The sequence below is a fragment of the Tenrec ecaudatus genome, chromosome 4, assembly GCF_050624435.1.
Source record: "Tenrec ecaudatus isolate mTenEca1 chromosome 4, mTenEca1.hap1, whole genome shotgun sequence".
Taxonomy (NCBI): Eukaryota; Metazoa; Chordata; class Mammalia; order Afrosoricida; family Tenrecidae; genus Tenrec; species Tenrec ecaudatus.
Genome location: NC_134533.1, coordinates 122,899,664 through 123,043,842, shown reverse-complemented (window position 1 = coordinate 123,043,842; position 144,179 = coordinate 122,899,664). Strand labels below are relative to the sequence as shown.

Below are 144,179 nucleotides of genomic sequence, written 5' to 3'. Positions count from 1 at the left end.
GCATGTATACGGGTACTGATGAGAGCTGGAAACACAGGGACTCCAGGATAGATAAACCCCTCAGGGCCAACAATGGGAATAGAGATACCAGGAGGATAAGGGGAAGTTGAGGGGGGAAAAAGGGGAATCAATCACAAGGATCAACATTTAACCCCCTCTCAGGGAGGCAAACAACAGAAAAGTGAGTAAAAAGTGATGGAGGATGATGTAAGCTATGAAAATAATAATCTATAACTTATCAAGGGTTCATGAGGGAGGGAGAGTGGGGGAAGGAGGAGGGAAATGAGGAGCTGATATCAAGAGTTCAAATAGAAAGAAATGCTTTGAAAATGATGATGGCAACATATGTACAAATGTGCTTGACACAATGGATGAATGTATGGATTGTGATAAGAGATTTGTTAAGAGCCCCCAGTAAAAGTATTTACTAATTAAAAAAACCCAAAATGGTTCCTCTAATATGGCTTTGCCTGCAGTTCCCTAATTTGATATTGAAGAAACAGAGTGTAGGAGATAATCTTACACTGATGATCAGTGAATTTCCATGGAATTCCATGATCAGAGAAGAGGGAGAGAGGTGAGGGAATGCCTCCATTTTATCGGCCTCTGATTAGGTGACTCAGTTTTGTGATGAACTAGAGAAGGAGAGTTTATCCTTGGGGAAAACACTTATCATATTTTATTATTAATTGTGCTTTTTATTCTTCTTAAAATCATTTTATTGGGGGCTCAAACAACCTTTATCTAATTGTGCATTTTAAAGTAAATTTATTTTTCTTCTGCTTTTAGCAGTCTAAGCCTCAAATTTTTTATTCTGACTGGATTTGTCTTTACAAAGTGTCACTGCATTTTTCACAAATAAAGAGGTTTGGTCTTCAGGCCTGCCTGATTTCATCTCAAAATAGCATATATTGGAGGAGACATCAAAAGGATTCCATTGGAAACCCACTAGAATAGACATATATTTTTATGCATTTGAATTTAAACACATTTGCATCATTTTGGACATGAAGCTAAGATGCCTTTGGCAGACAGGGGCAGAGGGCAGCTAGCCCAAGGTTGTGGACTTTGAGGTCACTTGGCTTTGTTCAAATTTTGAGGTTCCCCGACATTGGAAAATTAGATGGATTATATGTTAGCTATCCACTTTCATGATGTTTTGCTTTTGCTTTACGTGCCTTAAATTTTTTAGACTAATAATTTTGCAGTAGTGAATTGAGTGTTATGGAAATGATTTCCTTGTGCCTAGCCATCATTGCCTTTTAAATAACTTGGTTCTATCATTTATCTTATCAATTTGTATTTTAACCAGAAAGATTTCCTTTGTATTATCTCATTGGTATTTTAAATCTGTACTGTTATGACTAGATGAATGATGCTATTACTACTAGAATTATTGTATGCTCTATGGAGGCTACTTATAATGTAGTTTCTCAGGAAGCTAGTATGCAACCTATGGAGTGAACCATAGCTCTATAAACAAGATATATTCTATTAATAGATTTGAACTCACACCTTAAAACAGTTCTTACAGTGTGGCCCTGCTGAAGCAATTACTGAAGATTTGGGTGCTGTAGCAAATCATGGTGAAGGAATCAAGTGGTGCCTGGCTATTAAGGATGGCATCTGGTTCTGAAGGTCTTGTTTTAAAACAAGCAGCTGTGCAGTTGAAAACACACCAATCTCCAGGCCAAAAGGTTGAGAGATGAGATTGAACCAGACCTATGACCCAGACCATGCTGAGGAAATCTACATAGATGAGCTAGGGGCCCTGCTGGCTTAGGGGGCTCCTCAGTGGGGTGCTAACTGCAAGGCTGTTCCTTGGGAGAAAGGTGGGGCTTTCTGCTTCTGTGAACAGTTACAGTCTAGGAAACGCCCAGGGGCAGTTCCATTGCACTGTCCTGTAGGCTCACTATGTATCAGCACTGCCTCAATGGCAGTGGGTAGGTGGATATATGAGTTGGGTCATATCTTAAAAATCATTCATTTTGTAAGGTATGGCAATGATTATATGGTAATGCCATGAAAATGTATGTTTATGTCTTTGGGGTAACTATGTTTCTAAAGTATTTTAGGGTGAAAGAGCTGGTTATTATATTTAGGTGATAGATACATTATGATTTATTATACTTTTTATTTCCTGATGTTTGCATTTAAAATATCATAATAATGAAAAGCAATACCTACAGCAAAAGACAACCTGTCAAGAGTTGGTTTCTGATACGACAGTCTTGTTAAAAGATGGGATACCGGAAGGGTCCTTAACCTATTAAAACATCTAAAACAGACACACACACACACACACAAGAAAACACACCAATCTGAGTGTGAGCAACAGACTTTACGTAAAATCTATGGTCGTAGGAGTAGAGCTTAATTCTGAGCATCAGGGTGTGGGAGGCTATGGTGTATGGTGAAAGTAGTTATAACTATATTTGCATCTCCACATAGATCCATCCTTTGTTGAGTTCTTTCTGACCACTGACCAGTACTGTGCAAAGCTTTGCCCATAGGCAGTGTGTTTGCTGTGGTACCCTTAACCAGGCCAAGAAAGGTCAGTCCCTCTCTCAGGAACTTACCTGAGGGTGCCCTTGATGGGCACTGGCATACCGGGGTCATGTCGGTCTGGGTCATGCCCTAACCGATATGTTTGGAGGGTGTCAGAATGAACCCTATAAATGTTTGTAATCTGCACCAGCCTATGGATCCCAAGCATGGTCCCTTTCTCATTGCCATTGCCCTGCCTGTGGCTATGGTATCTTGATCGGCCACCAGTCATAATTTTGTGAAGTTTTCCTAGTTTCTCATGTCCTAGTTACATGATGGCAAGACCTTTGGGCACCATTATGACTTTATACTGATGACGATGAACATCTAGGTGATTTATTTTGGAAGTTGTCTTGTCCTGTTTTAGGCCTAATAAAGGGGTCTCTATAAAAAAAAACTATAAAAGGTCATGGAGACTGCTGTTTAAGATCTCAAAGGGTGATCTTGCTAGAATTTCTTAAGGGCACAAAGGCAATCATTGGAGCTTCTTATAAAAAGATTTTAAGAAAATCGAAAACTTCAAAGGCCAGGAATAATGCACCTCAGAATTTTTTTTGGTCATAACAATTCATCTGCTCCTTCTCCAAGAGTAGCAAGGGCTGTCCTACAATAATTGTGCGGGGAAGTCTTACCCCCACACACTCCACAACCCTGATACTGTCCCTTCAGGCTTCTTTTATTCCGAAACTTCAGAACGTATTTTAAAGTAACACAGTGTGGGTCCCTCAGACTGGCCATTTTGACCCTGGCGTAAGTGGAAGAGCACGAGGTTGGAGCGCAAACAAAGGTTAGAGAGAGAGTGACCGCCCTCAGAATCAGGAGTTCCAGCTCTGTTTGTTGGCCTTTAGGACTATTCTCCAGTCCAGTCTGATGGGGTGCTACACATTGTCTCCAAAGTCTATTTTTGGTATTCCCCGGGGATTTCATTGCTTTGCTCCCCTTGCTGCTCTGTTGCACGCCCTTAGTGTTTTGCCTCTGTGTGACGAGGTCAGATTGGGCACAATTCCTGCCCTGAGTCTCCAGTGTTGTCCCCAGTAGCACTATGGTTCAGTGAGGGATGTCATGTCCAGTGGTGGGGCCGACCCTATGGTCCTCTCTGTGCGTTGTCTGCTCTAAGCAGGCGTATCATCCTCGGAGCTTGATGGGCCAGGAGGTGTTCCCCTCCCTCTCCACCGCTCCACGTTTCTTCCTGTGTGCTCTAATCAGACGTGCCCCTCTCCCCAGGCTGTAGCTTCAGTGCTGTCCTCCGAAGTGCATTCTTCTGGGGGTGGGGGGTGAGGCGGACCACATAGTTGGGATTGGGGGTGCCCCGCCCCCGCAGACATCTCTATTGGTTCCCTGGGATGGTGTATTCATGTCTTAGTGCACCAGGCTGAAGTCTGGTTTCTCTCTCTCTCTCTCTCTCTCTCTCTCTCTCTCTCTCTCTCTCTCTCTCTCCCCTGTGGAGATATAAACAATACCCTTCCCTTAGGTGGGTTAGCACCCTGCTTGTCCCTTACCGATGTTTCCTTTTTCTCTTTCTTTTGTTCTCCCTCCTATTTAGTTGGCTGCTGTCTGTATGTATCCCTGGATTGGATTTGGCCCCTGCCATAGTACCTGGATCTCACCCCAGGAATGTATGTATGTAGTAGCTTTTCCCCTATGCCCCATTTCTTAAGCTTACTTCAGTGGACTCATGTTGTACTTGTCCTTTTGTGCTTGACTTACTTCACTTAGCATGATTTCTAGAGGAACCATTTTGTATTCCACAACAAACAACAAACTCACTGATATCGAGTCAATTCTGACTGAAAATGACCCTTCTTCAGCCTCCCCACACGAATGATTCAAGTTGAGAACAGATCTCTCCTGAGACCTAGTTTCACGATGTGTCACGAAGGGCTGACTGCTTGATCATGACTAGTCAATAAGTATATCATAACATCGCCTAAGAGAACAAACAAAATGATCACGGACCTAAGCTAAACACTCAGAGTAGTTTTCTTTTTCTGCAGTCTGTTTTTCTAAACAGACTGAATTCTTCCAAAGAACACAGTGCTCAGAACAAAATCGTGTCACTAGCATTCTGGCCTACTGTTCAGTTAAAAGCGCATTTGTTGTTGTTGTTTTCTCCAAGACTCAAAATTTAAAACTATATCTAGAGGCATTGCCCCAACTTCCATGAAAGCTAGAGGTAAAACAGAAATATTAACAACATTCGGTCAATTGTTTAAAACAGCTCACACAATCAAGACCCAAGGGCCTCTCCCCGAGAATAACAAATTCCACGAGGCACTTGTCTATACCCAAGCAGCAGCGCCATTAGCAGGTCCACTCTGTAAAGGCTCAGACTGCTTATCAATATGGACTCCGATGCATTCATCTGCTCAGACACACTACTGCTCTTTTTTCCCCATAACCTTAGGAGCTGACCTCTCTGCCTTGACATAAACTGGCCCAGCAGATCCACTCAGAAAGCACTGGACCTCGGGTTTTGGTTTCTGGATCATAAGTGTAAATTTAAGTTTCATCCCTGGTTAAAATGCATTCTATCAAATTGACTTCATTAGCTTTGGTCTGGATTTTTAAAAAGACTGATGGAAAGATTAGTTCTTTGAGCTAGCTAATCCTCACAAGATGCCTTTGACCCCCATTGAGCTGAAAAGTTGCAGAGGTCAAGATGTTTGCTTAAAAATTGGAATTGCTGAACCACGTGAGACCCCAATTTCAGTAGCCATTGCATGAGTGGCAATTTCACCATCTACCACCAGATTTCAGGACATCTGTCAAATGGGGGTGATAATGCACTGACTTATGGAATTTCTGTGAAGATTAAGTGAGTTAATATCGTGTATACCTCCACTCAGCAATGGCATGTAGAAAGTGATTGTGTTTGCTAGCGTTCTGTCTGACACGGCCGACAGCTCCAGGACACACGCATGTAAGTAGATTCATACAGTGCAGTGTGGTGCTACACTGGCTGATACCAAGGGCAGAATTTTCAAAGAGGGATGGATTCCTAAAGGTCCCCTTTCTACTGTTCAGTTCGATCCCTCTCATGTACAGCCAAACTGTTTACATCTTTCCCAAAGCTATTGCCTCATTCCCTCTCTTCATTCAAATTACTCTGTGATAAAATGACTGTCTCCTCTACCCAAGCCTCTGGGGCCCTTGGACTTCAGTGTGTAAAGAAGCCAGAGCCCCATGTCATACTAGGGGTCAACTTTCTCCACCAACTCTGCAGAACCTCTGGGTGTTAAATATTTGCCTGAGACAAATGAGATTATGATCCCCTTTGAAGAGAGAGGGGAGGGAGGAGAGGCAATCTTCACCCCACTCTGGACAGGGATCTGCATGTGCCTGATTGCACACAAGGCAGATGAGCCTCAGAAGTTCCCTTTCTTGTTCATTTTAGAGTGAAAATTTACCAGCAAGAAACCAATTAGCATCCTGTATAAACAAGTTCCAAGCCTTCTGGAACCAATTCATGCACACCGGCAGCATCTGCTTTGGGACAGTGTCTAATTGAGTCCAACCCGGGCTGTTATCATTCGTTAATCATGGCCCCAAGAGGAGAGTGAAAAGGGGAGGGAAAAAGCTCTGTCCGTCTTTTATCTCCGCCTTAGAGGAAGGCAATTAAGAGAGAGGATGATTGGCCAGAGGGGTCATAGGTCATTGAAGGAGAAACTACCCGGATAGCTGTTTTGCTGGCTTACAGACAAACGAGGAATAACAAAAAACAATCTTTCTTGGGCACTTATTATGTTCCTCATCCGGAATTATTTTATGTGGTTTTTGGTGAATAAATAGACTTAATCATGAGAATGGCCTGCTATTATTATTGTTGTTGTTGGTTGCCATCACGCCAGTCTTGGCCCCGTGTGTACAGAATTGAACTCCTCCATAGAGCTTTCAAGGCTGTGACTTTGGGGAAGCAGATCACCAGGCTTGCATTCCAAGGCTCCCGCCATTTGGCCTGCAGTCAGTGCTTGATGTCTGGCTACTTGTGGACCTTATCTACAAGCAAGTAAGTGTTCGTGATGATCATAAACTTCACAGTTCTGTTTTAGATCCTGTGGACGTATAACAACAGTCGATAATCCAAACACATACCATGTGAATTCTGACTTGAAGCAACCCTATAGGACAAACTCCTTTGGGGCTTCAGAGAGCTACATCTTCTGCGGAGCAGCGGTGGGTTTGAGCTGCCCACGTCCAGAACTTAACCCACGGTGCCACCGGGGTTCCATGTGTCCTCCATGGAAGTGATATTTGTGGTGATACTTCAACATTTTCTGAGTTTATTGGAATTCACCTTTGTACCTGCCTCCGTTTCCTATTTTGTAATTATACAATAATAATAGGAAGTCGAGTCACAGTACTAGCCATCGCATATTATGCAGGTCAAGCATCCTACTGTTTTATATGCTTTATCTCAGCGCTCACGTGACTCAAAGTGACCAGCACTATTATAATCCTAATTACTATTTCGAAGAATGAAAAACGTCTAGGGTCTGTTTTTAGTAGTGATCTGTTTAGCTAGGGAGAGAGACTTGGATCCAAAGCAAGCAGCGAGACTTAACGCTGAAAACGTGCACTTTGAGCATTGGCGTCGCATTTGACCTTCCATTCCGTGCTTTCAGGGCGCTCCAGATCCTCTGAAATGAGAGTGTGTGAAATCTATCCGTGCTGCGCTCACAATCCTCACAGCAAAACTGTGAGATTAGCATAATCGTCCCCATTTTCCAATTTGAAAAACCCAGAGACTCATAGAGTTTAGGCAAACTGCCCAGGACTACACGGCTAAGCGCAGCCCCAGGATCCAAAGTGTTCTGACGCGTTTTCAGATAGCAAGCTCCTCAGGCCTGTGCTTTCTGAAAGGCTAGTGCCCCGGCCAGTGGACTCACTCACTGTACGAAGGGCATGCGCTATCTGTAAATGCCATAGAGGCTACAGACAGAACACGCCCCCAAAGACTTTCCTTACTGTTTGAGTGGAGCGGCAAGACACGCATGGAGACACGCGCCAATGACACAAGAAATGTATCAAAGCAGTACAGTTGGCAATGAAGGGATTCCGGTCTCAAACGTCAGTGGGAAAGTCAGGTTCCTTGCCAATGCAGAGGACACGGAGCTTCTGTTAAAAATAATGGTATAACTTAGGAACAGATCGGGTGAAGGTTTATTAATGAACATCATTAATGTCACTAAAATATACATGGGAAAGTGGCAGCAGTGTCAAATGCTTTGTTACATATATTTACCACAAAAAAGAGCATTCAAAAGAGAGAGATTTGTGCACAAAGTATATGAACAAACCACTGACTGAGCAGAGGAAGCAACTTCTGCCTGGATGGGCCTCCAAACTCCAACCACCATCAATGTAAACACTCCCACTCCGAACCCTTCCTTGCCGCCACATGTCTCTGTCTCCTCCGTGCTCTTTCTTCAAATGGAGCGTGCACATACTTCATTAGGACTTTGCTTGGGGCTGGAGCATTTATGCCTTGCAACCCTTCTCTCCAATATGCATATCACTGCAATTTGTTGAGCTGCCTAATTACCTAAATGCTTCTGGTCACCAAGCAGAATGGGGCTGCTAGAGCTGATGATATACCTTCTTACTTACACCCCAGCAGTGTCATCCCCATCTCAATTCCAAAGGCCCAGCAACTTCCACTGGAGTGTGGCAACTCCATTTCCCTCCAATATTAATAATTATGACATTAGAAGGGTGATCTGCTGTGATTCAGCCTTTTGATTTGCAGGCTGGTGGCTGCATATCAATGGCATGATTAGGCAAATGAAATCAGATTGGCACTGTTATGAAATATTTACATGGCCAGAATGCATATGCTTCAATCTCATTGTTCCCATTATTAAGCCATTTTATAATCTCATAACATTTAGACTCACACTTTGCATTTCTAATTAACTTGAGGAGTGATTTCTCTGGGAATTAATTGCAACTTGTGCATTCTTATACACACAAACTCTCTGAGAAACAAACTCTGGTTGGCAATCATGCGATTCACTCCCCAAATGGACTCCAGGCAGATTTCTGATGTCAACCACTCCTCCCTGTTAGTTGGAAGAAGTGGCTGGGGACATGGATTTCCATTAAAATTTGGTGACAGAAATCACAAACAGGAACATTCTGAGTGCAAGGGTTTTTGTTTTGTTTTACAGGAATTCATTTTTACCTGAGTAATATTTTACAAAGAATCAGTTTGATATAGGGCCATGATTTTTGGACTTCCAAATTTCATCACGGAGCAGTTACCTTTTCTAAAATTATAATAAAAATATGTAATACCTAAATAGCCATTGCATCCCACATCTGTCAGTTTGTCATACAAGAATAACTTGTATGTTACGTGATGCTAGGAGCTAAATATGATAGTTAGATGTTGTATCAGTCTGGCTGGGCTAGGATTCTCGGTGGTTTGGCAGCTAAGGACTAGTAACCCTCCCCGATGTCACCAACACAATGTAATCACTCCATAATGGGATCTGCTGTGAGCAGCCAATCAGTTATAATAAGATTAGGGTGGATTGCCTTGCTCAGGTCACAGCCCTGACGTAATTGAAAGGACATTTTTTTAGGGCTGTGGCCTACTTCCAAGGAGTCCGGCTGGCATCGTGGTTGTGTGTAGCTAATTGTAAAGGCAGCAGTTTGAAACCACCAGCCACTCTGAGGGAGAAAGAGGAGACTTTCTACTTCCATAGAGCGTTATAGTCTGAGAAACTCACAGGACAGGTCGGCTCCGTCCTATAGGGTTGCTATGAATTGGAATGGACTGGTGGCAGCGAGTTTGTTTTTTGGGGTTGTGATCTACTTCCAAGTAAGTGGATGCTGTAGAAAAGCAAGAAAAGGGCAACATCATGATAAATGGACAAAAAGTTGATGTTGTCAAGGATTTTGTCTTACTTGGATCCACAATCATTGCCCATGGAAGCAGCAGTCAAGAGATCAAAAGAAGAGTTGAATTAGGGAAATGTGCTGCACAAGACCTCTTTAGAGCAGTGAAGAGCAAGGATGTTGCTTTGAGGATGAGGGTGCCCCTGACCAAACTACGGTGTCCCCCATTGCATCACATGCATGTGAAAGTTAGACATGGAATAACTGAGACTGTAGAAAAATCGAGGCATTTGAATTGTGGGGCTGGAGAAGAATACTGAAAGTAACATGGACCATTAAAAAGACAAAGCAATCTGTATTGGAAGAAGTAAGGCCTCAGTGCTCCTTAGAGACACGGATGACAAGACTTCATATTACATCCTTTGGACATATCGTCAGGAGAGGCCAGTCGCCGGAGAAGGACACTGTGGTTGGTAAAGTGGAGGGGCCGCTCTCAAAGAGATGGATTGACACGTGGCTGCATCAATGAGCTCAAGCATGGGGACACTTGTGAGGCTGGTGCAGGAGCAAGCATTGTTTCCTTAAGTTGTGCATAGCATCGCTGTGGGTCAGGGCCGACTGGATGGCACCTAACCACCACAGCAACATAGAAAAGCTTGCTTGGCATTTGGCTTGAATGTTCACCTTGCTCATTGACCTCTGGGTCTGTAGATTTGAACCAATGCCCTACCATGTTGCCTGTTGATTCTGAGAGTCATTAGTAGCCAGCCATTGGACTTGTCATTTGACGTGCTGACCTGGGACTCATTTGCCCCTTCTGTTACAAGGTTAACTTACTATCTCTTGAAGTCAAGAAGCCTCCGGCATAACCTCTGACCCACAGATTTGGATCTGTCTGGGGTCACACTAGCCCGCTTTTCTGACAGTATTGAGAGCCACTTTCTTTATATAAATTTCTGCATATACATACATATATAAATGACACTGGTTTTGCTTCTCTAGAAAACGATGTCTAACAAAGTAATAATTTATAAATTATCAAGGGGTTATGAGGGAGGGGGGAGCAGGGAGGGAGGGGAAAAAAGAGGACTTGATGCAAAGGGCTCAAGTGGAAAGCAAATGCTTTGAGAATGATTGGGCAAAAGAATGTACAGATGTACTTTGTACAATTGATGTATGTATGGATTGTGATAAAAGGTGTTTGAGTCCCTAATAAAATGTTAAAAAAAGAAAGAAAAATGACATCTTAGACACGATGCCATCAGTATTTCAAATACCAGCAGGTTCACTCTTGATGGGTAGGTGGGCTTGTTTAATATTTAATCTTAAACACTAGAAACTAAAGTTCTTTTACCATTTCATTTTTCCCTTCTCGGTTTGTCCTATTTATCCATTTTCTTGTTTGGGAACTGTTAGTTTTACTTTAAGACAAATTATTTCTCTTTCTTAAGCAAAACATACTTCAGGTACAAAGCTGTCATAAACACAGAAACTGTCAAAGTGAATTCATTTCATTCTGTAACATTAAGATTATCCAACTTACACTCACACACTGCCCTGCAGTCCATTCTTACTCATAGCGCCTTTATAGAACAAGCAGAATGGCCGCTGGGGGTTCCAGATCGTGAGTCTTAACAGGACGACAAAGTGTCTTCTTCCTTCCGTGGGGCACCTGGTGGTTTCAGGTGGCTGACCCTGGGGTGAGCAGTCCAAAGTAACCTACTATGCTACTGAGGCCCTTAGAAGCGCTCATTTATCATGAAGCTAAATCAGAGTACATTTCTAGAAGAAATAGTATCATCAAATTTTAAAATATCATTTGGAAGTAAAAATTATATTTTCATAATCCAGTGTTTTGTATGCTTCATAATATTTTTAGGGAAAGCAATTCAGAATAAATTGTTTCTTTTAAAGACTTTATTATACTAATCAAAAGAACTAGTTTATCTTTCTAGTGCCCTTCTCAAATCGAGTTACTGTCATCAAATTTACGCAAAACAGGTCAGAATGAACATTTTCTTCTTACCAACAGTGAAGCATATCATTTGGTTTCTCAAACAAACCCAATGCCATCATGTTCATTCCAAATCATAGTGAGCCTATAGGACAGAGCCTTCAAGGCTGCAATCCTCGTGGAAGCAGACTGCTACACTCCTCTCCCACATTAGCATGGAGTTACTGTGGGGCTCAAACCACCAACCTTTCGACCAGCAGCCAAGTGCTTAACCACGTACCTTTAGGATTCCCTTCATTCTCAGAATCACAGTGAAAACTAAGACTCCTGTGGGAACCCTCACTGATATACACGAAATGTAGGCTAACAGAGCCAGAGTCCCAGACACCCGCTAAGAGAACAGACCAACATTTGTAAACAGAACCAACGTTCTTTTTAACGTATAGCACAAAAATAAAACACATTTTCAGGGGAAAGAAAAGGCACAAATGAAAATGTGTTTGCTTAAAATGAGCACTAAATTTTTTAATTAGTTCTTGAATATTCATTATAAAGTAGAAACCCCAAGCTAGTGTCCTGGCTGTAGGAAAATTCAGGCTCATTTATCAAGGATGTTCAAGCTTTGATTTTTCAGAGTCAAATGAAATGCTTAGCAGAGAGTGAACTCCTGAAATCTATAATACTATGTGGAGAATTTAAAAAATGGCCAGGCTTTTTTTCAGGCTGGGGTGAGTTGGGGTAGGAAAGTTTATTTATATAGTCAATATTTTGGGGTATATGAAATATGTGAAAGGTACTAGACTAGGCATGAAAGACACAAGCATTATCTTTGTACAATTCATGTGCTTGTATCAAATCACTTATAATCATGTATCACTAAAGTGAGCATAGCGTTACATAGAGTATATATAATAGATTAAATTAATTGTTGCCATCCAGGGGAATTCCCACGGAGCCTTGATGGCATCCTGAAATCTTGAGCTGACAGCGAAAGGTCAGTGGTTCAAAGCCTCCAGGCTGTCTTAATGAGACGGTGCTGAGCAGAGAGGCACAAGTAAATGGCAGACCCAGAGTGCTTGCCTATGTATCCCTGTACATAGGGAATTTGCATTGCTCCTTAAAATGGAAAGTCCCAGTTTCAGAGACGGTTTGAGTATGCTCAAATTTTGGTCACTTGGGTTCAGTAAAATCCTGACAGGGACACATTTGGTGTATGGGTCATATCTTATTTAAAGTATCCACCCCTAAGAGTTGTAGAGGTATTGCCTTGAACCCAGCAGGCAGGCTGAACCTTCTGGCCTGTCCCCTGAGTCAGCTTATCCTGACGTGGGAATCTTTAACTGTAGTTTACTACTGACAACTGCCCTACTAGCTCTCATAGGTCATCTTGTGCTCTTTATTTTTCAGCTTATGTTGCCCAAGACTTCACAAACTCAACAACTCCTGAGACAACTTATGCAGAACCTCATATTGCTGTCACCATCAGAGACAAATAAAAATTCTTGCTTGCAAGAGATAGAACCAGAACCTCACACTACTGCCACAGTCGAGGCCAACTCTTTTAAGAGACAGAGGAAAAAAATAGCAAAGAAAAACTTATTAGCCCAGAGTTAAGCACACGCAATTCTTCTTGAGATTTATAAATCTGCAGATAAAACCAAACACTCTTAAAAGCCAAAAACCAAACTCACTGCCACCACGTTGATGCTGTCTCATAGCACAACTCATGAGACTGTAAATCTCTCTCTCTCTTTAATTAATCACTTTACTGGGGGCTCTTACAAATCTTATAATAATCCATCATTCAATTGTAATGGACACACTTATACATATGTTGACATCAATATTTCCAAAGCATTTCTTTCTATTTGAGCCCTTGGTATCAGCTCCTCTTTTTTCCTCTACCCTCCAACCCTCATGAATCCTTGATCAATTATATATTGTTATTTCATGTCTTACATTGTACATTGTCTCCCTTCACCCACATTTCTATTACTCATCCCCTGGGTGTTGGCCATATATCCAACCTTGTGATGGGTTCCCCCTTTCTCCCAGCTCTTATCTGTACCAATGTCTGTACTCTGGTCTAGCCAGGATTTGTAAAGTAGAACTGGGTCATGGTAGTAGGGGAGGAGGTTTTCAGGAGCTAGAGGAATGATGTGTGTTTCGTCGGTTCTATACTGCACCCTGGTTGAATGGTCCCTTCCTGGTAACCCTTTTGTGGGAGGATGTCCAATCATCTACAGATGGGCTTTGTTTGAGTAACCACTCTAACTCCCCTCTTTCAAATCAATATAATTGTTTGTTTTGGATCTTTTGATACCTGGTACCTGATCCCGTCGATACCTCATGATCACACAGGCTGGTGTGCTTCTTCCACATGGGCTTATTTGCTTCCCTGCTAGATGGCTGCTCTTTTAACTTCAAGCCATTAAGACCCCAATACTATATCTTTTGATAGCCAGGTACCCTCTGCTTTCTTCACCACATTTGCTTATGTACCCATTTTGTCTTCAGCAATTGGGTCGGGAAGGTGAATATCAGAGTGTCAGGTTATTAGAACAAAGTGTTCTTGTGTTTAGCGAGGTCTTGAGTAGAGGTCCAAAGAGCCTGTAACTCTTTATGGGAGTAGAAAGTCCTGTCTCTCTCTAGTGAAGTAGCTGGTGGTTTCAAATTAGTCTTGCCGTTAGCTCAACCACCACGCCACCATTCCCAGAGCTAAATACAATCTTTAGTTGTATGCAATAGCTCATTCTAGAGTCTATTTTCAGTTTCTTAAAAGTTCAACTTCTATCCTCTCACAGGCCCTCTCCACCCCATCCTTTAGAAGGCAGTCTAACTTATACATAGAGATAACAACTGCCGGGTTGGTGGGGTGGGGCGCAACAAAACAACAGAAAGAAGGAGACTTCTTAATAGTAATAAATCACACAAAGTTGTAATAGAAGGTCCCTGCTAGCTACACCAAAACTTGGTGCTCAGAATCCAGAAGTGCTTACCTCCCAGGGTCTCTGGGATCCACAGTGATGGCAGGGCACAAGAAACCCCTTACCTGGCACCTATTCTAAGTACTCAACCCTCATGAGTCCCACCATAAAAGATGGCTTCAGATCCCATCTTTGTAGCCATGTTGTGCTGGGGAAAGACCCCATATTTAAACATGCTATACAGACACCCCTTTTGTTGTTGTTGGGTGCCATCGACTTGGTGCCAACTCATAGGAACCCTGTGCACAACATAATGAGGCACTGCCTGTCTGTGCCATCCTCACAATGGCTCCTGTGCCCGAACCCATTGCTGTAGCCACTGTGTCAATCCGTCTCATTGAGGGCCTTCCTCATTTTCCTTTCCCCTTTCTCCCTCTTTTTAGATGCACCTCCACATTACCAAGTGCAATGTCCTGCTCCAGGGATTGGTCTCTCCTGACAACATGTCCAAAGTGTGTAAGATGAAGTCTCCTTGCCATCCTCGCCTCCCGGAACCCTTGCTTCTTCCAAGACAGATTGCTTTGTCCTCTGGGCAGTGCAGGGTCCTTTCGGTAGTGTTCTTATTCAGTAGTGTTCTTATTCATTATTCATCAGTCTTCATCACCATTCAAATGCATCGATTTGGACTTCCTGGTTGAGTGTTCAACTTTCGCATGCTGATGAAGAGAATGCCATGGCTTGGGTCAGAGGCACCTTGGTCCTCAAAGTCACATCCTTGCTTTTTAATACTCTACAAAGGTCTCATGCAGCAGATTTACCTAATACAACTCATCTTTTAATCTCTTCATTGCTATTTCCATGACACTGATTATAGATGCAAGCAAGACAAAATCCTTGACAACTTCAACCTTTTTTCCAACCATGTATCATGATGCTACCTATTGGTCCAGTTGTGAGGATTTTGTTTTTTCCATTGAGTTGTAATTCATACTGAAGACTGCAATCCTTGATCTTCATCAACAAGCGCTCAAATCCTCTTCACTTTCACCGAGGAAGGCTGGGTCCTCTGCACCACGCAGGTTGTTAGTAAACCTTCCTCCGATCCTGATAACATGGTCTTCTTCATATAAGCCAGCTTCTCTGATGGTCTGCTCAGCACACAGATTGAACACGTGTGGTGAGAGGACACAGCCCTCTTGAACACCATTTTTTATTTTAAACCATGCGATAAATATTCCCTTGTTGTCTTCAGCCAGCTGCCTCTTGATCCATGTACATGTTCCTCCTGAGCACAAGGAAGGGTTCTGAAATTAAGCTTTAATAGCACAAAGACAAAATAAACATAAATATCTGGATGAAGGAAACTGTCAGCAGGAGACTGCTGGAGCCTGCTGGCCCACAGCCATGGTTCATTTATGTAATAGAGAACAGAGGAAATTAATGACAGGATCACAATTAGTGGTAGGTCAGTCCACCACTGAAGCAGGGGAAGGACCAGGCCAGCTTTGAAAAGGGGTATTGATCAGGTCTGGAGTTGTTTCCCAGTGATTCATGATCATGGAGCCCTAAGTTATGGTCACCAGGACCCCGATATTTAAGTTTAAGTTGATGATATGTAGCTGTTTTAGGGACACAGCCATGTATATTCCCTGGTTCTTTGTGTAAGCCTGCGGGTAAATTGCCTCGCCTTGGGCTTTTGCCCCTCCCCCCTCCTTCAGTCTAAGCACAGCCACATTGCTGGTTTGAGAGTCAGCAAGCACTGGATCAGCAACAAAGAAATCAAATGGCACCTGAACTTATCCCAACTCACAAGGGTCTTAGCACTCTGGTTGTAAGCCCCAGCCTCACACAAAGTGCTTTAGAATTTAATCTCCAATGTGGTTATGGCTTGTTCCATTAGTTAGTTCCCTGGGACCACAGGGATCCTGAGTGTCCATCTAGGAAGGCCATGAGCCTTCTTCTAACTAGGAAATGAATACTCGTCTTTCCCTATTCCATAGGACTATACTGAATTCTGAGCTAGAGAAAGGATCTTCTAGTCATGAAAACCTATGGAATTTTATTGGTAACCCAAGAGGGCATGGGTCACTTGCAGCTCTGGAGAAGAATCTCGGATTCCCTGGACAATTGACCAGACAATGGGAAGTTCAGTTTTCCTCCTAAGGGAGGGGCTCTTCCTCCTCCTCTTCCTTTACTTGAAGATCCACTAACCTGAACTACCCGTTGTCTTACCTGAACTACCAGGTGTCCCTGCGTGGTAAAGACTGTTACTGTTGCATCAGAGCTTCCCTCCTGAGCTCAACTGAGCACTGGGTGTGTGGAAGTCTGCTATTTACAGTGGAAGTCCTCCCTGTAACCATTTTGAGTCTCCAAGCAGATTCAGCCTCCCTTGATGTTTTTCTGACCATTGACCAGCCATATAAAAAGCTTTGCCTTCAGACGGAATGTGTTTTCCATGACTCCTGTTGGCAGCCCAGGGACAGGAAGTCTAGCCCTCAGGAATTTGCCTATGTATAATTTGAGTGAATTTGGGATACTGAGGCAGGAGGGGTCATGGTATGGTACATTATAAATTGAGCTGCTCACCACAAGACGGGCAGTTCACCCACCACCCATGCTGCAGGAGAAAGTTGAGGCTTTCTACACCTGTAGATATTTAAAGTCTCAGAAACCCCAAAGGGCAGTTCTAACCTGTCCTATAGGGTCTGTGAAGCAGAATTGACTCACTGGCAGTGAGTTTTGATATATTTTTTTGAGCCCCCTAGTCATAAGTCAGAGGGCCCTGGACCAATCTTGTAAGCTTTTCTTATTCATAACACTGTACGAGGTCCCTTTCTTGCCTCTGTTATCCTGTCTGCCACAGTAACGACTGTCCTTTGTTTTCCATGCTTCATAACTTGGTCATGTGGCTGTGAGTTCTTGACCTCCATTATAATCTTGTGCTGATGGACTCCCCTTCTGGAGGACTGATCGTTGTCCTCCTTAAGACTTAATCAATGGGTCTCGAAAATTGATATTTGAATCCAAGATCTCTTGTTTTCCTTGAACTTGTCTGCTAATCGAACGATGGACCATTCGAGTCTACCCGCAGTCTCAAGGCCACCTCAGAAGAAAGAGTGAGCACTCTACCCTTGATAAAGCAGCGGCAGAGACAGTGCACAGTGCAGTTCTCCTGAGTAGGCATGCGGGGCCATGAGTCAGAATCAATGGCTTCCTGCAACTGTTTGCTTTTTGTTGTCTTGCTTTGCTGTATCTACCTTAACCAGAAGGACAACAGCGCCATGTGGTTCGTGCTGTTGACCTGGGTTTTCCTTGAACCACAGTCCACCTTGGAATACTAATACACTCAGAATTCTCTTTAACTGACGTGTGTGTGTGACGTGTGTGTGCAACTTGTGTGTGTGTGTGTGCTATGCACATGTTTTGTGTTCCAATATCATTCCCCCTTCCCTTCCTAATGGGCCAAGTTGGCAAAGCCTCTATAATTACCTTTATAGAGATGAATGAGGATGGCTAAATGAGAGGCGGTGCTTTCCATAATTTGCCTCAAACAATCACTTAATGGCTGCAGGAAATTTCCGCGAAATGGGTGACTAGCGTGGGTCCATTTTCCCAGCCCCTCAACGAAAGCAAAGGCTGCTGGCTTTTCAGATGCAGGCAGCAAACAAAAAACGGTCTTTATCCTCGCACCCCAAATCTGTGTGCCACTAAAGTGCAAGCCCTGACAGGAATTTCAATTATTTAATCAAAAAGAAAATGAAAGAGGTCTTAAGTGTTGTGATTCGAAGACAGCCTTTTCATAGACCAATCTAGCGGGCGCTCACATTGAATATGAAGCGAAATGGGAAGGAAATTAAGGCAGCTTCAGCTTAAACCATGTGATTGCAAATAGTAAATTAGTTTCTTGATGTTTTCATTTAAGTGTTTAAGTGGAAGGTTTTATTCCTAATGCAGTGTAGTGCCTCAGAAGAAAACCCTCCGAAGGTTCCCGCTTCCGTGCTTCCATCAGCGAAGCATTTGCCCTGGGGAGGGAGAGGGAGGACGCGCGCAGAGATGGAGAGAGAAGGGAGGCACATCTCAGTCTCCGGAAGGTGCTTTTGTTTCAAATTGCTACCAAAGTACGCTTTCACAGCCCACTCATTAAACGAGCAGATGAGCAACGTCTGCTGAAAATGTACTAAGCGCAGGGCATTTAATTTGTTAGGGAAATCAGGAGCTGCATTAGTCCGAGCAGATAAATGGCAACGCCAAGCAGCCTGCTGTCATTTTGTTGGCCGTAGACTCGCCAATTTGTTTTGAAGGGTGAAGCAAAAGACGGCCACCTTTGAGCTACAGAGGAAACAAGCCACGCTGCCTTTCCGATGCTTCTGGGCGTTTTGCGGGCGCTGGGACCGGAGCCCGCAGTTGGGATGGGCGAGTAATCTCTGGGGGAAATTCTAATTAGGACGGCCTGGGTGACCTCCGCCTGGTGCAACAAGTAGCCGGAGGTCATTGCTTGGCTAGTAAGCATCCCTTTGTGTTTGTAATTAGCTTTGATTACTCAGCTGGGAGCTTATAGTGGTGCAGGCTGGAGGTCAGGCTCCGGGTTCACGTCACAAATAGTGAGTGGACTTATAATACCAAATTAGACAAATTCGAGACCAACTCACCAGCCACGCGTCTGCAGCCCGCAGTGGGGGGGGGGCGTGGGCGGAGGAGACGTGTCTTTCAAAAGGCAGCGTTCCTGACTTTGCTATGGTGACGACCCCTTTGTGGTTAAGAACCAGGCGATTGCATCTTTCAGCTCCATTCACTCAAGGCGCACCTCCTCCTGGAAGTATTTCTTGTCCACCTCAGGCCAGTAGTTGGTTAAGTGTAGGGGGTAGGATGGGGGGAGGGTTTGTCAACCCCACCAGCTGCTCCACCTGAGAAAGATGAGGTTGTCAGCTCCCCTAAAGACTTACAAGAAACCCTGGGGAGCAGGTCCACTAGCGTCATCATGGACAGGAGACAGAAGGACGATGTTTTGGAGGGGGAGGGTGTTTCCCTCATTGTTTTTCAGGCTAAGGCGTTAATTTTTCCTGAGGGCCATGTTGCCTCTAGGACCCTGAGTACTACATACATTACTTTAAAAAAAATTTTTTTTCTTTTTGTGGTCGAATATCATTTTTGCTCTCTTTTTTATTATGGAAAATTTCTACAAATAGAAACACCAACACAATAACAAGGAATTCCCATGTATCTGCCACCAAAATTTAACTTTTCTTGTTTATTGCATTTTCCCTGTGAGAAAGTTAAATCCAAACATTATAACAAACCCTAATGATTCCAAATATACCCATTCTTTACGAATTAACCTGAAGAAATACAACCAAATTTCATGATAATATCTAACAAAATTGGCAATGGCTTTTTACTATCATTTAATACCATTTGATATTAAAAAAATTTTCCCCACAAGTCTTTTGCATTTGGTTTGTTAAAATGAGGATCCAATCAAGGACCACTCATTGCGTTTTACTGTCTCTCCTCACTAGTCCCATGATTTTTTGTGTGTGTCATTTCTCTTAGATGTTACTTTGCTAAAGGAAATGGGGCTGCTCGTAGAATGTCTGATCGCGTAGGTTTGCCTGATTGTTGCCATGTCATGTCCAGTATATCTAACTGGCTCTACTGTCCTTTGTATTCCCTTAAACTTCAGCTTTATTCGAGTTTAAAATCTGAGAACTACATTTTCAGGAGGCTATGATGACAGTGAAAGCTCAAAATCTACTTTTAAAAAATCATTTTATTAGGGGCTCATACAACTCATCACAATCCATACATATGTCAATCGTGTAAAGCACATCTGTACATTCATTGCCCTCATCATTCTCAAAACATTTGAGTCTCCACATAGACTTTGTTTCCATAGAATGCCTTCTGGCCACTAGCTGGCCTTGTGCAAACCTTTGTCCTCAGGCCAAGTGCGTTTGAAAGTGGATTACTACCACTCCTTTCATCAGCCCTGAGGGAGGTGTGCCTGGGGAGGTCACTGATGGAAACTGGGAAGCTAGGGCGGTGAGGCTTTGTCGAGGGTCTTGAATGGATCTCGAAAGTTCTTTTCTCTAGCATATGTGTGCATACCAATCATGGATCCATCCGGACACTGGACACTGTAGTGCCGCCTACAAATGCAGTGGACTGCTCTTGGCCATCATGTGTTCCTGATAGTTTTCCTTATACTTTCCACAACCCATTTAAGTGACCAGTCTTATGTAAATCCTTGGACACCACTACAGTCTTGTGCCAATGGTCTCCCTCATACAGAAGATTTTTCTTTGTCCTGTTTTTGTCCAGTTTAAGACTTAATAAATGTGTCTCGATAAATTATATTTGTATTTGGGGTCTATTTTATCCCATACAACATAAACCAGGTAGAAACCTGGTCTAATTAATGTTAAATATTAAATGAATACTTTATAGGTAGTAACCCATAGTTCACATAGCATCACAACAGGGAGCACACATATAGTCCAGTTGTGCCAACACTGGAGCCCAGGGTGGCATAAACAGCTTGACTGCTGACTAAAAACCTAGAGGTTCAAGTTCACTCAAAGATATTTTGCAAGAAAAGCCTGGTGCTGTAGTCCTGAAAAATGAACAATTCGGAAACAGGAGCACACTTCTATCTTGACACACGGAGTTGGGTTGCTGCGGATTTGAATGGTTGCGGATAGCCACTACAATGTCTTGATCACGTAGAAGCGTCTTTATTTGGTTATAACCGGACTGCTAGAATCTAAAGGCGATTCTTTGATTGCAGTCTGGAGTCCATATCTCAGTGCATCTTTCAGGCTGGAACACTCATGTATCACCTGTCTAGGGTTCAAGCAAGCATGAACAGGAGCAGAAAGCAAAATTAATGGATTAATTGTAACTTCAAGAAGAGTAAGCATGCAACACAAGGTACATTTCTTATATAAAAAACAACACCAAAATTAATTATAACATCCTTGTTACCATAACAAAATTGACTACACCACTTAGATTACAACATCCAAGGGAACAATATTGAATCAGAACAAACGATATATTGGAAATAATTGAAACTCTTTGTAGTGTCCAGAACCAGGGAGCATGGGATCACGTTCTAAAATTAATCCCCAGCAGAGACTTTCCCATCAGGGGAGGGAGAGCGGGCAGGCTAACTAGCAGTCAGCTTTCTGAGATGGGAGTGAGGAATGGGGAAGGGGAAGTTAGTTAGCAGTTTACAAAAAGGGAGTTTCTTTTGCTAGTTTGCCTCAGAGTGAAGGTGAAATTGATTTGAAGGCAACTAAGTTAAAGTGGTGACTATCTGATCCCATCATACAAAGTTACTCTTTCTCTCCCTTTAGGGTGCTATTTGACACCATGCAAATTATCTGTGTTCCTGAATTTCACTTGCTATTAACAAATTACATTTCCGTTTAAGCCAAAATCAAATGAAGGCCTGGGACCCTGTGTTAGAAAACTTTCTTATTTACAGTCACAGTGAATATTGATTGAAGAGGTAAATGAGCAAGTGCATGAATAAATGAGATTAAAAGTGAATAAATTAAATTTTAACAGAATGGGGAATGCTGCAAACCTGTGAGTGATGCACTTATTTTAGTCTAAAATAAACTGTATCCATTTGTTTATTTGATTATTGTATTGAGGTTTGGGTGAAAGTTTATGAGCAAATTAGTTCCCTGTTTAACAATGTATCCACATTTGGTTTTGTGACATGAGTAGCAATCTCTCAATATACTAACACTCTTCCTACATGCTCCGGGGACTCTTCCTGTCATCTTTCCTGCCACTTCTTGCCTTCTGAACTTTGTTTTGGGGCAAATGCTGTCCTGTTGGTCTCCTATGATTGATGGTTTGGAGAAGCACATTCCTCACAGGTGTTACTGTTCCCGCCTTAGGCCTGTCTAACGTTGCGCTGAAAGGCGATTCCGGGGGGGGGGGGTTCAATTCCAGGTTTGAAGGGTGTCTAAGGGTCACAGTCTTGGGGGTTCTACCAGTCTCTTTCAGACCAGTAACTGTGGTCCATTTTTATGATTTTGAATTTTGTTCTATATCTTCCTTCTACTCTGTGCAGAATCTTTTATTGTAATACTGCTGTCAGTAGTGGAAGCCCAGGACCATCTAATTCTTCTTGTCTAGGGGCATGGGGGCTGGAAATCATATGGGTCATTCATTCTTTGGGCTAATTGTTTCCTTGAGTTTTTGTTTCTCTTCACTCTTTTTGTTCAAGTTTGGAATAAATGAATAGATTTGCCACTAATTTGCTGCGTGATTTGGATTAATATTTTCCCTCTTTGTAACTCGTTTGTACAAAGAAATTTTTAAACAAAAAATCTCTAATGTCCTGCTAGCCTTGACATTCAGGATTCTAAAAATAAAAGAAAAAATACTTAGAACAATCTAACCAAAGGCATTAGAGCAGCATGTCTCGAACCTGCCTGAATTTAGGTGTCTGCTGCATCGGCTTCAGTTGTTTAATAAGTTTAAATATAGTCACATCTGTCCTCCCAACCACTCATTACCTGCTCATCGGCTCTTTCCGTTCCATTTTAACCTAGGATCACTGTTCCATTTGATGTGGAATTGGAAAGGTGACCAGGGATTGATTGATCTTCATGATATTTTACAAATGGAGAAAAGAGTTGCTTCTCTCTCAAGCAAGGCAACACTGCCCAGGGTGGATCACCTGAGTGTTTGTTTTACTTCTCTCTTCCTTTCTTTAAAAAAAAAATCATTTTATTGGGGGCTCGTACAACTCTTATCACAATCCATACAACATCCAGGTGTCAAGCACAATTGTACATTTGTTGCTATCATGATTCTCAAAACATTTTCTTTTCCACTTGAGCCTTTGGTATCAGCTCCTCCTTTTCCCCTCTCCCTCTCCACCCTCACTCAGGAACTCTTGATAATTTATACATTATTATTTTGTCATATCTTACACAGTCTGATGTCTCCTTTCACCCACTTTTCTGTTGTCTGTCTCCCAGGGAGGAGGTTATATGTAGATCATGGTGATTGGTTTCCCCCATTCTACCCCTCATTCCCCTTCCCCTCCTGGTATCACTACTCTCATTATTGGTCCTGAGGGGTTTATCTGTCCTAGATTCCCTCTGTTTCCAGTTCTTATCTGTACCAGTGTACATCCTCTGGTCTAGCCAGATTTATAAGTTGGAATAGGGATTATGATAGTTGGGGGGAGGAAGCATTAAAGAACTAGAGAGAAGTTGCATGTTTCATTGTTGCTACACTGCACCCTGACTGGTTCATCTTCTCCCCATGACCCTTCTGTAAGGGAATGTCCAGTTGCCTACAGATGGGTTTTGGGTTTCCACTACACACTCTGACCTCATTCACAACGATATGGTTTTTTTGTTCTTTGATGCCTCATACCTGATCCCATCAACACCTCATGATTACACAGGCTGGTGTGCTTCTTTCATGTGGGCTTTGTTGCTTCTGAGCTAGATGACTGCTTGTTTATCTTTAAGCCTTTAAGACCCCAGATGCTCTATCTTTTAATACCTGGACACCATCATCTTTCTTCCCCACATTTGCTTATGCACCCGCTTTGTCTTCAGCAATCATGTCAAGAAGGTGAGCATCATGGAATACCAGTTTAATAGAACAAAGTGTCCTTGCATTGTGGGAGTACTTGAGTGGAGGCCCAATGTCCATCTGCTACCTTAATACTAAACCTATAAATGTATGTTCATGGATCTTTTTCCCCATCCTCATATATAAATATATTTACATGTGTACATGGCTGCATTTAGAACTCTATAAATGCCCTTTGCCTCCTAGTTCGTTCCTCTATTTCCTTTTACTTTTCTCTTGTCCCACCATCATGCTCAGTCTTCATTTGGATTTCAGTAGTTTCTCATTGCCCTTGATCAAGCCTACCAGGCCTCCCACACCCTCCTCGCCACTGATTTTGGGTCACTTGTTGTGTGTATTCCCTTGTCCCTGGGTTTGGTAACATACACTTCCTTCCCCCCCTCTCCCCCATGTCCCCCTAGTTTTCTCCTCCAGATTGTTTATAGACCTGCAGAGATAATAATATGCACAAAAAACAAGATAGAGCAAAAAAAAAGCAACAAAAGAAAACAACAACAACAAAAACTAATGACAGAAAAAGAAAAGAAAAGCCTATAAATAGTTCAAGGTCTGCTTGTTGACCTTAAGGAGTGTTTTCCGGTGTGATCTAATGGGGTGCCATGCCTGGGCTCCAAAGTCTATTTTTGGTACTCCCTCAGGATTTCCTTGCACTGCTCCCTTTGCAGTTCTATTGCAAACACTTAGTGTTTTGCCCTGGTGTGGAGGGGTCAGGTTGGGCACAATTCCAGCACTGTGTCTCCAGGTCAGTGAGGGATGCTGTGTCCCATAGTGGGGCTGGCCATATGGTCCTCTCTGTGCATTGGCTGCTCTGAGCGGGGATATCCTTCTCAAGGCTTGGTGGGCCAGGATATTCTCCACTCTTTTTCTCCCCCTTCATTTGCTCCTTTGTGCTCTGATCAGACATGTCCCTCTCCCTGAGATGTAGCTTCAGTGCTGGCCTCTGAAGTAAATTCTTCTGTGGGGAGGGGGCTGTCCCCATAGTTGGGATTGAGGCTGACCCTTTAAACCTGTCTATTAGTTCGCTGCTTCATGTTGGTATGTTGCATTCACATCTTGGAGCACCAGGTTGAAGTCTGGTCCATCTTTCCCTGTGGAGATATAAACAATACCCTCCCCTTGGGTGGGTTAGTGCCCTGCTTCCCTGCTACCCATTTCTTTTTCGTTTTATTCTCAATCCCTCCCCCTCACTCCTTTTAGTTGGCTACCATATGTATCCCTGGGTTTGGTCTGGCCCCTGCCATACTACCTGGACCTCACCCCAGGAATGTTTGTGTATAGTAGCTTTTTTCTCGATGCCCCTTTTACATTTTTTTATAGCTTACCTCAGTGGGCTCATGTTGTACTTGTCCTTTTTTAAAAATTATTTTATTGGGGGCTCATACAACTCTTATCAGAATCCATACACCCATCCATTGTATCAAGCACATTTGTACATTTGTTGCCATCATCATTCTCAAAACATTTGCTTTCTGCTTGAGCCTTTGGTGTCATCTCCTCATTTTTTCCCTATCTCTCTCTGCTCCCTCCACCATGAACCCTTAATAATTTATAAATTATTATTTTGTCATATCTTACACTGCCCAACGTCTCCCTTCACCTATCTGTTGTCCATCCCCCAGGGAGGAGGTTATATGTAGATCTTTGTAATTGGTTCCCCCTTTCCATTCCACCCTCCCTCTAACCCTCCCAGTATCGCCACTCTCAGCACCAGTCCTGAAGGGATACATCTGTCCTGGGTCCCCCATGTTTCCAGTTCTTATGTTGTACTTGTCCTTTTGTACAACTTCACTTAGCATGATTTCCTCCAGTTCTTCCCATGTGGCATGGTGCTTCATGTGTTCATTTCTGCTTTTTAGGGATGCATACTACTCCATTGTATGTATATACCACAGTTTTTTTAAAAATTCACTTGTCTGTTGATGAAAATTTGGGTTGCTTCCAACTCCTTGCAATTGTGAACTGAACATTGGAGCACAGATGTCTGGCCATGGTTTGTTTCTTGCCTTTTGGGGGTATATGCCCAGTAGGGGGATTGCTGGGTCCTATGGTAGCTCAATTTCCATCTGTTTTAGAAATCGTCACATCGACTTCCATGGTGACTGTACATACGTACAGGTCCACCAGCAGTGGATGAGAGTTCCTATCTCCCCACAGCCCCTCCAACACTTGTTATGTTCTGATTTTTTGAATTGGGCTCTCTTTGAGGGTGTTAGGTGGTATCTCATAGCTGTTTTAGCTTGCATGTCTCTTATGACTAATGACCGGGAACATTTTCTCATATATGTTGGCCATTTGGATTTCTGCCCCTGTGAAACTTCTGTTCAGGTCCTTTGCCAACCTCCTCAGTGGGCAATTAGGTTTTTTTTCTTTTTGGAAGCTAGCAGAGTATTGTAGAATTTAGTAATAAGGCCTTTGTCGGATATGTCATTACTAAAGATGTTTTCCCAGTCTGTGGGCTCTCTTATTACTCTCTTGGTGAATTCTTTCGATGTACACAGGTGTTTTATCTTCAGTGTATCCCACTTGTCAATTTGTGACTCCTCTGTTAGTGTCCTTATGGACTTGATCGGGACTGGGCTGGGATGTTTTCTCAATATACAACTGCTCTTTATATAAAGCTCTTTCTTATATACATAGGAGTGTCTATGAATTTGTTTTTCTAGTCAACCTGGACTAACACAGATATGAAAATAATAATTTATCAAGGGTTATGAAGATGGGGGAGGGAAGAAAAAAAGTTGGGGGAAAAGTGAGACTATGTGAGAACTTACAAATGTTCATTTTAAGGTCTTCCACAAGTTTCTGTACTGTACTCATAGATCCTTTCTTTTCCAAGGTCAAAGGTGTTTCTGAGAATCAGGAGGCAAAGGACATTTATAGAGGTCTAAATACAGGTGTATATATATATATATATATATATATATATATATATATATATATATATATATAGAGAGAGAGAGAGAGAGAGAGAGAGAGAGAGAACTATTGATTCATATCTATATGTTAAGAATGAAGGTTGCAGATGGACATTGGGCCTCGACTCAAGTACTCCCGCGATACAAGAGCACTTTGTTCTAATAATGAGGCAATCTGTGATGCTCACCTTCCTGAAAGGATCGCTGAAGACAAAATGGGTGCATAAGCAAATCGGGGGAAGAAAGCTGATGATGCCCAGCTATCAAAAGATATAGCATCTGGGGTCTTAAAGGCTTGAAGATAAACAAGTGGTCATCTAGCTGAGAAGCAACAAAGCCCACATGGAAGAAGCACACCAACCTGTGTGATCATGAGGTGCCGATGGGATCAGATATCAGGCATTTAAGACACAGAACAAAATCATACCCAAGGTGAATGGAGGGAGCATGGAGTGGAGACTCAATGCCCATCTATAGACAATTGGACACCCCCTCATACAGGGGTCATGGGGAAGAGATGAGTCAGGGTGCGGTATAGAACCGATGAAACACACAACTTTCCTCTAGCTCTTCGGTGCTTCCTTCCCCCCAATATCATGATCTCAATTCTGTCTTACAAATTGGATTAGACCAGAACATGCACACTGCTACAGATAAGAGCCCCAAACACAGGGAATCCAGAATAGAGAAACCCCTCAGGGCCAACAATGAGAGTAGAGATACCAGGAGAATTAGGGGAGGGTGAGGAGAAAAAGGAGGAATTGATAACAAGGATAAACCTATATATAACTCCCTCCCAGGGGAATGAAAAACAAAAAAGTGGGTGAGGGGCAATGAAGGATGATGTAAGATATGAAAATAATAATCTATAACTTATCAAGGGTCTGTGAGGGAGGGTGGTGGGGGAGGGAAGGGGAAGAATGGGGAGCTGATATCAGGGGCTTGATGGGAAGAGAATGCTTTGAAAATGATGATGGAAGCATATATGCAAATGCACTTGACACAATGGATGAATGTATGGATTGTAATAAGAGATGTAAGATCCCCCAATACAAATATTTAATTAAAAAGGTATTTCTGGCCTTCCTTCAATCACTTGATCCATCTAAAAACTGTTCTTCATGTGTGGCAGTATTCCCAACATCTTCACGCAAAGTTTCAATGATTTGGAAAGTTGTACATATACATGAGTTGTGTTTAAAATGTCATAGTAGCTCTGACCTCAAAATAATTGTTTTTAATACCATGAAACAAAATGTATCCTTTTAGGCACTCTAAAAAGTATAATAACCCACTGATCACAGAGACAGGTGTAGGCATGTTTTGCTTGAAATAAAACCATGCATGTAAAAAATACATACATTTAATAGATTTCACATATAAATTAAGGAGTTGTGGTGGGCTGTGAATTTAAAGATTGGAGGTATGGACCCACGGGCCACTCTGCGAGGGAAAGACGGGGTAATCTGTTTTCCTAAAGACTGACAGCTTTGGCCATCCTATGAAGCAGCTGTACTCTGTCCTGTGGGGTCACTCTGGGTTGGAACCGCCTGGGTGGCAGTGGTGAGGGTCCATGCCACAGACCACACTCTTCCGGCTGTGCCACCAGGCTCATGAGCCTTTCTGATCTGCTCCTTCTCCCTGAGCACAAGCGCACTGCCGCCTAAGGCCGCCGCTCTTATCGATTTGATTACATCTAGGACTTTATGACACTGAATACTCAAGGCAGGCACGTTTGACTCATTTAAACTACACTATTGTTTGGTTTTAAGAAGATTTCAGGAGTTTTGAAATTGTACTTAAAGGGTAAAGATGATCACGGGAAACAGTTTCAGGGAGGTTATGTAATCCCTATAAGTCCAAAAAGTTGGCACCCATAGAATGTGGAATTTCGTTTTGCATTTCCCCCCTTTGAATGGGATTCTTGTATAGAACTTTGATCAAAATATTCCATAATGGTAACTGATTACCATTCAGTTCTGGTCTTATGACAAAAGCGGCAATTGTTCATAAAGGCTACACATTCCACCATGTTGTCCTATTCTGGAAACTCTTCTTCCTCTGCTATTCCAGATGTCTTAGATGGCCTCTTGCAAACTTTTAAGATCCCAGGCATTAGGCAATGAAGTAGGTGGTAGAATCGAAGCACTGACCAGGTTATTAGGCCAACTAACTGGGATGGCCATGAAGCCATGATCTTAAACCTGTCCGAGCCAAGGAAGTCTGTGACCATATACATATACAAATACATATACATAAGCAGTCTCAGAAAACACTGGGCTTGGGTGTTTTGCTTTGTTGTTGTAAATGTACCTGTCACACAACTTTTATCAGTTGAGCGTTTTACAGATAAACAAGGTCAACAGCAATTGCCACAATCAGCTGTGCACGCTATCTTTACCCCTTGTGATTTCACGCCTAAAGACTCCCTTCCTGCCCAACCCCTGTGCCCACGGAGAAAACTTGACCACGCTTCATTGTCCTCTTCTTAGCTTTTTATATAAGTGTGATCATATAATATTGCCCTTTTGTGGTTGGCTTATTTACTTAGCATCATGTTGTCCAGCTTCAACTACATCGTAGCCCCAAGACATCATTTCTTCTTCTGGCTGTGTAGCATCCCATTTTGTTTATCCATTCATTAGTTGTTGGGCATTTAGGTTGTTTCTGGGTTTTGACTATTGTGAATAGTGCTGCAGAGAAAAAATTTTTTCTTTTCTTTTTTTTAATAAATCATTTTATTGGGGCTCATACAACTCTTATCACAGTCCATACACACATCAATTGAGTAAAGCACCCTTATACATTCGTTGCCCTCATCATTCTCAAAATTCGCCTTCCACTTGGGTTCCTGGAATCAGCTCATTTTCCTTTTTTCCCCTCCCCTTCCACCCCCTGCTCCCCCCTCCATCATGAACCCTTAATAATATATAAATTATTTTATCTTATCTTACACTGCCCAGGGTCTCCCCTCACCCACTTTCCTGTTGCCCATCCCCCAGAGAGGGAGGAGGTTACATGTAGATCCCCGGGATCAGTTTCCCCTTTCTACACTCCATTCCCTCCCAGTGTCGCCACTCCCACCGCTGGTCCTGAGGGGTTCATCCATCCTAGATTCCCTGTGTTTCCAGATCCCTACTGCACCGCTGTGCATCCTCTGGTCTAACCAGGTCCGCAAGGTAGAATTGGGATCATGACAATTGGGCGGGGAGGAAGTGTTCAAGAACTAGAGGAAGGTTTTGAGTTTCATTGTTGCTAACACCACTTCCTTACATTGTTGCCTGTACAATGTATCTGGTTTCAAGACTTGTGGGCATAGAGCTAGGAGTGGAATTGTTGGGTCATATGGAAGTTCTATCCTTAGTTTTTGGAGGAAACACCCCACTGTTTTCCACGATGACTGTCATTTTGCATACCTGTCAGCATTGGATTAGAGTTCTAATTTTCTCATCCTAATCTAGCCAACATTTATTATTCTATTTTGATTTTCTAATTCTAGCCATCCCAGTGGGAGTGAAATTCTATCTCCTGTAGTCTTAATTTTTATGTCTCATGTGTTTTATGATTAGTTGAATGTCCTCTTTGATGAAATGCTTTGTCAAGTTCTTTGTTCATTTTATGATTGGGTAACTTGTCTTTTTGTTTTAAAGTTTTAAATATATATTTGTTATTAGATTCCTCTAGTCTGCGTTCTTCCAACAGATACTCACCCGGTCAGCTGCTTGTCATTTTACTTTTCCTAGTAGTCTTTTGATGAACTAAAGTTTTTCATTTTTATGAGATTCCATTGATTTGTTTCCCATAAGTATAAAAATAATCCATTGGTTGAGGTGGATTTGGGAGTGGGATCAAGGAAAAGTTACCACTATGCTCCCAAATAGTGCGATGAGTGCTCTTGGGCCTATGAAATATAAGTGGTCATTTAACATGAAAAAGCCTAGAAAAGATGGATACAAAGGCTTATAAGAAATCCTGAGATATTGTATCTGTATTTGGAGAATGGAAGGAACTTTAGAAGAGGCCTCTTCAAAACCTTCTTCCATGCCCCAAATGGGAACATACTTAAAGTATCATTCACTTAACCACGTAATTTGATGTAGCTAGAAAACAAGGCAAGGTTGTTGCTAAGTGAGGGGAAGTCAGAATGTTGACAGAGTTAAAAGGACAGAAAGGTAAACGCGACCCAGTCCAAAAAGGACATTCTAATGTCTATTGAAAAAACAAGGAGCTGATGTCAGAGGTTTAAGTAGAGAGCAAATGTTTTGAGAATGATGATAATGAATGTACAAATGTGCTTGACACAATTGATGTATATATGGATTGTGATAAGAGTTGTATGAGCCCCCAATAAAGTGATTTAAAAAAAAATCCATTGTTGAAAGGTAGACTAAAAAAAAAAAATTGCTTCTCCCCTATCACTTGATCTTCCTTATGATCCATTTAAATTTGTTCTATTTTAAAAAGATTTTTTTGTTAGCTGGGCTCTGTGGTGCAGTGGATATCGCAGTGGACGCCTAAGACTTCCCAAGAAGTGATTCAAAAATATTTTTTGCTTTCTTTTTAATTGAGTTTTTTTAATCATTAATTTTCTAAAATTGGTGGTTCTTACAGCTCTTGTAATAATCCACACATCTACTGTGTCAAGCACATTTGTACATATGTTGCCATCATCCTTTTCAAAACATTTTCTTTCTACTTGAGCCCTTGGTTTCAGCTCTTCTTTTTTCCTTCCTTCCCCACACTACCACCCTCATGAACCCTTGAAAAATATAAATTATTATTTTCATATCTAACACCATCTGCTATCTCCCTTCACCCATGCTACTGTTGTTTGTCACTCTGGGTGGGGGTAGTTATATGTCTATCATTTTTCTCCCCCCACCTTTCCCCTACCATCATGGTATTGCTATTTCCATGATTGTTCCTGAGGAGTTTATCTGTCCTGGATTCTGTGTGTTGAGAGCTCTTATCTGTACCTATGTACATGCTCTGGGTTAGCCAGATTTGTAGGGTAGAGGTGGGATCATGATAGTGGGGAGGAGGAAGCATTAAGGAACTAGAGGAATGCTGTATGTTTCGTTGGTGCTATACCATACCCTGGCTGCCTTGTCCCAACCTTGTGACCCTTCTGTGAGGGGATATCCAATTGTCTACAGAAGTGCTTTGGGTCTCCATTCTGCCCCCAGCCCCCTCCCCCCTTTCTCTATTAATTTGTTTGTTTTGGGTCTTCTGATGCCTGATACCTGATTCTGTCGACATCTCACGATCAACATGCTGGTCTGCTTCTTCCATGTGGGCTTTCTTGCTTCCCAGCTAGCTGGCTGCTTGTTTATCTTCAAGCCTTTAAGACCCCAGATGCTATATCTTTTAATAGCTGGGCATGATCAGCTTTCTTCACCACATTTTCTTGTATACTTATTTTGTCTTCAGTGATTATGTCGGGAAGGTGAATATCACAGAATGTCAGGTTATTAAAACAAAGTGTTCTTGCATTGAGGAAGTACTTGAGTAGAGGCCCAATGTCTGTCTGCTACCTTAATACTTAACATAAATATATGTCCATAGATCTATGTCCCTATTGTTATATAAAATATATTTATGTATGTACATGCCCATGTTTCTACCTCTATAAATGTTCTTTCCTTCTACTTTCCTCTTGTCCCACTATCATGTTCAACCTTCATTCGGCTTTCAGTTATTCCTCTCTGCTACATTTCACTTGCTGGCTCCCTCCCTTTCTTTCCCCCACCTCCCCCTTTCCCATGTAACCCTGGAATCATTGGTCCCTTTGTTTTCTCCTCAGGATTATTTATCCTGCCTATCTTATATAGCTAGACATGGGGGGGGGGAGGACAAGCTTATAAATAATTCTAGGTTTGTCTGTTGACCTTTATGAATGTTTTCCAATTGAGTCTAATAAGGTGCTGAGCCCTGTCCCTGAAGTCTATTTTTGGGATTCCTTGGGAACTTGCTTTGCTCCCCTTGCTGCTCTGTTGTACTCCCTTCACATAATTCCCACACTGTGAATCCAGTGTTGTCCCCCATAGAGATATAGGTCAGTGATGGGATGCTGTGTCTCATGGTGGACTGGCCCTTTAGTCCTCTCTGTGCATTGACTGCTCTGAATAGGAGTATTGTCCTTGGGTATTGGTGGGTCAGGATTCGGTTCTCTCTCTCTCTCTCCCTCTCTCCTTTCCTTTTAGTTTGTTCCCATGTGTTTTGAGCAGACCCACCCCTCTCCCTGAGCTGTATCTTCAGGTCTGTCCACTGTAGTGCATTCTTTTGGGGAGGGGGTTCACATATTTGGGGTCGGGGCTGGCCCCGCAGACCTCTGTTGGTTCACTGCTTCATGCTAGTATGTTTCCCTCAAATCTTGGTGCACCAGGTTGAGGTCTGGTCCCTCTCTCCCTTTCCCATAGAGACATAAACAGTACCCTCCCCATGGGTGGGTTAGTGCCCTGTTTCCCCACTACCCATGTCCTATTTTCCCCCTTCTCCTCCTCCTCCTCCTTCTTCTTCTCCCCTCCTTTTTAGTTGGCTGCCATCTGTATCCCTGGGTTGGGTTGACTCCTGCCAGAGTACCTGGACCTCACCCCAGTAATTTATGCATTTAGTAGCTTTCCCTGTATGCCGCTTATGTTTTTTAAGCTTACCTAGTGGACTTATCGTGTACTTGTCCTTTTGTGCTTGGCTGACTTCACTCAGCATAAGGTCCTCCAGCTCTTCCCATGGGATGTTGTGCTTCATGTGTTCATCACTGCTTTTTAGGAATGTGTAGTGCTCCATTGTATGTATGTACCGATTTTTTAATCCATTCGTTCATTGATGGAAATTTAACTTGTTCCTACTCTTCGAAATTGTGAACTGTGCCATGATGAACATTGGAATGCATATGTCTGGCTGTGGTCTATTTCTTTCCTTTTCTGGGTATATGCCCAGTAGGGGGATTGCTGGGTCATATGGTAGCTCTATTTCCATCTGTTTTTTATATTGCCAAATTGATTTCTATAGTGGCTGTACATACCTACAGATCCAACAGCAGTGGGTCACAGTTCCTAGCTTACCACAGCCCTTCCAACACTTGTTGCTTTCTGATTTTTTGAATTGGGTTATCTTTGAAGATGTTAGTTGGTATCTCATAGATATTTTAATTTTCATTTCTCTTCTGGCTAATGATCAGGAACATTTTCTCATATATATTGACCATTCGGATTTCCACCCATATGAAACTTCTGTTCAGGTCCTTTGCCAACCTCCTCAGTGGGCAATTAGTTTTTTTCTTTTTGGAAGCTAGCAGAGTATTGTAGATTTTAGTAATAAGGCCTTTGTCTGATGTGTCATTGCTAAAGATGTTTCCCAGTCTGTGGGCTCTCTTATTACTCTCTTGGTGAATTCTTTCGATGTACACGGGTGTTTTATCTTCAGTGTACCCCACTTGTCAATTTGTGACTCCTCTGTTAGTGTCCTTCCCTATTTCTGATAGCATATGTATTTCTTGTGCCAAAGTTCTCAGGTTTGTCCCAGTTACTTCATGAATGGCCCTAATAGTTTGGGGTTCAATTTAGCTTCTTATCTCTTTTACTTTGTTATAATTGTTAGTTGGTTTGTTTCTTTTCTTTTTTTTAAAAACATTTTATTAGGGGCTCATACAACTCTTATCACAATCCATACATATACATACATCAATTGTATAAAGCACATCCTTACATTCTTTTCCCTAATCATTTTAAAAGCATTTGCTCTTATTTATTTATTTTGGTAGATGAAATCCAGGGTAGGTAAATCTATAGAGAAAGTAACTAGATCAATGGTTCTGTGAGGACGTGGCAGGGAGGTTCAGAGGAAATGGGGAGTGAATAACAATGAGGACAAGAATGAAGAAAATGTTATAAACTGACTGTGGTGATGATTGTACATCTCCTCTTGATGTGATTAGACTGTTGAATGGTATTGTATGATATGTGAATTATGTGCAATAAAACTGTTGGGGGAAAAGCATTGCTCCTACTATTTGTTCTAAGACTTTCATAGCTTTAGTTTGCATATTTAGGCCCTTACTTTATTTTGAATTTGTTTTTGTGTATTATGATGTGAGGCATGGATTCTATACATTTCTTAATTAATATTCTCTATTTTACTTCTTTGGCTTCTGATATGGCTACACAGAATCTCACAGACAAAAATCATGAGTAAAGGGTTTATTAAAGAAATGAACAAGGTGTAATCTCAGTAAGAAATTCTCAGGGTAGTTGTTTACCAGGATATGTTACAGCATTTCAGGTCTGCAAATAAATGCCTAGTGGGGCAAACTACTCTGCTGTAAGCCTTAACTAGAAAGTATTCAACTTAAGCTCCACTGGTGAGCAAGCCCAACTCCATGAATTAGTGCTCAGAGGCACCCCAGTCACTCCAAGCTGCCCAAAATATTCATTTTAACTTGCTTCAGGGATTGTGAGCTTCCTCACTCTGTTCCATGCTCTGACTCCTTGTTCTGCTGCTGCTCTTCAGATGGATAGCTGTCATCTGTATCCAAGAAGTTCACTGAGCAGGGATTTCAGGTCCAGAGGACCGGCTCCACTCCTGGGTTTTGCTGCTAATGAGATATCTCCTCCTGTTTCTCAGGGAACCCATTTTGTACACTTCTGTATGGCGCTTGAGGACATTCTAGTCTCAATGACTCACAGGTGAATCCTATCAGTGTCTTCCCCTATCTTCTGACCAGACCATCCAGGGAAAAGTTGTTTGGGGGGAGTTAGAGATTTTGGCTAGAAGAGCCGTAGTCAATCATTCACTGCCCCTCTTATTTATTTTTCTGCATATGAAAATACAATTTCCCACCATTACTTATCAAAGAGACTCTTCTTTCTCCATCGCCTGTACTTGTGTAGTTAGTTGCCTTTGAGTAAGTTCTAACCTATCATGATGTTCTGTGCAACAGAATGAAACCGAGTGCCTGGTCTGTGCCATCCTCCAATTGCTATGTTTGAATCCACTGGGGTGCATCCATCTCCTTGAGAGTTGCCTTCTTTTACACTGACTCTGTGCTTTGCCAAGCACGATGACCCTTTCTAGGGATTGGTCTCTCCTGATAATCTGCCCGCAGTAGGTGAGCAGAAGTCTTGCCATCTTCACTTTTAAGGAGCACTCTGGTTCCTTTCCAAGACAGATGTGTTTGTTCGTTTGGCAGTCCATGGTGCTTTCAATATTCCTCCCCAGCACCATAATTCAAATGCACCAATTCTTCTGAGCTCCTTTTTATTGTCCAGCATTCACCTGCATTTGAGGTGATTGAAAATAGCATGATTTGGGTCAGGTATTTCAAAGTGTCATCCTTGCCCTTCAACACGTTAAAGAAGTCTTGGGCAGCACATTTCCCTAGTGCAATATTTCATTCGATTTCCCGATTCTTGCTTCCATCAGCACTGATGGTGGATCTTAGCAAAATGACGCTTTTGACAACTTCATTTCCCCCTCCATTTATCACGATGATATCTATTCGCCCACCTGTGAGGATTTGGGTTTTCTTTACATTGAGTAGTGATCCATTCTGAAAATTCAGTCCTTGCTCTTCATCAGGAATGCTTTAAGTCCTCCCTGCTTTCAGCAAGCAGGATTGTCTAATCTGCATACTATAGGTTGTGAATAAACCTTCCTCCAATCCCAATGCTACATTCTTCTTCATATAATCCAACTTCTGGGATTATTCGTTCTGCATGCCCCTTGAATAAATAGGAGATGATACAAAGCTGGTGCACACTTTTCCTGACTTAAAGCATCCAGGATCCCCTTGCTCTGTCATCTGACTGCCTCTTGGTCTGTGTCTAGAGTTTGCATGAGCAGAATGAAGTTTTCTGAAATTCCCATTTTTCTCAATGTTATCCATAGCTTATTATTATCCAGACAGCGGAATATGCTTGCATAGTCAACAAACTAGAAGGAAACCCCTTTCTGGTGTTCTATTATTTTAAGGCAAGATCCACCTTGAATTTCTGGCAGATCTCCATCGATGTGCTGAAGCCATTTTTATTGAGTGTTCATCAGCAAACAATTTCTTGCATGTGATATTAATGGTATTGTTCGATAACATCTGCATTTTACTGAGTCACCTTTCACTGGCACGGAGACAAACATGCGTCTCTTCCAGTTGGTTGGCCACATAGTTGTCTTCCAATATTTGGGTACAGACGAGCGAGGGCTTCATCAGCTTGTTGAAACCTTTCATTTAGCATTCTGTCAATTCCTGGAGCCGTGTTTCTGACGAATGCTTTGAGTGCAGCTTGAACTCCTTCCTTCAGCGCCATTGAATCTTGCTCATATGCTACCTCTTGAGATGGTGAAATGTCGAGTAGTTCTTATTGCTACAGTGACTGTGTACTCTATTTTCCTTTCAGCTTCTTGCATTGCCCAATGGTTTGCTCCCAGAACCTTTCAATACTGCAACTTGAAATGTTTCATCACTTCTATCAGCTTGAGATGTGCTGATGGTGTTCTTTCTTTTTGCCTTTCCATATTTAGCATTCTTTTCTAAAAATCATTTTATTGGGGGCTTATACAACTCTTATCACAATCCATACATACATCAATTGTGTAAAGTACATTTGTACATTCATTGCCCTCATCATTCTCAAAACATTTGCTCTCCACTGAAGCTCCTGGCATCAGCTTCTCATTTCCCCTTCCCTCCCCGCTCCCTCTTCCCTCATTATCCCTTGATAATGTATAAATTTATTATTTTGTCATATCTTACACTGTCCAACATCTCCACCAACAAGGGAGGAGGTTATATGTAGATCCTTGTAATCGGTTCCCCTTTCCAACCTCCCTTAACCTTAACCCTTAACCCTCCCAGTATTGCCACTCTCAGCACTGGTCCTGAAGGGATTATCTCTCCTGGATTCCCTGTGTTTCCAGTTCCTATCTGTACCAGTGTACATCCTCTGGTCTAGCCAGGTTTGTAAGGTAGAATTGGGATCATGATAGTGGGGAGGAGGAAGCATTTAGGAGCTAGAAGAAAGTTGTATGTTTCATCGTTGCTTCACTGAACCCTGACTGGATCATCTCCTCCCCGTGATCCTTCCCTAAGGGATGTCCAGTGGCCTACAGATGGGCTTTGGGTCCCCACTCTGCTCTCCCCCATACCTAGCATTCTTACAAACAATCATTTGGCCCTAGATGCTGGTTTAACTTCCAGACATGAGTCTATTTTACTTCATTGGTCTATGTGTCATGGTTTGACTTTATAACCACATCAGTTACAAAAATTGGTGAGACTGGCCTCTTCAATCAATAGCTATAGTTTCAAATTTTATTCTAAATAAAAAATATGCAAAGCCTACCATTGCTGCAATTATTTGTTTTTCTAAGATAATGTGATGGCATGGAAAGAGTATGTATTCTGGGATCTAATAAACAGATGTGTTAGGCTGGGGTCTCCAGAGAAGCAAAACCAATGTATGTGTAAGTATCCAGAAAGATATTTATATTAAGAAATGGCACACAAAGCTGTAGATTTGGGTAAATTCGGTCCAGTTCATTATGGGTGAAATGTCAGCTGGAGTTTTCTCTTAACTCATGTAGCTGCAGAACCTGTTGAACAAGAAGCAGGAAGATGAAATAGGAAGACCAGAGGCTAGTAGATACAGAGCTGAATGAATCCAAGGCTGGCCATTACCATGATGGTCCCTTAGATGCCAGGTGATATAAAATTAAGGAGAAGAACCATATGCAGGGTCCAGAGCCAACAAAAGAAGTGAGCTTGCTTCTGCACATTTTCAACCTATATTAAGAGTGGGTCACATCCTGAATGAAATCTCCCGCAATTGTATCAAGGCTGTGACCAGATTAAGGAGGTGGTATTTTACTCTTTTCTTCCCCAAACTGTTTCTTTTTAACATTTTATTAGGGGCTCATACAACTCTTATCACAATCCATACATGTACATACATCAATTGTATAAAGCACATCTGTACATTCTTTGCCCTCATCATTTTCGAAGCATTTGCTCTCCACTTAAGCCCTTTGCATCAAGTCCTTTTTCCCCTCCCTCCCCGCTCCCTCTCCCTCATGAGCCCTTGATAATTTATAAATGATCATTTGTCATATCCCCCAACCGGTTTGACTGCTTCACAGAAGATCGCATCGTAAAGCTGACCACACTATCTTAGATAGTATTATGGGGAACCTGGCCCACCCCAGTCGATGTAACCGTCGTTATTACGCCTGAATTCCAGTTCTGGCTGCAAGCTCTGGGCTCTTGAGTTCGCGTTTGCTTGATGCTGTTTCCCTCTCTGGGAAACGAAGAACTGTGGTGTTCAAAGAAGGCGGAGCAAAATATTTGAAGTGCAATACAAAAGCAAGTAATCTGTGTCATTATCAACAGCAGCATTGTTATGATAGCAAAATAGAATTCTTCAATTCGTTCTTCAGGTAGCCAAATAGATATTTTCCCTACTCTCTGAACAGAAGTAGGACATACTGTCAGCATTTTGAGTAACATATAATTTACATGAATGAAAAATCATTAACGAGCCTTTACCAAGAAATAAATGTTTAGTGTTAAATAGTAGTTTAATGGTAACTATTAATTGAGTATAACAATCTTACAGTAGCATGGTAGTGGGTTTTGCTTTACAAAGTAATTTGTGCCCAATCAGTAACTCACAGAAAATGGATAAAATAATAGTCAAAATTGTACAGTTACTTTTGAATTGGATATTTAGCATCATAGTAAACTCATAGGAGGCCTGGTGGTGTAGGGGTTGCCTTATGGTTAGCAGTTCAAAACTACCAACTGCTCTGGGGAAGTCCATAGGGTTGCTGCAGTGGGTTTTGGAGTAAACACATAATTCTTTTTGTATTTGTGTTTTAGTTTTTGAAATTTTAATACTTTTGAATAAATATTACATGCATGTCTTACTCAAAGGGTGCCAAAGAGTGTATAGGAAACAACCTCAGTAAGTCCCCAGCACTTCTGTCCCCAGAGACAACCAGCAATGTAAGTTTCTTATGACTCTTTTGAGAGGCATGTATGACATACATAATCAAACTCGTGTAGTAGTTTCCTCTGGCCCATTCAAGGAAATGCTAGCCTTCTGTACTTTGTTCTTTTCTCGCCAAGTAGAGTTCCCTGCACTCTAAGTTTGTATATTTTAGCCATGGCGTGCACATTGTTTCTGTTGGGTAAATTTCAACGTATGTATTCTCAAATTGTCCTCCATAAAGGTTGTTCAAATATACAGTCTTTACATCAGTGCAGGGGTGACTTTTCTGAGAGCTTTGCCAAAAGAGTAATTAGATTTTTCTATTTTTTAATTTGGTGAAAGGTGTTGTCTCAAACCAAAACCCAACCCAAGTCCATGCCATCAAGTGGCTTCTGACTCACTTAAGGTAGCCACATGGTCTCAGTTAGCTTCTGAGGCTGGAACTCCATTCAGAAAGTGAAAGCTTCGTCTAACTCCTGCAGCCCAGCTGGTGGTTTCAAACTGCTGATGCTGGAGTTCAAAACCTAACGGGTAACCCACTCACCACCAGGCCTCCATACATGATATTTGTGATGGTTAATTTTCATAATTAGCATTTTTCATCATTAGAATCTTTTTCAATGTGTACTTGTATTCCCTTTATTATAAATTGATTTTTTCTATTCTGCTTATTTTTAAGTAATGCTCTTAATTTTCTTTGCTGTTTTTTAGGAACTCGTTATATATACCCAATTATATCCTTCTGTCTGTGATATAAGTTGCAAATATTTTCTTGCTTGATATTGTCTTATTACTTTGCTTATGACAATTTTCACTCTTATTACTTTGCTTATGACAATTTTCACTCTGTAGTTAAATTTATCAGTATGTTCTTTTCAGATGTTATGCTCTCATATCATACATAGAGTGATCTCTCCTGGTTTACATTTATTAAGAAAGCCTCATGAGTAGTTTTTATTAGTATTCCCCCCCCCCCCCCAGGGTTATCTATTACCTTGGTGGAACTCTGATGGCTTCTAGGTGAAGCGCCTGACAACTACTCAAACGATCGCCCCCTCCCTGCACTGAGAGAGAAAGCGGTGGCACTCTGCTCCGGTAAAGCCCACAACATTGCAGAGGCTATGGGGCAGATAGACTGTTATACAGAGCTACCATGAGTGCAAATGGGTGTGCCAGCTTTGTCATCTTGGCCATCACATGATAACTTTAGGATTATCCTCCCACAGTGATTGTTGTACCTTCAGTTTTTAAATTGTGTTTGATTGTATTACCATGGGAGTTAAATAACAGAAAACAATTTAGCTTCATGCACAATGTTCGCAAACAAAATATAAGCAAACAAAAATAATACCAAATACCTAGCTCCATAAACAAAGTCCTTCTGGAAAGTACTTATAGGCTCATGTCTGTATTTCATAATGTAGTTTGAAAGGGACTTATAATCTGTAGCACCAGAAACTCACAACATGAGGTCATGCCCCTTTATTTTGAAAGCTGTGCATACTAATTTGGCATTATTGTTTGAAGTACCTTGGGTCAGTGGGTGCTACATTTAAAATCTGATCTTAGATTTTGGGTGGCTTTAAATGGAAGGGGAAAGCCACTTAAAAGGCATTTTTGTTAACTTCATCTTTTTGTTTTTCCTGGTACTATTCGACTACCCTCGAAACCTTATGTGGAGGATGGCGAAAGCTTATAAATGAGCAGGTTAGGAAACCCATTCTCATTCTAGCATATGCCTTTTAGAGGATGATGAAGTGTCATGTAATCTCCCATATTTAAAACTTTAATTCCCTGTGTCAATTCCTTCTTGCTTTTGATGATTTTATGAAGCACCTTTTGAATCGGAATACAGAACTGTGCATACCAAACTCCAAGAGAGAAATGAAATAAGCCTTTGACCTACAGACTGACCGAGTTCTGAATGGGGGAATTGGATAGATTCTGTCTTCCTGACATTGAAGGCACTGCAATTTGAATATCCCATCCTTGAGTGTGTTCTCGTGTGGGTTTCCATCCTAATTTTCAGCATAAAAGCATTATTTGAAGATGCATTTGCAGGAAGAAGCTGCCTACTCTGAGTCTTCCACTAGACATGTCATCCACTTTGGTAGCGCTTAAAATAAAGTACCCAGATAGAAGGTAAGCTGAAACAGCCAACAAGCAATATAATACAAAATGTTATGGGTAAAGTGTGTTACTCAGACCCTTCTAAAATACACTCTCCCTTTATTTTGAAGGCTGAGGTATAGGCAACTTGGCTAATGGAACTCGTCTTTTCCTTTGATCTCAATGGAGTTATCTTTTCGGGAAACTAAGTTCCTGTTCAGATAGCAGTTTTAGCTGAAGTTGACATGAAAGAGAAGGGCTGTTTAATTATTGCCCCTGAAAAACTTATCTTTTCTTTCTTGAAATTAGCGATTCTTTGTCTGTAACCACAAGCAGGAGGTTTACCTGCTGCTGCAAGTAAGGTGGGGGAAACTCCTTCATTTGATGTTTACTTTTGACTCAGGGCAGTATGCCAGCCATAGCTTTATGTGTTAACCTTGACTACAGCTATAGCCTATTGGTACACGGTGTCAGATTTTAGTCAGATGAGATAATAATAAATGTTCTACAGGAACATTTTTTGATTTCTTGACCCAAACACAAAACAAAACTCATCACCACTAAGTTGATTCTAATTAACAGGACCCTTATATATGGTTTGTGAGACTGGAAATCTTTATAGGAGCAAATAGTCTCATCTTTCTCCTGAGGAGCAGCTGGTGAGTCTGAACCACTGATCTTGTGTTCAGTAGTCCACTGCTATCTCACCTTGTAAAACTTGAGTAAGGCCTGAGAAGAAGGCTAGCTGAGGGTAGATGCTAACAGATGCTAGGATAATTGAATCTCATGGGTGGATGAAGGGCAGGCACTGGGAATATGCAGGCTGATTTCAGAATGCAACTTCCTTCTGTTTTCTGGGTATATCGGTCTATCTGTCTCAGAGAAGGGTGATGGGCTGTGGCAATGAGCTAGAATGGTGCTGTCCAGTATGGTAGTCCAAAATGGCAATGGCTCATTTGAACCCTGGCTGGTCTGAAATGAGATGTGTTGTACATGTAAAATGCTCTTGGGATTTTTGGAGATTTAGTAAGAGGAAGGAAATTCAGAATACCTCGTTGATAATTTTTATATAGTTACATGTTCAAAAGTTATGTTGGTTATATGGGGGTTAAGTGAAATGCATTAAAATTAATGTCACCTGCTTCTTTTTACTTAATTAATTTTATCATGGTGAAAAAACACGTAACAAATCATATGTTAATTCAACAATTTCTCTTTCTTTTTTAAGTAGAAATGCCAGAAAATTTTAAATTACCCCTGTGGCTAGCATTTTATTAGACAGCGCTGGTCTGGAAGTTAGAGATAATCAATCCATTTAATGGAACATCTCTGCTTTTAGGGGGATGATTGTTTCCCATCTCCCCAAACATCCATCTTTACAGGCTGTCTACAGATGCTACTGGGGCAGCTTCCCTGGCCTTGGGGGTGGAGGTAGAGTGGGACGGGGTGGGAGGTGGTGGGGGGTGGGGTGGAAAAGGGTGCTGCCCAGTAGGAAGTCACCGCTCTCTGAAGAAGAGGCTGGACAACTTGCTACCTTTGCTATAAGCGAAGTTGGGCCAGGCGTGGCTCCAGGGGCCAGTATGGATTGGGTTCAAGCGCAAAGCTGGGGGGGGGGGGGCGGGGTAAAGGAATGGCGAGTCTCAGTCAACTGCGTCTGGCGGTGAAACTTCGCTGGTTTGCAGGACAATCTGCAGGACAGCCTGACCTTGGGCCCTAGAGGAAGCGAGGCTGGATGGAGATCAAGTGGGCTTTTTCAGGGCACGCCATCTGCACGTGGCCCACTGCCCACCCCTGGCAAATCCCATCCGAAGTCTTAGTCCGAAGAGAAGGGGTAACGGCGAGCACAGTAGAAATCTCGAGTCAGCCCCCACTTCCGATTCGCTGTTCCCGCCTCCGCGTCCCCAGGGGCTCACTCTGACCAGGCGACTCGGCCGTCCTCTCTTCGCCCATGGAGCTTTGTCTCCCAGCCACGCCGAAAGGAGTAGGGGGAAGAGGGGGTAGACCGCCTGCGGCCTTCCAAGACCTTCCCCTTCCTGTAGAGGTCGCTGCCTCCCCTCTTCTTCTCTCACTTCTTAGGTCCTTGAGAGGGTGGCGGTGGCGTCTGGCCTAGGTCCCCGGGGTAGCGGGACCGGGATGGAAACGCCTTCAGATCTCTCCTCTGTGCCCGCGGGAGCGGAACCTAAAGAAACGGAGGGCGCTGGGCCTGAGAGCTGGGACTGGGAAGAGAACCCTGGCGGCGGAGAGAGGGGGGGGGAGCGGGAGGGGGGGGGACAGATAGCGAGGCACTGGGCCCCTGGCCTTTGAAATAGAAGGGAGGGTCACTCCCCGCAGCCTCTTCTCTCCTGAGAGCAAGCTGGGACTCTCCAGGGAAGACCCAGCACTGAGAGGATTTACTCACAAACACGTTTTCACTGTTCCCTTGTTTCCAAAGGGGCATTCAAGGATTTCTTCGTTTGTCCCGGGGCTCAGGGCCAAGGTGGTATCCCTCCCCCCGACACACATCGTTGTTCTGCGTTGGAAAGGCGCTTGGGCGTCTGCAGGCACAGGCAGGCCCCTGGCAGAGACCAGAGCCGAGCTGTACCTCCGGCAACCCTGGCGAGCCACTCTGAGAGACTGGTAGGCTTCATTTTCTTTCACGGGATACCCGGAGCTCACCCGAAGTGGGGAGAGTGGTAAAGCCTCTTACCCTTTCTTCCCGGCTCCCCAACCATTCAGGGAATCCTGGGAAGTCTACCACCAGCTTCTCTAAAGCCGCCAGCTCTTGGACTTTCAGCTATGAACATAAAAACAAAATTCCCATTTCAGACTCCAGGACAAGGCATTCAGGCTGCAGCTACACCCCAACACGCCAAGATCTTTTCACGGTGATTTTTCTTCATCTCCTATTTACCATTCGCCAGCTCATCTGTAACGAATATGAGGCTTCACTTCCTGGAGAACTGTAGTTCGGGGTCTACTTGATTCTGGTAATGAATTTGATCTACCTGCTAGATCAGCTGGAAATCCTACCCCAAGTGCCCCAGGATTAGCACTTGGCTTTCTCACACCGCCCCTAATTATCTAATAGCATGGGCTGGGAGGACTCGCTTTCTATTAAAATACTTTAACTATTAGCAGTAGTGATTGGAATTGTGATGATGACTAGATTTCAACAAATTAGAGCTTAAAAATGGGGAGATGGGAGAGAAGTGGCTTCTTTTAATTTCCCTGAGTTTAACATCAATAATTAGAGCAATTTTCGGAGATGCGAGCCAAAATTACCCCTGCTGTGCTGTGCACGATCCCTTTAATTTTAGCAAATTGACTTCAGGGAGATAAATATGACAGATTAGAAAAAGGCAAACATAAAAAACAAGCCTGGAAGATCGGGAGGAGGGCAATGGAAGACACAAGGATGGTAGAATGTATCAGGGCCCAAATCCTAGGACAATTATTTTCAGGCATGTGGTTTAATGGGAGTAATGTAGCAGAAATAGAAAACTGTCCAGGACGTGAGGGAGGGAAATGTGGAAATTTGAAGAAAGGCGACGGTGGCCCCAAGAGGTGGATATTTGCACACGTAAGATTACCTGATTAATATAGAGAGATGCAGGTCTATCCCTTCCCACACCCACACCATGCAGCTGAAGTAAAGAAGGTTTTGATTGGCAGCGTCTTTCTTTCCCTCAGTAGCCCGTAATCAGTATCGTTCGTTGGGTCTCGTACATCAGGACTTCCTTACTCTCACTTTTCCCCTCCCGCCTTACTGACTTGTCTGAAACATGCTTCCTTTCTCTAAACTATTAAAACGCCCGATTACGTGCTGTATCCCTTTTGCTTTGGGGCTCACTTAATGCCTTCTGCTCTCTAAAGAGGACTTTGTTGTAGTCAGAGGGATTTCCCCCGTTAGCTTTCTTATAAATATCTGGGGGCAAAGTAGCTTCCGCAGGGTCGGAACTGATAATAAGGTCGAAAATTCCAGTGGGAACGGGACTCCGACTCCGCTCTCCAGTGGTCTGACCAGAAGTATTCAGCACCAAGGACAGGGCCCCGCCCCGCTCGGAGCCCACCGCACCCTCCTCTCCGCTGCTGGCAGCCTTGCCATTGGCTCTCCCGATTCCCCTTTTGAAGCTGCCAATTCTCCTACACAGAGACCCACCCTACTCAGTAGCACGTCTTCTCGCCGCTCCAGCGCCCTGGGTAGCCCAGGCCGGGGAGAGACCGCGGGCATCATAGCGTCCGGAGGGTTTGCCGGCTCTTCTCCAGGCTAGCTGAGACGCTTCTCTCTTCTCCGACTTCGTCCCTGGTTCTGGTCCTCAGCAGTAGGCGCTCGCTTGGCTCAAGATGAATCTCAACTTCACCTCCCCGCTACATCCAGCGTCTTCTCAAAGGCCCACATCCTTCTTCATTGAGGACATCCTGCTGCACAAGCCAAAGCCGCTGAGAGAGGTGGCTCCCGACCATTTCGCTAGCTCACTGGCCTCCCGGGTACCTCTGCTAGACTATGGTTACCCTCTCATGCCCACACCCACCCTCCTGGCTCCTCATCCCCATCATCCTCTTCACAAGGGGGACCACCACCATCCTTATTTTCTCACCACCTCGGGTAAGTAACAGGGGCCTCTTGGGACAGATATTGAAACAACAGGTCTTTCAGGGCAGTCCCTAAGCCTGAGACGGGGCCTAGGAGGCCTCAGCGGCTTGGTTTGGCCAGGCAGCCTCGTTCTTAAACGCTGGTCCTAAAGGGTGGGATCAGGCGGAAGGCTAGCGGACCCCTTTAAGGAATGCTAGCGGAGAGCATGGGTGGTCAGGCTGAACTTTTTACAAGAAAGGAGAGGTGCCTGGCCAAGAGACAGCTAAGATATCACCTTATTCTTCCTGAGCAGTGCTCAGTCTCCTTCAAAGTGGTCCCCTCCTCCTGGAGATCTGGGCCACTCTGCTCCATGTCCATCTAGCAATCCCGGCTTTCCCACCTCTCTGCCTCGCCTTGGCTTTGGAGGTGAGAACCTTTTCGGTGGAACGCATCTCAACTCAGCCACTGCGCAGTTGCTGCTCAGGGGGGTGTTCAGACTTGAATGAGTGAATGGGATGCTCCCAGGGAGGATGCATATGGGGACTGGCCCATATAAGGAGTGGAAGGGTCAGGAAAACCGCTAGGGACACAGCTCCTCTGATCACATTCAGTCCCAACCTGTAAGTCTAGCATTTACCTTAGAATCTCTCCTTTCTCAAGCTGCCAGTTGGAGCTAGGGCCCCGGAAATATTTTGAGGTCCCGGACAGAGAAAGGTGCAGGGGGCTGCAGAGTTCGTTTTGCACCAAGAAATGTGGAGAAAACAAAAGTCTCTCTCCTAAGTTACTTCTATGCCGACATTTGTAGTCCAGTCGATAGAACAATCCACAGTCTAGATTCGAAGTGTCTTGATCCCGGCAGGAGCTGAGGCAAGGCCTGAGTTGGAATCCCAGGCACAAGCTCAAAGTGCTTTCCGGAAGTGGTAAAACCCAGACTCGGGTGTTTGCTTCGGTGGCACAGATACTAAGATAAAACCTAGCCCCCGGCAGTAGATTGGGTCGAGTTTGGTCTCTCACTCAGCTCAATTTGCTCAATCACTCAGCTCGCTACAGTCTCCTCTCGCTTACACCTGTGTTTCCCCCCAAATAACCCTGACGCGCTCACCGTCCCCAAGCAGCTGTGAGAGCGGCTAGCTTGTGTGTGTGTGTGTGTGTGCACAGTTCGGTTTGGGGACCGGAAAGAAAGCCTCCCTCAGCTTTGCTCCGCGCACTTTCACCAAAGAGTCAAACATTCAACCTTTCTGATTCATTGGACTTGGAGTTGAAAGGGAGAAAAGAGAGAGAAAGGGACCCAATTAAACTTGCGGGTCCTTGGCGCGACCCCGAAACTGACCAGGAAACGTGCTAGACGGGAGTGGCTGGAAGCTCCAGCCCCGGAGTAAAACGCTTCGGAGTAAAACGCGGAGCTGTGTGGCCTCCGCCGATCGATCGGTCGGCCAAAGAACGACGTGTTTGGGGAAGGTGGAAGGCTAGATCACACCCAGAGGGTCCCCAGGGGGTTGAAAGGGACGTGGGAAGTTTGCAAAACTTCACGAGGCGCCGCGACGTCTCAGCGCAGTCCGAAGCTGAGAAAGTCTGAGCAGGTAGTTGTTTACGCCTCTGGATCCATTTCAAATATCCTTTTCCGTTTTACGCACACTTTATTGTTCGTTTTACTAGACAGCTTTCCTGTTAAAGATCTCCCAGAACTGTTCTTCCAGCTGCTTTGTTTTTCCTTGCCGGGGTTCTGGGGGCAGGGTTACGAGAGCTTCGGGGGGCGAGGGAGAAGGGGCTGGGGTCGGCGGAAGCGGGCGGCGCGGGCGGGCTGTAGCGTGTGACGTCTCGGGGACTCTCGCTCCGCAGGGGTGCCCGTCCCAGCGCTGTTCCCGCACCCCCCGCACGCCGAGCTGCCGGGGAAGCACTGCCGCCGCCGCAAAGCTCGCACGGTTTTCTCTGACTCGCAGCTGTCGGGCCTGGAGAAGAGGTTTGAGATCCAGCGCTACCTGTCCACACCAGAGCGGGTGGAGTTGGCCACCGCCCTCAGTCTGTCTGAGACTCAGGTGGGCTGGAGAGGAGGGAGGAGGGAGAGGGGGGAGGGAGCACCCCCCCATGCTTGGCTGCCCCCCTCCCCTGGACTCCCTGCACCTCCGGGCCCCTGAGCAGAGTTCGGCCAGTGGGACTAACTCCGCGCCCTCTTCCCCAAGCTGCCCCCAAGGCCCTTTCGTCAAAGTACTCAAGCCCCAGCATCACGGTGCATTTCCCAAGCCAAGTCTCCCGGCCAGGGCTCTGGCCATGAAAAGCAGACCCCTCCCGGGCCTTTGGCTGGCCACCACTGGTGGGATCGTTCTTGCGCCAGGACAGCATGTTGGTGCCTCCACCACAGCCCTCCATTGGGGGCTTTAACCCGGATCGCAAGTAAATTGACAGCCGACTTCTTATCCTGAAGTCTGTCCTGCCTGCTCTGTGTTCTTATTTAGTCTCGCACACAGCCCACGTCTGAATAGCCCATAGTTTAAAGTCCCGTCCCAAGGCTCTGTCCGGAGGGAAGAGTTTCTTTCAGACGCTGCTCAACAAGCCCAGAACCCCACCTCCATTCCAGACGCTTAGTCTCAGAACCTACAAACCCCGGTGAACTCCTTAGGCCTGGTCTGAATTTTCCCTTCGTCCTCAGAAATCACAAATACCCGACGCGACGCCTTCCTCTCCGTTTGTGGCGACCTATCCAGTGCTTCGTAGCTGTAGCTGGTCGGAGGAAGCGCGCGCGGGACGTGATGATTCGCAGAAGTATTTCGTAGTTGGACGAGGCATAACTCATACTAGGAACACAATTTTGTTCCGCCTCACTTTTTCGGGACAATTGCTCCTGGGACCCTCTGAATGCTTGATTCGCATTCAGCCTGGGATGCTACCTTGTGGGTTCGGGTGTGACATAACCTTCTTGGGAGGCTTTCGATTCAAACCCAGCCACCGGTCACCACGGGTCTGATCGCATAAGGTCGTTTTATTTACTTATTTATTTTTCCTCGGAATTAGGTGAAAACATGGTTCCAGAACCGACGGATGAAGCATAAAAAACAGCTGAGAAAAAGTCAAGACGAGCCCAAAGCGCCAGACGGGTCGGAGAGCCCAGACAGCAGCCCCCGCGGCCCAGAAGCCGCCTCCGCCGAGGCTCGGCCCGGCCTGCCCGCGGGCCCCTTTGTGCTGACCGAGCCCGAGGACGAAGTGGACATTGGGGACGAAGGGGAGCTCGGCGCAGGGCCGCACGTGCTCTGAGTCGCCAGGCTGGGAATGGGGACAGAGGGGCACAGGGTCACCGCGGGGCGCGATTCGCTCCAGGACTCCGGCTCCAGCCTGTGCCAGAGATCGGCCTTCGGCAGACCGACCAGCCGACCGGCCGACCGGCAACCCACGCGCTCCGGGTCCCTGGCACCCAGCCCCTGTCGCCGGAGCGGGTGGCCCGACACTGTGCCCCTGCGCTCCGCATCCTCAGCGACCGGAGCCGCTCTCGGGTCGGTGGGGGGAGGCGTGGCTGGGGACTAGTCCATCGCCGCGACCCCACAGGCCTTCGGTCCTCTGCCCAGCCACTTCCCCAGCCCCATTATTGGGATTCCGCCCTCTCTCCACCCGACCCCGGAGGACGTCCTCGCCAGGCGGCCTGGCGGGGAGCCAGGGCCGGTCTGGGGACGGGGACCCAGGCCGAGCCCCAGATCCCCGTACAAGTGTCAGAGCAGGCGCAACCGCTCGCTCCTATAGCTCCTGACCCCTTCGCTTCCTCCGCCCGGAACTCAAAAGACTGCGGGGGGCGCCACCGTACTCCCCCTTTTCTGCTTCCGGCCGCGGCTCGCGGTCCTACCCCAGCGCCCTTCTGCGCTCGCGGCCCGGGCGCGGACCCCCGCTCCTGGGCGCCGACCTAACCGCGTGGCGAACCTGGGCCCTTTCGCTTCCCGACCCAAGGGCTTGGCGGTCCCGCAGCTCTTCCAGGTCCCACGGGCTCTTTTAAAAGTGAGTGTTCCCCGGTTGTGGATGGAGATGCGCCGGATTGCATTTTCGAGCCCGGAGAGTCGTCTCCAGTTCAGAGCTGAGGGCAATATGCAGTCCCTTGGGAGTGCGCACCTGTTTGGGGACCAGGGGCTGCTTGGCCCTGCGCGGCTCTTCCTTGTCCTCTGACTCCAAGAAGGCCTTCTCTCCGGGGTTTGCAATCTCTTAGAGAATAAAGGGCTCGCCCGGCCAAACTGGGGAGGCTCCGTAGTTTGTCATCGGGTCCTCCCGCGTGCACGCCCCTTCCCCAGGCGGGCGCAGGAGGGTTCCCGCTGGAGCAGGAATGACCAGGGCTGAGGACCTTACGTAAACAGATCCTGCTGTCTTCTTGCAGATACGGTGGTCTGGAGTTCCACACACGTGCACAGAGACACAGCCAAAGTCATATCGTGGCTCCGAGATAAAGAGGGGGCCCTTGATATCTGGAATTGAAAACGTGGCTGACTTCATTGGATGAGGCCACCATAACCCCAGTGCAGGTGCCACAGGCGCTGCAGCCCCTGACCTTTCATGCTATCTATCTATCTATCTATCTATCTATCTATCTATCTATCTATCTATCTATCTAATGTGTGTGTGTGTGGTTCTAATTAAGCACGTGTACCCAAGGACGCTAGGAAAGAGTGAGTGGGCCATGTGGTTTATATAATTAAGAGACCACAGCGTGTGGTCTTGAATTACATGCTGTCTTTTGTTTCCTATTTCTCTAATAAGAGGATGAATCCTAAAGATCTCTGCTTCTGTGGATGTCGGCAGTTTTCCACAGTAGGCTTGTTCAGGGCAACAGCTTAGCATAGATATGTGTCCACAACTCACGTCATTTAGGAGACAAAACTCTTGCGCGAAGAACAAACTATTAGATTTCCAAGTGCTCTTTAACCAGTCACCAATCCTAGGAAGACCTGGGAGGTAAGGATTATATTTCTTCAGAAATGAGCAAAAGATGGTCAGCAAGATTGAAGGAGTTATCCAAGATAACAGGACTAAGAGCCAAAGTTTGATGGGAAATATCTCTTCTGATTTTTCCTTTGTTCAGTTCTTTTCCCCACTACCCTTTGCGTCTTCCTGATCACAATGCAGTGGTTGGTATTTTGCCTTATCACTTTATAAGGGCATCTCTCTGTTTCTTTATTTTATTTTAATTTTGTTTTCTGAGCGGCACTGTTTATTTTACTGCTTGGGATCTCACGGACAGTACACCACGATCATTATGGGGTTTTATGTAAACCTTCGCTGCACTACAGGAACAGAAACACATGGACACATTTTTGGAGAATGGACATTTTGAAAAATGCAGCAAACATTTTACTTTATACGTGAGGAAAGGAAAGGTTTCATTAGATTGCTTAGGTATAGTTATTAAAAGCCCATCTGGGCCCAGATTTCTCCTTTGCCTCTCTGTTCTGACAACGAGAGGACCAGCCTTAAGCCAAGAGTTGATGGCAACTGCGGTACAATACGACAAGACCTTTGTTTAACGTGGGTGAGTGTTCTCGGTAACCTGGAAGGGATGGTAGGGACAAGGCCATAACCAGCCCGAAGAACAAATCTGAAATGCTTCGAATTGCAGGAAGCACAGCTACTAAAAGGGATTTGGGAAGCATCTTAGAAGTGAATAGAAATACTGCATTTGCATAAAAGTTTTGTTGTTGTGTAGGTTACATGGTAAACACAAACCCTAAAGTCCCACAATACTGTTTCCTTCTCTGGTGTTAACAACAAAGTGGTAGGCCTTTTTCTGAATTTATGAAGAGCAGGTTGGGTGCCCTTCCTGAGAAAGCAGGTAGGTAAGAAATCCTTGCTAGGAGGAAGGGTGATTGGAGGCAGGAGGAATCCAGAAGCTCAGGGACTGGCGATCTTTGACACAAGAGCATTAAATACTGCAAGACCCTCACCCCACCATCCCCATTCACCTTTGTGGCTGTTCCTGGCTGGGTGGAGCTAAGAACTGCAGCACCTGCCACTGGCTGAAAACTGGCTATGCCAGTTCTCTCAGCAGACAGTGTGACAAACAATTCAGTAATTCAAAATGTCTACTGTCCCCTCCCCACTTTACACTCGGGACTTGTGATGATGGAAGAGGATGGATACAATTTAGTCTCAGTTTAATGTAACATAATAGTACCTCTTAATTTTTTTTTTTTTAGCCTTCAGTGCTGAGCCGAGCCTCCATAGACTAAAAAGGGTATTTTGTTTGAATTGCACACTCTCTTGCTTCAGCCTTGGTTCACTTGTTGGTGAAGCTGTGACACAAGGACCTTCATTGTGACTTAGCCAGCCCAAACTCACACAGGTCTGATGCAGAAGGGCAGCACATCTTTGAACAGCCAAGATAGGCAATCCTCCCACCAAGAGACCAAATGAATCATTTGGTCTGCATTTGTTCTATTTCTGAAAGGACCTCATTCCATAGATTCTTGGAGGAAGACTCTAAATAATATTTCTGTTAACATAAGAACATAAGAAATGGGAAACACACCATCCAGCCCAGTATTGGCTATTGGTGGCATTAAGAATCAATTCATTGGCATTCATGGCACTACCCCATAAGACAGAGGGCTGGCTCCCTTTGATGTACTCAGTAAGTACAAGTGTCATGCCATGGAAGCACAGAGCAAGCAGACCCTTTCTAGTGCGTGCAATAATGACAGTTAGTTAAAGCAGTTTCTCCCTAGTCTCCTCAAATTGGGTTCAGCATATGCCCCCAAATCATGGGTTAGCCTAAAATTTCCTTTTGTGTTATATTCTTGGCATCACATTTTGAAAGAGGATGCTGCCAACCTAAAGTGGCAGCATCGAGGGATCTGGGTAGCGAAGGGTGTGGTAAGACATAAATAAAGAACCACAAGCTTTTTTATTTTGAAAAGCTGAATTGGATGGAGGGATAGGATGAAGGTTAGCTGTAGTAGTTACGTTTGAATGGTTTCAGGGCTACTAATTATAAGGACTGAAAAAGCAGAACTGAGGGGTGGTTCCAGAGAAGGAGATTTGGGCTCAAAAACCCCACCAATTCATTCAACAAACACCTAGTGTCTTCAATAGACCAGGCACTGTGCTGCTGTCCATTCACCAAATCAAACCAAACCAAACCAACTCACTACCATCCAGCCATTTCTGAAGGGGAGAAAAATGGATGAGGTGGTTTTAAACTTGACCTTGTGGTTAGCAGCCCAACTCGTAATCCACAACACCACCAACAGAACAGGCCAAATCCACAAAACACTAGGTACCTTTCACTAGAAATGCTTAGCCAGAGGCAGAGCCTCAAAACACATGCGATGCTCGATAATTGATGTATTTATTAGCAGGAGGTTGAGCTAGAGAGCTTAGATGGGTCCTTTTAAGTCGGACAATCATATTATTCTCCCTTCATTTTAGAAGAAAGCAAGTCTAAAATGAAGGCTATTTGAATTATTTGTCCTGTCATTGAGAAAGAAATGTCAGCTCATGCACCCTGGTTTCAATAATGCTATCCAAAACAATGAGAAAAGTTAAGAGAGAAAGAGAAGTGAAAGCTAATCATTGACTCATCCCAAAAGTTCCCAACAGTTTCGTTGAGAAAGTAAGTTTAAACAAAACTCCTGTTCCACAGGGTTAAGGTCTAGGGTGGAATGTTGTCAGCAGTATTCTGAAGTTGTTGACAGAGGAGATTTTGACAGATTCTTAGTCCTGCATTACACAAATGAAGAAATCCAGGTCTATGTATAATGGGACACTGGCACAATGAGAGTTGGAAGTAAGAATTAGCCAAGTGAGTCGACCGTTTTCATGAACGCCCCTTACAACAAGCCCAAGTGGCTGCAATGAAGGTGGTGGTGAGGACCATGCCATTGTAGCAGGTAGGAGAGCTTCCCTAGCAAGTCCGGGTGTAAGTTAAAACAAACTGTAGTTGGAAATTATGTAGTAAAATATTAGATCAATTTATGGAAACAGGCCTGATGAAGAGCAAGCTGAAACTTGAATGATCTTTCTTGGGAGACTTTGAACCCATTTTCATTCAATCCACAGTTGAGTAACTACTTACTGGGATGTTGAAGAGAAGGTTCACACATTGACCAGGGTGGTAGATGATCCGTAAGGCATATCAAACATCTACATTTCTCCATTCTAAACAGCTTGGCCTACAAACAAACAAACAAGCAAACAAAACCCCAAACATTTTGGCCTAATTGCTTCATAATGCAGAGGAGGCAACTGAGAGATTGACTTGCCCAAGGTCACGCTAGAGGTCAGAGGTAATGCTAACATCTGTTTGGGCGTGGGAGACCGATGTGAAGAGTTTCTGGTGATTTCTCTTTTGCAAGATTCTCATCATTGCAATTTCCTGCTGATGGAATCCCCCTCCCGCCAACATGTCCTTTCCACTTGATCTGATCCTTCCCTTTCAGAACTTCCACCGGCACTCAGAACGTCTTCCCCGATGGTCTAGTTCTGTAGCTCATCTTTGTCTGTTCAGTCCAAGTGCGGCAATAATTCTGTGCCTTCTCTTATTGTGCTCTGCAGAGAGTTGGAGAGCCACAAATGGGGCTGTCAGGATAGCCCACTGCCTAGATGGCTTGACCTGGGATTTAAATTCTGATATTACTTTTACCAATGATTACAGTGCTTATCTGGCATCTGGAAAATGAGGATAACTTCCCATAAATCAGTTAAGAACGAGAAAGGGTATGGACCAGGAACTAAGAAAATGCCTGTGGTGAGCTCGTGAATGACAAGTGCAAGAAAAGGGTAAATTACGATACAGACATAAACGTAAGTCTCAATAATGTGAGAAATACTGCTCTTGATACCAATCTTCAGCATACCAACGATTCAAACGACTCTTTGCAACATGGTTGACTAAATGGTAAACATAAGTCTGTGCTCCCTTACTATCACGACAAATAAGGCGATTATTTATTTTCCATAAGTTTATCATAGTTTCTCTTTGTCTGTCCAAGTCCATCTCTGTGCCCAGAAGGGACTTTGGAGTCCGGGACGTCATGGCAGCCAAGGTTCCACTCGGGATGTTTAATTTAGAATACTCCCTTTCTCTCTTACCAGTTCCCCCACCAGTCTGCTCCAGGATTTCAGCTCTCAGGATTGGTATGGCAGACAGGATGCTGTGCAGGGAAGGAAATTCGCTTTCAGGTTCATGGAGAGCCTTTTGGCTGACGGAGCAGTACTATGGTTCTAATATGTAACCCCGCCCCCCCCCAGCGGGGAATCCAGGATTTAAGGCTCCTTCTGAAGAGCAGCTCTACCCTAGCCCATGGGGCCACTATGAGGGAGTTTGGGCTAAATGGCCGTGAGTTTGTTTCCTGAAAAACCCGGATGGCACTGTGAATTAAGCATTGGTCTGCTAACTGCAAGGCTGTTGGTTTGAACCCCCAGTCACTCTGCAGGGGAAAAATGAAGTTTCTGCTGTCATAAAGATTTAAGGCATTGGAGCTTAAATTGTGAGCGCCTGGTTTGCAGAAGGCCGTGGATGACGGTGGAAGCCCAAATCGCTGTCCACACATGGACCACGCCTCTGATGAACTCTGTCTGATCATAGTCCAGAAACGTGAATAGCCTTCTTATCAGACAGAGGATGTAGCAGAGTAGATTATGGCAGGCATAGTTAAGCCAAAATGTATTTTTTTAACCCTGTGATCTCCCTTTTGACCCATTTTTAAAGCTGTTCCATTTGAAAAATAAAGTGAAGGGGAACTACCCCAGGATTAAGCCCACGATGAATCCCCTCTGCCCAGGGACTAGCGATGTGAGTAGCCTGTTAACATGCAGAACGCACTCAGGTCTGTAGATGCAGTCAGGCTAACATGGAGCACCTTATCTTTTGATTTCTCTTATGATGCACTTAAATGTTCTAGTTTGAAATATTTTCTGCTTTCTCTTCCATCAAGCTTGTAAAACTGTTTTGTTATTCTTGCTAGTTTTTGTTTGTTTGAAGATGTTCTTCTGTAGATGAAACCCAGGAGAGGGAGGTCTATAGAGAGCAGCTGGATTAACGGTTGCTTCAGCGCATGGCCGGGGAAATTCAGGGGGAGTGGGGAGCTCATACCGGTACAAGCGCGAAGAACACGTTCTGAAACTGACTGTCTCGATGACTGCACAACGCTTCTTGATGTGACCGAACTATTGAATTGTGTGATATGTGACTCATGTGCCGATAAAACTGTTTTGGGGAAAAGACAGAAAGAATGAAAGAGAACAAACTATGTACAGGTTTGGAAACGGGAGCCAGAGTGAAGTTGACGGCCGCGAGTTTTGGTTTTGTTCCCAAAGCTTTTCAGAGAATCTCTTTAGTTTAAAGAAATGATACCTTTTAAGAATACATTTCTGTTATAAGAATAAGCTTTAAAATAGCTTAAGTTATTGATGTAAAATCCTTGAGGATTGTCGGAACCTTCCTCAAACACCCATTCCCCTAACACCCCCACCTCCCACCCGAGGCACCACAACTACAGATAATGAAGTAATACATTTTCAGTCTTGTAGCTGGAAGACAGTCTTCTCTACTTCTCCTCAAGGTCACCTTGGGAGGGGCAGGCAGTGGAGGAAAGCCAGGAGAATGAGGACAGAGTTGTCTCTTTATCTTGAATTTCAACTGGGAATACCTTATGAGTCAAAAGCAAAAAATTAATATGTGTGCTCTAAATTGTTCCCACCTATTTTGATCACCTTCTCCAATCCCCAAATTTGCATGGCAAAGAATTGGGTTTATCATTTCCCTATGCACATTGTTTAAAAGAGTCAAACAGTTCTACGAGGATTATTATGAAATAGAGCAGCCCCCCATATTCTTCACCCAGAAGCAAGCACTTTCCAATCTTGCGTGGTTATTTTGCTATGTGCCTGCATGTTTTTAAAGAATGTCATTGAGTTGTTGCTTTCTTATATTATGTAATGATTTTACACCAAAAGATGAAAAATTAGTTCTGTTTCTTTTCTACTCCCACCACATATGGCAACTCTTTTCTGTTTCCCCTGCAAGTTGTTACTATGATAAGTGTATGTAACTATAAGCTAATCTAGTTAATAGGTTGTGATTTTTCTTGTGAAATCTTTTTATTTCTTTATGTTAATGCTCATTTTATTCTTAATTTTGATGTATTTATCATTAATTTAGCCTCAAACTCTTCACCACTTATTTATATATCCCTCCCGAGATAATGAGGTATTCCTAAGTTTCATTTTCATGAAGAAATAATCCCCAGAATCGTCTGATCGGCTTCGCTGTGGATTCTATGCATATGCTTCTCCCTTGGCAGCCATCGGGGGCTTCTGCTCTTGGTGCTCTTGTCTGCTTGGTCTCCTCTTTCCTGGTTTGCTCTCTGGTTTGGGGGAGCACATTCCGCTGGTAGCTTTCTGACAATGGGTGAATGAGATACATAAGCACCTTGAAACTAACCTGGTCTTCCGGGGAGGGAGGGAAGAAAGAGGAACTGATAGCAAGGGGCTCAAGTCGAAAGAAAATGTTTTGAAAATGATAATCTGTACAAGTTTGCCTGCTGAATTGACCTATGGATTGTTATAATATCTGTAAGAGCCCCCAATAAAATGATCAATAAAAAAGAAATCAACCTTGTCTAAAAAATATTCTGATTTTAACTTTAAACTACATTAGTATTTTTATTAGGTCTAGAATCCTAAATTGGACATACCACTTGAATAATTTTAAATCCATTTCCCAATGGCTTTTAGCTTCCAGGTGCTATTGTGAAGTCTAAAGCCATTTTGACTTTTGTGTGTCTTCTGTTTTATTTATTCATTTATTTTTCTTCTTTGGGAGCTTGTAGGATATTTTCCGCATAGCAAGTTACTGAAATCTAGTGGTGTGTCCTGATATAGGTCTGTTTTCCCTCATTTTTCTGGACAATGAATAGGCAGGCCTTTTGATCTGAAAACCCATGTTAGTGATAGAAAAATGTCTGCAATGATTCCTTGATGGTTTCTATGCCTCCTTTATTTTGTTTGTCCTTTGTGGAACTCTTCTTATTTGGAATTTGTATCTACTGAATCTATCCTCTAAATTTTATTTTTCTTAAAGATAATTTTATTGGGGGCTCTTATAGCTCTTAAAACCATCCATACATCAATTGTATCCGGCATATTTGTACATATGTTGCCATCATTATTTTCTAAACATTTACTTTCTATTTGAGCCCTTGGTATCAGCTCCTCTTTCCCCCTTCCCATCCCACCCCCCCTTCTTGTGACCCCTTAGTAAATTACAAATTTTTATTTTCATGTCTTACACCGACTGCTGTCTCCCTTTCCCCACAGTTTCTGTCCTTTGTCCCCCTGGGGTAGAGGTGGAGGTGGTGGTTATGTGTCAGTCATTGGGATTGGCTCCCCCTTCCTCTCCTCCTCTACCCTGCCCTCCTGGTATTGCTACTCCCATTGCTATTCCTGAGGGGTTTATGTGACTAATTATTTTTCTTTCTTACTTTTTTCCCACTGCTATTGTCTAATCTTTCTTTTGGGTGTTTTTATGCCAATATATTTTTAATTTCGATGATCTCGTTTGAGTTTTTTTCTTCCTTCTCTTCTGCTTCCATTTCTTCTCCCGGTCCCTCTCCTCTGGACGCCTCTCTGCCTCATTTTACAATTCTGCTTCTTTGCGGTGTTCGTGTAGTAGCCTCGGATGTTTGCAAACCCTTGATTGTCTGCTCACATTTACATGTGAGATGCTATAAAGTTGATTGGGTGAGCTTGCTGCCGCCGGAATTTTGGGGTGGAGAGTCTCTAATGTCAGAATCTTAGGTCTTTTCCTTTAGGCTATTAAAATTCCTCAGTGAAAACTTGTCTAAGGCCAGCGTCTAGGATGAAGAACCAGCACTGTGAGAGTCAGGTGCAAGAAGAGGCCCAGGGAGAGGTCTCTGTGTCTACAGTTCACAGGGTTGCTGTTCCCTCAGTTTCCAGCACTGTCCGTCATGCTCAACAGAGGCAGTGTGTGCTCAGCCTCGAGGCACCGCTCCCCCCTCTGCGGCTAACAGGACAGGGGTGTACTGCGGGAGTGGAGGCACAGTGTGTGGCCTCGTGGAACGTGGAGAACAGAGTTCCAGGTCGAACTGCTCTTACACAAATCTGTGTTCAATCCTCCCTCATTCACATTCACCTCCCCCATAATGCACCCAGGGATCCCTCCCCTTCCCAGGGCTTCTATGGGAAGCCACATCGTTTATGGCCTTTCCTATGACTAGCTTACAATTTCGCATTTTCATGGTTTGGCAATCCTTTTACAGTCATCGATCAGCCAGTTAAAAAAATATTACTGGCTCTCCCTGCTTTTATTTGAGGGGATACCCCCGCAAACTGGAATTTTTTTTCAAGGCTATGTATTTAATTTTTTTTTTTTACAAACAACCTTATCACCTTCAAAGTCCTCTCTGTTACATTTAATACATTTGTCAAATCTGCGATTCCATTCTTGGAAGCATTTTTCAAACCCATCTGTTTGGATGGCTGCCAGCACCTCCCTTGTTTTTCCCTCCACTCCTCAGTTGTCACGTTACTGTCCTTTCATCTCCCTCTGCATTCGGGGAAATAAAAAGAAGTTTCAAAGAGCGAGGTCAGGTGCGTAAGGTGTGTGGGGCAAGAGAGACATGCTGTTTTGCCCCCCAAAACTGGCATGCTGAGATGGCTGTGTGGGCAGGTGCATTGTTGTGGTGGCAAACCCAGTCCCTGTCTAGCACAAGGCAGGCCTTTTTTGGTCACACATTGTTACACTATCTTTTCAGAACTGCTAATAAAAGCCTTGATTAACAGTCTGACCCGGTGGAATGAACTCCAAATGCTCCACAAGCCAACATTTTCATCCATTCCAGAACAAGGTTTGTCATTAATCGACACTTCACCTTTCTTGAAATGAGAAACCCACTCATACACTTGAGTTTCTCCCACAGCGCTGTCCTTGCAAGTTGTGTTTCAACATCCCAACAGTTTTTGAGGCATTTTTCCCAAGCAGGAAACAAAATTTCACAGCCTCACTCTGTTCTCTTAAATCAGCCACCACAAAGCACGAGGTTCAAGTGAAACCGCTTTTACAAAAAAATTCACTGTGACCAGACAGAACCTTCCCAGGGGACACTACTGGGTGCACTAACTTCCAGTGAGTAGCTTGATTTTCACCTAGTGGGGAAAATGCGTACTATAAAAGCTCCACCCAGGGGAGCTTTTTATTGTGTGTTTTTTTGGGGTGGCACCCCCTCATACATCTGTACTTTGAAACAGTCCTTCTACTCTGATCTTGGCATCCCTGAATGGGGCAAACAATTAACCAGTGGAGGAGGACTACTTACCAAATATTGGTGGTTCGAATCCACTTGGAGAAAGGTCCAGCAGTTTACGTTAGGAAGCTCCACAGCCAACTTAAACCCATGAAACACAGTCCTACCCTGAAGCACATGGCGTCACCATGCCTCAGAAAGCCAGAATGGACTCAATGGCAACTATTTTTTCTTCTGAGTATTGTGGTTTTAATGGTAGGCTTGCCAAAGGAATAAAATAGGTGTGTCTCGGTGTGTGTATGTATATGGGCATGTGTATTTAATCCACCATGTTTATGTAGAAATCTTATCCTTTGCATTTAAAATGATCTTTGTTTAGCTTTTACAGTGAGTGGTGGAGCCATTGAGCTCTTACTTGGACATTTCTTTTATGTCACTGTTTTTGCTGAGATACAGCAGAGTCACATTATTCTCAGGACAGATGAAAAGGTCCGCTCCACGGCCAAAGCACAGACTAGCCTTTCCTACCTCATGTTGAATGACACAGTGTCAGTGGCGCGAGATCTTCCAAGATGAGGGAATGGAAGGAAGAGTTAGTCCTTAGGAATCTTTCTCATGTATCTCATGTTCTTGGATTCAGTTAAAGCCTATGTCCCCAACTCATTGATAAAATGAAGAAACAGAGAGGAAAGTAAGACAGTCACACACACACACACACACACACACACACACACACACACTTCCCCCAAAGAGAAAGAAGCAACCAGGAGGACAGGAAGGTGACCCGTTAAGACATGAAGTGTTTGTCACCCGGGCGCATCTGCATTCTGCTGAGGACAAGGCCATCAGCTCATTTTCAGAGGCGGCTGCCTTCCCAGCTCAGTCCTTAGATCAAAGCAAAACTATCGGCTTGCATTTTCCAATCAGAATGCAGATGCTAATTTATACTCCTTAATGTGTGAGGGTAAGAGACTCCTTCAATTAACCGAATTCTATAGCCCACAAAATAAAAGGTAGACAAAGAGGCACAGGCTGAAAGAGCTGAAATTCTCATTAAATCAAAAGGTCCAGTATATTCATTACCTCATGCATCTGAGGCTAGACACTAAATATGGGGATCATCAAAGCAAGTTTAATGGGTTAAATTGAGGATATAATCTAATTAAAATATTAGACATGGCTAAATAGTTCTTTGATACTCATCTAAAGATTTCATTAAAAATAGGTGCCTGAGGTTTGTATTATAGGAGAGTATCAATTTTATGTAGAGACAACACATTTTCTGTAGGGGTTTCGACAGTCCTGTTTCAAAGTGTCACTGCGGTGTGAAACGGACATGGGAAAGGCATCCCTCCGAGGTGACAGGGCCAGCAACACCATTCAGGGAGGACAGCGATTTGGGCAGTTGTATCAATGGCAAAAAAAGAAAGTAGGAGATTAGTTTAGGAGACCTGTCTGTCACAGAGGAAAGGGCACATGTGGAGCCCAAATTATTACTAACTTGGCTTTTGTTCACTGGCTATCCAGCCTGCTCTCTGCATCCCCATCCTGTGTACATGGCTTTTCCGTTTCTGGCAATTACGTTCTTGCTGTCAAATTAGCACCACAGGGATAGCAAACAGACAAAAAGTCCAAACCAGTCGTCGTTACAGTTGATTCTGCCATATGTGTTTCAGAAGGGGACGCTGCTCCATAAGGTTTATGGTGGCTGTAATCTTTCGAAAGTAAGCGATAGCCAGGCCTTTCTTCTGTTGTGCTTCTCAGTAGATCCAAACCACCAACTTTTCTGTTAGGAGCCAAGCACTCGACTGTGCCACCCACCATCTCCACCACAGGAACATCTGCTACATAAACATCGTTTGTGAAAGCCAGCGACCTAAGGGTCACAGGGTACTCTGAGAAACCAGTGTCACGGCTCCATGATCAAGGCAGGTGTCTCTACCAGCTGCCAGTTCAGTAAAGGGTGTTTATAAAAATGTTTGAGAAATTTCAGAGCTCCACTAACTACATTTGCCTGAAATACTCCTATTATTGTAATCCTCTCAACCTGTTACAGTTATTAAATAGCTGAAGACCATTTACCCAGCTTATTGAAAATTAATTGCTTACATTGCGCAGGTTTGCAAGGGGAAAATGAAAAGGCAGTGGAGAGGCAGCAAGGGAGATAAACACTGTCTATGAATTCTTTTGTCTTTTCTTCGTCGTGCCCATGAGCCCCTAAATTGAGGGGTAAAAAGGGCTGGACATTTAATTCTTTTTGCATCTTGCAATGTGATGTTTTCATAACGTTTGGGAAGGTCCCCCCTCACCACCTCATTTCCACTAATTTCAGTGCCCAAAGTAAGTTTAAAAAAAAAAAAAGGAGAAAAAAAAAAAAAGAAGAATGGGAACGTTTCCAATTGGAGATTAATTTAGAACGTAAAACAAACAAATACAGGAAAAAGCTACCATTCAGAATATTTTGCTTTCCTTTGACCAGATCTTGGCTAAGACAAAATGGTTTCATGTTTAGTTAAGTTCATTTGTGAGAAAGATGTGTGGTTCTGGTTCATGAAACGAGAGGGAGGAAAAACAAATGCTGTATTTTGTCTGGAGGCACTAGGTAGGAGGCAATACGGAATATCAGATTTGTAGCTACTTTGAAACTCCACATCCATATATTTTAATGAGTGAAATGAATGTCTAAGAAAAAGTTTTATTAGAACACATAAAAACCCCCAATCCATTGCCATAGTCAATTCCAACTCGTAGTCATCGATGGGACAGAGTAGAACTGTTTCCTCGGGCTTCTGAGGCTGCACATCTCACAGGAAGCAGCTGGGGACTCGAAGGCAAGTGCATGACCAGGTCTCCTTTAGAATTCAGAGTCCTCTCTTTATTTGGCCCATGTATCAGACGTGTAACTATTTTGTCTAACATCATAGACAAGTCCTTATAACCAAGGATACAGGGGGGTGGGGTGGGTGAAAGACAGACACTATGGACAGAAAAAAGCTCATCGTAATTCAAAATGTTTCCTTTGCGCTGCAGTTTTAAGTCCTTTCCTCACAGGAAGGTGACTGAAAAGGCAATTGGTGTGGGGGTGGGGTGGCAGGGATGGGAATTGGAGTTCTCATGTTTTGTCTGTTTTTATGCAGAGAAGTTATAAAAAAGTTCACTAGAGGGAAAAATCTTATAGTCATGCTATGAATAATTAATGGCTGTATGAACTATGTATTATCTAGGACTTATTTTTGCTCTACTAGGAAAAGAGAGTCTTAAAAAATGGGCATGTTTAAGAGAGAAAGCGTGATTTTCCCCCTTAAAAATCTTTAAATCTCCAATACTTCTCATAACAGGAGAGTATTGCATCTGTTTTGAAGCACATTTTAGAAAGAAATTAGCTCAACTTCACCTGGGTTCTGTAGACTGTCACCCAAATTCATTTCCTGCTATTTTCAATAAGTAATTAGAAAAGATCGCCCCTGAGTTTATCTGGCCTCCTATTGTAGGCTATTTGCTGTCAACTCAAAGTTCTCAATTAGCTCTAGTGTTGTTATAATTACTGGATGTGTTTTCAAACAACTCCCAGGTAATAACTGTACGCATGAAGAGTCATTTTCTCACTGTAGAGTAGACTGTGCAGGCTCATGCTTGCTGCGATGTTTTGACAATGATTCATTAACCAATAATAAGGCCCCAATTGGAATCATTAGGCATCAGTGCTTTTCCTAGGCTTACCTTTTCTTTTTTTCCTTGACATTGTCTTTTCTTGGGAGTTTCTGGATAACTCCCAAGAGACTCCTTATGATACAAAACAGCATCACGAAGACAGCTGCTATTAAATTCAGTGACTTGTAGCAAAGCTCCCACCAAGAGCGCATGCATGGTGGAAACTCAGTATGGAAAAAGACAGTATAACAGGAGGCTGCCAAGAGATAATAGATGGGTTAAAGACCCTTTATTTACACGAGCTCATAGATATCAGACATCATGTCTTTCAATGCCACATGCAACATCTGGCCATCACTCCATCGTTGAAGTTGACGTTTCTTGCTTTACACTAAACCAGAAAAAACACGTTCACTGCCACGGAGTTGATTCTGACTCGCAGCCACCTGCAGCAGGGCAAGGGAGACCTGAGGCTGGAACTCCTTATGGGGAAGGAGGAAGCATCGTCTTTGTCCCACAGAGTGGCTGCTGGTTTCAAACCACTGGCTTTGCCGTTAGCAACTGAATCCATAACCCTCTGCTGCAAAATCTCTGCCCTGTCTTGTTATCATGGCTGCTTAATGACAATAGTTGTGTGGAAAGGATGCTGATGTTCGTGAGCCTTCTGCACTAGATAGTAAAGACTCGGGAGTACACCCCCTCCCCCCCCCGGAAACGTGGGTTGACATCAAAGGAATCCTTTAACCAGCTCCAGCTAGGCCGTTTGGGTTCTTGATAGTAAGTCCAGGTGCCTGAACGACTTAACAGTGGGGTGGGAGTGATTTAGCGTGTGGGGGTTGGAGTGAATGGTATGTTTCTTTTCCCCGGGCAACACCTAAGTTGGAGGTGCTCTACATGACTTCTACAACTTTATCGACATGTGTGAAATCCTCCTTCTTATGTTGCCATTAAGTCAACCCTAACTCATAGCGATCCTACAGGACAGTGTAAACCTGCCTCTGTGAGTTTCGGAGCCTGTAACTCTTTGCAGGCATCCATAGAAAGCCCGCCCTTCTCCCGGGGAGTGACTGGTGGTTTGGAACTGCTGAGCTTGTGATCTCGGCCCGACGTGAAACCACACCGCCACCAGGGCTCCCGAAATCCTCTCTGGAGCAATGGAATTGTTGGATTGTATGAGAGGGATTTAAAGAGTTCATGGAAGTAAAACATAATGGATCCCTCCTCCACCCCACCCCACCCACCATGAACTTTCTGAAGCCCCTTTGTCCACGGTAAACAAGCCACAGGGTACATAATCAGGACCGTGTCTAAAGATTTAACTTAGTGGTGGAAATTCAAGTCCAAAGATGTAGCTCGGAACAACTAGATGCTCTTTGCCTCACTCAGAGCAAGTATAGTAACTTATAAACAAGTGCTCTCCAGGGTAGAATTGCCTTGGTGAGTTTCGGAGACTGTAACTCTCAGAGAGGTTGGCAGTTTCAAACTGCTGACCATGAAGACCACAGAGCACAGCATAACCACTGCACCACCAGCCTTGGTGACCCTTTAAGTAGGAGTCCCTGACCTTAGAGTAACTTAGGTTTTCTTGGTTTGTGTCCCCTTCTGAATCAAGGGCAGTTGAATAAGCAAACCCTTCCCAATCTCTAAATTTGTCCGAAGTACTCTAATAGAAAAAGACTATTTGAATTTTTTTACTCTAGTCTTTTAAGTACAAAACTAGGGGCATGCTTTTGCATGCACCATTTTATTTCTCATACTAAGTTCAAATTTAAGGCCACTTCCGAAAGGGAAAGTAAAAAGAAAGGAAGTTCTTCATCCTGCCTGTGCACATTGAATTGTCTCCACTGCATAGCCTGAAGGGTCATCCGCTCACACAAAGACATCCCACGAGCAGTGGAGGCTGTGATTTTACTGAACCTGCTCCTCAGAGACACTATGTTTTCAAATGCCACTGACACACAAGCCTACTGATCTCTAGCCACCTGTCTTGTTTCCAAACCCTTGATTCTCACTCCTGACTGGGTTGAGAGACAGTTACGCAGAGGCGCCTTTGATATTACACCACTGTATCTGCAAAGTGAGTAAGACATAGGAGCCAATCTCCTCCCCCGCCGCCCCCCCCTTTATCAGTAAGGTAAGAGAGACGTTCAAGTAGATACATTTATTTCTAGGTAATGTCACAGTGTTCATGCTACTAAGGAAGATCAAGAGAGTTTACAAAACCAAAAGGCTTTATTCTCCAGTTCGGACTCAGATCCAGCTTTAATTGACTTGAAAATAAAGAATTAAAATGTTTTTCTTCTTAGAAAGTAAAAATATGGCACCCTATACAAGGCCCCTCCGATTTAACTCCTCCTTCGCGCAAACCACGAGGGCAGCTTGAGGACAGTGTAGAGCAGCCGACTGGCCCTCTGCCAGGGCCCTTCCAGCACGGTGCTGGCCTTCCTGCCAGGCTGGCTATACAATGTGAAGGACTTTGAAGGCAGCCACCGCCTGCTTTTCTCGTTCATGTCTGCTCTGTAGCATTGCCAACAGCGGTATCGCAGGTAAGTTTCCGTCCTTTGCAGTAGCGGCTGGAGTTTTTGTTCCCTTTGATGCCTGGTCAGTCAAATTTGATGACCTGGGTTTTGGGATGGTCTTAGCATATTCCAAAGCCTAAAAACATAAAGATACATTTTTATTTTATAATGAGGAGTGAGCCCTGGATTTCTTAAATTAAATCTGATTTTAGGAAATGCTTCTTTATAATGTAAGTGGAGATTGCGGCTCCAACCACTTACCTAAGACACCAATGGAAAATGCAAATAATGGAATGTAGCGCATGATGGCTTAAGCAAAACAAATTAGCCACAAACAATATGCTGTGGGGGAAAACAGGAGTTGACAAACAATACATACAATTGTGTCCTTGGGATTTTTCTTCATAAAACAGAGTACCTTCAAGCAAATAGAATAGTCTAATGTGTTTTTCTATTTACCTTTTGGCAATCTTATTAAAACCAAACTTCTCTTAAAGAGACAGCAAGATACTTTTTTCCCCCATCCAAAGAGGACTTGTTACGGCTTGCAACCAAAGACACTGCTGTAGTTGTTATAAAATTGAGGCTCCATTATATCAATTATTCTTGTCCTTAGGCTCTTAGAACTCGAGAAATTATCAGAGGTTGGAAATTACTTTTTCTTTTCTTTAGTCTATCTATAGAAACCTTAATACTGACTAAAGACAACCCCCCCTTTTTTGTAATATCACTTCTGAAAGGCAGTGTAATGGAAATGCGATGACTAAATATGATTTCGAAATCTGCCATTGTATCACTTTTGTTATTGAATAAGTTTCTTGGCAGCTTAAATGGGACTGGACCGTAGATGGATGTCCTGAAAGCGGGGAAAGCTCCCGAATCCCTGGATTTCCTCGTAGATGTAGGTGGTTTGTGTGGGGATTTCTGATTGTAGGTTTGTTGCCTTGAATCTCTTCGTGAAAAAAAAAAAAAGGAAAGGAAAAGTGGCACTACGAAAACTCAATCAGATGGCACCAGGTCCTCAAGGTCAGAGGAAGAAAGCAACACATAGAAAATATGGAAGAGCACATGAATACCAATTCCTAAAAGCACCGAAGAACCCCTCATCCCTCGCACAGAATCCCCATCCCCGCTGGGAACGTGCAAACGGAATGAGGTGGAGGTTGTACTGCCAAGCCCGGTGCCTCCACACTGTACATTCCATTACCATGTAACTCGTGGTGGGACACCCTTTGGGAGAGAGCACATTCTGTATTTTATGAAAGCACTTTTCTTACATACAAGCCACTTGCCATTGGGTGCACTCCAACCCCTCTGGCTACGCGCATGTCGGAGTCGAGCTGTGCCCCAGAGCACTGGTTTTCAGCGGCGGATATTTTGGAAATAGATTGCCAGGCCTCTCTTCTGGAAAGCCTCTAGCTGGACTTGAACCGCCAGACTTTTGGTTAGTAGCTGAGTGTGTTCCCCACTTGCTACTAAGGGATTCCGTGTTGGAAAAATGTAGAGGAATGAACTTGAAAGGGACAACTTAGAACCTTTCTTGGCCAACAGAGCGGATCACAGCAAGAAGCCACTGATCATCTCAGAACTTACTTAATGGGAAAAATTCACGTTGGTCATTCATCAGGATTGCTAATTTCTTCTAAGAAATCATTTTACTATTTAACGTTCAGGGATGAGGAATTTAGAATGCATACGTGGAAGAAAGCATGTGGAGGGCTAAAGACAATGAACTTTCAAATGAAACGGCTAACCTGACAGTGTCGCTGCGAGGCGCCCGGCGGCATCAGCATAACCCTGAGTGGTACCCAGCGTCAGGAAGGGCGGGAGCGAACACATCTCATGTTCAAAAAACGTGGGGAGCTTATTACGTTAGGAGCTAACAAAAGTTTCTTTCTGCTTTAGTTTGGATGGAAAAGACAAATACACCAACACCATCGGGGATCACAGTTCATCCAGACAACAGACAGGCCCCGGGATGCATAATGATACTGTAGGGAGCATGCTCTTCAGAAGAAACAGACGGCATCATCGGCCCCCATACGAAGCTCACAAGGCCGGCAGCAGTAAAGAAGGGCTCATGGAAACGATCTCAGCAAGGGTGTGGGGCAGGTGACATAGTTACATCGAGAGGATTGCAACTAATGTCATGAAACAAAAATGTGTACAAAATGCCGAATGGAAAACTAATGCGCTCTGTAAACTTTCACCCAAACCATACGGTAAAAGAGAGAAAGAAATGAGAAATGGCTTATGTTCCTGGGTTACAAAAGTCTGATTAATGTTATGTAAATTTGCTCGCCCTTCGAACAGACTGAACCAACCCCTTCTTCCAACAAAGTCTTCATCATGATCCCCTTCACCTGCTGCACATGCAGCTTTTTAAATCGTTGCAAAGGCTCTCAGCCTTTTCTTTTTACTAAAGGAAGACCTTATGCACGGATTTGGACTGACCTACCAATTTCGCTTAACGACACGCTTAGGACCAGCTCTCGTTTGTAGAACTCAGGGCTTACCTTCGTACCCCGACGGGACTTTCTTACCTTCTGCCGAGGGATGGCGGATTTAGTTTCTGTCTTGGCTGTTGGTGGTTTCGACAGAATGGCGAGCGTCTTCATGTTGTATTCCTTAACTTGTCTTGCGTATTCCTTTTGCTGGATTAACTTTTGCATCTGGCCGGAGAAGCAAAGGTAGGATGAGGCACAGGTCCCACCAGATTTCCTTGAAAAGTGACTGTGGGGCTGGTGTATTGTCAGCAGAGCAGGAGAGGGGGCTGCCATGCATAAGGAGGGGCGGCCATGCAGCGAAACGGTTAAGTGAAAGTTTCTGCTGGAAGCAGCCTCTGCAGGGGAGCATCCCTGAATAGCACACTCCGTGCTCCCGTAGTAATGGCTGAGTCACATCCAGCCCCTGCTTTGTTGCATTTACCCAATTTATTTTCATTTTTGCCTCCTACTCTGAACGATGCTCTCTCTTTATGCTGGAGTGCAACTGCAGTCAAAACCCATTAAACACAGATCTCCTTGCAGTGGCGGGAGGAGAATAGAATGATGCACTTTTCAGGGGCCGAGGGGCCTCTCGGCGGCCACTCTCCCAAATGATCAAGAGAACTCTACTGAGAAAGACCGACAGCCACATAATGTACACGTTTCTGTTCTTGGGAGCGTGTCCCACTTTCCTGCCCAGGCCTTCAACACTAACAGGTGGAGACATCAAGTGACATAGGCCACAGCATGTTTTTTTTATTTTACAGAAAAAAAGAGGGCCCGGGGCCTCGATTATCAGTGCTCTTTCAGAGGCATCTCTACCCAGAGAGGCATTTGAATCAGGACTGGCTTAGAGGGCCACCACACTGGGGTCTTACTGACAGATGGACGACAAGGGAGAGTCCAAGCTGGAAAGTGCAGCAGACGCCTCTCACTCACTTTGTCTCTGACAGACTCAAAGTCAGGTCCGAGGCCTCCAAGTTTCACGTCCCTTTTCTGATAACTTTTCATCTTGGAACTCTAAAAAGCCAATCAGAGAGAGAGTTTCCCAGAGGTTGTTGCTATGGCCTCCTGACTTGCCAGAGACACACAGGAAAAGCAAGGAAGGAAGGAAGAACAGGAAGCCTGTAGGGGCTCTTGTTGGGAGCATGAGCGCATTTCCGGAAAATTCTTCCGGTTCAGTGACACTTCATGAGAATCGTCTCTTTTGTGCTTTGTAGCTGGCTTGCACACTTGTTTCAGCTTTTCTACGTTGACAATAAAAAAAGCCAACCGAACTGCTGAACATTAATAAGTAAGCTATTTATTTTTTAAAAAAATAAGCTATTGCGAGACAGCAATGCATCCATTCATTAACGTCTTGTAACGGAACAGATTTATTAACACCTTGTAACGTAACAGATATTGCTGCTTTGCTGCTGAAGCTGTACAGTTGGCCACATCATGTTCCTGAACTCAGCCCAGCACACGACTTCAAAGAGGCGCTGCTTGCTGATGCAGCACAGCCCACTAGTGACACTATCCGATGAAAGTGAAGAAAGAAGGTAGCAACTTTCACGAGTTTGTATGGATAGTTGGGGAAAAAAAGATAATTTCAACGGAAAAAAACCCAGTTTATTATCCATGTACAACGTCAACATTTAAGGATCCCGGCAAACCCCATTGGGAAACACATTTAATTTGGGCACACAGAGGTTGATAGAAGCCATTAATCAGTACTGAGCATTAAAAAGGACAGAATACCAGAGTGAGACCATTTAATGATTGGAGTATGATACATGAGTACCGTAACAGTGGCAAAACATACCGCAACTCTCCTAATTTGGCCAAAGCCAAAGCCAAACTACTGTCATTGAGTTGATTCCAACTCACAGCGATGGCAGTCAGTACCTTGGGGCACATCTTGGCTGATGCTGATAGGGAAAGCCTTCCTGAAGAGGCAGCTGCCCTTTGCCATTGTAAACGCCTATCTCTGTACCACTGGTGTGCAGTCACTGGAGTTCCTATTTGCTAAGGTGAGCCTAGAATGAAAATGAAGGGGTCGGGTGGGGTGGAGAGGACCTGTTTGCATCCAAATCACAAATCCAACTTGTCCCGAACTGATGTGATTTCACCCCAAAAGTTGTATCCTTATTGTGAAACAGCTTAACTTCTTAACTTTTAATCATGCCACTGACTCAAAGCGACGTGCCGTGAAGCACGAGTAATTGCTCATTGCTTTCCAGTCGCACCGTGTGGAAAGAGGGAACTCAAGAGTGGCCTGACATCCAGGCAGGAAGGGAGCAAGTATGGCAGACAGGGCAATCTCCAAATACCGCTGACCTTTTCACAGCATGAGCTGCTGAGAGCCAAGAGGCATTTCTCAAGGGATCTTTCCTAACAGAAGGAGTGACTGGCAAGGGATCAAGGAATCACTGTGGGTGGACTTGAATTTGGTCAGGTGACCTTGAGTCCTTCTCAGTGCTGCAAATTTGTTTAACAATCTCTTTCTCTCTCTCTTAAAAAAATCGTTTTATTGGGGGCTCGTATAGTTCTTATCACAATCTACACATACATCCATGATGTCAAGCACTCCTGTACATTTGTTGCCCTCATCATTCTCAAAATATTTGCTTTCCACTTGAGCCCCTGGTATGTGCTCCTCATTTCCCCCCTCCTTCCCTGCTCTCCCCTCCCCCATGCACCCTTGATAATTTATAAATTATTATTATTTTGTCATACCTTACACTGTCCGACATTCCCCTTCACCCACTTCTCTGCCGTCACCCCAGTGAGAGGTTATATGTAGATCCTTGTAATGTATTCCCCCTTCTCCCCCCAATTCTCTCCATCATCCCAGTATCGCCACTCTCACCACTGGTCCTGAAGGGATCATCTGCCCTGGATTCCCTGTGTTTCCAGTTCCTATCTGTACCAGTGCACATCCTCCGGTCCAGCCAGATTTGTAAGGTAGCATTGGGATCATGATAGTGGGGGTGAAGGGGTGGGAGGAAGCATTTAAGAACTAGAGGAAAGTTGTATGTTTCATCATTGCTACACTGCACCCTGACTGGCCCTTCTCCTCCCTGCAACCCCACTGTAAGAGGATGTCCAGTTGCCTACAGATGGGCTTTGGGTTCCCACTCTGCACTCCCCCTCATTCATAATGATATAACTTTTTTTTGTTCTTTGATGCCTTATCCCTTCAACACCTTGTGATCACACAGGCTGATTTGCTTCTTCCATGTGGAGTTTGTTGTTTCTCAGCTAGATGGCTGCCTGTTTATCTTCAGGCCTTTAAGACCCCAGATGCTATATCTTTTGATAGACGGGCACCTTCAGCCTTCTTCATCGCATTTGCTTTTGCACCAGCTTTATTTTCAGCGATTGTGTCGGGAAGGTGAAATCCCTTTCTCTTTATCATGTCTTTTCTTCCTTTTTATGACAGTTGGTTTTGAGACATAATCCACATGCAATTGTCCACTTGAAGTGTAAAATTAAAATATTTTTAGTATATTAACTGAATTGTGTCACAATCACTTCAATCCAATTTTAGAACAGTTTGATCAACCCCCCAAAGAAACCCAGGCCCATTAGCAATCAGTCCCTTTCCCAGCCCCAGGCAACCACTAATCTACTCTGAGTCTCTCCTAGTCTTTTCATAGTAAAATAACCTGCAGAATTTAGCTTGATTTTCCATTCGTGGGTTGTTACATGACCCAAAGGTCACAGATGGCACAATGTCATCAATCAATCAATCAATCAATCAATCAATCAATCAGCGATGATCATTCCCCTAAGTCTCCAAACATGTGCAGATATGTGTTGAGGCATGCTCTTACTAACCCCCTACGGGGACTTGTTGCTGGCCATAGTCACCCACAGGTTGACACCAGAGGACCAGGCAGCCTGAGGATTGCTATGGCCCGGTCCTTCCCTGGTCTCTGCACACTGCAGTCCCATACATTGTTCACTTGGGCAGAGGATGGCTAGTGGTTGTTTTTTTTGTCCATAATTAATCACCATTCATCTTAAGCCAGAGGAGCGATATTTTTAAATGTAAACTAGGGACAAAATGTGCCTGAATTGGAAATGGCCTTGACCGTTCAGAGAGGGTTTATTTCAACTTCTGAGAAGTCGCTGTTGTACCCTGCTGTGGGGACACTGCAGCGCTATTCTCCAGAACATTCCTCAGATGTGTAAGTGGGGAAAAGTCACTAAAAACGAGGACGAAAAACCAATGCCTCCAATACTCGGGAGCAGCAAGGGAAAGAAATTTGCTCGGCGGTTGCTAAACTTAATCCAAATAAAGCTCTTCTTAGAAGCAGCCAAGTAGCAATGGCCCGATGGCCCATGAGGACAAATGCGCGAGTTAATTACTTCAGCTCAGCATAATCTGCCGCTAGAGATCTCCCCAAGCAATTGGTTTATTGGGGGAGCAGTAGATATTTTTATACAGCCCAGGATCCCTCCCCTGTGCTAATCTGTGCTGTCTGGCAGCTGGATGTAATGGTACGGACAATGTTTGGTGCTCATCATGAAGCAGTCCCACACAGCACAAGGGTGACAGCAGAAGAAGGGCGCTCAGGCCTATTCGCTTTGCAAATCCTCAAATTTTTCTGCATGATTCACTTTGATTCCCTTGGAAACCACAAGACTTGAGGTGACTAGCAAATGAGCATGACCTGGATGATGATTCGGTCCGTCTGGTACCCTGGCTACCTGCTGTCCTACACAAATAGCTCTGTTCTAAATCATTTTGGCTTCTGGAATGGCTGACAACACAGGGTGTTTCTGTGTGTTTGTCGGAAGTGGGCTGAGGGGGAAGGCATTGGGTTGAGACAATGGATCCATGTGGATTGTAACATTCCTTACTGAAAGCAGGAAGGGATAGATTTTCCAAGGTAGAAAGAGGATTTGGGAGACAGCAACCGTAAGTTCTTTCTTTCCATGCCCTCGTTTGGTCTTAGATTTCTGGTGATACACAATACAAGTGGAGTATTTTCCTCTAAATAGGATTTCAAAGAGTTTTTACTACCAGGAAGATGGGAAAGAAAATTGATACCAATTTGATGTATATTCTTTGCCAGAGACTACACTAAGGTTTTTAACACATCATTTATTATCAAATGGAAAAATGTGCCAAAACAAACAAACAAGCACTCCAAAAAGTTTTAATAGTACCCCGAGGAGACCGGGGCTTTGGAAAACTAATAAGCTTGTCCAGAGCACAGATCAATGGCCATTCAGTCCATTCTGATTCATGGTGACCGTATGTTTCAGAGTAGAGGTTGACAGAGAATTTTCAATGGTTGTAACCTTTTGAGAAAAGACGGCCAGGCTTTCTTCAGAGGCCCCTCTGGGTGGCTTGGAGCCTCCAGCCTTCTAGTCAGCAGCTGAGCTTCAAGTGTTTGTGCCGCCTAAGGACTCCGTCGTGGGTAACAGAGCTAAGAACTGATGGATGACTGAAACCACCACTTCCACTCATCCTAGATCAAGAATTCAGTTCAAAAGCCTGCATTCCCAACAACAATCCATGCTGTGCAAGAATCCTAGTGAATGAAGTTTCCTTCTGAGGTAGTGTTTGAGTTACTTTTCAGGCCCTGGCAATTCATGAGTTCCGGTGTGAAAGGGCCAGCCTTCCCCCCCCCACCCCACTTAGATAGCTGCTTGTTTGAATGCAAGCCTGTAGGACCCCAGATGCCGTGCCATCCAATAACCAGGAGCCATCTAACTTCTACAGCACCTATATGCTATCTTCTGTGTTTCCTTCATTAGGGCAAGTATTGAGCATGGCCATGTTGGAAGAACTAATTGTTTTTAGATTGGTGCGAGCCCAAAATTCATTCCTGAATCTACTATCATAGTTCTTAACAACAATCCAACTGATACATATTGAATTGAAATAAGGAATAACGCACATTAATTGCTGATAGCTGCTTTACTGTTGATGCCATACTGAACTGAGGCACTCATTTCCCCAGCTACCAGGAATATTGTCTGCTGGAGGCTCCCAGTTGAGTCCTGCCTGTCCACTACTAGAACTGACCGCAACCAAATGGGGCTACACTATCCAAAGTGACATCCTCTCCCCAGGGTATAAGCAAAGGTCCAGATCTCTTGCCCTTGAAGGCCATCCTAAATGGCAGGTCACATTTCTACTAGAAGGAGAACGTCTATTTATATGCAGTGGAGATCCTGTAAAAAGGAAATGGTCATCTCTGTTAGTAATAACAGAGAGCCCTGGTGTGATAGTGGTTATGCATTGGGCTTTGATCTGCATGGTGGGCAGTTCAAAACCACCAGCCACTCCTTCAGGGAAAGACTGCAGTTTCTACTCCTGTAAACAGTTATAGTTTTAGGAACTCACAGGGGCAGCTCCGCTCTGTCCAGTAAGGTCTCTATGAGTTGGCATCGACTCAGTAGTGGTGAGTTTGGTTTTCGGTAGTAATAACTTCCAGGAAGAAGGAGAGGAGAATTCCACGGAGGAGTGAGTACTAAAGTACAAAAACTACCCATGACCTCAGGCCACCCCGTGTAGCAGCAGCTTAGAAATGACTGTCCCAAATTCACGAATGTTAAAAAGGACTATGAAAAGCAAGGTCAACTCTACTCAAACACTCCCTCAATGCATGAATACTTTCTTTTATTAAATTGGAACTCTATGATGCTCACTCTCCCGACACAACTGCTGGAGCCAAAGTGGGTGAACAAGTAAATGTGGTGAAGAAAGCTGATGGTGCCCGGCTATCAAAAGAGATAGTGACTGGGGTCTTAAAGGCTTGAAGATAAACAAGCGGCCATCTAGCTCAAAAGCAACAAAGTCCACATGGAAGAACACACAAGCCTGTGTGATCGAGTGGTCCCGAAGGGATCAGTTATCAGGCATCAAAGAACAAAAAAATCATATCATTGACTGCACACCTCCATGATAGGATCGCTGAAGACAAATGGGTGCCAAAGGCACCAGGTATAAGGCATCATGCAAAAAAAAAAGATATATGTGTGTATATGTATATATATGTATATATATAGTATATATAGTATATATATATAGTATATATACTATATTGAATGAAGGGGGAAGTGCAGAGTGGAGACCCAAGGCCCAAGTGTCGGCCAATGGAGATCCCCTCATAGAGGGGTTTAGGAGAGGAGATGGGTTAATTAGGGTGCGAGGTAGTACCGATGAAGAACACAGCTTTCCCCCAGATCCTGGATGCTTCCTCCCCCCAACTACCATCATCCGAATTCTACCTTGCAGAGCTGGACAGGGCAGAGGTTGTACTCTGGTACATATGAGGGCTGGAGACACAGGGAATCCAGGGTGGATGATACCTTCAGGACCAAGGGTGTGAGGGGCGATGCTGGGAGAGTGGAGGGCGAGTGGGTTGGAAAGGGGGAACTGATTACAAGGACCCACATGTGACCTCCTTCCTGGGAGAGGGACGGCCGGGAAGGGGGGGAAGGGAGACTCCGGATAGGGCAAGATATGACAAAATAACGATGTATAAATTACCAAGGGCACATGAGGGAGAGGGGAGCAGGGAGGGAGGGAAAAAAAAAAGAGGACCTGATGCAAAGGGCTTAAGTGGAGAGCAAATGCTTTGAGAATGATTGGGGCAGGGAATGTATGGATGTGCTTTATACAATTGATGTATGTATATGTATGGACTGTGATAAGAGTTCTATGAGTCCCTAATAAAATGTAAAAGGAGAAAAGAGGAGAAAAAAAAAAGAAAATGATTAGGGAAAAGAATGTACAGATGTGCTTTATACAATTGATGTATGTATATGTATGGACTGTGATAAGAGTTCTATGAGTCCCTAATAAATTGTTTAAAAAAAAAAAAAGAAAAGCAAGGCCAATCTGTATTATCAAAATGAGAACATTAAAGAGGAAAGTAAAAGGAAATAGAGGAAAGAACTAGGAGGCAAAGGGCATTTATAGAGGTCTAAATGCAGGCATGTACATATGTAAATATATTTATATCTGATGATGGGGAAATAGATCTATATGCATATACTTATAGGTTTAATATTAAGGTAGCAGATAAGTATATGAATTTACTTATAGGTTTAGTATTAAGGTAACAGATGGACATTGGGCCTCCACTAAAGTACTTCCTCAATGCAAGAACACTTTGTTCTATTAAACCTAAATTCCATGACACTCACCTTCCTGACATGATCGATGCAGACAAAAAGGGTACATAAGCAAATGTGGTGAAGAAAGCTGATGGTGCCCAGCTATCAAAAGATATAGCGTCTGAGGTCTTAAAGGCTTGAAGATAAACAAGCGGCCATCTAGCTCCGAAGCAACAAAACCCACATGGAAGAAGCACACCAGTCCTTGTGATCATCAGGTGTTGATGGGATCAGGTATCAGACATCAAAAACCAAAAAAATCATATCATTGTGAATGAGGGGGAGTGCAGAGTGGGGACTGAAAGTCCATCTGTAGGCAACTGGACATCCCCTTAGAGAAGAGTCATGGGGAGGAGATGAGCCAGTCAGGGTGCAGTATAGCACTGATGAAACATACAACTTTCCTCTAGTTCTTAAATCCTTCCTCACCACCCACTATCATGACCCCAATTCTACCTTACAAATCCAGCTAGACCAGAGGATGTACACTGGTACAGACAGGAACTGGAAACACAGGGAATCCAGGAGAGATGAACCCCTCAGGACCAGTGGTGAGAGTGGCCATACCGGGAGGGTGGAGTGAGGGTAGGGTAGAAAGAGGGACCGGTCACAAGTATCTACATATAAACCCCTCCGTAGGGGACGGACAACAGAAAAGTGGATGAAAGGAGATGTCGGACAGTATAAGACATGAAATAATAATAATAATTTATAAATTATCAAGGGTTTGTGAGAGGGGAATGGCAAAGAGGGAGAGGGAAAAATGAGGAGCTGGTACCAAGGGCTCAAGTAGAAAGCAAATGCTTTGAGAATGACGATGGCAGCAAATGTACAAATGTGCTTGACACAATGGATGTCTGTATGGATTGTGATAAGAGTTTTATGAGCCTCCAATAAAATTATTTAAAAATAAATAAATAAAATAAATTTTAAAAATGAGAAAGTTAATTGGTTAAAGGACTTTATCAGTAAAGAGATGACCTACAGAATGGGAGAACATTTCAGGGGAGGGTGTGTCCAGCATATATAAAAAGTACATACATCTTAATAAAAAAAATTACCCAGTTGAAAAATGGGCAAAGGCTCTAAATAGACATTTTGCCAAAGAGGATATACAAATGGCCAAGAAACACACGAGAAGATCGTTGAATATCATCAGCATCATGCTGAGTGAAATTAATCAATCAAAAGAACAAATGTGTCAATTCACAAACATGAAGTATCTAAAAAAGACACAGGTATGGAGAGTTGAGTTTATCGGGGAGGGGGGAGCATGAGGGAAGAGCACACAGTATAGCACTGTGGTTGATGGGATGGAAAATTTTGCAATGGGTATGAGTGATGGTTGTACAGCATGGTTTATAAATTTGGTTTTATGAACAAGACATATGGAAAATGCTGAATTAGCAAATGTTTTTATATTTTTGCAACAGAATGAAACATTTCAAAAAAAATTTTTTTAAAATGATGCTATTACCTTAATGCCACTTCTTTTCCGGGGTCTTTTCCCTTTTTCCAGTTGAAACAGATAACCTTCGGAATTGCTCCGACTAATTTTTATTTGGTTCCGTTGGCTCCTTTCCGAACTGAGTTGGGACACACTTTCTCCCCTTGACATAATGGGTGGAAATGCAATGCTGGGCAAGGCCCCTTCACTGGGCTGCACGTCGGTCAGCTGCACTAAGGCCTGGTGATGCTGATCCATTATCTGAGTGAGCCGAGCATCCGGAGAAGCTCGAACAGGCTGGCTGTCAGAGGAAGAGTGGAATTTCCTTGATAGAAAGAAAAGCAAAAACTAGTTAATGAAACTTGGTACACTAAGACCTCCAGCATACAAAGACACTAGGAGACAGGGATAGAAAGTGGGTGCTAACAATCCCAGGGACAAGGCAACAGTGCTTTAAAATCGATGGCGAGGAGGGCATAGGGTGCCTGGTGGGGCTTGATAGGGGAATGTAACCAAGAGGAATTACTGAAACCCAAATGAAGGCTGAACATGATAGTGGGAAAAGAGGAAAGTAAATAGAGGAAAGAACTAAGAGGCAAAGGGCATTTATAGAGGTCTAAATACAGGCATGTTCATATATAAATATATTTATATATTATGATAGGGAAATACCATATATAATCGTGTATAAGTCGAGTCTTTCAGCACATTTTTAAATGCAGTTTTTGTGGTAAAAATAGGTGCCTCAGCTGATATTTGTGTTAGCTTATATTCAAGTATATATGGTAGATCTTATGTCTTTATGTTAAGAATTAAGGTAGCAGATGGTCTTTGGGCCTCTACCTAAGTGCTCCCTCAACACAAGAACACGTGATTCTTTTTTTTTTTTCTTTGCCGCCCCCAAGAACACTTGATTCTAATAAGCCGGCATTCTGTGATGCTCAACTTCCTGACATGATAGCTGAAGACAAAGTGGGTGCATAAGCAAATGTGGGGAAGAAAGCTGATGATTCCCAGTTGCCAAAAGATATAGCATCTGGGATCATAAAGGCTTGAAGATAAATAAGGAGTCATCTAGCTGAGAAGCAACAAAGCCCACATGGAAGAAGCACTCCAGCCTGTGTGATCATAAGGTGTCAGTGGGATCAGGTATCAGGCATCAAAGACCCGGAACAAAAAAATTGTATCAATGTGAATGAGGGGTAGTGCAGAGTGGAGACCCCAAGCCCATTTGTAGTCAATTGGACATCACTTTTCAGAAGGGTCACAAGGAAGAGATGAGCCAGTCAGGGTACAGTATAGCACCGATGAAACATATATCTCTCCTCTAGCTCCTAAATGCTTCCCCACCCCCACTAACATGACCCCAATTCTACCTTACCAATCCAGCTAGACCAGAGCATGTACATGGGTACTGATAACAGCTGGAAGCAGAGGGAATCCAGGATAAATAACCCCCCAGGACCAATCAATAATAAGAGTAGCCATACCAGGAGGTAAGGGGCAGGTGGGGGTAGACAGGGGGAACTGATCACAATGATTTACATATAGTCCCCTCCCAGGAGGACAGACAACAGAAAGTGGATGAAGGGAGACATCGGACAGTGTAAGACATGAAAAAACAATAATTTATAAATCATAAAGGGTTCATGGGGGATGGAGGATGGGCAGGGAGGGAAAAATGAAGAGCTGATACCAAGGGGTCAAGTAGAAAGAATATGTTTTGAGAGAGATGATGGCAACAAATGTACAAATGTGCTTGACACAATATATGTATGTATGGATTGTAATCAAAGCTATATGAGCCCCAAATAAAATGATTAAAAAACAAAAAAGATACTAGGAATCATTAATTTGATGCATTTTATTACTCCTCTTATCTAATTAATGACATCAGCTTAACCTCTTCCTGAATGCATTTATTTCTTGTTTTAAAATCCTCTTTTTAATTCTTTGGCTCATCTCTTCATTTTAATTTAGCACACTCAGAATAGAAGAAATATTTTGAAAACCCTAAGGCCTTTTCTTAACAAAATAGCTAGATTAAATTATGGAGTATATAGTTGAATTTGAAAGAGAATCGCCAAGAACCCAAAACATAAAAAGGAAGGAATCCTAAAGCAGAAACAGGATAAGCTCCAGCTGTGGCTTCCTTTGTGCATCTTGGCAATCTAAGGGCCTGACGTCACTGGAGGCCAGACCCACTCTCGGTGCCTTTCTTTGCCTGCTGTTGAGACACTCCGAGACCTGGAGGAGACACGTGGAGACCCATGCCAGCGTTGAGATGCTTCCACTGCCATTGGATCCACAAGACCTTCTACCACTGGCCTGAAACCTTCTTGCATTCAGCATCATTGCATGTGCTGCATGAGTCTAAAGGAAAATTTATGAACTAGTATTGGTCAAATGGGCTAATATCAGACTTACGGACTTGATCTGGTCTGGGCTGGGATGCTTTCTGAATATATATAATTACTCTTTGATATAAAGTTCTCTCTTACACATATATAAATGTCTCTCGATTTGTTTCTGTTCACAACTGTGATCATTGCAGACTATTCACAATAGTGGAATGATGCAAACAACCTGAATTCCCATCAGTGGACGAATGGATAAATGCATTTTGGTATATACCACAATGGAATACTACACAGCGCTAAAGACTAATGATTAATCTGAGAAACACCTCACAACTTGGATGAACCTGGAAGACATTACGTGGGATGAAATTAATCAATCAAAAAAAGGATAAATATTGTTTGAAACTACTACTTTAAAAGGAGAGGGAGAGATGGACCAGATTTCAACCCGGTGTGCCAAGACGTGAATGCAACATACAGGCATGAAGCAGGGAACCAATAGAGAGGTCCTCGGGACTGGTCCCCAATCCCAATTACGTGGGCACCCCCTACCTTCCACCCCAGAGGAGTGCAGAGGACAGCACTGCAGCTGCAGCTCAGGAAGTGGGGCGTGTCTGATCAGGAGCAAACAAACAGGGAAGGATAGAGAGTGGAACACACCCCGGCCCATCCAGCCCTGAGGACAATATTTCGGCTCAGAGCAGCCAATGCTCAGAGAGGAACAGGGCTGGCCCCACCGCGGGACACGACAATGACGGTGACGTCCCTCACTGGCACAAAGCGCTAACGGGGACAGCACTGGGAACACGGTGTGGGATATGTGCTCCATCCGACCCCACCACCGGGGTGAACACTAAGGGTGTACAGCAAAACAGCAAGGGGAGCAAAGCAACCAAGTCCCCGAGCAATGCCAGCAGATTCGACTGGAAAATACAATACTCACAAAGGTGTATGGACAGATGGAGGGAAAGGAGGGGGGTGCCAACAAACCCAGGGACAAGAAAAGAATAAGTGATCTAAAATTGATGATGATGAGGGCATACGATGCTTGGGGAAACTCAGTCAAGGGCAATGTAGCTGAGAGGAATTCCCAAAACCCTAATGAAGGCCAAACATGATAACAGGGCAGGAGGAAAGTAAAAGGAAATAGAGGAAATAACTGGGAGGCAAAGGACATTTATAGAGGTCTATAGACAGGCATGCATATAAGTAAGTATATACTTTTAAAAAGTAAATATATTTATACATAATGATGGGAATAGATCTATGTACATATATTTACTTATAAAGTATTACAGCAGCAGAAGGACATTGGACCTCGACTCAAGTACTCCCTCAGAGCAAGAACAATTTGTTCTACTAACATGGCACTCTGTGATGTTCACCTTCCCTGACATGATCGCCAAACACAAAATGGGTGCATAAGGAAATGTGGTGAAGAAAGCTGATGGTGCCCGGCTATCAAAAAATAAAGTATTAGGGGTCTTCAAGGCTTGAAGATAAATAAGTAATCATTTAGTTGGGATGCAACAAAGCCCACATGGAAAAAGCACACCAACCTGTGTGATCATGAGATGTCTATAGGATCAGGTATCAGGCATCAACCCCCCCCCAAACAAACAAACAAGCAAACAAACAAACACACAAACAAATCATTTCAATGGGAATGAGGGGGAGGGCAGAGTAGAGACCCAAAGCCCATCAGCAGTCAATTGGACACCCCCTGTCAGAAGGGCCACAAAAAGAGACGAGCCAGTCAGGGTGTAATATAGCACCAATGAAACACACAACTGCCTCTAATTCAGTGGTTCTCAACCTGTGGGTTGTGACCCCTTTGGGGATAGAACGGCCCTTTCACAGTGGTCTCCTAATTCATCACAGTACCAAAATGACAGTTATGAAATAGCATCAAAATAATTTTATGGTTGGGGGGGGGTCACCACAACTTGAGGAACTGTATTAAAGAGGCACGGTATTAGGAAGGTTGAGAACCACTGCTCTAGTTCTTTAGTGCTTCCCATTCCCCACCCTCACCCCCACTATTATGACCCCAGTTCTAGCTTACAAATCTGGCTAGACAAGGACACGTCTACTGGTACAGATAAGAGCTTGCAACACAGGGAATCCGAACAGATAACTCCCTCAGGACCAATGAGGGGAACAGTGATACTAAGAGGGTAAGGGAAGGGCAGGGGGAGTAAGGGGGAACCAATCACCACAATTAATGGACAGCAGAAAAGTGGGTGAAAGGACACAACAGTTGGTGTGAGACATGGGGAAAAAAGGATACTTTATAAATTATCAAGGAGACATGGGTGAGGGAGGGCGAGGGAAAGAGGGAAAAATGAGGCATTGATACAAGGGCTAGAAAGCAAAAGTTTTCAAAAAGATGATGACAACATATGTACAGATGTGTTTTATACAATGGATAGATGTATAGATAGTGATAAAAGCTGTAAGAGTCCCCAGTTAAAAAAAAAAGTTAAAAAAAGTTTTAGACTAAAAGAAACATTGTTTGAGGGTTACAAGGGAAGGGGGGCGGGAAGGGAGCTCATGGGCTTGAGGATAGACATGTTTTAACTTGGCAATGGGGAAGGGTCTATCCAATAAGAGGGCGACTAGGGGGAAATTATGGTGGCAAAGAATGATACAGGGAGATTTGTAAGAGTTAATGGCAACAGAAGCAAATACTGTTAAACACACATTCCTGAAGGAGTGGTGATCTATGATTAAATGCTTACGTAGATAAGCAGGTTGGATACATTTGGGAGAAAGAGTAGGAGTATGCCCATGAATATACCTAAGTCTGATAGTTGATATGTTTGTTTTGCTGCAAATATATCTATGGATATGGTGGAACGTTCAGGGGGAAAAATTATGAAAACATCTTAGACATAACAAAACACCTTGGGGTATGGGGTTGCTAGGCCTAGAGGATCAGGGCAATGCTCTCAGTTCATGGGCACAACACAGGTCACAGTCTTCTCTCTCCTACTTTTATGAGTAGAAATTGGGGTCTCGGAGGCTCATGAACAGCCAGGAGCAATACTGGTGTGTTCCAAATCTGGAGGAAAGAAACGTGATGAAAACCTAGACACAAGAAACGACTAGTCCAGTGAACTAGTGGACTGCACATACATCAGTCTTCACAGCTCTGAGATGAGAACTAGATGGTGGCCAGCTACTCCCACCAACGGCTCTGAAAAATCCCATTAGGTCTCAGGTAGAGCGGGAGCAAATGCAGAAGAGAACTCAAAAGCACAAGCGACCAGGCTTACCTGCTGGAGAGAGACTGGAGGGGCCCTTTAGACTGTGGCACGTCGTCACCCTGCAACTCTAAAACCGAACTCACTCCCATGTTAGAATAATCAGCAATTTAAGATCAAAAGGCCAGCATTCACCCATGGACAAAGTTCAGAGGGTTAAGAAATACAGAGGAATGGAAACAGGAAATACAAGGAGGAAGAGGGATAAGCAACGATACATTTGAGAGATGGCCAGGAATGAGCTGAACAGAATATGCATGAACTGTTGAACCTAAGACTGATGATCTGCTCTGTAAACCTTCACTCAATTCACAACAAAAAGTTAATAAAATCAAATATGGTTTAAATGATATACAGACATAACAGAAAAGAACCCAAACTGAAAATTATACTGAAGAAATATGTCTTAGCGGATGGTGTAAGATATGAAAAAAATAATTTATAATTTATTAAGGGGTCACGAAGGCGGGAGGGTGGAGAGGGAGGGATAAAAGCGGAGCTGATCCCAAGGGCTCAAACAGAAACAAAAAGCTTTGAAAATGAAGATGGCAACATATGTACACGTGTGCTTGACACAATTGATTATGGATTATTAGAAGAGCTGTAAGAGTCCTCAAGGAAATGATTTATTAAAATAAAGAAGATATATGTCTTACTGGGAAGTTTTAATCAGAGCAAAAATAATAAAACAAAAAGTGTCGACACGAGCCAATGCCTAGACATTTTATTTTTATAGATGTATTTCCTTGTACCATGATTTTAATGTTGATCTGATACTAAATATCATGAATTATCTATATTTCTACCGTTGGGCTTTTAGATAATTTACATAAGTGATGCTATTTGGGGTATACATATTTGTGTTTTAGCTGATTTTCTTAGGCTACATTATTACAGTATTAGAGATAATTTATTGTAGATCATTTATTTCTACTAGTTATTACTTATGGTCCTCAAAGTATACTGATTTGATTGGTTCTCTCTGATCTTTTCTGCTTAGTTCGACTTCTAACTATAGTGTGAAAATGAGAAGTTACAAGGAAGAGCGAAGAAACCAATCACAAGGGGACTGTTTAGGCTGGATTCAGAGTCAAGGCAAGTGTTAAGTGAAGTTTCCCTTTCTTCTCACCCCCACCCCCTTCCTGTCCATCTTCTGTCTCTGACCAACAGCTTATTTTTTCTCCTCTAGGAAACTGCTTGAGCTAGCCCATCGAGAAAAGAGAATTCTTACCACAACATTTCTAAGTTCTTATATTTTGTCTCTGTATAAATCCCTTTGGGTTGTTTCTTATTCACAGTTGCTCCAGTAACATTGATGCTATCCACAGGCTGAGAGCCTTTCTGGCGCACGGGCACCTGCCTTTGAGGAAGCTCATGAATGTAATTCAAGTCCATATTGGACAGAGTGTTGAGATATAGCTGCTGATAGGAAAATCCTTTTTCCTCTGGGTCTTTGTGTCCCCTTTCTTGATTAATATTCATGTCTGAGTGATAGCCAGGAGAGTTTTTATATGGCACTTTGTCAAAAGCCTGTTTTGGTGGAGCAAATATATTGGAGGTTACTTTGGGATTCTGGCGTCTAAGTGCACTTGAGTCTTGTAAATCATTGTTAGGGGCATTCATAAGCACAATTGATCCATGCTTTATTGATGTGTCAAGAGGCTTATTTTGGTTTTGCTGCTGTCTGAGCATATTATCCTGGTTTCCTTGACTGGCAACTCGCTCTCTAGTCATGAAAGCTTTCAGGCCATTCTGGCGTTTGTGTTGTTTTTGAATCTTGTGCTTAGCTGGCCTTCTGGAAGGTTGCTGTCCATCGGGTGCTTCCGAAGACTGGCGTCTAGGCACATTGCTTGACTTTGGGTTTTCTTGTTGAGACCAATGCTCCTGGTAATTCTGTGGGGGTTGGGGGGGGGAGGAAAAAGGCTTTTGGTTAATGTAAAAGTAGAAGCATTTCCCACAAACTTTACAAGAACAGCTCAAAAACTAGGGGGTAGAGACTTCTGGGATGGTGACCAAAGAAGCGAAAGGAACGCAGAGTACAGGGAGCCCTTTCCTGATTTCAGGCAAGGGGAGCAATTAGCTCCCGACAATGTTAGATTATGAGCCAGGGCAGAAGTAGAGAAGCTTGCCTGGACTTTCTATTAAGGACAAGAAGCTGATTCAACAAGTTGTGGGCAAAATGTTCTGTTGTTTGGGTGATGGTGCTGGCAGGTTACTGAGCTACATACAAAGAACGTGCCAAACCTCTCTAAATTATGCAAGCGTATTCTAATTCAGATTAGTATTGTTAAGAATCTTAAACCAGAAAGAACACCAGTCATTTGCTTTTCCAACCAAGTACACATTGAGTGAGCAGTAGAATTCGGATGACCTGATCTTCTTACTCCTTCCAGTGAGAAACAGGAAATGACGTCTGCCCTAGATGAAGCAAATTGGATTTTGTTTGGCGAACTAGAAACGAGTCTGTGTTGTGATGGGACATCTGTGAAATCACAAGGGTTGTTTGTTTCTGTTCCTTAATATAGCCTGTACTTAAGTCAATCAAACATCTGGGGGAAAGGCTCCAATTTCAGAACAGTCTTTATGCTTTTCAAAGACTGGTAACAACACAATGTACTCCTGGTATAAAAGATACACTGTGTAGCTATATTGTGCTACATAACCATTTAGAAATATTTCCCAGGGAATAAAGCACTCATTACATTGTAAAAAAAACACAGCTGAGTTAAGAGGCCTTTGGAAAGAATGATTAAATGCTTATTGAAAACAGCACGATGGCTGTATACACGAGCACGTCATAGAACTGCAATGCGCTCTTCCTTATGAAAACATGAAAAATCCCCATGGCTCGCTTCTGTGTGACATTAATAGAAAAAGGCAAACAATCTGCATCATCCTGGAAAAAGACCTTGAAACAAATAAATCATGTTTTTGCTCAAATGGTTTGTTTTAGCTTGCTATGAAGAGTGATCTGATTATTTCAATGAGTTAAATTTTAACTGGTTTCTCTGAAATAACAGCTAACTCTCATCCTATTCTTGTCTCATATCAAATGGTAGTCTATTTTAAATAAATCTTATTATAATACTAAGGCAGAGAATGTTAAATTTGGATCAGGAATCGTATTCAATATTACCTCTTATATCAGATTTTAAAGTAAGAATGACTTATCATTTGAAATTTAGAGTATGTTTTCCTCACTTTTCCTGGGGATTGGCCAGGTTCTGATGAATTCTTATAAGCTTAATTTTTTTTACCTGTGGTATTCCAAAATATGGAGGAACTTCCTTTTCTGTATTCCAGTTAAATAAAAGTTCTGCCTTCCAAACTGTCTATTGAGTTACAATAGGATGGGGTGGGGGATGGGACAAGAAGGATCTGTAAATATATAGCCCCGAGAGCATCCCTCCTTGTAGTACATTCAGAAGAGCTGCTAACTGCAAGGTCGGCAGTTTGAAACCACCAGCGGCTCCACGAGAGCAAGATGAGATTTTCTACAGCAGTGAAGAGCTACAGCCTTGGAAACCCACAAGAGCAACTCTATCCTGTCTTCTAGGGTTATTATGGGTAGGGACCAATTTGATGGCTGTGAGTTAGATTTTAGTGATGGAGGTGATCAGAAGCCTTAGTGGTGCAGTGTATTAAGTGTTGTGGTGTTAACCAAAAGGTCCAAGGTTCAAATCTACCAACCAGTTGGAGCGAAGATAAGGCTGTCTGCTTCCATAAGGATTTACAGCCTTGAGAAGTCTATGGGGGGCGTTCTACTCTGTCCTATTGAGTTGCTACAAGTCGAACTGACTCAACAGCAGGGGCACAGATGTGCTAATGAACCACAGCAGCTGTTTTTGTGTCTGCCGTCATCGTTCGTGATGGTGAACAAAGTCCTTCTTGTCTATTATCTATCCATATTAACCATTGCTGACGGTGCTATTCTGGGCATTTTTGGTCAGCCTGCGATTGCATGGGAGCCCCCGGTGGTGCAAGTAGAGAACAGCTTAACGACTGAGCTGAGGGTTGGTCGCTGGCACCCACGCAGAACCTTGAAAGGCTTGGTGATCTGCTTCCAAAAGATCACAAATTTCAATATGTGATTGTGACATGAGGGGCTGCCTTGAGTGGGGGCCAACTCAACAGCTACCATTTATTTCTTTTTTAAAAAATAGCTCAGCCTTTTACCGAACTTGAGAAACAAGTGGCCAGGAACCCTTTTTCTGCTATCACCTAACTATACTTTTTTCTTTTTCAGGGTTTGTGTTACTCTGTTTAATACATCTGAGAATAATGCATAAACAGTGAATTGAGACATGAGAAAGCAATGGTTCAACACTAATGGGATTTGGAGAAAGTAACTTAAACAAGATAGATAACAAAGATAACCTACACATTTTAAGAAATTGGAAACTGCACCAAAATAAGCTGATAAAATCCATTTTTAACACTTATAGTGTTCGAATCTTCATAAGAATCTTTACATGATATTTATTAAACGAAAGAGGCTCAGCTGGCTCTCAGGCTCCTCACAAGTATGACTGAAATAAGGGCATCCCTTCTGCCTAGTCCCCATGTTACACGTTCTCCCCACTCCACCCCAATCCCAGCTTCTTCCTGAAGCAGGCTTTCATCCCCATCACTTCAAAGAGGCTGTGACTCATTTCATAGACATCTGTCTGCCAGCACCACCCCTCATACTTCCTCTGCATGCAAGGTCTTTGGTTGTGTTCTAGGAATACCATATCCTATCCTATTAAGCTGTACATCTAAGCTAAGCATATTAGACAATGGCTGACAAGGAAAATGTTTTTGAATTAAGAACTCGATTCATTTGGCGTATTTTAAAAGATGCAATATGTCTCTTCATTTATCAGAAAAAGAAGTTAGAAATTAACTTCTAAAAAATCAGCAAATGGCAAACAAATTTCCTTGAAAGTCACAGTCATGTATCTATTGGTGCATCCTATAAAAGAGGCGGGGGAAACAGGCTCCACCCACTATGATGAGTTTCATCAAATACTGGACCTGCTCTAGGGCGGAGAGAAAGGCAACTTTCAGAAAGGAGTATGTTATAATATGAGACATTGACCAAACGCCTTCCTAAGAGCACCAGGTGGGGAACATGTTTTCTAAACTTGATCTAAACTTGTTCTCTTCCCCTCAAGGGCTGTCCACAGGTTAGCGAGTTCAAAACTAAGTAAAATAAGCTCCACACACCACCCCCCCCAACAGGAAAAAGAACACAAAACATTAAGATGTCCCAGATTACTCAATACTCCCCAGAGTAAAACCAGGGAGAAGTTTCAAATATTCGAAGCGGTTTGTTAACACAGTCATCAACAAACATGCCTGGCTTAAATAAAAGTATTCTCCTTGAAACGACAAAACAAAAACTAGCAATGATCACTTTTCGGACAGTACTGCAATTACTCAAAATGAACTCATAATGGGGGCGAGCAGGGGGCCGTGTCTATGGGCCTCGTCACACAAGTGCACGTGGGTAGGTGCAGGGCATTTGTCATTATTGTAAAGAATGAATTTTAATTTTTAATCTTTAGTTTGATTTAAACACTTTTTCAGTGTGGTGCTGACACCAGCTGTACAGAAAGGCTCTGGGGAGATGGACACCGTAGCACACACCGCTGGCTCTTCTTTGGTTCTGGGGGCTCCGGGCAGCTCGCATTGCTTCGCCAAACACATCCTTTCCACGTGAGTGCAGAACACTCGCATATTGAACAGCCTTCAGGTCACGGGCCAGCTTTTCGGCAGTCTCCAGGGTGGCAGGCTTCTGGATGTTCTTGGCAAGTTTCTCAGCAATAAAGGGGTCATCTCTGAGATCCATGTAGGTTCCAATAAGCAGGAGAGGGGTCATTAGACAGTGGTGTGTTACCCCAGCTACCCACTTGTCGTTCACAATTTCAAACGAGGATGGAGAGACCACTGAAAACAGACAAGAAATCCCTCTGTTTGTGGCTAACTCAGCGGCCGTCATCTGTCAACATCCTCCTGCCGCGCAGTATCAAAAAGTCCGAGCGGATAGGGCTCTCCACCAATCCTAACTGTAACTGTAAAGTTGTCAACGACAGTTGGCGCGCATTCGGCTGGAAAGCTGTTAACTGCGGGGCTACCGGGAGACATGTCTCACCAATGGCACCATCATCTACAGCAACGCACTTGATGGTCTGCATCGCTGCAATGGTCTTGCATACACTTTCGACGCTGATCTCTGCTTTTCCGTCGGGGCGTTGGCAGCACTTCCCTGGCTGAACTTTCCCTTGTCCCCACCAAAATATAAAAGGGAGACACTCTCAGACACTTATTTTCTAGGGCATCCGGTCTGCAATCTTGGTCACCACTTGAGTTGAAGCATGCTGTTGTAACAACTCAGTTCACAATAGTTCTCTTCACAGGGTGTCTTGTCAACAAGGCCGAGGACTCATCGCTGTATGAAACTTCAATGATCTCAAGTGGTAAATCTGCTATTCATGCCCATGTAAGTACCCAGAGATGGCATCGCAGCCCCAGAAAGGGAGACCTTTATGGGCATGATGGGATTTCGATCACCTTCCCAACAGCCTACGTGAGCACGGGGATTGCTGGAGATTTATTTCCCCACAACGAAGGCATCAGGCGTCACTCTTGAGATGGCAAGACCCGAGCTCCCTGAAGTTAATACACAAAGCCGTTCTCAGACTATTGAATCTCCATCAGCTCTGGCATCCTCCGTTTCATCCTGCTCCCATGGGCTCCCTTTGTACCAGTGCTTGCCATCAGGACATGCCGCCTGCCCTCGGAGTACCCGCTTAGAGGCACGCGGTCTTCACGGCACACACAGAGCAGGGTCTGGGGCTGGCTCTCAAGCACCGGGGAATCCTGATGCCTAATGCTGGGATGTGAATTTCTTCGCGAGAGCTGCCTTGGTGATGACCGCTCACGCGGGCTGTGCACTCCAAGGCTGTGCCACCTGCAAGAGGCAACGCTTGGCTGCTTCCCTCAGAGCTTCTCTGCCCAGGTGGCACAAGCAGCAGGCATGCTCTGATCGCCACCAAACATTTCTTCCACTGGGACCCAAAGCCCCTCTTGTACTGAGTTACCCTGACTCACCCCGGAGCCCGGAGCGATGTCCCCAGCCTCCCAGACGGGCTGCGTGGCGAAGCTTCTGCCGTGTTCACTAACAATAAGCACGTGGGCTTGAAGAGCGGGTTACTATTCTATCTGGCAACATTGAGAAAACTTAGCACACACTCTGAACTGACACTGCGCTCCAGTAGGGAAGACGCCGTGTTCAGAGGAAGAAAGGAAGCGCAGCCCAGGCGGTGGAGCTGAGACCAACCGGATGAATGGCTCCTGGGGAAGGCCCGAGCACTCGTAGGCTGCGATGAAAAGGCCGCTGACATGAATTCTGACAGGTCCCACGAACAGACTATCGTGTGCTTTACTGGCCTGGAGAATCAAGGACGACTTTAGAGCCAAGAACGAAAACATCGGTTCATCGTTTGAAGACTTCCTGAATTGGAGAGGTCCCCCATGCCGAACTTCCTTCCCCATGCTTTTCTCTCCCATTGACAGTGTTCCTGACCTGGGAAGAGCCTTCTGCCAGTGCCTCTGCCCAGCAAGGATCCGGTTCTCAGATGTGACAACCTGCGAAGACTCCGCCATGCCACATGCACAGCGATGGGGTTGGCTGTGACGCCATTTTCACAGGAGCACGGCACCTCCGTCATGGTTCCCGCAGAGGGACTGCTGAGTGTGAGTGAACAGCCTTGGGGTGACCACTCCATCGCCTAACCCACAGCACCACCAGGGCTCCTCCAGACTTACAGGACTCAGTGAGGACCAAGTGACTCAGCAGAGTGGGAGCCCCCGGGGCCAGGCTAATTTCACAGGATCACTTGGCTTGCACTATAGATTTCAGATGCTTCCAGAGACAATGATGGTGAGGCTCACCAGCTCCCCTCTCTTCTCTTGCCTTAGCTCAAGTTCCTCATTCTCAGCAGCATGAAAGTATATTGAAGATTGTCTCCTTCAAATGTGTCTTGTACGAAAAGCTGAAGGTAAGAATCACTTGATCTCATTCTTTGGTGAGGGTGCGCTGCTCTGCTCTGGTTCCCATCCCTCAGCTTCACTTTGACCTTCACACCCTCTCTTTGCCCTCATCACTGGAGAACAATGCTCCTCTAGGCCACCAATGACCTGTTGGATGCCAACTCTTATGGGCCTCTTTTGACTTTTCCCTTTTTATTTTGAAATGACTTCTAACTTCCAGAAAGACTGCAAGAGCAGCACAGAGAACTTCCAAATGCCCACACACAGATTCACCAACTTTGAACAGTGTGCAACATTTGCTCCATAATTCATTCATTCTCTCGCTCCCGGCCCTTAAAGTCAACATTGCTCTACGGCCCTTTCCTTCTAATCTCGGCGAGCCCTATACACTGTAATCCACTACCCAAAGCGTAAGAGGCAAATAGGCTTCACCAACTCCTCTGTTCAAACTTCCTTCCCACTGGTACCTCCAAAGTCAATATGGGGCCCACTCATTCTCATGCCCACTTCGCTTTCAGCCCCAGCACCAATAATGCTCTAGTTACCCACCCACCAGTGGCACTGGAACTACTAATCAAACATTTACAAACAAACCATTCTTTCTCATCTTCCTCTTCTTCATAGCCATTCCTAGGAAGGGAGCATGGGAGATTAAGTCCTGTCCTAAAGGAGCCCTGGTGACATCATGATTAAATGCTCAGCTGCAAACCACGGCCAGCAGTGTGAAGCCCTAGCTTCTCCACAGACAAAAAGACCTGCTAATCTGCTCCGGCGAAGGTTAACAAATTCTCAAACCAAACCCTCTGCCACCAAGTCAATACTCACACACAGTGATCCTGGGTTAAGTTGGTGGAAGAAGATGTACCCACTACAGTGAAAAATGAACCAAAACGCATGGAGGAAGTGCTGCCTCTTTCTTATTCTCTTGTTTTGCAGAAACCATGGCAAAATAGTGGAGACATAGAATTAAAAGATAATGGGTTTTTCACACAAAATTTGGAAGTTCCCTTATGTATACAGAGAGATTAATTTCTAGAAAGACTGATGAGTGTCAAATCCATGAGCTGGAAGTCAGACTGGAAGCTTTTAGCCCACTGTTTACAGAGGCAGGTGAACCCCAAACTTGCCGCAGCAGATGGTAGGTTGCTGACTCACGACTCAAGAACTGGAGGAGGAATCAGATGCAAGACTGAGGGGGGTGGGGGCAGTGTGAGCTTTGCCAGATCTTTATGTTGCATGCAGGCTACAGCCCAGGCAAACTCCCTGTCAACTGACTGGCTCTTCACTCCAGGTCACCACAAGGAGGCTGACTACATACTATCTGTCCAACCACTGAGAATCCTGGCCTTGCCATGTTGCCATACGTTCTCAGTCACGAAGTCAGTCTTACTCCTTTCCAACTTCTTCTTAGACTCTGGGCAGAGTCACTTTCTAATATGCAATCCCGATTATGTTGGGCAAACCTGCTCAACAATTGCCATGGCTTCCCATTGTACCCGGGAGAAAACTAAATTCTTTTGACTGACAGATGTACCTAGCCTGCCCAGCTCCATCCTGCCCTCCTACTTTCTTTAGGCACTTAGCTATGCAACACACAGGCCACACTGCATTCTCTCACACTATCAGTTCCTCTTCCTTATTTGTCTGTGTGACATATTTTGATCCATTCTTCTGGGGTCAGTTCACATGCTATTGCTTCTGGAGATGCTTTCTAAGGGCGAATTGGGTGCTTTTTTAGTCTCACTGAATTTTTTACCTACTTTCATATATATTCCTGGTGACATGACTATAATCTGGTTACATGACTGTTTTGTGCTCAGGAGGATAGGGACCATGTTTGTGTACCTTTTCTCAAGGCTTATTATTATTTTGATCATGTCTTTTCAAGTCAGGTACCTTATCCCCAGTGCCTAGAATATAGTGAGGGCCCCAATATTTACCTAGTAAATACTTGCTGTATGAATTGTTTTGATTTTACATGAAGATGTTTCTTATTAACAAGCATTAGAACTGACTAGGTTTACTGAAGGACAGATAATTACTCTTTCCAGAAAATAATTTTGAATGAGCCACATTTTCACTTGGAGGTGTATTAAATTACCTTTGAATGTTATGTAATCAACCAGTAAGGACTCGTTGAGTGTCAGTTTTGTGCAAAGCATTGTGCTATGAGATGGAGAGAAAAAGATTTCTAATCCTCAAGAACTTACCGGGTAGTTAGTACAAAAGAGATACCCATCAGCAGCTAATGCAAAGTGGCCAGCTGATGAGGCCTGTGTGAGTGGTCCAGAGGACAGGCATCAAAGGACAGAGTGCAGGGGCAGGCGAGATGGGACATTTTCACACAGGAGGTGGGACTTGAAGGGACACCAGAAGGAATGCAATGAATTTGGGTCATTGAAGAGGAGAAAGAAGAGTAGCCCGGTGAGTTTGAGCCAATGTCAAGGATACGTTGGGCAGTTAATAAATCCCTTAGGCCAGTCTACATTACTGTCCTTTCAGGTCTAATGATTCTTAGATATTTTGTTCCTTTTTGCAGTCATTTGGGAATAGGCTATCAACAGATGAATTCAAGTGTACACAGAGAAGAAAAGTATTCGCTTGACTTTCTTCTGATTTCCTTCCATGAATTTGTTTCATCACCTCTACTGTCTCCAACCCCGGCTGTGGCCATGAATCAGCACACAATTTTACCTCAACAGTTTTACTGACTGAGGAGCCTGTGGTTTTCCTACAGGTTGTGATTATCTTACATATTTGAAATGTGCTTTCTCTAGCAACTAAAATGAAAGCATTTCAGTTCCCGGAGGCTCAACTGAGTGCGGCTTCCCTGGCATCAACGTTCTGCGAGTTCTATTCTAAATGGTATGTGGAGGTCACTGAGGAGAAAAAGAAATCGGTTAGCCTGTTCCTCGTTCCTACTCCTCAGAAGCCGAATGAACTTTAAAACATTTTGTTACTTTTCTCAGTGACATGGTTTAACTGAGAGGGCCGACAGACTCTAGGGGCTGGCTCACGCCTTCTAGAGCAGAGGTAAAACCTACTCGAAGGGTGATTGCTCCACACAGCCCCCAGGACACATCAGTGGATGCACTTTCCATTTCTCCTCCCCAAGCCACTGGTGGGGCAGCTCACACACCTCCCTGTAAATTGCACTAGGGCTTCATCAACTATTCAACTGCTACTCAACTCCCAGAAGGGCTTTTACCTTCTGAAACTGAGGGTTCAGTGGGCTCTAGGGATTCCTCCCTATTGTTCAGGATAGTGTCTTCCATCACCTAGGGGCCCTGCGTAACTGCCGAATCTAAACAGAAACATTGAGAAGCAGCACAGACTTAGTCATTGGGCATTGTTTTGGAACGGTGATTTTCCCCGAGTCTTCCTCCTATAAATGGTTTTAAATGTGTATGTTTAAAGAGCGATATGATGGTTTTCCTTTAGGAAATGGAACCTTTGGAAAAATGAATGGGCTTAACTTTGTGAACAAGCAATGACCCTACTGGGCAGAAGCTGGTTGTCCCCCCAGAGGAAGGTGGGTAACGATTCTCCAGCAAACATTAATAGCTGTACGTGTAGGAAGTCAGTCCCTATTACTTATCTACAGCAGCATCCTCCCCTGTGCAACACACTTAAGCTTCAACGGAGCAACTGACCTTTAGCTGTTGGGCTCTCTGATGCCATTTGTCTTCGGGGTCGATGGCGTTTTCACTCGCGCTGGTGTTCTGAGTAGGCGTCATGTCAGCTAGTCTGAGGGGGTAGATCTAGGAGGGTAAAACAAACGTACAGAGTGTGTTAACTGCATTCACATTCATTTTAAGAGCCACGGCGTTCAAGTCTGTTTACTTTCGAAAGAAATCCTGCAGGACTAGGCTTTATTTTCAGTTAATTTCAAGAATTCACCTCTCTGGTCCTGAGGGACCTGGGCTGTTCCCAAAGAAAATGGGAAGAAAAGATGTTTTGCTTCCAGGTGTGATGTGAGAGAATTGAAGCTTTAAGGTTAAACAACTACCTACTTTAAATACTCAGGATAGCCAGTCCCACAGTAGTTATCTGAGCTGGTGGCTGAGAATTCCATGTGTGCATGCCAATGGAAACATGCTGAAACCACATCACACTCCAGGATGATGATTAACATACAGGACGCTTATGATGTTCCAGTAGCTAACATGGGCACTTAGCAAATAAGAGGCCGGCTAGTCTTTACAACAGCTTTACGAGGTAGGCACTGTCATTATCCCACCCATCTTTATTTTTTGCAGATGAGAAAGTGGAGGCGCAAAGAGGTTACGTAACTTACCCAGGATCAACAACCAGGAAGCAGAGCAGCCATGCCATGCCATGGCAGCAAGAGCCTGGCAGTGAAAGATTGCTAAACGGACTCACTTGCAAGCAATATTCTTATGCTCGAATTGTTGTTTTGATATTCAGTGCATTTGAACTGTGTAGATCAGTGGCTCTGAGATCAATGATGTTGTTCTATAATTTGAGCATTTTCTTTGGCGTGGGGACAAATATGGACCCTTTCCAGTCAGTTGGCCAAGGACCTGTCTTCCAGATTTCCTGGTATAGATGAGTGAGGAGTACTTCCAGTGTTCCATCAGCTGGTTGAGACATTTCAATTCAAAAGCCGTGCTTTTTGGTGAATGCCGTTTGTGCAGCTTGGACTTTTCCCTTCAGTACCTTTGGTTCCTTCTCATGTGCCACCTCCTGAAACGGTAGCACGTCGACGAGTTCTCTGTGGTGCAGTGGTTCTGTCTTCTTCCCATCTTCTTTGGAAGCTTCCTGCATCACTCAATATTTTGCCCACAGAATCTTTCAGTACTGCAACTTGTGGTTTGAACTTTTCCTGAAGTTCTTTCAGTTTAAGACACACTGAGCATGCTCTTCTTATTGGACTTCTACCTCTAGGTCTTGGCGCATTTCGTTGTAATATTTGTCTTTTGGAGCTGCCCTTTAGAATTTCCATCCAGCTCTTTGACATCACCATTTTGAGAGACTTCTGATCTCCACTTGGATTTTTTTCTTTCTTTCCTGTCTTTTTAATGCCTTTTGCTTTCTTCATGATGATCTTGATATCCTCCCATACTTCATCAACTCACCTGTCATTAGTGTTTAATGCGGCAAATCCATTCTTTTGAGATGTTTTCAAAATTGAAATGGGATAGACTTAAGGTCAGATGTTGATTCTTGTAGACTTGTTTGAATTTTCTTCAGCTTTAACCTGAACTTACGTATGAGAAATTGACGGTCTGTTCCACAGTCAGTCCCTGACCTGGTTTTAACTGCTGATATTCAGCTTCTCCATTGGCTCTTCCCACAGATGTAGGCAATTGATTTCTGGGTTGGTGAAAAAGATATTCATTAATAACAAGTCATTGGTTTTGCAAACCCTATCATTTGATCTCCAGCTTAGTTTCTATCACCAAGTCCATATTTTCCAACTAGTATTTCTTCCGCTTTATTTCCAACTTTTGCATTCTAATCGCCAATGTACCATGATTGCATGTTTGATCAATTTTACCAATTATCAATGTACCATGATTGCATGTTTGATCAATTTCAGAATGAAGTCCATGGCAGAATTCTTTAATTGCTTCATAAGTAGTTTTTCTGGTTAGTGCACACATTTGAATAACAGTTGTATTGATTTGGATTTCCTTGAAGGGAGATAGATATAATCCTATCACAGATAGCATTGTACTTCAAGATTGATTTTGTAATATCCTTTTTGACAATGAATACACCATTCCTTTTGATTGTGTTATACCTGACATAGTAAATCATGTGATTTTCGGATTCAATGGACAATACTAGTCCATTTCAGTTCAAAGGTGCTCAGGATACCAATCTTTATGCATTCCACTTCATTTTTGATGACTTCAATTTTCCTAGATTCTTACTTTGAAAATTTTGTGTTCTGATCATGAGCAGATTTCTTGCAGTTGTTTCTTCTTACTTTGGGTCATATTCCGCCAGTAAATGAAGATCCTGAAGAGTCCACTCCGATAGACTTTGCTTCATTCGTGTCACTGTGGTCCACTCCACTCTGAGAAGCAGCTTTTCCTCAGTGACATTTCAGTGCACTGCATGCCCCCCTCCCCCACCCCCACCCCGGGCCCAAGGATCCCACCCTCCAGCACCATCTCTGACAATTAGGCCTTTAGTGCCTGATGATGACTTTGAGGTATGCATCAAGTTTTCAGCGACTACTTCCTCTGCACCGGGGAGCCAGATCCTTCTCCGCTTTCTCTTCTCAGTCTGCAAGCTCCACTGAAACGTGTTCACTTTGAGTGACCCTGTTGGCATTTGAAATACCGGTGACATAGCTTCCAGCCAAGAGAGCAATATACAAGCCACCATGATAGAACGAGCTGACAGACAAGTGGTGCTTCTTCCTCATAGTGACCCTATGATAGGACGGACTAGCATGGCTCCCTAGGCTTTCAAAGACGATGTATGTTTAAGGGTGCATGCAGCCTCAAATTCTCCTCTGGAGTAGCAGGTGGGTTTGAACCACTGGGCTTGAACCTTGAGCCTAGTAGCCTCATGCCTAATCCACAACAACAATCTTTACATGTAGTTTAGGTCCCTAAATTATTCAAGAGCATTCCAGTGCCTCAATCAGCTGCATACTTTAAATCAAGAAATTAGATAATTTCTGTGATATGTGGTATGCACTTCAGAAAGAGCAAACTTAAAGTTATTGAATTCTAACTTTGGAAGAGACCCAGCATGCAATCTAGTCAATCCTGAGGACTTCTACATCATCTCTGGTAGATGCTCATCTGATCTCTGCTCAAAGATATGACATGGCTCCTGGTGGACGTTACCTGCGTGTTAGTCTTAGACTGTGTGTAAAGATCTTCGATGGGTTGAGGGGGAGAAAAAGATAGGACTAGTAAATATTCCTTTTCCATTAGGTACCTAGGAGCCCTGCTGGCTTTGTAGGTTACACATTGGGGTGCTAACCACAAAGTCGGCAGTCTGAAACCACCAGCTGCTCCTTGGGAGAGAGATGAGGCTTTCTACTCCCATTAAGATTTACAGCCTTGGAAACCAACAGGGGCAGTTCTGCCCTGTCCTGTGGGCCCACTATGGATTGGAGTGGACCCCACGATAATGAGTGAGAGAGTATGGGACACCTGGGCATTTCAGTCATCCCAGGAAATATACAATACTAGGTCTTTTACATCTGTTTCATGACAATATATACCATCATTGAGTAACCTAAATGTTAGGAAACTTTTCTTATATGAGTGAAAGAAAACTTCCTGCAACCTCCAGCCCTCTGGAATAACATAAGCAAGTCAATTCATCTTCCAGGCAACAGCGCTACACTACTAGAAGCTGAAGAAGACGTCTCTCCCAAGCCTTTTCTCATGTAAAGGAACCGCCTCAAGTTTCCTGGAAGCTCTTCCTCTGCCATGCTGCTCAGGATCAGCTCCTCTGGTTGATTGCCCGTTTATCATGTCCAAACGAATACACTTAACTGTTCCGTTTAGACTTAGGAATGGTTCCTTGCTTTGTGATAGACCATCTGATGGCTGTGTAGTATGAGAAGCAGCACGCTGTAACAGTGGGGAGAGTGTGGGATTTGGAATCTGCCATGTTTGTGTTCAAGTTCTTTCTGCTGATACTTTTACTGTGTCCTGATGTTGACTAACATTCAATACCAAACGAGACAAAATAGCCATGAAATCATAAGTAAATACTCATGTCAGAAAAGGATCTGACCTTATCTCTTACAACTCCATTGGTGTAGAAGGGCAGTTTGTGGGTTGTTGTTGTTGTTTTTGGTTTTGTGTGTAACCTTCTCTTTCCCAATCATGGTTACTGTGATCATAAGTAGAAATAAGTCATGTGGGTGATGTGGAAGCTTAAATACTTGGACGTGAAAATGTGAAAGAAGGAGCAGAAAACATTCTGGTGTGAACCCGCCGAGCTTGCACTTTCACTGCTGACACAAGGAAGGAGGAGCCCAAGAGGCACAGTGGTTATGTGTTAGGCTGCTGAGCACAAGGCCCGCAGTTTTAAACTATCAGTTGTTCTGAGGGAGAAAGATGACACTTTCTATTCCTGTCAAGAGTAACAGTCTCGGGAACTCGTAGGGCCAGTTTGTCCCGTCCTGTAGGGTCAGTATGAGCTGGAACTAACTCCAGGGCACTGCGTTTGGTTTTTTGGTGGTATCCAAGGAAGAAAATGTCTCATTTCATCATGGGAGTTCTGATTGCAAAGGAAAGGAAATCAACAGCTTCTGCATGGTGCTCTTCCGAGTTTGCAAATGGAAAACTTCACAATTCCATAAAACCATTGAACTTGCAGTTGACCCAACATGATCACTAAAGACAAATGTGTGCATAAGCAAATGTGGGGAAGAAAGCAGACAGTGCCTGGCTATCAAAAGATATAGCATCTGGGATCTTAAAGGCTTGAAGATAAACAAGCTGTCGTCTAGCTCAGCAGCAACAAAGCCCACATGGAAGAAGCACACCAGCCGGTGCGATCACAAGGCGTCGACTGGATCAAAAAATCATATTGTTGTGAATGAGGGGGAGTGTGGAGTGGGGACACAAGCCTATCTGCAGGCAACTGGACACCCCCCTTACAGAAGGGTTGCATGACGAAGTATACAGAAGGGTTGCATGACGAAACATACAACTTTCCTCTAGTTCTTAAATGCTTCCTCCCCGCCCCTCCACTACTATCATGATCCCAATTCTCCCTTACAAATCTGGCTAGACCAGAAGGTGCACACTGGTAGAGATAAGAACTGGAGACACAGGGAATCTAAGACAGATAAACCCCTCAGGGCCAATAATGAGAGTAGCGCTCTCATTAAGGGGAAGGTAAGGTATAAAGGGAGAACCGATCAGAAAGAGCTACATATAACTCCCTCCCTGGGGGATGGACAACAGAAACGTGGGTGAAGGGAGACATCGGACAGTGTAAGACATGACACAATAATAATAATTTGTGAATTATCAAGGGCTCATGAGGGAGAGATGGTGGGGAGGGAGGGGGGAAATGAAGAGCTGATACCAAGGGCTCAAGTAGAAAGCAAATGCTTTGAGAATGATGATGGCAACAAATGTACAAATGTGCTTGACACAATGGATGGATGGATGGATTGTGATAAGCATTGTATGAGCCCCCAATAAAATGATTAACATTTAAAAAGGACTTGCAGTTGAACAATAAATGCTCTGGGGCCCCAGCTTCTGCTTCCATCTTCCAGTCCCGTACACAGGTCTGGTTCAAGAAGCATTTGCTCTCTGCCATCAAGTCAATGCTGATGCGCAGAGATCCTGCAGGACAGGGTAGAAATGTCCTTGTGAGCGTCCAAGACTGTAACTGTTTACAGAAGTAGAAAGTCGCATCTTTCTCCCAAGCAACAAAGGCTTCAATCTCTATTACCATGATATTAAAAAGAAACCTAGCTCAGCCTGTCATAAAGGAGACACGCACAAAGAGCAAAAAGCCAAAGAGACTGCCTGCACAGGTGAGGGTGTCTGGGAGAAAGAAACGTGGAGCTCTTTCAGAGGCCAGCCCCTGGGATGCTTACGTCTCTGCCTTTTGTAAGAGCTGAGTGAAGCAAAGGGACTTGGTTTAGCTCATTCAACTTTTCACTGGTGATATTAATTGTTGGACTCTCAGCATTGGGCTGATGGGGAGGTCAATACTACCATCTGCTCCACAGAGAAAGATGAGACCATCTGCGCCCACAGAAAAACCCTACGAGTAACCTACTCTGTCCTCCAGGGTTATTATGAGTTGGAATCTACTTGATGGCAGTAGGTTTGTTTTTTTGTATAAATTAAAAACACACTCTTCCGTGCTTCTTTTAGATACCCGAGTGTCAAACATGGTTGGCAGTGGACTAGCCAGAAGGTTGGCAGTTTGAATCCCCCAGCAGTATTGTAATAGACAGGCCTGCTGATCTGCCTCCCTAAAGGTTACGGCCACGGACATTCCATGGAGCACGATTCTATTCTCTAACACTGGGAGTTGTCATGAGTTGGGCGCCGGCTGGGCAGCGGGTAACAACAACCACGCTGCCTTGCCCAGGAAAGTAGGACAGATAACATTTCCATCCGCAGGCTGCTTGTTTGGGTGGAATTCAGTGGCTGAATCGCCCCAGCGAGAGTCTCTGAGCAAGTAGAGCATACTTCAACATTATCTCTTTGAAAGTGGAATGGGACACAACCTCTGCCAGCTATATGTGTGTGTGTGTGTATGTGTGTGTGTGCGAACCATTCTATTAATACCAATCAAATTGAGAAAATGATCAAATGAAATTGCATTTTGAGCATCATAAGCTGTGTAATGTCTATTCTGTTAAATTGGGGCCTATAATTGCTTCTCTACTGAAAAGACACAACAAAGACAGCAATCATGGCATGTCATTATGCCAGACTAGAAAACCGGCCTTTGCAGGGAGGACTTCAAAGGCTTGTGGTTCTCCAATTGCATTTGGCTGCTATTGTTGAAGCGCAGGCAATCTTGATTAGGTGTTTACACGGAGGGAAGGCGCAGAGCAGAGAGTCTGAGTGCCTGGGTCTAGAGCCATTAAAAAATGGTACATTATGTCCCTTGCTTTGAAGTACGGGTAGTAGGTAGGAAAGCAACTCAGCTTGAGTACAGCTGAGCTAGATGGGGCTGCTACTTTTCTCTCAAAGAAACTCATCAATTTCTTAGAGAATCAGACAGCGCCGCACCAAAAAGTTGATGTTTCCCCATGGGAGCTAGTGGGTCTTACATAGACCCACACGGTGACGCACATTTAAATGGTACACTAGCATAAATTCATCAGTCTCTCTTTGCATCAATTTTCTGTTCTTTATTATAGACTCTGCATCTAGGGGTGGCACGTAGAAACAGTAATGTTTCTTTGTTAGTTTCACTCTTTGATGACATTGAACACTTACCGCTTGGCCGTCAGATAATGAAACGGGCTCCCGACGGACTCTGTAAGGTAGACTCGGCTCACCATCATTCCAACACTCTTGTTTAAACTTTCTTTTCCGAGGATAATCACTGGAGTTGCAGTTTTTCGTTGCTGACTTGGCCAAGGAGTGAGCTGGTGCATCGCTCTCGGTGTCCGACCTCTAATCCATTTTGCCATGTGCTGGTTTGGGCTGACATCAGCACTGGCCGCTGTGTTTCTACAGGGCCAGCAAAAGCGGCAGAGACTCCACAATACAAGCAACCCCTGCCATTCTTTAGCAGTGATACTGAGCTCACTTGCTTCACCGAGCGGGGGTTTAGAGAAATTCGTCCAAGAGTTAGAGAGAAAACAACATAATATGGTTTGGCTCTGCCGCTGGCTGCTCTTTTGATTCTTATAAGATACTTCATAACGTACAAAGGGGCTTAAAGATTCGTGGGAAATTCTATGATCTTTGCATTCCATTTTCCCATGAATTTTGGAAGCCCCCTGTGTTTAGCATGCATGCATGTGCTAAGAATTTGAGAACAAACCTCTGGATATATTATTTTTTAAAATTCAGTTCCTTACTCAAAACCCCACCAATGCCTTTCCCACTGCTCTTACTTGAAAAAAAAAAAAGGTTTAGAAGGCCCTTTAAAGAGCCCTCGTAAAAAAAAAATAAAAATAAAAATAAAGAGCCCTCGTGGCTCAGGTCATTGATCATAAGATAGGTGGTTCGATCCCACTAGCTGCTTCATGGAGAAAAGATGACGCTATCTGCTCCCATAAAAATTAGGTATTAGAAATCCTATCAATTTAATAGCAGTAAGTTGGATAACGAGGCAATGGTGGTTTAGTCACCACCATTAGCTTCCACACAGGAGAACCCGGTCTAATTCCACATCATGTACCTCATGCGCAGCCACCACCTGCCTTGTCACCAGAAGTCTTTAAGTTGCTATGATGCTGAATCGGTTTCAGCCGAGCCTCCACACTAACATGGACTAGGAAGAAAGCCTGTCTCTCTACTTCTGAAAACCAGCCAGTGAAAATCCTATAGGTCACACCAGTTGGATCCCACCAAGCGATGGTAATGGCAAAGGACCAAGCAGCATTTCATTCTGTTGTGCATGAGGTTGCCAAGGTCCAGGACACCAGAATGGGGAAGTTTACCATGGAGCCCTGGACTGGGAGACCTACAGAAGACAAAGAGTGCCCTTCCCGGAGCTTGACTCAGGAGAGTGGATAGTGTCGGTGTGAGAAAACAACGTACAACACCGACACACCAACTCTATATAACAGCCTTTGACCCCTCCGTACAAAACTGGTGAATTAGAGGGCTACACTTTGGGCTACTAACCACAATGCCAGAAGTTCTAAACCACTAGCAGCTGCTTTCTGCTCCCATAAAGAGCTACAGTCTCAGAAGCCCACCGAGCTAGTTCTACACTGTCCTACAGGGGCGCTATAAGTCAGAACTGACTCGATGGCAGTGAGGTTTTGTTGTTGTTGTTGTTATGTATATTTTGAGTGAAAATAAAATATTTCATTCTTACTGTGTGTGTGAAAATATATACAACAAAACCTATGACTTAACAACTTCTACCTGACAATGTTGAATTAAACATACAATTCAATGACACTGGTTATAGTCCTTCAATTATGTCACCTTCTATGATGCCCTTTTCTGTGAAAACCAAGTATTTAAAATAGGTAGCACTCATTAAACAAAATCTGCCTTGGCTGCCTTATTTAATGAATTGGTCCACGACTCGGCTGTGGGCTGTTCTCTCCTATTCATTGCACAGCCTCCCTTTGCCTGCACACTTTCACCGTCCACTTCCACCAGATCACTTCCACTTTGCTTTAAAGACTCAGCCAATGATTACTGCTGGCTCCTAGACAGACTTAGGGGCGTTTCCTTCTGGGTGCTTTAAGGTCCTTCACTGTCTCTAGTACAAGAAGCTCTGGTGGCACAGTGGTTAAGCACTCCACTACGGAATGCCAGGTCTGTGGTTCAAACTCACCAGCCGCCCCATAGGAGAAAGATGTATCAGTTTGCTTTGTAAACATTACACCTTTGGAAACCCTATGGGTCATTCTCCCTTGTTCTATAGGTTGACTATGAGTCAGAGTCGACTCGATGGCAGCAGGTTCTATCTCTAATATGGCAGTTATCCCTTGGGACTGTCTGCTTACATGTCTGCTTCCTACAAGGCTGGAGGCTCCTTCAGATCAGATACAACTCATAGCAATCTGGGTCTATCAACAAAGGGGCAAAGAATCTTCTACATCTCCAAAGTCCCTGACTCATTACAGAACATTTGATCAATATGCTCTATGTAAGACAGCACAGAATTGCTTGGTACAGAAGTATATTTTATTTTATTAATTTATTTATTTTAGTAGGTATCTTTTTAAAAGCCATCCTTAAACATGATAAGCTATGTGAAATTTCTGATTTTCAAAGGGGCATTCTTTTTAAAAAAACATTTTATTAGGGGCTCATACAACTCTTTTCACATTCTATACATACATCAATTGTGTATAGCACATCTGTACATTCATTGTCCTCATCATTCTCAAAGCATTTGCTCTCCACATAAGCCCTTGGTATCAGGTCCTCCCCGCTCCCCCCTCCCTCATGAGCCCTTGATAATTTAGAAATTGTTATTTTGTCATATCTTGCCCTGTCCGACATCTCCCTTTACCCACTTTTCTGTTGTCTGTCCCCCAGGGAGGAGATCACATGTAGATCCTTGTAATCGGTTCCCTCTTTCCAACCCACTCTCCCTCTACCCTCCCAGTATCGCCCCTCACATCCCTGGTCCTGAAGGTATCATCCGCCCTGGATTCCCTGTGCCTCCAGCTCCTATCTGCACCAGTGTACATCCTCTGGTCTAGCCAGACTTGCAAGGTAGAATTCGGATCATGATAGTGAGAGGGGGAAGGAAGCATTTAGGAAGTGGAGGAAAGTTGTTTTCTTCATCGGTGCCACATCGCACCCTGACTGACTCATCTCCTCCCTTAGACCCCTCTGCAAGGATATCTCCAGTGGCCGACAAATGGGCTTTGGGTCTCCACTCTGCACTCCCCCCTTCATTCACTATGGTAAGATTTTTTTGTTCTGATGATGCCTTATACCTGCTCCCAAAGGGGCATTCCTTAGTCACGCATAAAGTTTTCTTGTCATGGATTGCTCGTCAGTAATGTCATATTAATGAAGGATCACTCTATGTATCATATAAATTGCTAGTTAAACAACTAAATGTCAAAGAGAGCATACAAGAAAGCTGCTTTAAGGAACCTCTAGTATTGAAAAGACCATAAAGTTCTAATTAAATGGCACTATTATAACTAAGTGCTCTTGTTGTGGTTACTGCACCGGGGGAAAAACAACTATTGATCAGGGAACACATACTGAGTATCTGCTCAGTAGAAGAATAATGTTTACAAGTGTGACACGAGGTATGACTCAACAGCACTATTAAACTGGGAGAATTCTAGGAAAGAGTCGCATGCGTCTGACTAAATGTCATTTTGAAAATATTACAATGTAAATGAACAAAACCTGAATTTTATAGACCATGAAATGGCTCCCTAAAACCATGGACTTCCTAAACAACAAAGCAGTCTGTCTTGGAAGAAGCACAGCCAGAGAGAATGTTCCTTAGGAGTCAGGATGGTGAGACTCAGTTTCGCTTTGGCCTTGCTATCGGGAGAGACCAGTCCCTGGCAAAGGACATCATGCTTGGAAAACTACCAGGGCATTGAAAAGCAGGTACCCCCCACCTCCCACCCCCGGAGACAGACGCACGCAGTGGCTTCTGCGGTGGGCTCACATACAAACAATTGTGAGGCTTGTGCAAGGCCAGGCAACAATTCGTTCTATTGTATTTCATAAGGCCATTGTGAGTTGTACCTCACTTGATGCGGTCTAACCACCACCTCCACCACCACCACCACCACCACCACCACCACCACCACCACCACCACCACCACCACCACCACCACCACCACCACCACCACCACCACATGTATGGAGAGAACAATCTTGTGTAGTTCCAATTGTCTTTGAGTCGGTCTGGCTCCTGGAGACAACATGTGCATCAGAGTCAAACTGTGCTCCAAAGGATTCTCAATGGCCGGTTTTCCCAAAGCATATCATCAGGTCTTTCTTCCCCAAACACCTGGGAGGGAATTTGAATCCCAGCCTTTGGTTCGCAGTAGAGTGCATTAACATCTTGCACCACTAGGGTTAATGCTATAGAGCCAACGTTACTTAATGGGTGGCTAAATGGATCGCATAAAATGATGAGGGTATTTGGTGGAGCAGTGGGTTACAAGTTGGGACTGCATAGTCAGCAGTTTAGACCCACCAGGTCCACCCCAGAGAAAGAGGAAGCTATTTGTTTCTGTAAAAAAAATTACACTTTCAGAAACCAAAGGGTCATCGGGTCCCTAGGAATTGATTGGAGCACAGTGTGTGTGAGTGCCTCTCTGTGTGGTTAATAGATGCACAAGATAAGGGTTAAAGAGCCCCTTGCTGAAAGGGGCACAGGGAAAAAGCTACTGCATACAAACATTCCTGGGGTGAGGGCCAGGTAGTGTGGCAGGGGTCAGCCCAAATCCAGGGATACATATGGTAGTCAACTAAAAAGGAGGGGTGAAAAAGGAAAGAAAAGAAATGAGTAGCGGGGGAAACAGGGCGTTTACCCACCCAAGGTGAGGGTATTGTTTATATGTCCACAGGGAAAGCGGGACCAGACTTTAACCTGTACTCCAAGACGTGAATGCATCACATCAGCATGAAGCAGGGAACCAGTAGAGAGGTCTGAGGGGCCGGCCCCAATCCCAACTACGTGGACAGCACTTCTCCCTGCAGAAGAATTCACGTCAGAGGCCAGCACTGAAGCTGCAGCTCAGGGAGAGGGACATATGTGATCAGAGCACACCGGAGCAAATGAAAGGAGAGGAAGAGAGTGGAACAACACAACCTGGCCCACCAAGCCCTGAGGATGATATCCCTGCTCAGAGCAGCCAAGGCACAGAGAGGACCATAGGGTCAACCCCACTATGAGACGTGATGTCCCTTAGGGACCCATAGCGCTATGGGTCACAATACTGGAGATAGTGCAGGAATTGAGCCCGATTTGACCCCACCTCACTGAGGTGAAACACTAGGGGTGTGCAACAGAACAGCAAGGGAAACGAGCAACGAAGTCCCCAGGAACACCAAAAATAGACTTTGGAGCCAGGGTGTGGCACCCCATCAGCCTCAACCAGAAAACACTCCTACAGGGCAACAAACAAACCTTGAACTATTTACAAGCTTTTCTTTTTTCTGTTTTTGTCATTGTTTTGTTTTCTTTTGTTGCATTGCTTTGCTCTCTGTTTTTTTTTGGTGCTTATTATTATCTCTATAAGTCTATCTAGATAAGATAGGCGGAATAAACAACTGGAGGAGAAAACAAGAGGACCGACAGTTTCTGGGGACATGGGAGAGGGGGAGACGGGGAAGAGGAAGTGGGTGTTAACAGACCCAGAGACAAGGGAACAACAAGCGATCCAAAATTGATGGGGAGGAGGGTGTAGGAGGCCTGGTAGGGTGTGATCAAGGGCAAGGAAACCGAGAGAAATTACTGAAACTCAAATGAAGACTGAACATTTAGTGGGACAAGAGGAGAGTAAAAGGATACAGAGGAAAGAACTAGTTGGCAAAGGACATTTATAGAGGTCTACATGCAGGCTTGTACATATGCAAATATATTTATATAATGATCAGGAAATAGATCTATGTGCATATATTTATAGGTTTAGTATTAAAGTAGCAGATGGCCATTGGGTCTCACCTCTAAGTACTCCCTCACCCTCAGCACAAGAACACTTTGTTCTAATAACCTGGCATCCCGTGATGCTCACCTTCCTCACATGATTGCAAAAGACAAAGCAGGTGCATAAGCAAATGTGGTGAAGAAAACTGATGGTGTCCGGCTATCAAAGGATATATCATCTGGGTCTTAAAGGCTTGAGGATAAACAAGAGGCCATCTAGCTGAGAAGCAACAAAGCCCACATGGAAGAAGCACACCAGCCTGTGCGATCACGAGGTGTAGATGGGATCAGGTATCAAGGCACCAAAGAACAAAAAAGTCATATCATTGTGAATGAGGGGGAGTGGGGAGTGGAGACCCAAAGCCCATCTGTAGGCAACTGGACATCCCCTTACAGAAGGGTCTCAAGGAGGAGAGGAGCCAGTCAGGGTGCAGTGTAGCAACAATGAAACATACAACTTTCCTCTAGTTCTTTATGCTCCCCTCCCCCCCCAACTATCATGATCCCAATTCTACCTTACATATCTGGCTAGACCAGAGGATATACACTGGTACAGATAGGAACTGGAAACAGGGAATCTAGGACAGATGATCCCATCAGGACCAGTGCTGAGAGTGGTGATACTGGGAGGGTGGGATGTAAAGGGGGAACCAATTACAAGGATCTACATATAACCCCCTCCCTGGGGGATGGACAACAGAAAAGTGGGTAAAGGGAGACATCAGACGGTTTAAGACATGACACAATAATAATAATTTGTGAATTATCAAAGGTTCATGATGGAGGGAGGGCAGGGAAGGGAGGAGACAAGTGAGGAGCTGATACCAAGGGCTCAAGTAAAAAGAAAGTATTTTGAGAATGATGATGGCAACAAATGTACAAATGTGCTTGACGCAATGGGTGGATGTATGGATTGTGATGAGTTGTTTGAGCCCCCAATAAAGTAATTAAAAAAGAAAAACAAACAAAAAAGAGTCACTTGCTGAAATACTAGATACGAATATTACCAACTTGTTTGTTATAAAGCCAGGACTTAATGCATGCTTTTTTGACATCTAAAGCTGTGTTTTGATGTGATTTTTTTGCTCCTACAAAATCCTGTTGTTCCCCGAGAAAGAAAGCTGCTATAAAGGCTGGAACAACCAATAGCTCTTCCCTCAGATTTGCCATGGTTTTCTCCTCTTCATCATTCATGTGCAGTTGATACCATTGCAGAGAGACCTGCCCCAAGCACCCCAGCCTCCCATTCCCTTCCTCCAACATGACTGCAGCACCTGAGTCGATTCTGTCACATGTTTCTTTTCCCAGCACTGTCCTGAATGGAAGCTCCTTGAAGACTGGGGCTCTGTGCCTCACACATAATTATTGCTAGGTACGTACGTTCACCTATGTTCTGACTTATAGTGACTGTACATGTAACAGGATGAAACATCGCCTGATCCTGCACCATCCTCACAACTTCTTACATTTGCGTCCGCTGACGCAGCTACCGTGTCAGTCCATCTCGTCAAGATCTTCCTCTTTCACTGTCCCTCAAATTTACCAAGCATGATGTCCTTTTCCAGGGACTGGTCTTTCTTGATAACATAGCCAAAGTATGTGAGAAGCATAGACATCTTGTTTCTAATTGGTATTCAATAATTGGTACTCAATAACTATCTGTTGGCTGACTAATCCACAAAGGTGGGCTGATCTTCAAAATATATGGGGAAAAAACCCTGCCCTATTGCTGCTGAGTAGATTTTGACTCACAGCGACCCTGGAGGACGGAGGAGAGTGAACTGCCCCATGAGGTTTCCTATCTTTATGGAAGCTGACTGCCATGTCTTTCCCCAGTGGAGCTGCGGAGGGTTTGAACCTTTCAGTCAGCAGCCGAGCGCTTAGCCACTGCATCACCAAGGATCTGTCAGATGGATAGTGAATTCTATTTAAGGGTTTATATTGCCTTGTAGGCAGCAGCTAATTAAATAACCTTCCTATACTCACATTTATAAGATTGCCTGTAATTTCTTAGGAAGAAATTTCTTTCTTTTTTATTAATTGGTAGTTAATACATATATCATTCCATAGTTGCATCACATCAGGCAGAACTGTGCAATTGCTACCACAATCTGTTTCCAAACATCCTTTATCAGGACGGTATTTCTTAAGAAATTACAAAGGAGGAGCAGAATAACATGTACAAAGCACTTCTCCTTCTTGGGCCTCTGTTCAATTTCAACCTCACCAATCTTTAAAATCATATTAAAAGCAAGATATAAAGGTAGCTCATTTTCCAAGACATGGGTTTTTCTTCCATGGCTGCCTATAAGCAGAACTGCAGACCTACGGGTATATTTACCAGCAAAGATACTTGTTGACTGTGAGACCTAGGTGCCCTCTAATATGTGTTAAGTTTTTGCCTGTTTCTGCCTCACACATCATGTGATTAAGATCCTGTGTACTCAAAGATGGTTTCTGTGGTGCATTTTAATGCAAAATCAATGAATCTGCGAAATATGGCAAAAAAAAAACCTTGTGGTGTACTAACTGAATATAAAAGTCCTCAGAGAGCTTCTCCCTTGAGCCACTATGGATAGGGCAACAGAACAAAGCCCCCCACACTGTAAGTGCAACCTAGGGGGCGCTGTGAGAGCTGGGGATGGCCAGGTGGAGGAAGGGGCAAAGTTAGAAAGACTACAGAAAAGTGTTTCTTGCTGTAAATGTTTCCCCTTAATTTATGTTGCCACTTTTCAAGTCCATTTTTATAAAAGGCAATAAAATGCGAATGACTCAGATAGAAGAGGTGCTCTTGAGTAACTGGCCACCGCTGTCTCCTTGGTGCTGCTGTTGGGCCCGGCTGGGCTGCTAACCACTCACTTGGTGGATGGTTCCTGCCCACAAGCAGCCCCTGGGGAGAAAGAGGAAGCATTCTGCTCCTCTCAAGATTTACAGCCTCAAAGACCCCAAGGAGCGGCCCCACTTTGTCCTGCAGGGTTATCAGGAGTCTGGATTGACCAAATAGCACTGGGTATGTATCCTTCAACAGGCAAATCTAAATATATATTTCTATTTCCCCCCAATATCCCCACTGTGGATATTGTTCTACAACTTGAGTTTTTTCTTAATGCTAAATCTCGATAAGTTGTCCAGATAGTTGCTGATGCCCTCATTTATGGTTTAACAGCTGCAGTGTGCTCTCTTGTACAGATGTGGCATATTCATTTAATTATTCCCCAAATATAGACACGGGTGATTTTCTGTCTTCTATATTCACAGGTAAGGTTGAGATAAATAAGCACATACAAATAAGGCGGAAACAAGTAAGCATGTACAGCTATAATTTCAAAATAGTGCACATATAGCTATGATAGGCTCCTAGTGGTGTTGAACAAATAAAAGCATTAATTGCTAAAACTTACACAGTGCTTGCTATGTGCTAGGCAACGTGTCCTGGCAGCCTGGTGATTTAGACATTGGGCTAACTACAAGGTTGGAGGTTCAACCCATCAGCTGCTTCTCAGGGAAAATTTGAGATTGTCTGCCCCCCACAAAGATTTATCCCTAAAACACTTTGAAAATTGATCAGTCACTATTACTTTAAATCACCAAGGAGCTCCATATTTAATCCAGCTGAATTAAATCAAAATTGCAGGAGCCAATGAATCATTCTTTTAAAAATTGTCCCAGTGATTCCAGTATGAAACCAAGCCTGGAAATCACCAAGCTAGTCTGCAACAATGGTTCTAAAACTTGGGAAGCTTAAAAATAAAATACAAGTGATCAGAGATGTAATTGGTTTGGGTGAGCCAGCTAACGTTTTTGTTTTTAGCTTCATAGGCGATTCCAATATCCAGCCAGGATGTGAAGTATTGCTCTAGAAATGTCATTTCCCCAATATGTATTTCAAGTCCCAGAAAAGGAAATAAAGTTTAGAGGCAGAGTCTTCGTTTCCGCTATGTTTAGTGAGCAATCGCAGTGGATGAGTTGCTGTGAAGGCTAAAAAGAAGTACCTACCCTAGTCCCTGCCCACCAGCAGCTTAGACTCTATAGTGGCTGGAAAGCACCGATGACGCTTCATGTAAGAGAGGATTTCAAAGCGTGCATGAAGAGATAAAGGAATTTTCCATGAAAATATTGAGCCCCTATTATAAAAAATGCTACTGAGATTTCCTTTCTCCTGGCGGGTTTGAACTTCTGGCCTTGCAATTAGTAGTCTACTACCTACCCAACAGTATCATCAGCATGGTAGGGGAGTTCAACTGCCTGTTAAAAGAATAATTCAAGAGTGGTTATGCATTGGGCTGCCATTCGCATGGTTGACAGTTCAAGACCACCAGCAGCTCCTCAGGAGAAAGACTGGGTTTTCTACTCCTATAAACAGTGATAGTCTCAGAAACCAACAGGGGTCACTATGAGTCCGAGCAAGAAGCAAACCCAGAATTCTTTAAAATATCCTCTGTGATATAACCGAAAGAAAACGGTGTCCTGGAATCTGTGACCATTTATTCAGCCTGTGCTTAGAAAAATCAAGTTATAACTACTAAGAAATGTTAGTAATGAAAAAAATCTATAAATAAATTATAACGCATTTTATATTAGACATTATTTTATCACTGGACATTATTTTAAAAATAATTTATTGGGGGTGTCGTACAACTCTTAACACATCCATACACACATGCACTGTGTCAAGCCCATTTGTACATTGGTTGCCCTCATCATTGTCAAAACATTTGCTTCCTGCTTGAGCCTTTGGTATCAGCTCCCCATCCTCCCCCCACCCCACCCCATCGCGAACCCTTGCTAATTTATAAATTATTATTATTTTGTCATATCTTAAACTGTCTCTCTCCCTTCACTCACTTTTCTGTTGTCCATCCCCCAGGGAAGTTATAGGTAGATCCTTGTAGTCAGTTCCCCGTTTCTACCCCACCTTCACTCCACCCTCCAGATATCGCCACTTTCACCACTGTTCCTGAAGGGATCATCTGTCCTGGATTCCCTGTGCTTCTGGTTCCTATCTGTACCAGTGTACATCCTCTAATCTAGCCGGATTTGTAAGGTAAAATTGGGATCATGATAAGTGGGGGTGGAGAAAGCATTTAAGAACTAGAGGAAAGTTGTGTTTCATCGTTGATACCCTGAACCCTGATTGGCTCCTCTCCTCCCAGTGACCCTTCTGTAAGGGGATGGCATTGGACATTCTTTTGATCTATTTGCTCCTCTTCTTAGATGGATTTCTTTAGGAAGAATTTTTTTTTCAATAACAAAAATATCATCCTAGCCTAGGAGAAACTACTTGCTATAAATGTTTTCTACAGATAACTTGACTGTTGAATTTATTCATATTTTAAATGATCCAACAAAATTCAAAATGTCACAACTTTTATGGAACAAAAGATGCATTAATATCTGAATTGGGTCAATAGCCTTGAAAAATCTGTTTTGTTTATGTCTGCTTTGATAATTCAGCACAACACCCAGTCCGTTGCTTTATTTTTAGTTCAAAAAGCAAAGGTGCAATATAATCCTTTAAACCACAGGTTCCAAACTTATTTGGCTTACTCCTTTTCAGAAAAAAAAAATTACAAAACGTTTGTACTCTAGCCCATCATTCAGGGTAAAGTGTAGGTATCTGCTTGCAGCTCACTGGATCATTTAGCACCCTCCAGCGGCTGACACCACCCACTTTGGGAAACTGGTTTAAACTGTACAGGCACATTCTGAATCAAGACAATCATCTATTCAGCCAGCTCATCACTCTTGTACTACCAGACATCGCGAGTTAGAACTTTCTAGAGGATAGCAATTTGGGTCTGAAATAAATCTATGAGCATTCGTGTTTACTGTAGCAGTCTGTCCTTCCTATTTGAAGAGAATGTCATTTTAGCTGGTGATGAACTTGGTTGATTTCCAACCAGTCAGACTATTTTCTTGTGTCCTGGGGCTGGTATGGTCTTTATGTACCTTCATGAAATAGAGCTAAGTTTAATGACTCCAAGGGATTTGGATCCATTATCTAGGTTAGAATTTATCTTTAAAATGATAGGATGCATATGAGAGGACACGATTGTTATTCTAAATTAACATAGAGAAACAGTAAGGCTTAATTACATCACACCAGGGCAATGTTGTGATTGGGAGCTGGTGGCTCACTCGGCTGCCATCTAAAAAGTCAGTCACCTGCTTGGGAGAAAGATGTGGAAGTCTGCTTCCCAGGAAGATGTGGAAATCCTCTTTGGCAGTGTTACTCTGCCCTAAAGGGTTACTATGAGCCTGAATTGATACCACAGCAACGGGCGGGGGGGGGGGGGGGGGGGGGGGGGAGGGGCGGGGTGGTGGTGGTGGTGTTAGTTGGTTGATTGGAGAACTTTCAAAATACACTCTATTATATACCATACCCTTCCAACTCCCATCGAATTTCTAAAAATATCAACGTGGAATAGGAGCTGAGGAGAACATCTATGTGTGAGTCAGCATTATTGATATGAGGCTCATGCCACTGACAGAGGACTAGAGGTTGAGCATTGGTGCTGTACTAGAGAGCGGGTCAGAAAGTCTTGCTACGGGGGGGGGGAGTCCAGTTCATACATGTGCGAGTTTGTTCTAAACAAAAGGCATTCCAAAGTGTCCCTGTGATCAGGGCATGGCTGCAGGCAATGACCCCATGCGTGCACTTGTCTTAGTCTCCCAAATAAAAAGGCTCGGTCCAAATAGTGACCTCCAAGGGGACCACTTCAATTCCAGGCAGGGAGGTCAGCTTAGAGGGTTATGGAGATTGGTTTTGGAGGTCCCAAAGGAGTAGTCTGGGTCGATTTTCTCAAAGGATACACGGTGATCATAGATCTAAGTAAGGAAATGGAAAACCGCTTTGGTGAGAAAAGGGCCAGAAGACTTGCTTCTACTCCTATATCTTTGAAGGCTGTGGGGCCTATCCGAGGAGAGTTGCCTTGGAAAGCCTTACCCTGTCCACACTGCGGCATTTGCCGTATATACTTGGGTATAAGCCTGTCTACACTGCGGCATTTGCTGTATATACTCGGGTATAAGCCTGTCCACACTGTGGCATTTACCGTATATACTCGGGTATAAGCCTGTCTATACTGCGGAATTTACTGTATATACTCAGGTATAAGCCTGTCCACACTGTGGCATTTACCGTACATATGCGGGTATAAGCCGAGTTTGTTAGCACATTCTTTTTTTTTTTTTTAAATTTTTTTAGCACATTCTTAATGCAGTTTTTGTGGTAAAATTGGGTACCCAGGCTTATATTTGGGTTGGCTTATACTCAAGTATATACAGAGCTTACCCCTTCAGACTTTTTCTTGTTCCTCAAACTCAAGGGACATTTAAAAGGAAAATGGTCTGAGTCCCTCAGGATGCCCAAACTGCTGTTTTGACCAGTGTGAATCGAAGAGTGCAGGGTTCTTTGGAGGAAGACAAGGGAGACGGAAACACCGCCATCAGAAGTCTTCAGACCTACACAGAGGCTATGTGGAGACACAATAACTGCACATTTTGGTATCTGTTTTCACAAAGGTTTCTATGATCTTATGGCAATATTTTTATTTTCCCTCTTACTGGACACATCAGCAATACACAGCTTCAAAGACTGAACCTGGATTTTATCTATTAGAATGCCTGGTTTAAGAAAAATCTGTATTTCTTTGAATAGAGGAATTTTGGATATTAGAGTTGAATTAAAAGAATTACAGCATTCACACAACTCGTGGCTTCTTTGTTGCTCTTAAGAATTTGTGGAACATCACCATGAATGAGGGGAGTGCGTGATGGGGACCCAATGCCAATCTGTAGACAGCTGGACATCCCTTGCAGAGGGGTAGTGGGGAGATGAGTCACTCAGGGTTCAGGGTAGCAACAATGAAACTCAAAACCTTCCTCTAGTTCTTGAATGCTTCCTCCCCCCAATTATCATGATCCCAATTCTGAGACCAGAGGATGCACAGCGATACCGTAGGGATCTGGAAACACAGGGAATCTAGGATGGATGAACCCCTCAGGACTAGCGGTGAGAGTGGCGACACCGGGAGGGAAGGGGGTGTAGAAAGGGAGAACCGACCTCGGGGATCTATGTATAACCTCTCTGGGGAATTGGCAACGGGAAGGTGGGTGAAGGGGGACGCCGGGCAGTGTAAGATAAGATAAAATAATTATAAACTATTAAGGGTTCTTGGGGGAGGGGGGAGCGGGGAAGAAGGGGGAGGGGGGGAAAAGGAAAACGAGCTGATTCCAGGAACCCAAGTGGAAGGTGAATTTTGAGAATGACGAGGGCAATGACTGTATTGCGGGTGCTTTACTCAATTGATGTATGGATGGATTGTGATAAGAGTTGTATGAGCCCCCAATAAAATGATTTATTAAATTAAAAAAAAGGATTTGTGGATTAATTCCACTTATGCTCCAAAGAGGGGCAATGCACAGGGCAGCATTTGTCTTACTCAGGCAGTTGGTTATGGTGACATCATCATCTCAAAGGAAGTGACAGTTTCAGACACACACACCTTCCAGTTCCGAGCTTCAGAAAATATTAAGTAGATGCTACATACCTGTTCTAGGTGAGTCTCCCCTCTTCTTTTATTATGAAGTTGAAGGTAAGAGTCAGTTTTAGGAGTGGGTAATCCCAAAGTCAACTTGTTTTTTTCCACAAAATAGTACTGCTTGGACTTCCTTCGCCGAGGGCCACGTGATCCTGGCAGGAAAACCTCATTATGTGAACTTGAACTCTTTAAGTACTGAGAGAGGTTACTCGACTTCTCCTGGTCACTGTCAGTCAGCTCTGAAAAGGGCTGGCTGCGAAAGGCACCAGGCTGATAGTTTGGGCTGACAAATTCACTACCAAGCAAGGACGCTTCACTTTGGGGGCGCTTCTGTTCGTCTTTCTCCCCGGTGGGTTCCACGGAGGTCTCTTTGGACGGATAGAGCGGGTCCACTGTCAGGTTTTCTGTGGAGCTGTCTAGGGACTCTAGCACTGCTTCCACGGTCAACAACTGCCCTTCCTCGTTCTTATGCTTCCAGTTAGGGTCGTAGCGCAGGTCTGAGTATTTGTCTCCTCCTGGCTGTTGGCTGCCCAAAGCAGAAAAGAAATGTCAAGTACTTAATCAAAACTCTTCATATTCAATTTAGTCATTTGATTTTAAATCAATCTCGATCGTCCTCCGCTAATTTTCCTTTTCTTATCCACGTGTCAGAGTCCCTGGGCGATGCAATGATTAATATGCTTGGATACTAATTGGCTCGAGGCCACCCAGAGGTGCCTTGAAAGAAAGGCTTGGGGGTCTACTTTTTAAAAAATCAGCCACTGAAAAATCTATGGGGCCCATTTCTACTCGTGAAGTTATGGGATCTCCGTGAATCCAGTTGACTTAAAGGCAATTGGTTGGCTTAGCTATGTGATACAGCCCAGGCTTAAGTAAGGCCTATACATTACACACAAGGGCAAAGAAATGTTAGTTATCCAAGCTCTTTAAAATCATGAATAATAATGGGAGAAAGTTCATTTCTAAATGCCAGAAAATAACTGAAAAGCAAATTTGTACAGTATTAAACTAGCACATCACTGTGATGAAAGGAATGCGCTTCCTAATAGATGCAAACCAGACTCGCTGCCCTCGTGCCGATGCCTGTCGGGCAGAGTAAAACTGTCCCTGGGAGGGTCTGAGACAGTAACCATTATGGGAGCAGAAACCCCGTCGTCCTCCAGCAGACAGGCTGGTGGGTTTTGAACTGCTGACCATGGAGGGAGTGGCCCACCATACCCCAACATGCAACCACTACGTCACCGGATTCCTGCTCTTTATTAATCTACACCAACCACAGCCAAGGGTTTCATCTGGTGATGATCAAATTGGATTTCTCCCAGTCTGGTAACAGATACATTTTGGCTACTGAAATGAGAAGGGAAAAAAAGACTTGTAGGATGCTCGCCTAGACAACGTTTACCCATGTTCCTTTCTCAACTGAAACCTCCATACGCGGAAGCATTTCAAAGCCGGCACTCCCTACTTCTTTGTCTTTGGAGACTTATCAAATGCACTATTGGATCAGTTTATACTTTCTTGGTCATCACCTCTACGCACATAAAGCTCAGCAGACAGGCCAGCGTGCTCCTTAGGCTTTAGGACAGCCCAATTTGAACAAATGGTTAAGCAGATGGTGTCGCCTGAGGGAAGTAAACTATTCCATAATCTACATATGACCCAAAATAAAGTCCTCTCCCTTTCCCAAGACAATTTCAATTTGTAAAGTAGCCCCAGCCTTAACCAAAAAAGGGAACAAATGCAGGTAATATGGCATATTTAATGGCCTCTTTGATCTTCAAAAGCTAACTGGGAGAGATTTTCCTTCCTTGAATGTAGCAGATGCAATCCTCCAATCAAAAAGAAAATGTAAATTGCATACTCTTTTTATGCTATTTGATATTCACATAATTTTATGCTGGGTAAACAAACTAATGGTCCCCTTAATACTAATTTATGCTTCTTCCTGTGGCCCTGGATATCTTTGATTTGATGTAAAGCAAAAAGTTGAGCACAAAGCCCATGTCTTGCTAAACAGTTATTTGTAAGTTCACATATTAAGCTGGAAAACTTCTTGAAATAGGTTGCTCTTCCTTTTCAACCGAGAGACATAGAACACTATTCTCCTCCAGTAAACTGCTTGGATAGAGACGGTCCACATCTGTCAGGAAACCAGGCATCAACTGGAAGTCTCACCACTCAAGCCCACAGGGCTGGCTTTGCCTCTGGGCCCTAGTGAAGAAGAACTCAATGTTACCTGGCCCTGCCTTTCCCCTGGCTCTAGAGTCCTAGAGCCTTAAAGTGGTATGGTCCACTAAGACACAACCTAGATTTGGAACTTGATGAACCTAGGCCAAGTTCTTGGTCTATCACTACCTATCTGTGTTAGGTGGAAAATATTTTAATCTTCTAGCCAGTTTTTCTCAGCTGTAAATGGGGATCAAATATACAATTAGGTGCACTAATTGTTTCTCAGAACTGCTGAAGCATTAAAGTGTGACTGATGTACCTTACATTGCTCTGCACCTGTGCTTATTTAACTTTTCATGATGGCAATCTTGTCTCCTCACCTGGACAGTAGGGGTTGGGCAGCAGAGACTTAACTTTCCTTCCCCACCCCTGCCCTAGCATGAGATGTAAAAACAATACATACTTCTTGGATAAACAACCAAGTTTTTAAAAGTGCTCCAGTCAACACAGATACAGCATTAGGTGCTCATTTAAAATAAAAAAAGGTCACTTAGAATATAACATGCAAAACTTCACGTATTGAACCAAATTAACAAAAGACTTTTGGGCCGATCTTGTACTGAGTTAAATCTAATGTTCCATGGTGGTTGTTTAGGTGGGGGAAGAAAATGTTAGGTGACACCCCAGTTATTATGTTCAACTAAATATTTTTTAAATATACATGTTAGTTTTCCTATATCCATGATGTAGTGAAAAGAAAAAAGAACTTTTCTCATCCATTTGTTTCCTTGTGAGTTGACAGAACCTGACTTTCTGTATTCATTTATTCACCTACTGATTCCAAAAATATTTACTGAGCATTTATTAAGCTAGGGAGAAATGGCGATCACCAATGAAGAGGCACACTTCGCCCGGTGGAAGGTGCAGAGCAGGACACATCAATTCACAGTTAGGAGTGATGAGTGCCTAAGGCAGAGCATGGAGCCATCAGGAAGCAGAGGAATGGCATCTCACCCCGTCATGCTTGCTGGGGGTGGTGATGGCTTAGCTGAGACCTACAGCAAAGCAGGACAGAAGTGTGAGCCAGGCAGAGGGAACAGCATGTAACATGGAGGTGAGAGAGAGCAGAGTGCTTTCAAAGCACAAATTGATGGGTGATCGGAGGAGGAAAGATTACGGTGTATGCAGAAGTGAGATCAGAGAGGATTTTGCAAACTATATAAGAGTGTGGGCTTGATAGAATTAACTGGAGGGTTTGGACTTAATTTTGCAAAGAGAATTTAACTGGAGAGTATTGCCTGAAATGCAGTTATTTACCCTGAAGCACTGCATCCCGTTTACCCAGTCCAGAGGAAGAAGAGAAATTGTTATTTAGATGGTGTACTAGAGAGAGGAGACCACACACAGCAGTGCAAACAGACTGTCTTTATAGTGTCCTGTTTGGAATCAGAATACATACAGAAGACCTTTGGCTTTGGAATTTACATTTTGAGGGAACATCTATAGATGTTTTGCATTCACTCGGGTTTCAGGGCAAGCCCTCAGGAAACTGTTGACCATGAAGGAACAGAAGAGTAAGGGGTTTTTAAGTCTTCCGTTGGCCTCAGGATGTCTTTGTTAGCAGAGGCTAGCTTTTAATCACCACCTGCCAGGTAAACAGGAGAAGGCTATCAGCATTATCCAGCCCTTCTTCAGTGACATTCACATCCAACCTGTCTTGTTTTTTCATTTTTATTTATTTTAATTTTTTTATGGGGGACCTGTCTGCTTTTAAGCAATGGGTTATAAAATTTTCACAGGCTACATTCAGTAACGTGACTTAGGCTAACTGAATTTTGTAAGGGGAATTTTTCTCACTATATTAAGTGAACTAACACAGTCACAGAGTGGTGACTGAAGTGCATACTATGGTCTGTTGATCTAAGGAATGCGGATAGTGGATCTTCCATTCTCTCTTTAGAACAGCCCCACGAAGGCAGTGCTGCTACTGCACCCATTCAGTCGATGAGGAAACGACAGTAAGGGAACAAATCCTAGATATAAGCAGTGATGGAACTAAGGCATTAACATGGCCATGGCCATGGCCATGCCCATGGCATTTGGCCTCTGGGTCCTAGTTCCTGTCTTTCAGTTGTACTGAAAGTTGTATACGTGGTACATGCTGGTCCTATAGGTGGTAGGGAAGCAAATGATTTTGCAGCATCTGCCTTACAAGAGTAAGTCCGTCTAGTCTGTCAGCCAGTCAACAAATTCTGCCCATGTCTGGGCAGAATAGCAAGCACTGAAGACACGCTGCTAATTACTGTTGAGCTGGCCTCTGACTCAGCACAACACAGCACAACAGAGCCCACAGCACAACAGAGCCAAGTGCTGCCTGATCCTGTACCATCCCTGTGATCACAGGTTGCACTACTTTGATCTTGGGGTTTTTATTGGCTGATGTTAAAAACTAGATCTCCAGGCCTTTCTTCCTAGTCTGTTTTAGTCTAGAAGCTCTACTGCAACTCAGAGAACCACACTAGCCTCTACTGATGAACAGGCAATGGCTTTGCATGAGGTACACTATCCAGTAATCACACTTGGGTCTTCTGCAGGGCAGGTGAGAGTTCTGTCATTGCGCACACAGTGGTAAACAAAATAGGAACAGTCTGTCCTGGTGGAACTTAGCTTCTGGACAGGAAGACAGGCTTCACATACCAACTGTAAGTAACTAAGTAAACAATTAACTCACTTAACTCACTGCCATTGAGTCATGCTCACTCACAGCACCCCTTGTGGGTCTCCGAGACTGTCACTACTGATGGGAGTAGAAAGCCCCGTCTTTCTCCCAAGGAGCTTCTTGGTGGTTTCAAACTGCTGACCATGCGGCTCACAGTCCAATGTGTAACCACTGCACACCACAGCACTCCTGTAAACAGTTAGTGTACATAAAGTATTCCAAAGAAATACAGGCTTACATGGGGTTGGGGAGAGAAACTGTTTTAAGTATTAAAACAGAAGGACATAACCTTGTTCACCTCAGGAAATAGGTTAAACTGTTATTTCTATCTTAAACTGCTACGAGATACCTCCCAGTCCATTCCAACTCTAGTGTTCTATGGTCCTATGAAAGCCTACAAAGAATAAATTAACATGCAGTTTTCCTTTAAAACTAGGTAGTCCTTCTAGCTCAGAAGCAACAAAGCCCACATGGAAGAAGCACACCAGCCAGTGTGATCATGAGGTGCTAAAGGGATCAGGCATCGGCATCAAAGAACAAAAAATCATATCATTGTGTGCTCACCTCCCTGATATGATTGCTGAATACAAATGGGTGCATAAGCAAATGTGGTGAAGAAAGCTGATGGTGCCTGGCTATCGAAAGATATAGCGTCTGGGGTCTTAAAGACTTGAAGGCAAACAAAAGGCCATCTAGCTCAGAAGCAACAAAGCCCACATAGAAGAAGCACACTAACCTGTGTGATCATGCGGTGTCAAAAGGATCAGGTATCAGGCATCAAAGAACAAAAAAAATCAAACCATTGTGAATGAGAGGGAGTGCAGAGTGGGGACCCAAGACCCATCTGTAGGCAGCAGGACATCCCCTTACAGAAGTGTTGCGGGGAGGAGATGAACCAGTCAGGGTGCAGGGTAGCAATGATGAAACATACAACTTTCCTCTAGTTCTGAAATGCTTCCTCCCCAACCCCACTATCATGATCCCAATTCTACCTTACAAAGCTGGCTAGACCAGAGGGAGTACACTGGTACTGATAGGAACTGGAAACATGAGGAATCCAGGGCAGATGATCCCTTCAGGACCAGTGGTGAGAGTGGTGATACTGCGAGGGTAGGTTTGAAAGGGGAACTGATTACAAGGATCTACATATAACCTCCTCCCTGGGTGGATGGACAACAGAAAAGTGGGTGGAGATGTCGGACAGTGTAAGATATGACAAAATAATAAAAATGTATAAATTATCAAGGGTTCCTGAGGAAGGGATGACTTGGTAGGGAGGGGTAAAAATGAGGAGCTGATACCAAGGGCTTAAGTAGAAAGCAAATGTTTTGAGAATGATGAGGGCAACAAATGTACAGATGTGCTTTACACAATGGATGGATGGATGGATTGTGATAAGAGTTGTACGAGCCCCCAATAAAATGATTTTTAAAAAGTAGGTAGTCTTGCTTGATAAAAGTGTGGGTTCCCTGGCATTCACCTCTGAAGTTATACTGAGGGTCAGTAGGAAGCTGCTGGACTCGCCCACCTTTAACCAGCATCCCCTGCTAATGACACAGGTAAGTCACAGCTGTGACTATGTAGCTCCTCAGACATGTGGAATGTCATGATGCTGTGCTCCTCTGAGCAGTGATAGTATTTTGGGTGTGGGGTGTGGAATAGCAGTGTCTCAAGACAAAGGTCCTAGAACCAGACTGCCTGCATCCATTCTCAGTGTCCTCGTGACCTTGGAGGAGCCCTGGTGGCCTTGTGGTTACGCAGTGGGCCACCAATTACAAGGTCAGAAAAATGACAGCCACTCCGAGGAAGACAGACCAGGCTTTCTACTCCCATCAAAGTTAGAGTCTTGGAAGCCCGCAGGGTTGCCATGAGCCAGCACGGGCTCGATGGCAGTGAGCTTGGAGTTAACCTTGTGAGGAGCGGTAGGTTAACGCTGCTGTGCCTCATGGGGGTACTAGTAATGCCTGCCACATAGCGCTATTGAGCAGATTAATTGAACCAACAGGTAAAACATTCCAGGCACAGAGTAAGGATCCCATGCACGCTGGCTATACGCGCATGTACCAGAGAACTCGGCCCGAGCGCTTGGCCTGCTGCGTGTCACACATGTTTACCATGTCTATCGACTTGTCCTTCCTACTGATGCATCTCAAGGGGTTGGTCTTTCCCTGGGGCTTAAGTTATTTCCAAGGCACAAAGCTGCCTCGTGATCGGTACTAAGCGTTGCCCTTGTGGCTTGAAAGAACTAATAACCAGCTTTAAAAATCCAATTTCTTACCATGAAGAGACTTAGGCACTGTGGAGAATCTGTTTAAACTGTAATTTAGGACACAAGATTAAGAAACGTTGGTGTTTCCACATGGTGAAATATATTAACAATTGTTGAAAGATGATAGGGGAGATGCGGCTGGAAGGCTTGGGTTACTTTAGTGAAAAGCTGCAATTTCTAGCCTCAAAAATGTCCATTTTTTACAGAAAGGTAATAGTAGTTGTCCTAAACTGCAGGGAAAGACTGGCGTTTCCAGAAGAACCTACAACATGCTACAAAAAATTCAACAAAATGAATTGTGGCTGGAAAAAAAAAAAGTTTTTGAACCAATCATTTGAAGAGAAATTCTAAGACTGTACAGAAACCAGATTGGATATTTGGAGGTGTGGTTCTTACCAGAACTTTAATCTCAGATGACACCTGTCGTAACTTCCTTACAACATCCCCCACCCTCCCATTCTCAAAGGAAACTATGGGTTGAAACAAATGGGCGGTGACGCTTTGCAGTATCGGGAGCAGGGAAGCTGTACTACTTCACAGAAACAAATCTAATGGTTGAAATAGAACATGATACTAAAGAACCCCATTGTCCTGAGCTTGTGTGCTAAGAAGCTCAATTGTGTTTTGTGGTCCAGGTCAGCACACTGGAATAAAATGAGCGTGAAGTGCCCTTCATCAGTAGTCATCTACACACGAAGCATGCCCCTCTTCTCCTCCCCATTGACAGAGGGGTGACACACACAATGGGTGCACAACTCCTTTGTCAGTGTGCAGACAACAGATGCCCAGGCCCCTCTTCACATGCCTGGGTTAGAAATGGATGGAGAGAGGACGGGGGCGGCCTCATATGCAGATGCCATGATTTTTGCTGGCTTTAATGGACTGTGTTTGAGTACTTATTCTGATAACTTCAAACAAAATAAACCAAATCTCTGGTTAATGAAGAGCCTCATATTCAGCATAGCATTCAATCAAAAAATTACTAAAATTAGAGCATGTTTCTAGTACAATTAACATCCTTTGCACTGACAATATTCAATAACTGGCCATTTTGCCTGTTCGGGAGGCGAATAAAAGCATTGCTATTAACCATTTAGCTGTTATTTGCCACTTTATTTTAAGTAGGCCGTTAAATGGAAGCTGCACATGTTATTATTGATTTAGGTTTAATTTAATCCTTTTTAACAGAACAATTATTCCCAATTTATATGCCATTAAATCTTTTATGCATATGAACAGCAAATTCAATTTTTGTTTAAGTGTAAAGTTTTTCAAGCTTAAGGAACTATAAAATTAGCAATTGTTTCCAAGGATTTCTGGATTCTGTGTTCATCTTAATCTTCTTATCAATGGCTTTTAAGTAAATAAAATGAAATAAATCCCAAAGATTAAAAAATCACTTGGAAAGGCTGAAATAAACTGATTGCCACAAATAATCTGAAACTGCTTCATGGGGGTTATCTGCACCCAAATTCTTATTTAATGTACTTTATTTTACTAAAAAGGAAATCAACATTTTAATAGGAAAAGGCATTTTAATGAACACGAGGCTCAGGGCCCTCTACAGAAGCACAGTAAAGTGAAGGGGCTGGATTGTCTTTATTTACAGCAATTATATCGTGCAGATAATTCCAAAGTCTCTTCAACAAAAGACTTGTGGATGGAAAATAACCAGATATTTGCCTGGAGTTCTTATTATTGTCGGTCTTGATTCAAGGACAATCTGTGACTGACAATGAAAATAAATTATCTAAAGAGGGCGTGCTAGTAAGTTGGCCCTCCACATCCATCTGGGTCAGGCATCCACACATTGAGATCAAATGAGATTTTTAAAAAAATTAGGTGGTCAAAGCAATCCTTCAAAGGCCAAGAAGGGCTATATAGTGCTATTACATAGTGTTTAGAAAGTGCTATTACATATTATATATAGTGTGCTATTAGCTATGACAGAGTATTTATATTGTGCTATCTACATAATGTTGATATTGTATTTGGCATTATAAGTAATCTAGAAAGGATATAACGGATAGGTGATAATGTGCATGAAAAGATGATGCCATTTTATATAAGGGTGCGTGGGTTTATGGATGGGGGTTGGGGTGTGTGTGTGGGGGGGGGGGGTCCTGGAACAGGTCCCGGGGAGGCACAGAGAGAGGCCTCTCATGCAATCCTGTGTGAACAGAGGCTGCAGTTTTCAGGGGAAATGCTATGTGCTGTGGTGTGTTGTTAAGAAAAACACTTCCCCTCCTTCAGTGAAACTACAATGCTAACCACAAAGTGTTTCCCTGGAAAGCGAGCCTGTTCTAATCCATCTCCACAAAGATTGCTAGGCCGAGCTGTATTTTCTAACGTTTGTATCAATGGCATTAGGATGGCAAAGTGGCTGGATGTCATCAGAAAAGCAACAGGCAGGTCTCTAACCATGGGCGCTAGTTCAGATTTTGCCATCGTGTGAATTTAGGTAAGTTCTTACCCAGTCCAGCCCTCGGGAATTTTTCCTTTTTGTAACAAGGAGAAGAGGTTGGCCCCTGAGAACCCAGAGAGCTAACTACTCTTAATTCTTTCAACTGAATTGAGCACACTGTGCAAAACTCAGTTATGTATAAACAGGTTGGGAGTTTAAAAAATTCAATATATGAGAAAACTCCAGTCGTCAAAGTTTTCTAAATTCACAGACTTGTCTGGGAGTAGAACCACATGGAGAAAATTCCACCCGCTGCCATCAAGGCAATTCCAACTCACGGAGACCCTATAGAGGGTTCTCATTGGAGCACACAGCCCCGCCCTCCCCTGAGGCGTGCTGGTGGGCTTTCACCACTGACCTTGCAGCTAGCAGCTCAGCACCCACCTGGCGTCACCACCGGGGGAGAAAATACAGCCACTACATTAAGCTGTCTCCCTGTAGTAATGGCGCTACAATCTTCTAATAAGCTCACGGTCGTATAGGCAACATGCATTTACAGTATACTTCCTAAGGTTTCAAACTCACTCTTCCTTTATATATTTAGCCCCCCAGGTGGTGAAATAAGCTGGGAAGGAGCTCTCTGGGCAATTTGACCGGGGTCACTGTGACTTTAGCTCTTCTGGCGGGCACTCTGCCTTTAATAGGCACGATGCATGCCCACACACACTCTTTACTTCCTCCTCCAACTGCTCATCTGTTACGATGGCACCATGCCTGCCCTGACAAAGACACCAGGGTGCAACTAAAGCATAAGTCGTCAGCAAATGAATGAATGCAAAAAGAATGGCTAATGCCGAGACAAAAGCTATGCTGTAACTATTCCTGAGGGATGAGAAATAAGCAACCAAGGTGCTGGAAGCTATTTCCATGCTGCAACGGGAAACCTGTAGAACAAGGTATAAAAGGTAAGAAATAGATCGACGGAGGTTGGGAAACCAGTCAGTGGTCTTCAATTGAAAAGAGACAACGGAAATCAAGTGTTCAGCCGCAGCCGGACTATTTCCAATGAGCTCTACAGAACGAACGAGGGCCGTCTCAGAGGAAAATGCAGCTCTCCAGTTAGTTTTTCCTGAGTCCACGTACCCATTATTCTGGCTGTCTAGAAATCAGTCTTGCAGTGAGCCTATAGGACAGAATATAACGGACCCTGTGGGTTTCTGAGACTGTATATTTTTCTGGGAAGAAGAGGGTTGTTAGTAGGAATCGACTCGGTGGCAGTGAATGTTTTGTTTTGTATGGTCTAATAATGAGTTACACATTGGGCTGCTACACTTAGAGTCAGCGTTTCAAATCCGTCAGCCAATCTGATGGAGAAAGAGGAGGCTCCTGTAAAGACTCACAATCTCAGAAACCCAAAGGGTTTCCTATGGGTTGGAATGGACTCAGTGGCAGTGAGCTTTGGTTGGTGGGTTGGTAATGCTCTTAGGGAGACTTAGTTGCACCACTGTTGGGTAAGTGTTGAATTGCTAACCCTAAGATCCGTTCAAAACCATCTCCTTAGGAGAAAGATGAGGCTGTCTGTGCCAATAAAGACGTACAGCCTGGAATCCCTACTTAGGGTCAAGATGAGTCAGACTAGGCTCAATGGTAGTGGGTCTGTTTTTTGTCTTAGGAAAGCTCTTTAAATTCTATCAGTCATCATTCAATACTTCAGAAACAGGACATATAAAAATATTTGAGAGTAAAAAAATCCATACCACAACACACAACACATAATTGTTCTTGACTTCGGAATTTCTTACTTTAAGATGGTTCTGAATATTCTGCTAACAAATTGCTTCTCATTATGCCTTCTCCCTCCCATTTAACATCTGGAGGTTGCTGGTCCCAGGTGGGGAGAGAGTGAATCATCTACTGTCTTCAAACTTTCCAGTTGGGAGCTGGGGGCAGGGGGAGGGAGCGGCAGGGAGGAAAGGGCATTTTTACATCCTAGGAGAGATGCTAAAGAATCTAGGCTATTACAGTGTCAGTAGGTAGAATCTACCTGACATAAGTAGATTTTGTTTGGTGTGTGTGTGTGCGTGTACTCTGTTAACCAAAGTAAAATACAATTAATTTTTATTTCTTCTGAGTACACAGTATCCTGTAATTCTTAAACCACTCTGCAACAATTTATAATTTAATGGAACTGTTTCCTCTGGCTTTAAGTTCAGTCCATCTTGAAATTTTCTTTACTTCTTCGTAGAAAGTAAAATTAAATCCCTTATCAAATTAGTCCTTGGTCACCTCTTTAGATATTTAAAATTAGAATCCCAGGCTTTGCAGCGGGGAAAGAATTCAGTTCCAGTCTGCCTCTGTAACTTGTTATCCCTTAAACAAGCGAATCTCTATTCCGATCTGCAAAATGGGGATAATAATAGAAAGCAAATAGTTTTACAAATGGTAGCTAATTATATTTAAGTAGTTTAACAAATGAGACCTTATTAAATACATAAACTATGTGCTGTTGTACTGCTCTGATTTTTAAAATTTAATATACAAGGTTTTAGCAGGCTCCTGAACTGAAGAGGTTATTTCTAATGCGCTAGGCATTACATGGATCTCTTTCTTTATGAGTGCCAAATGTTCATAAGGCTAGTTTTGGAGTGGGGTTTAAGCATCATCACATGAAGATTCTCTCTTCACTCTCGATTCATTCACTGCAGTCAATGCCGCTCCAATTTCCATTAAGTAGAATGTCCCCTCTAATCATATGCAGTGAACTGGGGCTTCACGATGGTGAGCTACAAGGGAGTCATTACTTGAGGAGGTCCAACTAACATCAAAACACAAGAGTAGAGCTCAAGTGATTTGCCAGCTTTTAAAATGGTTGCTTATCAAAGCAAGAAGAAAGAGCTTTTCCTTTGCATTAAGGCAAGTCTTTGACTAATTTTTCTAAAACTACAATTCCCAGCATGCTGTTTCAGAAATGAAAGTCTACTTAAATGCCAAGGGTCTGAGATCAATTTTGGGGTGTGTGTGTGTGGAAATGAAAGTCATCACTTAAAATGTTGAAAGCAAATAAATATTTTTAAAAAGCGTTATTTTAAGAACTCTTAACGAGGAATCTAAACATAATTTTGGTTTCTATAAACATTGTTTTTAATTTGGATAATGTTGAGTGGTTTTTAAATTGTCCTTGGCGGAGGAACAGGGTTAATGTCGGGTCCCTGAGCATCAGCTTCAAAGGGAAAAACTTAACATTGGGGAAAATGAGGTCACTTAATGGATCCTTGCCTTGCTTTTTTCATCTTAAAAGTATAGAGAATACCCACCACTCACAAAAGGCCTTTCCTTTCCACGGCCAGTCTGCATTTCTGTGACCTGCATTTATTACTGAGGAGACTATGAAACTTTCAGGTTCGAGCTGGAATGAGAACTTGGTGTAGACGAAGTCACACTGTCTGCTCTTTCGGTCCTAGCACTCACTAGATATAATGCTGGCCGTCGGGTTCATCGAGTCGGTCCGCACCCTCAGCAACCCTAAGCATAACAGAACGAAAGACTGCCCCATCCTGGGCCTACTGTCCTGATACCCGAGCCCATCATTGCCGCCACTATGCCAATCCATCGTTTCCAGAGCCTTCCTCTTTTTTGTTGCCCATCCACAGTATCAACCAAGAAGTCCTTATTCAGGGACTGGTCTCTCCTGACATTCTTGCCTCTAAGGAGAACTCTGGTCTACTTCTTCCAAGACAGACTTGTTTGTCCTTTTGGCAGTCCATGGCACTTTCAATATTCTTTGCCCGCACCACAAGTCAAACGCATGAATTCTTCATTAGTCTTCCTTAATCAGTGTCCAACTTTCACATGCATATGAGATAATGAAGAATGCCATAGCTTGGGCCAGGCCCACCTTAGTCCTCAAAGTAACATGCTTTCTCTTCAATACTCTACGGCAGTGGTTCTCAACCTTCCTAATGTCACGACCCTTTAATATAGTGCCTCATGTTGTGGTGAGCCCCCCCATCCATAAAATTATTTTCGTTGCTACTTCATAACTGTAATTTTGCTACTGTTATGAATTGGGTGACCCCTGTGGAAGGGTCCTTCGGCCCCCAAATGGGTCGTGACCCACAGGTTGAGAACTGCTGCTCTAAAGAGGTCTTATGCCACAGATTCGCCTAAAGCGATGCTTCTTTTGATCTCTTGGCAACCAGAACTGCTGCTTCTATGAGCATTGATTGCGGACCCAAGCAAGACAAAAATCCTTGACAACCTCAACTTTTTCTCTATCTTCATGATGTCACTTATGATCCAGTTTTGAGGAATCTGGTCCATTCTGAAGACTTCAAACCTTGATCTTCATCAGCAAGTGCCCCGAGTCCTCCTCACTTTCAGCAAGCAAGGTTGTGTGATCTGTATATCACAGGCTGTTAATAAGGCTTCCTCCAATCCTGGTGCCACATTCTTCTTCATCTAAGTCAGTTTCTTTGATGATTTTCTCAGCATGCAGATTGAATAAGTATGGTGAGAGGATACAACTTTGCCGCACACCTTTCCTGATTTTAAACCATGCAGTATCCCCTTGTTCTGCTTGCAAAACTGCTTCTTTGATCCAAGTACAAGTTCTGCATAAGCACAAGGAAGTGGTCTGGACTACCCACTCTTCTGAAAGTCATTTATAGTTTGTTATGATCTACACAGTCAAAGGCCTTGGCGTAGCCAAGAAAACTCAAGTAAACTGATATTCTCTGCTTTGAGCCAAGATCCATCTGACATAAAGAGCAATGAGGTCCTCTTCTGAATGCAGTCTGAACCTCTGGCAGCTTCTGTCAGTGTCCTCACTGCTGCAAATGCTGTTGGATGATCTTCAGCAAAATCTTACTTACATGTGTTATCAAAGATTCTGCTCTTTAACTGGAACATTCTGTTGGACCACCTTTCTTTGGAATGGGACCTAGCCCAGTCAGTTGGTCAAGTAGCCGTCTTCCAAATTTCCTGGCATAGACAGTGAGTGTTTCCAGTATTTCATAATCTTGCAGAAACATTTCAATTGGTATTCCATCAATTCCTGGAGCCTCGTTTTTGGCTAATGCTTTCAGTGCAGCTTGAAGTTCTTCCTTCAGCACCATTGGCTCTTGCTCATATACCACCTCCTGAATTGGCTGAATGCCAACTAGTTCTTTTTAGTACAGTGACTGTGTACTTTCCACCTTCTTTTGATGCATCCTGCATCGTTCAACATTTTGTCCATACACGCTTTCAATATTGTAACTCAAGGCTTGAGTTTATTCTTGAATTCTTTCCGTTTATGACATGCTGAATGTGTTCTTCCTTTTCGGCTTCATAGTTCTAGGTCTTTGCACATTTGATTATAATATTTGACTGTGTCTTCCTGAGCTGCTCTTTGACATGTTCTATTTGCTTGTTGACGTCATCCTTTCTTTCATTTGCATCAGCTACTCTAGGATTAAGAACAAGTCTCAGAGTTTCTTCTGACATCCATTTTGATCTTTTTTCTTTCCTGTCTTTTTAATGACTTGTTTTCTTCTTGAACAATGATCTTGATGTCCTCCCAAAGCTCATCATGTCTTCTGTCATTAGTGTTCAATGCAGCAAATCTGTTCTTGAATTGTTCTCAAAATTCAGGTGATACAGACTCAAGGTCATATTTTGGCTCTTGTGAATTGGTTTTAATTTTCTTTAGCTTTAACCTGAACTTGTATATGAGTAATTAATGTTTGTTTACTACAGTCAGCCCTAGCCTGGTTTTAGTTGCTGATATCAAGCTTCACCACTGTGTCTTTTTGACAGTTGTATTCAATTTTATTTCTGTGTATTTTAGATGTAGGGGTACATGTGTACAGTTGTGTTTTATGTTGTTGAAAAGGGTATTTGCTTTGAACAAGTCATTGGTCTTACAAAATGCTGTCATGGGATCACCAGCTTCATTTCTATCACCAAGTCCATAATTTTCAACTACCGTGTTTCCCCGAAAATAAGACAGACCCATAAAATAAACTGTAGCGGGATTTCTAAGTGTTTGTGCAATATAAGTCATTCCCTGACAATAAGACCTAGTGATAGGCATGGCTCTGCAGTGCACCGGCGTGGAGCGGTCACGAAGACAGGCAGCCTTCTTATCTGCCCCATGGTGCCAGCTGCTGTCTTGGAGGGGACTGCAGAGGTGCGGCAGCCCCATCAACAAGGCTGGCTCCTCCTGTCAGGTCCTGGTCGTTCTGTGCATGCTGCAAGCTGAGGCGTACAGGGAGACAGAGACAGTGAGAGTCAAAGTCTCCCCACATCAAGTGAGGAGCAGGACACTCTGCTTTGGGGATTGCGTGTCCTCAGGGGAAAGAAGTCAAGCTGGGGCTGCTGTTTGCCTCAGCACTGTGGGTCAATGTTCCAGAAGAAGATGACTTAACTATATTTGAATAAATATAGATTATTGTACCATACTTAATAAAAATAAGACATCCCCTGAAAATAAGCCATAGTGTGTCTTCTTGGAGAAAAATAAATATAGGACAGTGTCTTATTTGTGGGGAAACACGGTACTGTCCCTTCCTCTTTGCTTCCAACTTCTGCATTCCAATCACCAATAATTGTCAACGCATCTTGATTGCATGTTTGATTAATTTAAGACCGAAGTCTTGGTAGAATCTTTAAGTTCTTCATCACTAGCTCTTATGGTTGGTGCATAAATTCAAATAAAATTTGTATGGACTGGATTTGGATAAATATAATTGTAACACAGACAGCGCTGTATTTCAAGATGGAGTTTGCAGTGTCCTTTTGGCAACGCCATTCCTCTTGATGGCGTCATTCCTGGCACAGTGACTCATCTGAGGTTCTGATTCAAAATGGCCAAGGCCATTTAATTCCAGCTCACTACGCGTGAGATCTTGATCTCTATGTGCTCCACTTCGTTTTGGATGACTTCCAGTTTTCCTAGATGAGTACTTCACACAGCACTAGTGTTTAGAGCAGCGGTTCTCAGCCTTCCTGATGCCACGACCCTTTCATACAGTTCATGTTGTGGTGACCCCAACCATAACATTATTTTTGTTATTACTTCATAACTGTAATTTTGCTACTGTTATGAATCAGGCAACCTGTGAAAGGATTGTTCGCTCCCCAAAGGGGTCGCGACCCACAGGTTGAGAACTGCTGGACTAGATACTCTACAGATGGGTTTTGGGCTCCACTGTCCCCCATAGCCCTCCACAAATTGGGTGTCCATAATTTTAGCTCTGATGATTTTCTCCTCATCAAACTTGAATTTTGTAATTGTTATCTGGATCACACAAATTGGTTTGTCTCTTCTGTATGGACTTAGTTGACTCCTCGCTTAGATGGCTCCTTGTTTGAACACAAGCCTGCAAAACCCCAGAAACGATTCTTATTGAAAGCTGGACACCGCCTGCTTTCCCCACCACTCTTTGCTGTAGCACCTTATCCTCAGTAATCACTCCATGCAGGTGAGTCGTCAATAGGGCCATGATGTAAGAACTGATTGTTCTTAAGTTGGAGCTAGGTTTTAGTGTTAGCCTCAAATTCCATTCCTGGATCTAGACTTTTTTTTTATTTCTGTAACTTGAGAGTTAATACATATGTCATATTATTTCATAGTTCAATCACATCAAACATTATTGTAAAAGTGTTTCCATAATCATACATGCTTTCTAAAAGCTACTTTTCCCTCCTGGACATCTTGACATCAATTCCCTCTCCCCACACCTTTCTATATCCCCCTCCCCCCAAACCCTTGTTATATTTTCTTTCCCTGTAGGCTCAATGTCCCTGGGTTTCATTTACTGGAAAATAAGGAAACAAATAACGCAGCCTCAGGAGGGTGATCCCCAGTGGCAACGCACCTGAGATACAGCGAATATAAACGAGCCCAAGCAGAACATAACAGAATGGCCTCATATCTCTGTCACATTTTGAGTGTCCTCTACCCTGAGGGGCCCATCCTCGGGCATTATTTATCTTTTGAAATTGTCTTTATTTGGGGGAAGACTGCTTTATTTTAAAATAATTTTATTGATATAAAATCACATCATACACTTCCATAGGTAAGTCGCTTTTAAAAAGTTTTATATACATCACCACAATCAGTTCTAATGCACCCTCCCCTTCCTGTGTTCATTGTTTGCATTCTCATTCCCCCATCCCTGATAGACTATTACGTCACTATTGTCTCTGCATCCACTCTTTCCGTGATACCACCCATTCTGACTTCCCCAAACAGAAAAACACACAAATAAATACAAACACAAGCAGGGCTCCAACAGTGACTGAATAAGACAGGAAAACCTCTAAAGAAAAAAACCCTAGAGAATATTAAAAAACTAATTGCAAAATGGGTCAAAAGGGAGATCTAAAGACAAGGTGTTAACATTCTAGCCTAACTTCAGCTGCTAAAATGTAATTTGTCTAATATTGAGGATATTCACATCTCTAGACCATGGTCAGTGGGGATTCACCAGAAACTTAGTCCATGGAAAATCCTTACAAATGGACTTTGGGCTTCCACAGGGCAGTCCTACCTTGCTCGGTAGGGTCACAATGAGTCAGAATCCACTTGAGAGCAGTAAGTGGCTTAGCTTAGTATCATCCAGAGCATCCCACAAACAAGAGTGCTTAAAATTTAGAGTCTGGCACCATTCCCTCCTCCAGGTGTGGTCTTTATTATTTACAATCCTTGGACCACACAGACTGGTATATGTCTTTGTGGACTAAGCTGACTCCTCACTACAGGGTTGCCTGTTTTGGGAGAAGTCTTTTATGGGCCCAGATGCTATATTTTCTAAAAGCTGGGTGCCATCTAATTTCTTCACCATACTTTTCTATAGTACCCATATCCTTAATGATCTTCTCATGAGGGCAAGAACCAAAGAGGGCCATGCCATAAGAATTCATTATTCTTATATTAGGGCTACCATCAAGTGAGAGCTCAAAATCAAGTCATATATCTAAGGTTCATATATGTCCCTGGTTTACTTTAGAGACATCAATATCATTTTATTGGAGTACATCATAAATCATCTCCACGGGGCATAAAGTAATTCTGAGAGTCACATTGTTTTAGTCAATGATATATAATTTAAAACACTGTTAAGAGATGGACATTGGACCTCTACTCCAGTATTCCCTCAATGCAAGAACACTTTGTTCTGTTAACCTAGCATTCTATGATGCTCACCTTCCTGACACAATTGCTGCAGACAAAGTGGGTGCATAAGCAAATGTGGTGAAGAAAGCTGATGGTTCCCAGCTACCAAAAGATATAGCATCTGGGGTCTTAAAGGCTTGAAGATAACCAAGTAGCCATCTAGCTCAGAAGCAACAAAGTCCACTTGGAAGAAGCACACCAACCTATGTGGTCACGAGGTGCCGATGGGATCAGGTATCAGGCATCAAAGAACCAAAAAATTATATCATTGTGAATGAGGGGGAGTTGGGGGAAAAGGGGAACCAATCACAATGAGCTACATATAATCCCCTTCCAGGGGGATGGACAACATAAAAGTGGGTGAAGGGAAACATCGGACAGTGTAAGACATGAAAAAAATAACAATAATTTATAAATTATCAAGGGTTCATGAGAGAGGGAGGGTCAGGAAGGGAGGTGAAAAATGAGGAGCTGATACCAAGGGCTCAAGTAGAAAGCAAATGTTTTGAGAATGACGATGCCAACAAATGTACAAATGTGCTTGACACAATGGATGGATGGATGGATTGTGATAAGAGTTGTATGAGCTCCCAATACAATGATTTAAAAATAAGTAAAACTAAAAATAAAACACTGCTAAGGTAAGGAACTTAAACATGTGTAAGACATCTTACTCTATTGCATGAATTGTTGATTTGTATAGCTTCAGAACTTAGGTGACAGGACAGTAGTTCCACTAGTCATGAGGGTTGGCGATATGGCAACACTTGCAATAGCAGTCATTTACAAAGACAGACCTGTCTGGTAGACTAATGCCTGTCACACAGAAAAGCAGAGAGTGTGAAAACAGCAAATACCTGTCAGCCCCAGGTCGCATTCCTTTGGCACCCTCAAAGCACCCGATCGGAACCAAACCAAAGTCCAATAAGCACCAAATCCCCTACCTTGGGATAGCAATCATCTGCTTCTTCTCCCACTAGGGCCTGTGAGCTTTACCTTCCAGAGAGTATTTTAGCTCCTTAGCTCTGCTACAAGTGAGTTTAAGGTAATGTTCAGTTTGCTTTTCCTTGTGGAGTTTCCATTTCAGGTCCTTCTAGTATGGTCTTTAAGGGGAGTATGCACCTTGAATGACTTAATCTAATGTCCTAGTTGTCTGAAGTTCAAAGCCAGGGTCACAAGAGCTCTATAAATTTTTGAAGGCACCTCATTATTATGCGTGTGTTCAAACTAGTGAGCAATATTATAGATATAAAAACTCAAATATAGTCATATATACCTAAATCTATATGCACACACAATATAAACACACACACACAAATACAAGGGGGCTTCAAAAAGTTCATGGAAAGATGGAAAGTAAAGGTAATGGTATTTTTCCAGGAATGTTTTAATCCCCCTCATATCTGTTTTCAATTAGAGCATTGCAAAATACTAGCACCAACTCAAGTGCCCAACAAGGGATGAGATAATTACATCATGGTTCATCCATATGTGGAAAATACTACGTTGTTAGGTGTCATCAAGTCTGTTCTCATCTGATAGATTAAAAAAAAGATATCCAAGATACTGACATTGCAGTAAGTATATATAAAACAATAGTTGCCCTTCCTTTGGCTCAGGTGGATATGGAGAGCATCAGGAGAGCGAGGCTGCTAAGAGGAGCCAGTGTGGAGGAAGACCAGGAATTCCGGTTTGAACATGAACCTTCCTTATCTGTGGGGCATCTAGTGGCTGTGGGAGACGCAGTTGTAGGCACACTTGTGAAGTTTGGATATGGACTCAGTTCAGTCTTCTGATCTAATAAACGGCGATTGTCTACCTCATCATGACGATGATGCTGTGGAGGTTGAATATTATAAGATATAAAGCAACTCCGCATGCTAAAAAGAGGGACATGTTACTGTTCTCACGTGCTGCATCCTTTATTATTGTTCAGGACACTTTTCCTTCGGGTACTCAGTTGTCCAACCCACAGCTGGAGATATAAAGCGATTAGCGTTAAAAGATAATCAAGAATTTAGTTGCCAGTTTTGGGGTAGTTCTATGCGGTAACACTTGGGGAGGCCCTGAGTTGAAATCAACTCAATGGCAACTAACAAACACCTCAATTGATTTGTGTGGCTAACTGACGTAGAAAAGGGTACAGCCTGGGGAAAGCAATTTAAATCTATAATAAAACAGGCTATCGTAATCTGTCACAATGGCAAAAGTTAACACAATAAGCAGGTGATTATGAAGACTTAGAACTCTCAGGCACTGGGGGTGAGGCTGCAGATGTTCATTTCTCTCTGAGCCAGCCACGCTAGCACATGTCCCTGCGAGAGACCCTCTTGTACATGTACCAAAGGACACATAGAGAGATGCACACACATTGTTGGAAGTGCTTGTCAATAGGAAGATGGGCAGAGTATATCTTCATATAACTGAACTTACACAGTCTTTATAAATGGATGATCTAAGATCATAGTTCTTAATATAAAAAGATGCCTAAATTTCACGAGTGTTGATTGAAAAGCAGGGAAAAATATATACTTACACACTAGCTATACATTGTGTATGAAGGAAATGAATATATACCCATGGAAAGGTATGCATTGGTTACCTCTGAGGGGGAAGAGAAGAGAAAATGGACATGGAAATTTTAACCGTAGGTGTACTATATAATTTCTTCAACAACAGATTTAATTCCAGCTGGCAGTAAGGGTTGTTTTGTATTTTCCCATGTACTTCCCTATATGTTAGACCTTGCTATCATTTTAAAACTCACAACTGGTAACAAAACAAATGCCCCTATAGCACCGTGACTTTGGACACGTGACTTTATTTCTCTTATCTCATCTTCTGTATCTGTAAAATGGTAGTAGCACATTTCCTACATGATCATGATGAAGAACTACATGGAATTATAGGTAGGCCTTTAAAAAATTACTGTTATTCTTATAATGATTATCATTCCAATTCATCTGTTTTAATATTATGAGCTTACAAAATACTGTGTCATCACACCTCTGTCCCTACATCACTGCCCCTGGCATCTTCACGAGCCTTATTCTGTCCTGTGGTCTACACAATCCAGTGTAATGAAGTGTGGCTGTTTCTCTGAAGTCTTCCAGGGACCCTCTTCCAACTTCCCTCCCAGCCTCTTGGTCTCCAGCACAAGGCTGCGCCTTAGGAACAGGACTGATCACTCTTCCTGGATTTTAATATCCCTTCATGAGAAGCCCTGGTGGCATAAAGGTTACACCTTGGGCTGCTAACTATAAGATCAGCAGGTCAAAACCATCAGCCGCTCCAGGGGAGAACCACAGGCTTTTTACTCCTGTAAAGAGTTACTGTCTCAGAAACTCAAAGGGCAACTCTATGCTGTCCTATCCGGTTTCTAAGAGTTGGAATCGCTCCAATGGCAGTCAATTGTACTCAGTTAACACCATATTCCCAGTGAAAGCCAAAAAGATGGGCAGAAGAAAGAGCCAAGAAGACTCAGCACTGGACTTAAAGGTGGATGCTTCAGTGCTGGCTCCCCTATGGGCCCTTGCTGTGACTCCACCTTTGGGACAAATCTTTTGAGTCTTATGGGGCTCAATGTCCTCATCTGTGATGTTAGTTGGTTGGACTCAATGCCTGTAAATCTATCATTCCAGACTAATGGCAAGTTTTCATGGGCCCTATAATCAGGTCCTAAGGAGTCCTAGAGGACCTGTGGGTTAGGCGTTAGGCTGCTAACCGCAAGGTTGGCGGTTCAAACCCACCAGCTGGGGGAAAGACGAGGCTGTCTGTTTCAGGAAAAAAGTACAGTTTTGAATAGTCTACATAGAGTTGCTGTGAATCAAAATCAACTCGATGACTGTGTGGCATTTGTGTTTATAATTAGACTCTACTTGATATACTTTCCCTGTGTTCAATACAAATCCTCTTTGACTAAGCCAGGCTCTTTAATGAACCAAGACATGTCACATTAACTTCACTCTTTTGTTCACATCACAGCTTCAAAAGCTCACTCAAATTCTAAGGCCTCCTATCAACCTAAAACTCTCCCTGCCATCAAGTCGATTCCAAAGCTGAGCGACCCTCCAGGGAAAGGTAGCCCTGCCTCTGTGGGTTTCTGAGACCACAACTCTTCACAGGAGTACAAAACCTCGTCTTTCTCCTTCGGAATAGCTGGCGGTTTTGAACTGCTGATCTAGAGGTTAGCAGCCCAATGCATACTCACTACACCCCCAGGACTCTGAGGCCTTCCAATCATACTTCTTTACTACACAAGAGAGCTTCAAAGTGTCTATGGAAAACAGAATGAAAAAGATAATAAAAAGTTTCCACAAACTTTTGAAGTCCCCTTGCAGTTGACCCCTAAATAAAAATGAAAAATCTGATATTTAAGACAGAGTCACTCTTCTAAGTGGTTTATGTATGTGAGGCACTTGAGTCTCAGAATAACCTTGTAACACGACTACTAGTATCACCCTGTTTTAACTGAGGAGGAAATGGAGGGAGTGTGGTTAAGTGGACTTGGTCAAGGTTATCTGGCTAAAAAATGGCAGAATCGGTATTTGAACTCTAGTGGTCTACTTCAGGTAAGTCCTGGTAGCACTTGATTTCTAACTGAACGGTTGGCAGTTCGAACCCACCAGCTACTCCAAAGGAGAAAGATGTAACAGCCTGCTTTCAGATTACACCTTGGAATGCCGTCCGCTGTCCTATAGAGTGGCTATGAGTTGAACAAGACTTGATGGCAACAGATTTGATTTGGTTTAGTCTGCTTCTGACACCATGCCTTAACTATCACACGAACCCCCATTTCTAATCAATAGCTTTTAACTTTTATAATCTGTCATCAAGGTCCATGGGTGGCTTAAAGGGTTTGTGCTCAACTACTACCCTGAAGGTCTACGGATCACTTCTGGAGGCCTAACAGCTGCAAATGGTGCGTACAGCAAGCCCTGAAATCACAGCCCTGAGCACACACTGCGTGCATCCCGTATTTCACATCAGTTTGTCAGAACATGAGCTCGAAAATACAAATGAAACTCATTGCTCTTGAACTTGAGACGGTATGGAACTTCATAAAAACTATAATTACTACTTCCTTGCTTTCACTGATGAAAATTAGTGTAAGAGGAGCTCAACATGATTTTCTTTCAGACCAAGATCACACAGTCTGCCTTGACCCACAAAGACTGTCAAATACCAAAATAGTAGTTTTCCCTTGGCTGAGTGATCTCTCACAGCTGGCAATGGAAAGTGAAATGGTTAATGAAAAATGCTCATTGGTGCCCAGGGAGGGTACCATACTTGCCAAACATTAGATAACACTTCCAGGTAGTTCTACTCTGTAACACACGGGGTCACCAAGAGCCACATATGACCTGATGGCATTGGGTTGGTTTTTTTTTTTTTTGGCTGTATACGCTATCATGCCATTTAATGTTCCATTAAAACTGAGTAATATAGGATTATTTTATATTCTCTTACACTTTTTCCTTACTGCTCATAACAGAGCTAGTACCCATAAAAACTTGGAATCAGATCTGTATGATTGGAATCAGATCTGTATGATTGGTATAAGTGGTTAATGTGCTCAGCTGCTAACTAAAAGGCTGGAGGTTCGAGTCCATGCAGGAGCTCATTGGAATAAAGTTATGACCATCTACTTCTAAAAATCAGCCACGCTGGAGCACAGTTCTACTCTGATCCACATGGGGTCACTGTGAGGCCAGTCAACTGGATGGCTAGGCCTTATTAATCAAGGTATTAAATTACTAAAGTATTGGTTAATCTTTATGGGATCATACCAGCCCTGGAAGGTCAACTTCCCCTAGTCCTTGAGGATGGACTGGGCATGACTCTATCCCTAGTTCTTGGTCCACACTTTACCACACTATTCATAGCAGTCCTATGATATAGGCAAGGCTGAATCATTTGACAGATGAGAAAAACTGAGATCAGAAAAGTTATATGACATTTCAAATAGCACACTAAACAAGAGTATTTGAAACGAACACTACCTGAGTTCAAGCTGTATGGTTTTCATGCATTGTGGCATGATCACAGCCTTTCTCTGAAACACTGTAAGACTACTGTTGTCTGCCCTTTAGGTGAGCCCAACACATAGAGCTCCTAGAGGACTGAGTGCAACCACCCAATAGTATGCGCTGGGCTGTTAACCACAAGGTCAGCAGTTCAAAACCACCAGTTGCTCTAAGATAGTAACTCCTATAAAAAATTATAATCTCAGAAACCCACAGCGGTAGTTCTACCCTGTCTTATCGGGTTCCTATGAGTCAGAATCAATTTCATAACATATAACAACAATAGGCTTTTTATATAACTAGAACCCTTGAGTATTTGTTCTTTGTTTCAGACTGATTACCCTCAGCAAAATGTTCTCCAGGGTCAGCAATGTTGAGGCAGTTTTAGGACTTCATTTCTCTTTATGGCTGCATAATATCCCACTGCGTGCATTTACCACATCTTATTTATTTATTCATCTGTTGTTACGTTTTCTTTCCATAAAAGAATGTGGCAAGAGGGTAGAAACGTTGGCTGCTTGGAGACCTGTCTCATACCCATTACCAGGTACGATCAAACCCGTCCTTGCTTATGTAGAATCCTATCAACAATTACTCTTCAACATATATCAGCACTCATTGTTTCCTTATGCAAGTTGATCTTACCTGTTGCTTGGGCGACTGGCCTGGCTGTGGAGGTGTTCCTGGCTGGCCATCAGAGCTACTTTCCTGCTCACCTCCTCTTCCGTCTCACTAAGTCTTTCCCCTCCTTGAGGGCTTTCCTCCTCTAGGCTGTCAGGCTCCATGTCACGGTCCTGGGTTCGGCTCTCAAGTCCAGACCGAGACTTGACCTCCTGAGCGATGCCTTCTGAATCGGATTCCAAGGAGTCTTTTGAAATCTGATGTAACCCTTTTCTCTTAAAAAACCGGTCTGTGGACTGAGCATCTAATTTGGTGTGATGGACAGGAGACTGACTCGAGCGCTTAGGAGTTACTTTACTATGACTCATGTTGTCCTCTTGTTGATAGGAGGAGTTGATGGACTAGTTTAAGGTTGTGGCTCACAAATCATCACCTACAAAAAAAATTATATTTCTGTAACTCTGCGACGAGTCGTCCCTGGTGTTGATCTGAACTCACTCAGAGGTGCTTTGAAAGTCAGGCCTGATGATCTGCTTCTAAAAGATCCCACACAGTCGGGAAGGCCCTGTGCAGCTGCTGCAGTCTGCCCACTCAGGGTAATCTGGAGGCAGGATTGACTCCAGGTGTAGCCGAGTTTACATTCTGAGCCTTCAGTTCGTAGAAGGCTACGGATAGCAAGGAAAGCCTCTGATCCATATGCGTAGTCTCCATGCGAATGAAGCCTCCGTTGAATTCCTTCTGACCATTGGCCAGGGATATGAACAATCTTGCCCTCAGAGTGCATTAAAAAGTAGGTTATTTGCCCCCACCCCCTTCCCCACTCACCAGGCTGTGGAGGAGCAGGCTCCCTTAGAGCTTGCCCAGGTGTGTGCTTGATGGAAACCACCAGAGGGGGGCCACGCAGTCATGAGTCATGCCCTGACTACCCTGGG

The 144,179-nt window shown here is 43.6% G+C and overlaps 2 protein-coding genes and 1 pseudogene across 4 annotated transcripts; 1 reads left to right on the top strand and 2 right to left on the bottom strand.

Annotated features, from left to right (window-relative positions):
• The first annotated feature begins 46,225 nt into the window (after positions 1-46,225).
• On the top strand, positions 46,226-49,703 carry BSX (brain specific homeobox). Its single transcript, XM_075548803.1, has 3 exons — positions 46,226-46,487; positions 48,294-48,490; positions 49,464-49,703. The coding sequence occupies exons 1-3, from the start codon at positions 46,226-46,228 to the stop codon at positions 49,701-49,703; spliced, it is 699 nt and encodes a 232-aa protein (XP_075404918.1).
• A 17,087-nt stretch (positions 49,704-66,790) lies between these two features.
• On the bottom strand, positions 66,791-143,615 carry JHY (junctional cadherin complex regulator). Of its 3 annotated transcripts, XM_075548800.1 has the most exons (8): positions 143,272-143,615; positions 117,889-118,405; positions 96,229-96,336; positions 85,770-86,431; positions 78,943-79,237; positions 70,278-70,358; positions 69,396-69,524; positions 66,791-66,988 (listed from the first exon to the last, which is right to left on the bottom strand). In XM_075548800.1, exons 1-8 carry the CDS (start codon positions 143,613-143,615, stop codon positions 66,791-66,793), a joined length of 2,334 nt encoding a protein of 777 aa, XP_075404915.1. The 3 variants fall into 3 exon arrangements, with proteins under 3 accessions (XP_075404915.1, XP_075404916.1, XP_075404917.1); XM_075548801.1 differs by lacking the exon at positions 70,278-70,358; XM_075548802.1 differs by lacking the exon at positions 96,229-96,336.
• On the bottom strand, positions 90,106-90,717 carry LOC142444318 (cell division control protein 42 homolog pseudogene; annotated as a pseudogene).
• Positions 143,616-144,179: the final 564 nt, after the last annotated feature.

What these genes read in the sequence shown, in the direction of transcription:
- JHY (XM_075548800.1), bottom strand. Translation starts at nt 143,615, where the DNA reads ATGAGTCATAGTAAAGTAACTCCTAAGCGCTCGAGTCAGTCTCCTGTC. An exon ending in AGAGAGCCCAACAGCTAAAG is followed by an intron (nt 86,432 to 96,228) that starts GTCAGTTGCTCC and finishes CAACCCCCACAG; the next exon opens with AATTACCAGGAGCATTGGTC. An exon ending in GGAAAAGAAGTGGCATTAAG is followed by an intron (nt 70,359 to 78,942) that starts GTAATAGCATCA and finishes TTGGCTTTTTAG; the next exon opens with AGTTCCAAGATGAAAAGTTA.
- BSX (XM_075548803.1), top strand. Translation starts at nt 46,226, where the DNA reads ATGAATCTCAACTTCACCTCCCCGCTACATCCAGCGTCTTCTCAAAGG. An exon ending in TTATTTTCTCACCACCTCGG is followed by an intron (nt 46,488 to 48,293) that starts GTAAGTAACAGG and finishes CTCGCTCCGCAG; the next exon opens with GGGTGCCCGTCCCAGCGCTG. An exon ending in TCAGTCTGTCTGAGACTCAG is followed by an intron (nt 48,491 to 49,463) that starts GTGGGCTGGAGA and finishes CCTCGGAATTAG; the next exon opens with GTGAAAACATGGTTCCAGAA.